Source organism: Zosterops lateralis, assembly GCF_965231275.1.
Source record: "Zosterops lateralis genome assembly, chromosome: 2".
NCBI lineage: Eukaryota > Metazoa > Chordata > Aves > Passeriformes > Zosteropidae > Zosterops > Zosterops lateralis.
In genome coordinates, this window is record NC_139763.1 from 16,951,746 (window position 1) to 17,095,924 (window position 144,179).

The 144,179-nt window shown below is 42.6% G+C and overlaps 2 protein-coding genes across 2 annotated transcripts; both read right to left on the minus strand.

The window, feature by feature from the left end:
- Positions 1-10,932: 10,932 nt before the first annotated feature.
- Positions 10,933-34,304, minus strand: BEND2 (BEN domain containing 2). Its single transcript, XM_083882437.1, has 12 exons — positions 34,209-34,304; positions 27,779-27,925; positions 26,001-26,161; positions 24,267-24,338; positions 23,993-24,067; positions 23,219-23,323; positions 20,721-21,231; positions 19,541-19,744; positions 18,473-18,609; positions 17,647-17,860; positions 16,306-16,509; positions 10,933-14,042 (listed from the first exon to the last, which is right to left on the minus strand). Exons 1-12 carry the CDS (start codon positions 34,219-34,221, stop codon positions 13,810-13,812), a joined length of 2,076 nt encoding a protein of 691 aa, XP_083738563.1. The 5' UTR covers positions 34,222-34,304; the 3' UTR covers positions 10,933-13,809.
- A 16,705-nt stretch (positions 34,305-51,009) lies between these two features.
- NHS (NHS actin remodeling regulator) lies at positions 51,010-81,071 on the minus strand (the record flags this gene model as incomplete). The annotated part of the gene is made up of 9 exons (XM_083854477.1): positions 51,010-55,180; positions 55,896-56,022; positions 56,501-59,458; positions 60,702-60,833; positions 64,019-64,211; positions 66,396-66,458; positions 75,181-75,308; positions 77,439-77,591; positions 81,032-81,071. 9 exons carry the CDS (start codon positions 81,069-81,071, stop codon positions 54,556-54,558), a joined length of 4,419 nt encoding a protein of 1,472 aa, XP_083710603.1. The 3' UTR covers positions 51,010-54,555.
- Between the last annotated feature and the right edge of the window lie 63,108 nt (positions 81,072-144,179).

Here is a 144,179-nt window from a genome sequence, read left to right on the forward strand (position 1 = left end):
GTACCATCAGAGTGCGCTACTCAGACTCCAAAAGCCATCTGGAGGTGCATCTCCATCACCCCCATTTTTTCCATCCACTAAAATCATGAACTGGATTTCATGAAGAACACCAGCCTGATGTGTTTTTTGTGCCTGCCTGTCACCCAGCAGTGCTATTCCAAGGTGGGAGGATGACTGAACTGGAAGTAAGGGAGCAGTCATACAGGTGGTGGGCAAGCCCAGCAGGGATAGCCAGGCAGGCAGAGGCTGCTCCACACTGCTATGCCTCATCCACATTTTGTATGTCTCTCCTTCGAGACTTCCACATTCCAGTCAAGCTGGGTTGCTGTTGGCCCTTACACTTTGCTCTGTTTAATTTTTTTTTCCTCTTGCCAGCACACACAGCTTGGGCAAAACACTTGAACATTTTAAGTATTTACTTCCTCCTAAGCAGCCAGCCTGGCACCTAGTTAGATTCTCAAAATAATAGGATTTAAGTAAACTGCCTTCAGGTATTGCTCAGCTGCTGCATTGTGAAGAAGTCTTGAACTCTACATTGGGCCCTTAAAACCAAGGAGAGACAGTGCAAGACTGACTTTTTTGCCAGCCTCATACTCTGCCCCTGCTCTTGATGTGGGACAGGACTGCCTAATTCTCCTCTTCCAACTGCCTGCTGCTGCTGCCTTTTTTCCACTTGTACTCTGAGATCATCTCTAGCTATACTGTCTCTAAGATATTTTGCCATCTTCCCCCACCGCAGACAATGGAAGAGGAAAATTAAGCAATTCACAGTGATTCCCTCCAGAAGTCACCCCAAGCAAAGGCAAGGGGCACAGCCACAGGGCCCTGCAAGAGAAACCTAGGAAGTCCTGTCCCAATCCAAACCAAGGGGCCTGAAAAAAATGGGGTTTCATTCCCTGAGCAAGGGTCAGACAACCAGCCTTGATGCAGCTGACCATGGACAGTTTGACCCCAGCTCTGTGCTGGCTGTAACACTCTGGGGGTACAGCTGTAATGGTGCTGGGGACTGGCAAAGTCTTTCAGCTACTTGGCCTTTGTCAGGACAGTGTCCTGACACTGGCTTGGGCTCCTGCAGCTCTAGCAGCCAGACCCCTTCTTGGGGTCTGAAGCATTCTTGGGCTCCAGCTCACTTAGCTGAGCCCCATTTCACCAGGACTGGCAGGGCAAATCAAACCCAGGTAAAGGAGGGCTGTAAAATACTGCAAACCTGCATTCAGCTACAGCTGAGCTGTAAATCTGCTCCTGCTGATGCTCATGGTAAGAAGTTCAGTCATGAGAATAGTTCTGAGAGGTCAATCTCCAAAGCCAGTGTTTAAAAAGAACTTTCCTATGTGAAATTTTACACACGCCTGCATGCTAGTGAAATAATTTTAACCAGCTGTGTTTCTACATGCAAATAATGGATATATGTTTACTGTGCCTGTGCATATACACACCTGCAGTCACACACACAAGACTGGGTGAGGGGCATTAGATTAAGCTGCTTGCAATAAATGTAAGAAGCAGATTCAATAATGACCCCAAATATGGATCCAAATGTTCCTTCTTCTGACACTAATTGATCTAAATGGATTTCATATTTGTAACCAGGCAGTGGTTTGTATTGTTTCTTTTTTGTTTGCTACTTTAGAAAAAATAAGAGCTACTAGAACATAACCCACACCATATTTGCAGATGTAATTGCTGTGATATGCCCCTCATCCCCAAAGCAATTGCCAGTAGTGCATTACTAATAGTTTGGAGCAGTTGCACTGTAATTTATGATGGCAAACACTGGGGCAGAAATCCTCAGTCACTCTGCACACAAATGCAATGATATATATGCATATTAATATATTTTAAGAGCAACATATTCTAGATTCTCAGTCAAGTGTACAGTGCTGTCAGAAGGGAACCATAATTTGTTTTATTTAGGTGGGGCAAAACTGAGACAACATATCAGCATCTGAGGTGGGAGTGGATCTGCCATGTCATTGTTGCATGAAGCTTCTGTGGGGTCTGCTCCCTCTTCGGAGGCACATCCTTGCCTTCCTTGGCAGTGCTGCTCTTCATCTCTGCCCATCCACACTCCCTCCCCTGGTGCTTTGCTGTCCCTGATATTCATATTCCTTGTTTTCTTCTCCCCTTGGTCCCACCCCAGTTTCTGTGACTCTGCAACACCTCCCAGTTGAGAAACAAATTTGATTGAATCCCTCTCTTTTTTGAGTTTGCAAGGCACAGCAGGAAATTTAATGACACAGCTGCTTGTGCCACAGTAGCTCTGGCCACTTAAATAAAAAATAAAAAGAGGAAAAGAAAATGAAGAATTGTATGTTCTCAGTTCTCCAACTGGCACCTTTCAGGAGTGTTAAATGGTCTTAATAAGTAAATAAAATGCAGGCTACTTACCAGAGAAATCAGAACGGCACCTCTGCAGCTGTTCCTGTCTCTTGAGAGAAAGGATATAATTAGGAAGGTTTGAGGGGTTTTTCATTAAAAACCCACTTAATTTGGAACCACTCTGGTCTGCTGAGTAAGCGTGTGTCTAGGTGAACTTCAAAATACATTTTCTGTACTGGATAGAAGAAAATTTCAGAAGGAGTCTCCCTGGTTTATTGGATGGGTGTGTATTGGGTCAGGTTTAAAAACATTTTACTGTAGCTGATGCACCATGACCTTTTAGTATCAGTTAAATCCAGGTTTATTTTTTAAGAAGTATGCTATGGAAAGACATTGGCAGCCAAGCTAGAGAAGTCTGCCACAGTATTTTCAAAGGATTATTCCAAGGTATTCTGTTGTTCATGCCAAAAAATAAAACCTTTGGCTTTGTGTGCATTTCTGGACACTGCTGTGCTCTCAGCACAGGCAAATTATCTCCAAAAAGTGCTATTTCACAAAGAACACTATGTTTTAAAAGCTTTTCTGCATTAGGATATTGAAAAAAAAAAAAAAAAAAAAAAAAAGGATGGATTTACATGTGTTGTACATATAAGATGAGAGAACAGGCATGTACTCAAATATTGTTTTAATTATTTTTCACTTGTAGTCCTCCATATGTTTGCACTGCAGTCAGTAAGCAATAGAAGAGCTCTCCTGTGGTTAATTTTACACCTGTAAAGTCCCCTGGATACAAACCAAGATTGCGTGGCCAAATGCATAAAGTATCCTGCTTATCTGGCCAATGAATTCATATGCTCCAGGGGGTTGGAGAAGACGGGGAGAATATGAGGAATTTATTATTTTCAGTCTTTAGCAGGTTTTCATTACTTTTACCCATTCTATCTCCAACACCTGAGGAAATAAATCCCCACAGCTTTGGGTTTTCAATGCAAACATGGGAAGAAATCCCCACAGTGTCTGTGCTCCTTGCAGGCAACAGGGGAGGAATCCAGGGCTCGCTCCATGGGCTCCCTCGTGTCCCACACCCCGTGGGTGTGTGTCAGGGATGCCCCAGCAGAGCCTGCTCCCAGCACAGCCCGGCTGAGGGACCAGGGGACACCTCTGATTTTTGTTCAGACCTGCCCCATCCCTCTCACACTGCACCTAATGATCTGCCAATTATCATCATCACTACAAAAGCCGTGGAGATGCTTGCATTTTTTCCCTACCATCACACTGGCCGGAGACTCCTGGGTTTCCAAGCAGAGCCTTGCAAAAGGCTTCAGGGTAACCTTGTGCGGGGCACAGAACCTCTGCTTTGCTGCCCCTCTGCAGCAAAGACTGGCTCTCACTTGTCACCTGCGAGAACCGGCTGTTCCATGTGGCACTCACCTTCTACCACAGGCTCACACCTCTGCTGCAGTCACCACACGTTACTGAAATCGAAATTAATAGAAATAATTAGTGCTCCACAACCAATTCACAAGTGCAGAATTAATAAGGCTGGGAGTATGACACTAATATATCAATAGCAGAGTTTACATACATCGTTGGTATTCTTTGGGAGCCATGACCTATATTCAGATATAAAGGATCTTCAGTGTTCCTTTGCAAATAAAAGTAAATGTTAATTAAAACACTTTTCTTTGAAAGGCCTATTTTAAAATGACATACAATTCAAATATTTGTTTTATGACACACACACATAGGAGGGCTCACAGTCTCACAGGAAACGTTGAATGTGGGAAGGAAAAAGAAAATAACTGTAAGGAGATTAATTCCCTTCTATGGCACATCAGAATAAAGACTGTGGTCATGGGCTGAAGTGAGAAGGGCACATATTACACATTTGAAATGTTTGTAACTGCAGAAAAGGTTGGGATCAGTTTTTATTTTTAGTGAAGGGGATGACTAGCAAAGAAAAATGAAATGTAGCCTAACATTTGCCTGGAGGTATTTTATTTTCACTTTCATTTTTTTTTTTGTGCCTTAAGAAAGCTCTCTTACATAGTTTATTTGAAGCTGTATCTTTCTACACAGTCCTTTGCAGTATATTTTCAGTTATATTCACAATGCACTTCAGAAGAAGAAATCACATACAAAAAGCAATAAGTTTTGCAGATAAAAAAACCCATTTCTCTTTTTTTTTTTTCCACTGAACAATTCTTTTTTTGTGCATTCTTTCCAGTTAGAAGGCCTACTAAAGCTCAGCTAAAATATGTGGTCTCAGTGTAATATCCCAAGACATTCCAGTCACCAACAAATGTTTTTGCTTTTATTAAAAAAAAAAAAAAAAAAAAAAACCAACAAAACCCAAACACAAAAAAACAAACTCAGAGTCTCCAGGGAGTCAGAGTCTGCTATTGTTCTTCCATTTCTACTGCAAGTCAGAAGATACCAGACAATACAGATTACTGAGTCACCACTTGCTAAGCTGCACTTTCTTAAGCAACAGCTCTCCCAGCTGATCCTTCCAAGTTAGCAGAAAGAATATAAGAACAAAAAAGTGATCGGTGTTCAAAAAACCAAGTGCTTTTATGTATGCCATGGAGTTGGGAAAAAAGGGAATCAGACGGACATTTCAGTGGGGAACTGCCCCAGTTGGGGCTGATTTAGATGGGTTCGTTCTGTGATGAAGGGGGGCAGAAGGGTCGCTCAGGGCTACAGGGTGCAGGCAGAAAAGGGGGAGTCAGAGTGAGGAAGCACTAGATAAAGGAAATATCTGCATTCTAACATATAGGATACTTAATCCTAACATAAGGATAAGCAGGGCTTCAGCAGTTAACAGGCACATTGGGCTGGGAAATTGATTCAGGACAAGGGGTTCAGCAGCAAGTCTGCTTCTTTCAGCATTTTTTCTTTAAATATCCTAGAATTCATCAAACAGAAGATGGATTACACTTTATAATATAAGCCTCCTGAGGGGATGCTGCTAAAAGGCTGTCAGCAGAAAGGAAAAAAAAAAGTGTTTAAAGTGTGCATGTAGGGTTAGGGACTCCACATTTCAACTCATCTGCAGCTGGAGATGAGATGCATTTGCATTTGTTCCCCTGGCTGAAGACATAATATTTGCTACAAAAGCTATTTCAAAATGGTTTTAGCTTAATTTTTTTATTCACACGTAATCCATATAAAATTTAAAATTATATATTAAAAATATATATACATTCAAAAATTCCATCAAGTTACATGTCAAACAATTTTGCCTATGTCCAGTACAATCTGCAGAGAGAATACTTTCAGTTTCAATTGTGTTTGTGTCAGACCTTCAAATAAAGACCAGAATATACTTAATTAACTGTAGTGCTGATGGGTTTTCTGCTCAGAAACCCCTTTACACAAAGCATTGTGCATAGAAACAGAAATAAAATTACCCCTGGCCCAAAAAGCTTACTTGTCATGGTTTCAAGCATCACTCTGTTCTGCAAATCAGTGGCTTTTGTTAATGATCATTGTAATTTTCCTAACATTTAATTGAATAGACTTTCTTTGGAGAAATTAGGACAGACAGTAGAAACCATGTTGTTAAGTCCCTCTGTCTCAGGGATCTAAGAACATAGTCACAATAGCAACCAGTGAATCCCAACTGCTTTGTAAAATGCAGAAATATAATCTTCAGTACTTTGGATTATGGAGATGTTTCTACTGCCTGTCTTGGTGCTTTGGCTCACATTCCCTCAGCAGAGATTTGTGACAGCCTCAGGCATTGTCACTCCTCTTGGTCTTTCTTCCTGCTTCACAAAAGTCAGAAGAAGAGCATTTGTGGAGGCACCTCAGCCACTGCTGTTCAGAGTCCAGGGTCCTTGTGCAAGCTCTCATGCCAAATTACCAACTAGAGTGTGTAACTCAATTGGGATGAAGTCAGCCACCTCAAGGATAAGGGAATATCTAAATTTACCAAGCTATTCTGAGTGCCCACAACACCCATTTCCTACATTCATTCCTTGTGATCATTTGATGAGTTATTATAATTTTTTTAAAAATTATCTGCATGATCTTTCAACTGTGTTTCCATATGTTAATCATTCCTACCTTGAAGAATCATAAATAGGATGGAAGTTACACATCAAGATGCTTGCAGAACTGGGCCATAGATTCAAATGTAATAAACCCAAAGCCAAGAAAAAGTTTGACTAAATCTGCTTTTAGACTAAGCAAGACTAGGTTTTACTCACAGTTTCTGAGAAAAGACTTTCTTAGGACAAGTGCATACTTAAAATTAAATTCAGAAAAAGCCACAAAAATAGAAAAAATTCAATGCTTGGGATGTGGTAGGGTTTTTTTCTCCCTTTCATAAAGAATATGTCAGTCTGCTGTCTTGTCATAGTAAAAGTATCTTTCACTGTTTTTACAGTTGCAAGAGACAAAGAAATTACATTCAAAACCAAGTTCTCCATGGAAAACCACCTCACTGTCTACATGCAGAAAAGTAAAAGATTTTTACAAATACTTTCTTTTGTTTATCTCTGCTATCAATGAATGCTGACAGGGTAGGTCTGTAAAACTACATTCTTAAAAAAACAGGGGGTGGGCAAAATATGCTCAACTAGCACCTCCATGAGACTACACAGCAGAAAAATATTCCTCACTTATAATCCAAATACATTCAAGGATGGAAAAAATGCTGGATGGAAAACTATCTTAATGGAATTTAAGTGTTCTGCAATATGTGGAAAACAAACATATTTTATTAAATTGCTGCTTTCAGTGGCTGAATTTATTACTAAGAAGGTCATAACCATAAGTAGAAAGTAGAAAACTAATTCTTCCTTCAGAGCGGTGGCAAAATGGGAACAGAAAATAGGACACTAAAGTGTTATCTTTGACATCTTGGATGAACTGGCAGAAGGCTGTTGGGGTTTTTTGTTGTTTTGTGGCATCTGTTTTGGTTTGGGTTTTTTTTTAAGGTTTCTTTAAAAAAACCCAAATCTGTATTTTTCTCTCTTTCAGTTTAATGAATTATCTGCAAAAACATTTAAACAAAACCAATCATGTCAACAATGCATTTCTATTAATTTCTTCAGTTTTTCCTTCATTCTTTGACAGCTGGGGAAAAGTAGGTGCTTACCTACTTAATTTTCATGCCCAAGCACCTGACTGCTCTGTTCACTTCTTTCCTGTAGGCATTAAAACAAGCATAGCAGTATGCAAGTCAGGAATGTAGAATATGAATCTATTCTCTGCCTCCACTCTCCTTAGTATCAACTTAAACACCTTTCCCTTTCCTTCTGAAATTTCCTGCCTGGTAAGTGAAAGGAACTATCTTATGGATCAGAAACCTAAGCCAATCCCTTTCAGAACATTTTTTTGCCAAATCTGAGTGAAGATTGATGCTCTGGGCAACAAGAACAAAAGTAGGATGCAACACAAAAAATGCTGTCAAAATCTGTCTTACTTAGACCCATTTCTTGCAGACTTTTAAGTCATTTGCAAATTTCCTTATTTGGGCTGATTTGTTATTCTGCTATAGAACTTTTCCTGTCTCTAATGAGGCACCCAGTGATATTTTTAAAGGTCTACTCTACAATATTGTTATTCCACTTTCTGAAACCTGACAGTACAGAGAGAAAGATGTCTTTCTGGACTACCTGTGATGGCTTCACAGAGTTTGGGAATTTCCCAGGCCTCTGGCTGCTTTCTAATGGCTCTGGAATTCTCTTCCTTGGTGGTATGATGGCTTTGGCTGGGACAGAGTTAATTCACTTCACATTAGATAGTATGGGGCTGTGTTTGGGATTTGTGCTGAAAACAGGGCTGATAATGCATATACATTTTCCCTATTGCCGGGAAGAGTTTGCACAGTCAAGACCTTTTCTGCTCCTCACCCCAACCCAGCAGCAAGAGGGCTGGGGGTGCTCAAGGAGCTGGGAGTGGACACAGCCAGGACAGCTGACTCAACTGACCACAGGAACATCCCACACCACATGGCATCATGTTCAGCCTAGAGAGCTGGGGGAGAATAAGGAGAGGACATTCAGTGTTACAGCATTTGTCTTCCCAAGGCACCCTACATGGAATGGAGCTTTCCTGGAGGTGGCTGAACACCTGCCTGCCCATGGGAAGCAGTGAATGAACTCCTTGTTTTGGTTACCTATTAAACTGTGTTTATCTCAACCCATGAATTTTCTCACTTTTACCCTTCAGACTCCCCTCCCCATCCCACTGGGAGTGGGTGAGTGAACTGCATGGGGCTTAGTTGACAGCTGGGGTAAACCAAGGCAATTGAGGTCTACAAAGCAGATGCCATCTTTGGAAAGTTCACAACACCAGCTTAAAGGCCAAAAAATTTGGTAAGGCTGTGAGAAAAGAGGAAGACGAACCTGGTGTTCCATCACTCCCACATTTTATTACTCATACAAAATTTTGTGTAAAAAGTTGCCACATGTGTTAAAGATTTACAGATGATGTTAAAAGCAACTAAAAAAAAAATAACATCTCGCTGAAAAAACAATCTCAACTCCAATTAGATAATTTTTAAATGGAAGATTTAGCTTAAATGGATAAAGCAGAGGTAGAAGTGAAACTTCAAACTTCCAGTGAGGGCACCAATCAAATTCTAAGAACAGCATCACTGTCAGAATATTTAGTGTTTGTTTTAGTCAGGGACGTTTTCGGTTTCTCAGAAAGATTTTTGGGTCTCGGTAGGTGGTGCTATAGCCCTTCAATCCACCCGAGGGACAGCCCTGCTTCCAGTGCTGAAACGAATTTCATGGACTAGAGTGACACACAATCAGTGTCACTTCACCAGTGGAAAGCTGGGGGAAGAATACAAAAAACCCCTCCAAAAAAGCCAACCAAACAAAACCAAAAAACCAACAAAACCCCCTATGCTGAAATTGCAATTTAAAGACTTACATAAGCCTGTAGTTCAGGTGACATTTAGAGTTCTCATCAGGCAGAGGTATCATCATACCATACACTGAACAAAAGAAAATAGTAATTATGCATCCGACCTACAAAATTATCACATTACCATATCTATACAAAAATACAAATAAAGAACTGCAGAAATAGTTAGCTCGTTCTGCAACCTATTCTAAAACCCTATGACTATCTGAATAAACACTTGAAGAAAATAGCAAGTACTGACACTGTTGTGAGTTCTGGCTATAAAAGCAGAGCACAGCTGTAAGATGGGCATTGTGGTGTGTTTTGTTCTAATGGTTGGTTCTGTTACTCCCCTGAGCTGTTGGTTTGCTCCTAGTTTGTACCCATCTACCCAGCTGTCAGTCTTGAACTGATCCTACCCATTGTTCCCGAATATTCCCTGTCATGCTACTCAGTTGTCAATCCTTCTCTCACCCTGTCCCACCTTCCAGATTGTTCCCCGATCCTCGAGGCCCCATTGAGCCATGTGACCCAATCGCCTCCCTTTGTTTTCTCTAATGGTTTGTCAAATGTAAACACCACCTTTCACTCCTCCTCTACTTTCTTTCCATTGGCTAAAGATTTGTATCCTCCCGTGAAACCTCCTCCGTTTAAAAGAGCTCGCATGCAGCTGGACCCTTGTCTTCAGTCTCTGCACCCTGCACTGGAACAAAACCCTTTGGAACCCATACTGAAGGTGTCCCTCTCATCCTTGCCTCCACCATGCGCCTTACAACACCCTAAGTGCTGTAGAGCATCAGCTCTAAGCCCCACCTTGGGTCACCCTGCTCCCAAGGTGTGTCCCACTCCTGGCGTGGTGCTGTGGAAAGGGCTAGTTGGCTCTGGCACCCTGTCAGATGGGTTGTTTACACCCACACTCTGTAACCATCAAAACTGATCAGAGCCTGCAGGGTGCACCAAGATCCCCCAGGTACCCAGGGCAGCCTGGCCCTGTCCCTCTTGGCCACCCCTGTGCCTGGGCCTCACCCCTGCAGGGCCATGCTGCAGGCTGGCCATGCCAGCTCCATTGCCTGCACCCCCTTACTGGGCAGGCGAAGCAGTGTCCCACTCACAGCCATGCCCCTGCCCTGCTCAGTGTTGGCTGCTGCGTGACACCCACACCCACAGTGCTGCAGACCACACTATGGGCTTGACTCACCCGTGTCCTGTGGCCCACAGCAGAGCACTGTGCTGGAAGGGACATATGCTGCCTGTGCCTGGCCCCAGCCCTGGCTGCTCAAGCTGCTCCCTGACACCAAGTGCAGCAAACAACTGTTCATTCCTTAGGTCACATCCAGGGATCCACAGTGCTGGGCAGTGAATCCTCAGTGCCTCCTGCCAGCCCTGTTTTATGCCTTGAATAAGGACTAACACAGAAACTGATTCTACTGCGTGAAAAAGGCCTCATCTACTAATTCATCAGTTTAAAGAACTTAAAAAATTTTCTCAACTCCTACCCTTTTGTGGAAAGTTGCTTTGGATAACTCGCACACAGCTGTAACTGACAAGTCAAGCTTAGAGGAGTTTGCTTTGGTTTACAGTTAAGGCAGTCTAAATTTCAAAATCATCTCACCTCAGTCATGATCTCTCAAAGCTCTGGTTCTTCAAAGGACATCAGAAGACTCTTTTCCGATGAAATTGTACTTGAACTGTAGATTCATGATGCAAGAAATATTTAACACACACATACATGGTCAAAGACCTATATGCTAGTTTTATTTGTAAAATACTTTATTCCTAACAGCAAAATACTTTAATTGTACTTTATAAAAGTTAGCAAAATTTGATACATTTGAAACAGAAACAAGAAAACTATTTCTACTTCAATTACTCAATTTTCTTTTCAAGATGGAAGCTATAAGTATGCACCACAGATTTAACAGATTTCAGTGCCAGACATGTCATTCAATAAATATATCCTTCTACCATTAAATCTATGAAGGACAGTGAAAAAAATTCGTAAAACTACTGAAAAAATAGAAGTATTTTTTGCTTTTTCTGAGGTTTGGAACTAGTAATATCTATACATAACAAAGTTCTTGGCATTTACAACAAGGACTGTACAGAAAGTAACAGAAGAATTTGTTATTAGTACACCAGAACAACCAAATTTGCAGTACAACATTTCAACCAAGAAAGAAAATCAGAAATTCAGTCTTTTTCTTGAATCCTACACAGGACTTCTGCAAGGAAGTGGCAAGGAGGAATTTAAATTATCAATTGATTTAATATTTAATAAGGCCATTGCATATCCTAAGTTGCAATAAAAAGCTGGTCCTATACTCTGTACAATAAAAACTATCCGTTATGAACAGAAGTACAAGTGAAAATGACTAAATTCACTGTTTTATCCTACTGCTAACAAATAAATTATGAAACCTTTGCCTTGGAGAGGACAGATTTAGTTAAATTTAATGCTGCTATGTACAGGCGTTATTTTGGAAGCCACAATTTCCACGACCACAACTCTCAGAGGTAAAATCCACTCTCTATGCCAGTCTTCCAAGAAGCTTCCTTCTGTGAAGAAATTGGACCTCTGAGACTGCACTCAGACCCAACCCAAGTGGCAAGGCAAGTTCACACAGCAGTCAGCCAGTACAGGCACTGAGTACTGTGTGACTGGTGCTGAAAACATGAACAGAAAGGCTTATACCAACCGTATGGAGTTCAACAAAGGCAAGTGCTGGATTCTGCACCTGGAACAGGGCAACCCTGGCTGCACATATAAACTGGGGAATGAGAAGCTGGAGAGCAGCTGTGGAAAGGGTCCTGGTTGATGGCAAGCTGAGTATCAGTCAGAAGTGCCCTGTCAGCCAGGAGAGTGAGCCATTTTGGGGGGCATCAGCACTGCCAGCTGGGCAAGGGAGGGGATTGTCCTGCTCTGCTCTGCACTAGGGGGGCCTCACCTCAAGTGCTGGGGGCAGTTTTAGGCACCACAATACAAGAAAGACATTCAGTGACTACAGAGTGTCCAGAAGAGGGCCATGAGGATGGCGAAGGGTCTGGAGGGGAAGCTGTATGAGGAGTAGGTCAGGTCACTTGGTTTTTGTCAGCCGGGAGGAGACTGAGGGGGAAACCTCATTCTGGTCTTCAACATCCTCACAAGGGAAGATGTGGGGCAGGTACCAATCTCCTCATTCTTGTGACCAGTGAAAGGGCCCGAGGGAAGGGCCTCAAGTTGTGTCACGGAAGGTTTAGGCTGGATATCAGGAAAAGGTTCTTCACCCAGAAGGTGGCTGGTCACTGGAACAGGTTCCCAGGGAAGTGGTCACATCATCAACCCTGACAGAGCTCAAGAAACTTTTGGACAATGCTCTCAGGCACATGGAGTCATTTTTGGGGATGATCCTATGCACTGTCAGGACTTGGACTTGATAATCCTGATATGTCCCTTAAAGCTCAGCACATTTTATGATTCTATGATTACTTCCTTTTTTGAAAACAAACAAACAAATATCCCAAATAACAAAGAACCTACCCAACAAAACTCCCCATTAACTTCTGTACAGTTATGGTTGTTGAATTCTAACTTATCAATGAAACCGAGCAAGATATGAAATTGAATAGAATGGTAATTAATGAATATTATGGTAATTAATTTTTGTTTTTAGAAGTTCAACATCCAAGTGATTTTGCAAACTAGTTCGTTAAAATTTGGTTGGATTTTTTAAATATGTAACTTAGTGCACTAATAAATCTTAGTCTTGTGTGGACAGAAAGGAAAGGCACGGGCAAGAACATTTATTATTGACAGGTGCTTTTCTGGACTTCATACCACGTGCAACAATGGATTTGCTGAAAATGTAAAGCCTTAGTTGCAGTAACCACGAGATGGTGGAGTTCAGGATCCTGAAGAAGTATTTTCCTCAAATTTCACTAAGAAAAAAAAGAACCAACCATTGGACTGCTTGTTTTGGATGGGTTTTTTGTCATTTTTGTAGAGCTAAATCAGAGCAAAGCAGTATTACCAGCTGTACTTATATTGTTGCTTGCCTCTTATCCTACAAAAAACACTGATACGGGAGGCAAAGATGTGAAAGATTATACGATCATTAAGGCTTGAAAAGACCTCGAAGATCATCAAGTACAGATAACAACAAGTTAACCAAATGCAATTAAAAATATTTTTTCCTTTCTGATATTTTTGCTGAAGATATCCAGTTGTCAAAGCAAATTTCATTCCTCATACATAATGAGATAATTTAGCTGGCTATGATTCATCCTCCAAGGAGGACCACTCTTTCCTCTCCTCTTTTCCATCTGCTTCTGCTGAACTGACGCACAGTGCATCTTTTCTAATCAGATTAATTTTTCAGATTCAATGAATCATGAGAAGAAGATGCTTTTAGGAGAGAGCACATTGCACATCCAACAGGGAACAGTGAAAATAATTTCTGAGGAGCACAAATGGTACTCATGCAAAGAGTTAGGGCTCCGAGCCTTCTGCTAACTTTGGTCTCATGAAATGATGCTATTTAGCGCTGCTGACAACTCAGTTGAATAGGACAGCTCAATATTACAGGCTTCTACATGGAATTAATAAAAACCTACTAAATTAAGATTTGAGACAGATGCTAGAGAGCTTCAATCTGAGAGATGAGAGTGTTGCTTTGCCCTGGCTTTACGGAACTGGGATCCTCTTGGGGACTCTGTACTCGAGGACGGCAGTGCCGAGGCTCTCTGGCGGATTCCAGACGTGGCCTTTTTCAGCTCGTGTCTGAGACTGCGGATTGTGCTGTTTATGGCACCCACGCATGCCTTCCAATCAAATCCACTTTCATTTAGATCAAAGGATGGAAAATTCTCTTTAAGAAATTCTAAAAATAAACAAGTATGTAATAGTGAGTTATCAATTATTTATGCAAGCTATATATTCTTTCTAGATGTAATTAAGCTAAAACAAGTGCATGCTACCAAACCAGGACAGCTAGGCACAGCTTGAAAAGCAAAGCAGGGCAGATACTGCTTTCCCCCTTTTTGTTATATTTTAAATTAATAAAAAAAAGTCTAAGCATAAAAACAGAATATGAAAAGAAAACATGACCATGTGTGTGGTTTTGATCCTTTGAAGTGCTGAGTAACTTCAGCTTCTAATGTGGTCAGCTGGCAAAGAGAAATCTTGGGCTCCATTTCAGAATGACCAGTATTAGGCAGGACCAAGCTCTCCTTTAGAGGGACTCTGACAACTATATTCACTAAAATTAATCACAGCAATTCAGCATAACACACATGTACAGAAGAATGGTGACAGAAGAATAGTGAGAGCTCATTCCTTACCATACTGCAAACAAGATCAGTAAACAAACACTTGAGTTTGGTAACAATGAAATTAAAAGAGTAGGATTATGGTACCTTTCATCCCTTCCATGAGTAAAATGAGTAGTTTAAAACCAAAATTAATATTGTTTTTTAAAGTCAGTGAGGAGTGATTGTCCTTCTGAGCTGAGCTGAATTACACGTTTTCTCTAAGCAACCCAGTAAAAAGATTTAAATAAACACCAGAAAGAAATTCTCATCTGTAATTTCAAATCAAGGCAATATTGCTTCTCCTTCTCTGATTAACATCTAGATTCACTTTCATAGTAGAAAGAAAGGTATAGCTAGTAGATATTGTGTCAGCTTTGTTCTTCCATATACCAGCAAGTAAAAATCTAGTATAGCATCATTGTTTACAGTTAGTATTTTAACTTGTAGTTACAAACCTGGAAACTCATTCTGCCAGAAAACTGTCAGTCTGAAGGAAAAAAGTAACTGAGATAAAAACTTGTGCTCTTACAGTTCACTCTGCTCCAGGAGGAGAGATGAAAGGGACAGTAAGTGTGCCTTAGGATGCTCCTGTCATAAACTATGCTGACAAAACATACACTAGCTGTTGGCTGAAGCAGCAGCCAGGCTTTCTATACTTCCACCTCCAGCAGTAAATTCAAGAATACTTGACCTCAGCTCAACGGCACAAAACTACTAGAATTCCTGCAATCTACAGAGCCTTTGTACATGGTCCACAAAACGGCTTTTAAAGTTATATCTTTTTTTTCACCAAACCTGACCAATTTTGGGGATTACAGTCAGGCTATGCAGGGCCTCTTCCTGCTCTGCAGGGTAACATTCAGGGAGCTCTGTCCCTCAAGCTATGCTCAGACACCACCCCAGAGGGTGTGAGTCACAGCTCCATTTTATTTAGCATGAATGCTGTTCCCTCAGATGCAGTCCTTCTTCCTTGTTTCTCTCCACCATCCCAGTGGGTGGGGTGGGGGAACAGGACAGGGAGGAAGAAGGCGGGCAAGCACCTGTGTGGTGTTCAGCTACCTGAAGGGTTAAAACACAACACTTGCTGAATTCCACTTCATAAACTCCCCTTGTTTCCAGTCTTTAAACATGGCTTTTTTGGTCCAGAGCTCAGTTATGAATTCCTTGCTTAGCCCAACCTGTTGCCCCATAACTCTCTCAGTTCTCCTAAGTGTCAAGATGGAAACTCGAGTGCTTGCAGAAGGCTGTTCTTAAAGATTTCCTGAGCTTCTCTCCTATTGAGAGCTGTCTCTCACAAGCTCCTATCTGTGACGTACTCAAAAATTTTGAAGTGTGCTCTCCCAAGCTACAGAGCCTATACTCCGACCCATCTAACTCTACTCAGGACCTTGGGATCACGATTTCATAATCTCTACAGGCAATGCCACCACCAAATACCACACAACAACCCTTTTTTTGAAGGGAGCCATAACCTGCCATGACATCTCTGCTCTCTGCTTCATTTACACAGCCCCTGTATCAAGAAATTATCTCTGATGTCATCCAGAATCCTCAGGGACTGCTCCCATCTCCCACTGCATTGCCCTTTCAAGCCAATGTCAAGACAATTGAGTTTTCCCATACAAACCAAATTAATGACCTGGAGAATTTCTTGAGCTACTAAAATATAACTTTATCTGCTTCCTCTCAACTTGTTCCACTGCTTGCAGAAATGCCTGTAAGAACAGTTTCACAGACTAATTTCTGAAGCTTTATGCTTTGTTCGTAAGATACAAAGTTAATACTCTTATTAGTTTCCCCACATTATGATCTAACAGAGATTTTCTTACTTACCTCTGAGAGCATTAATTTTATTGGAATCCAGCGGGCTCATGCCACGATCCAGACTACCATACACATTGCTTTTCACCAGCACATCTTCAGGGAACATATGACGAATTAGGTAGCGAGCTGACAATTCTGGCCGTGTCTTCCCCTTAGCGACATAAATGACTGAGAAAGGCAACTGAATGTTGCGCCATGGGCTCCCAAGAGGTTCTAGAGGAGATGTCATGGAGGGAAGAGAGATATTGTACACATCCAACACTGACCATGCTTCAAAGTGGCTGTATTAAATCAAAACTGACAAAAGAAATTCATCTAGAATCTATTCTACTTGCTTGGAAAGACCAGAGCAAAACCGTAACACTACAGCTACTGCTAACATGAAACATATTGCAGACATGTGGCCAAGCAGCCAGAATACCCTGCTTGGTTTACAACCAGAAACAGTACTTCTGGTATGTCTTCAGCAATGCAACCTGCATTATTAATTATTGCTTTCCAAGTTGTTTCATCTCATGTGAAAAGATGCTGCTTTTCCAAGTACTTAAGTAAATAAAATTTCTGCTATTTCAGTGGTGCTTAGATCATGTAAGCAGAAACAGAAAAAGAGTGAATATTTTTTAACTAGTTCTACCTGACTTCACTGCAACATTAATAAGAAAAAATGCAAAATTTTTAGTACATAAAGAGGTATGTGGGATCTGACTAACAAATCTTGGGTGCAGAAACAGATCTGATACAGCCCCAAAGTGATCCTAATGGAATAAATTACTTCCAAGGGCAACTAATCTCCAACCATTTTCCTTGAGGGTCTCTAAGCATCACATGCTGTACATGGATTTTTTTTTCCCCAATGCATTTGTATGTTGAACACTTTGTTAAAAAAAGTGAAAATATAAAGGCTGATTTAAGATTTTTATTGTCCTAAAAGGTCTGTTTTGCATAAAGGTGTGCTTTTTCTTCTTAAATTGCGATACCATTCAACAGATATTCTGCGCTAGTTTACTTTCTTAAGGCAGAATATCTACCAAATAAAAGAAAAAAGCCAGGGAAACTGAACCGAGTAATTGAAGCTGAACTTCCCAATGTCACAGTGGATATGCATTATGGGACACTCACTGGTAGATGCAAACATTTATTTTTGTTAGCCAGATATAATGCTCTTGTTCATTCACAAAAAGACTTACTATGTATACATATATAGATGACTACCTTAAGAGAAAAAGAAGACCCACATAGTTTAGAAAATCCCTTTACTATGCAATTATACCTACAGTACCATCTTTTGCCTCTTGATGACTACTGAAAATGTAACAACCAATTTCAGAAAACAAAAATTTTGTTGTTTACCCATAGGTTCCAAAGACTGTTGTTTCCTGACCAAAGTTGTGTGGAAAGCTTCTGGAATCTTATCCGGTCCTGAATTCTGCAATGTGTCAGTTGTGGAGCTGGTCATTTTCTGAGAGCTTTGAGAATTGTCTTCACTATCTTCATTATAATTTAAATCTACACAATGAGATGTATCAGGAGCAACAGACACTTTTTCTTTCCCCTCAGTTGTCTCCTGAAACATTCAGTGAGGTTAGTACACACACTGAGAGAAGCATACCAGTTTTTTAATTAGTGTTCCAGTTTACTTCACATTTAGTATAAATTAGATTTCAGGTCTTTGCAATACGGTTACTCCTGAATTTCTATCATGAAAATCTCATGTAGAACACTTAATAATTATTCAAAGATGTGCACAGAACATTTAGAAGTAAATGTAGTTGGAGATGTTTTGGGAGTGATGTTTCAGTCAATATAAAACTGAAATACATGCTGAATATATTAAAAAAAAAAAAAAAGCCTGTGAAAACAAGTGCTAAGAGCTACTTGTTTAAGCTCTCAATCAAATTTGACACTACTTCTGGGCAACATTTACTGTGCTTTCCTTTTAGTATTCTATGACTGAACACTTCTTAACTGAACTCTGGACACAGGAGCAGGAAGAAGCAGAGCAGAAAACGGCATATTCCAGTATTCCCCACATAGAACCAGTGCTGCAGTCAGCATGCCTGTCCTGAGCAACACAGAGACAGAACCCAAGGAATTTCTAATACAGCTCTTGTACCATGAGGAGGTCAAATAAATAATGTAAGAAAAAGTTCAAACTTAGTACTTAATAAATCATCACCTTAGGAGAATTTGCTGAGTTTCTTTTGGTTTCAGAGCGTAAACAGCGGATCATAGAATTGACATTTGTGATACAGGTTTTCCAGTCTTTTCCATGCTCGCTCAAATCATAGGTTGGAAAGTTAGTTTCAAGAAACTCTGCATAAAAAATATAGAAAGTGTTTGAAGCTTCATGACAAAGCCCAGTAATTATAAGTATTCTAATTTAGAAAGAGAGAGAAAGCTAACTAATGCTTCATGTTTACTGTTCTCCATTTACAAGCTTCAGGTTTCCATTAATAAATAAAGATAGTAAACTTATGCTTTGAAAATAACCAGGATTATGAATTCAGTATGTTCTGTGATACTTTTTGAGTCATTGTGAATAATACTTTTATTATATTAAACATTTCCTGGTAGAATTAGGAGAAATGTGTGATTTATCATACTAACTTTTAAAAAAACCCTCAAACCAACTCCAACATCATCCCCCCAAAAGAACATAGACAGGGTAATGCTCTTGCTGTAACTACTTCATGTGGCTTATAAAATCTCACACTCAATTTTAACCCTTTAACACATATGTGCCATGGGATCTGTGTAAACTACTTGACATTTATTAAAAAAAATGCCCTCCATCTTCACCACTGCCCACTCAAGAGAACTGAAAATAAGAGTATTTAAAAAATACAGTTAATGTTTCTCCTAAGTATACCATGGCCATAGACCAACCCAAATCAACCAAACAAAAAAACCACTGAAAAAATCAATGGCACACACAAACACAAAATAAACTGCAATTAAAAATTTAGAGACAGCAAGCATGATTGATGAACAAGATATACATATAACTAGAAGAAATTTGAATAGTTTTATTCAAATTGAAGAAAAACTAACATTGAGAATTACAAAGCAGGACTTTCAAAACAAAAAGATACTGTAGAGTGGAGCAAATCCACTATGGCATTTATCTGCTCACTAGTTGCCAGACAGTGATTAGGCAGAAACACACAGAAAAGGACTCCTTTAAAGTTCAAAACTATGTTAAGCATGAAAGAAGTGAATCTGTGCATTTTGGGAGGTAACATACCTCTTATTGCAGCAATTTTGTTTGGATCCAATGTCCTGCGCCCTCGTGCACTCGCTCCCATAACGCTGCACAATAAAGTTTTCTTGGGGAACAGGACACGAACCAAGTGTCGCGCTGCGAACTTGGGTTTGGCCTTTTGCCGAGCCTTCACCAAGTGGTGTCCAAGAACTTTTACATTTCTTGCTGGGTCACCAACAAACTCTTCTGTAAAACACAAACATTCAAAGAAAAAAAATTTTAAATCCCAAGTGAGTTGTTAAAAACAACATTTTTTCAAACTCTTTCTCTTGACTCTCAGAGTATATTTTCTACTACAATTAATTCTATTATGTGTTACTACTTATCTTTGCTCTTACAAAAGCAGGTTTAAATTGGAATGATAACAGAAATATCTTTTTGATTGGCATTAACCACCAGCATAACTAACTGAAATCAAAACACCCAAGGAAATACGTTAGACACCCAGTTGTCCACAATGTTCACACTGGCCTATTTTACATATGTGCAGATATCAGGTATGTTTTCAAGACACTGACTCACAAAGAGTGGCGTATCCATACACAGAACTGCTAAATCATAAACTGTTTACAATTTTTTTATAGATCTCTGAATATTTCACCTACTATTCATGCAACTTTTCAGCTGTATTTTAAGACCAAAAGCAAAGAAGTCACAGTTTGGCCTTGCACATAACTCAGGGCATCATTTACACTTTACAAAGGCATTAGTTTTTAATACATTGTGCTATTTTATATGTGTATCTTTATAATAGTGGAACGATCTAAAAAAATTCTTCTTTTTCTTTGGAATGAAGTATTTTGAAAGAAACAAAACTCTGGAGGATTTGAGTATAGAAAGGATGTTTCATGGATAAAATCCCCCACAAGAAGAAAACAGGTAATTCCTTCACACAGATCAGGTAAGCTGCTTTCTTAAAACACGCATATAGGCATATGCCTCACCCAGCTTTAGTGGCAATCTCTTTTGCTTTCTCCAACACATGGATAGCATACCCATATTACTTGTGAATTATACACACGATAAAAAAGGTTACATTAAGAGTGAAAAAGAGAGGCCAGAGTTAAAAGAACCCAAAGCATCTACTGTAAATCAAAGGCTTGTGGTAGTAGCAGCCATTTTTTAGCCTTTGTTTCAGAGTATTTATCACAAAGGAACTCACCAAAGCTAGGATTGATGAAGACTGAAGAAGATGGTAGCTCTTCACTAATATTCACATCCTCAGATGCATTTCTGTAGTTCAATTCCACAGCATTATTCTCCTGACTGGGCTCAGATGGTGCTGGTATTGACGGTGATGCCACAGGTGAAGATGCAACATTGACAGTACTTTCCACAATACTGGGAGCAAGATTTGATTGTGGTGAAAGGTCAGGCATCCCATTAGTTGCTGTGTATGATGAATGCAATGAATGTGTAGAAACTATAGTGGGGAGTGGTGGGCTCTGCCTTCCAAAAGGCTGCTGAGATTCAAGATGAAAACTCTGTGGGGCATGTTTTACTTTGGAATTGACCTGAACATGGCCATTTTGTAAAGCAACCCTTAAAACTGGGCTATGCCTTCCCTGGCCTGATGAAGGGAGATGAAGACTTAAATCTCTTTCCATGTGTTTTTGTACTCTTTTTCCTGAAGGCAAATGACTGGAACTTCTGTATGTAAATCCAAATGGTTTCTGCAAACATGATTCAGAAAACAATTAAAAGGTTAAATTATATATAGTTGATAATTTTGGGGTGTTTTTTTTAATAAACCAGGAAAATTGGATTTTAGTAATTTTCCTATTGGGAGCAAACTCTTCCTTGAAGTAGTTTCTGTCATTAACTCAGAGCTACCACGTTTTAGCCTTCCCTCTACCATCTTCTATTCTTTTTTTGTATTTGCAGCACTAGAGTTTATCTGGTCAGCTTCAGTATTTCTCAAATTTTTTCCACATAGGATGGAGGCAAAATTACTTTTAGACCTCTATAAAAAGTAAATAGACAAAATAAAATTTTAAATTTTTCAGTCATTGACCCAGCCACTGGCTGATGAATTTTCAAGGAATGTGTCCACTGCTATGCTAGCTCCTTTCAAACAAGAAAATATCCAAACACTTTCTCTTCTTTCTTGTAAGCTGAAGACATTAAACATTCATATCTCATCTATAATGAAGATTCCAAAGAGACTGAGATGGTCAAACTGAGAGATGGCCTATGTTTTCCACCACTTCAAGTACTTTTACTAAAAAAATCACATAGCATGCATTCTAGTTCAAAACACATGTCACTGAGCAGGAGTCACCAAATGCTGATGACATGTGGATTTGTTGTTCTTATTTTGTTTAATTTTGGTGGTTTTATGTGTTTGTTGAGAGAAATCTTGTTATATTTTACCTTTGTAACCTTAAAAAAAATCTATGACCTTAAGGAAGTCTTATAGATCTGAAAACTTGTCAACTTCTCCAGCTTTTGGAGTTCATCTAATAAAAAAAGTACTTTTACCCCAAACCATTGCATTAGCCCTTCACAAGTACAGTAATGGTACAGCTATAAAAAAACGAACAGCATTCCTGACGATTTTAAATGGCAGAACCTAAGAAAATAGCTGGCTGGTTGCATCTTACTTAGGGATTAAACCTTCAGAGAAAAAAAAAAAAAAAAAAAAAAAAAAGGCAGTGCAGATCACTTTTAACCCAAAAATCCAAACTTTAAAGCAGCTGCCATCCCACATATCAGAGAGGAGGGTAAGACCACAGAGGTCTTACAGGGTTCATTTGTAGGTGACAAGATCAGTTTATTCCCTGAAACTCGTGGTTTTGAATGTGTGGACAGCACAAGCTTGGAGGTCACAATAAAAATACATACCAGATAAAACCTAGTATCCTACTGATAGCTGACAGGTGTGAGAAATCCAGCTCCATCCATCCTTAAAACAAATGGCCTTACTGTCTTGGCATCTCCTGACAGCAGAATCATCTCTGCCACATTAAAAGCTTGGTAGTGTTGATGACGAAAAAGTCATTACAAAATTTAGGACCTTTTTCAAAAATCATTTGTTATGCTTTCCTTTTAAAGATCATTGTTAGAAGTACTAAAATTGTGTCTCCTTAATTAACAGTAGAATGACCATTTAGGAACAAAACAAATATTATGTACTTAATATCAAACATTATTAAAAATGTTTAAGAAGGAGTTTCCATTAAAAAAAATAATACATTTTATACTGTAATGGATATGACAACATACTGTTGAGATCTAAAGTTCAGTAAACCAATTGAACCTATCTGACTGATGGTTAAACTCTCTTCTAACTGCAGAAACCAATGAGACAACACATTGCATGTTGCAAAGGTGCAACAGCAATATACTGAAGTTTAAGATGCACCTACACCATTCACTTCTGTTCGTACAAATACAAATACAAATGGAATTTTACAGCATCCGTCACAGTATCCTGAATTTGATGGGGGTCACTGCCAATCTGTGGCCACCAGTCAGTAACACAGGAAACTGAGGCTGGCACATAATCAGAAAGCTCAAATAATTGAATTGAAATACATTCAAAGTCTACTATTTTGCTACTAATTTTAATCTTAGTGAAAGGATAGGGATTTTTTAAAATAATCAGGAAAAATGAGAGAATTAAAGCAAAAATAAATATCTTAGGTATTTAATACTCACAGGTTTGAGCAAGATTGGCTTTATACGAGCATGCTGCATTTCTGAGACCTTACGATGAAGCAGGTCAAATTTTTTATCCAACTTCTGAATGGCATCATACATGGCCTGTCAACAAACATAAGACTGAAAACAGTACTGTTTCACAAGAACCCAACCTAAACCTGAAGAAATCAAGAAAGTTCAATTAAAAGGTGAACTCCCTCCCTAAAACTTCCTTCCATAGCACAGCTAAATGCTCAAGGAGACTTACAGGACATTAACACTTGGCTACAAACCACTCACAAACTGACTTCCATTAAGCGTGGCCTGAATGACTCCAGTCACACAAGTGCTCACCTGAATAAATATGGGATGCTTTTAATTTTTAGTGCAGTTATTTTAAATTTTGCCAGTTACTGCTTCAGAAATCAAAAGGAAAGTACTTACAAAACCAACCCTAGCAGGATTTTTGGCACACCTTTGGCAAGCAACATGTACTTTTCAATAGCTGGGTGTGTATCACTGCCATATCTTTCCCATTACTGTGAAGCTCCTCCCAATAACTAAACTTTACATTTTGTATTAAAGCTTAATATTTGAAAATTATTCCAATGAAAAGTCAGAGAATATGAAGGAGATTGGTTTTACTTTGAAAATATTGTAGCTATGTGGGCAATTAACAAGAAAACAATTGGGAAGGATCACTGGTGGTCAAGTTTATAATACAACTCTTCCTGAAGTTTAAAACTAAAATAGCTTAAACACCATTTCAGATAAAAAGGAAAAAAAAAATACCTGGCAATAACTGAGGACCTCCGTAAGAGGATTCTGCTGATATTCAGTATAAGAAGCTTCAGATAAAATGCTCTCCTTTTTCATTAGAAAAATAATTATATATAAAAAAGAAAAAAAAAGGAAAAAAAAGGAGTGTAAGGTACAAATATATACACAGACTTGGATATTGCATTAAGCGAGTAAATATCAACTTCAGATCTCTCATGCCTACCCCAAAACATGCATCTCCAAAGCAGCTTTTCAAAGTCAGTCAAACAGAAGAAAATTCACTTACACATTCATAGTCTTGTTCATACTCATAAACGACACTGTCACTATCTTCATATTCTTCTTCCCTGGTTCTCATCTGGGAAATAATATAATTAACATTTAGTATTTTGAAAACTTAAAGACTTCTCCTAGGAATCCAAATTGGACTGAAACTTTTGGTTTTAGCTATAATTCCCTCCCTTGGCTATAAGAAGCTGCAAAAAAACAAGACTTACCACAGTCATCTTATTTATGTACTGGTATGTTAAGGAAACTTTCCTGTCTGACCACTCAGGAGACACTCTGGTGGTCACCCAGAGACAGTAACTGCTGGGACTGAAGCCCCTTTGCAGTGGATGGCTCAGGTGTTCTGCCTGACTCCCTGCATACTACTCTACTTTCACAGTCAGATAAGGTTTCCTTACCAGCTTGACCCTGGGTATGCTATAGCAGAGTCTCAGACCTCTAGTTTCAATTAATTTTACCATGGTACAGGAACAGGACATATATATATATATATATATATATATATATATATATATGCATGAATAATAACATGCATTTTTGTTCATTCTAAAGCAGAACTTTCTTATCTAACTATATGTACTATACAGCCAAGCTTACACAATCACAGAATCACTGAATCACTTAGATTGGAAAAAACCTCTGAGTCCAAATTATGAGACTTTAGTGGGTTTAACTGAAAGCAAAAGCTGTAAAGAATTTCTAGAAGGGACAATTTGCTCATGGCTTGCAAAGTGCTTTTAACCAGGAAGAACGGCGCCACCACCTGGACAATCCTGACATTTTCCTTTTACTGGATGCCGATCCCATCCACCACAAACCACAGGTTTAATGTGTCTGCTGGTGGTATTTTCTTCTAATTTTTTTTAACTGATAAGTTTTATTTTACAAAAGCAAGGATGGGGTTGGGGAGTGGGTGATGCTTCTGCTTTGTTTACAACCGTCAGAATTCAGTGACAGGTAAAATTGCAAGTTTATTCTGGGAGTTACCGAAAAACACCTGAAGGACAACCAAGTTGGCCACAGCCAGCACGGCTTCAGAAGGGTAAAGTCCTCCTTGTCAAAGTTAATTTGCTTTTATGACAAGCTGACCCACCTAGCTAGCTGATCAAGGGAAGTCAGTTGATGTAATCTGTTTGGATTTCATAAAGCTTTTGATACTGCGTCTCACAGGATCCTCTGGACAAAATGTCCAGCACACAGCTGGATAAACACATCATGGGATGGGTGAGTAACTGGCCCACAAGCCAGGCACAAAGGGTTCACAAAGTGAATGGGATAGCATCAAATTGGGGACCTGTCGCTAGTGGGGTTCAGCACAGCTCCATCCTGGGCCCTGTGCTTCTCATCATCTTCATAAATAACACAGACAAAGGACTGGAAGGGAGACTAAATCTTCTGATGACACTGAGCTGGGAGAAGCTGTTGACTCCCTTGAAAGTGGAGAGGCCTCGCAGAGAGATCTGAACAAATCAGAGGCTGGGCAACCACCAACTGTATGAAGTTTAACAAGGACAGTGCTGGATTCTGCACCTGGGATGGGGCAACTCTGGATGTACTGACAGACTACAGAGTAGTAGGCTGAAGATTTGCTAGAAGCATCCATGCATAGATATCCCTACCCATCTTCAGTGGAATATCATCAAATCACCACACAACAGTGAAAGAAAAATGATATTCCAAGTAACATTGAATATGGTCTCAAAACAAAGGGCTATTGATTGGTGAAACATACCACATTGTGTTCCACTACAGCAGGAGAAAGTCGTTTTCTTTTGTTATGCAAAACCACAAAATCCATATTTTCAGGGCTGTGACCATTTCCTCTCTGCATCATTCCAGACCGCCTCATTTGTGAGGCTGTTTGATCAGCAAGCACTGGCAAGCCTTCGCTTCCTGGAAAAGTGAAGACAAAGTTTCCTATTGTATTAAACATTTCACTACACTAAAAACAGGCACAGTCACCCTTTTATTTTTTTTAATTTTCAGACTGCTTGATTATTTGAAATTTGTTTACCAGCATATTATCAAACAATTATTTATCCAATTAATTTAGATCAAAAATGATAAATTCAATTTTTTTTTTCAAACATAATAATATAAAAAAGGCATCAGTAAAAGTAATACTTTGTGAGCATAAATGGCTAAGAAAAAGTTAAAATAAAAGTTCTTCTGCAGCATGCAGGGAGAAATAAAGATCTAGAGCTCTATCTGCATGATGTTGAGCTTGCTCTAACAAGGCAAGAAGTTACAAGACAAAACTAGAAGAAACTCTTTTGGACAGACAGAATGAGATCTGAAGAAAAGGCACTGCTCTACAAGATACTGGTCTAAGATAGTGGTTGAATAAAACCTATCAGAGAGAATTTCAGTTCAAAGTTCAATAGTTACGTTTGACATAAACCCATGGTGTTTCACTTGTATATGTCACTATACTTGATTTTAACTAGACAATATTTAATGCTAATATACCCAAAGAAACAAAATTATATTTTACCTTTTAAGAAACAATTGCTCTCATCATGATTTATTTATTAATAATGAAATAATTACTCATGTCCTAAAACCAAGGTCAGCAACTGTCTATGATAGCTTCTTGGGCAGAAGTTTTAATTTTGGTGGGGCTGTTTGTTTATTTTCAATACCAGAGACAAAACCCCAAGTAAACCATCCAAACCATCCTCCACTCCCAAATTTGTTTTTAGATGTAAACATACAGAAAACTACAGAATACTCGACCGTCAATTAGAAGACCAAAAAGACTAAAGGTTCTCAGAAGCACCCAACAACACTAGGAAACAGGTGTAACTTGTGTCTGTGAAGAGAAATACTGATGGGGTTCTGTACAGAGTTAACTGGCTGAATTAAAAAAAATATATCCCCCAAACTAGAAAGTGCCTTTACTTAGTTAAAGTAATTTTTCTCACTGACTTGGTAATACTGCTACAAGACTTAATAAATAGTTATAACAGCTGTAAAGAATTTTGGTCTGGGCCAATGAAACATTGGGTAAGATTTCTTGAGAGATTTCGATCTTGCATGTTAAATACAGTGAATTAGAGACAGTCACAATGCCTACTTACCACTAATGATTTATCATCTTCAACAACCATCTCGCTATCATTACACATCAGCATTTCCAGTACTAAGTTACATTGGATGGATTATCTAAAACCCTAACTTTTTAGGCTAGGTTCTTTCATGCCATTTATTTTCCAAATTGCTTCCTAATTTATTCCCCGGTATGCCTACCCTTACAAGCATGTAAAAAGTTGTCTTTTTAAAATGTAATATTTTAGCAGGCTCACCATTTACAAGGACCTCAAAAGTAGTTACTAAAAGGCACTCCTCTTTAAAGGCACTGAAAAGCCATTTCTATAAAGCAGCTTTCTAATAAAACATGTTTTAAAGATACGGGTAATATAGAAAGGACTGAATCCAAAAGCACAGAATATATGGCATTAAAACTAGCCATTAACTATCAGACTGCAATAAAAATGAAACATTAATTACCATAGGCAAGTTGATTCATTTGGTGAACAGCGCTGCTTGCTTCAGAGTTCTGCTGCACCGGCATGAAGCTTTGAGTGGACAGCCCGTTGTCTCCCTGGTCCATAATCACTGCCTCATCCTCCTCCTCAGTCTTCACACACAAATAATCTATTAGCAGATGCAGAAAGAGAAACAGGTAAGTCTGCAGGCCATTCTGTGTATCAGGCGACAACTGTAGGGCCTGTACCACACCTAGCATTACCTCAATTGTACCACAGGCTATTATACATTTGGTTTCACTTTCGCATCTAAATGCAAAGTCACTTTTAAACACAGATTCTGAGGTTTCAACACACTAAAATGGAATCAGCTTACTATTGTTTGGATGGTGGGATTTCTGAAACTATTCAGCACCCAGTTCTCCCTAAAGTGTGAAGCTTCAAAAGGAACAGTTATAAGCCAGTAACAAGCACTTCTACAAACTCCACTCTTTACATATTCAAGCATATGAAAAAATGTATTAATTTGGTCTAGAAATTTTACTTTTGTAATTAAGACTTGCTTAATACACTTGAAACAAATTAGTCTACAAATCCTAATGGTACACTTGGTATTCAGATCAATCCAAATATTGGCTCCCAATGCAATACTGTGCAGAAACACTGAATGGCAAATCCCCAGTACTAGATTTTTTCCAACTAAACACACCACATCAAGAGAAAAATGATTTCAGAATAACTGCATTATAGTTATTATTGCTAGATCCAGTGTTTTTGACAAGGTTGGGAAGGAAGTGGAATTTATTTTTGATTAAACAAATAATTAGAAGGAACCTTATCAAATTAGGAAATAAAACTTAAATTCAGCCAGCACACATGCATGACACTCTAACTATGCATAACACAGGCTGAATTTTTCACAGGGTCTCTGCCCTGTTCAGTGTGCGGGTTGGATTGAGCTCCAGGAACAAATCAGAACTGTATGGGTGGAACAGCAGCCTGGGTCTCTACTCTCACATAATCAATTCACTCCAAATCCCGGTCTCTTCCAATTTCTAAAAGAGACCAAAAGGAAAGAATGAAATTGAATTCCACAGGTCATTCAGTTTTCCCTCGGCCAATACTCCCATCTAATTCAAATGCCGTAATACAGTAGGCTTTGGATTTGGCTGTCATCAGATTAAGAAACTGATGGTCTGTTCAGAAACACTCATCAACTGCCACACAGTCAAGAGCTTTGTTTTTAGGTGTAAACAAAACCAAAAAGCTACCTGGGACAGATCTGACCTGTACAAAGGAGTTTACTGAGGACACACTCTAGGATACGCTTAGACTGCCAACAAGAGAACAATTCCTGGCCAGTATTCATCAGCTGTATAGAAGTAAACAACAAGCTTACTCATGAACTTAATTTAGGCGCAGCTTTTAGCAAAACACTTCAGTGATATTCACTGACTGAAGTTCATCACAGGCTAACATGAGTTGTTAGCGTGTGCTGAATTATTTAACTGCCTCAGAAGCACAAATTTCTTTGTTGACAATCATTTAGTATTCTACCTACTTTGGGAGAGAATTAATAAAGAGTCAGTAAAAGTGCATCTGCATTAAAGCAGGAGGGATGAGAATCCTCTCTGCCAATTTCCCCAACCAGGACACCAGATTAGTGCATGGTCTGACAAATGCCCTACTTACAGCTGGGTCTCTGCTGTCCTGCAATCCTCTATCTCTAACTAGACAAAGCAAGGCAAATTGTATGTTATTTACGCAACCCTAAAAAGCACAGAATCTACCTGTATATTAATCTCTGCCACAGATCTCATGCCTTACTGAAATAACACAAGCAAAACCCTACCTGTCCAGCAACTACATCACTCAAACCTACAGCAGACAGAGTGATGAGTATGGAAAAGAGAAATTCTGTGCAACCAGCACACAGCAAAGACATGGCAATGTGAAAGCAGCTCCATCTGGACTAGAGGAAAGCCAGTATGATCAGAAGTTAGGAGAGTTTCTACAACTGGTTGATACTGAAAGCAAGGCTCAGTCTATCATATCCTCTACCACCCTCCCTTAAATAAGTTTCAAAATCAGAATTTCAACAGTGCAGTGGCCTCCAAGCATAAAGTGCTTCCAAAGCCTGCAGCTACACCAATTCACAGCTGAAGAACAAACATAAACCAAACAGGAAAATACAGGAAAACCACCTCAATTAAAAAACCCCAAACCAAACCAAACCAACACATTTCTACAATGACATACAAGCAATACAGCAACAACCCGTAATCTCTCATTTTAACCTCTCAGGTGATGGCCAGGATCTTCCTCATCCCCTGGCCTTTTAATTTCCATCACCCATTGCTAAACATGGCTGCTTTCACACATAGAAAGGAAATTATTCTGTCTTCAGAACAGCACTTTTACATGGACAGTTAAGAAACTTGGGAGATTAGAATACACCACCCATTTCCAGGAAGATTCATTAATATGACTGGTCATACTGCAACAATAAGAAAAGCAGCTCCAATATTGTAGATTCACCTGCTTTATACAACCACTGCTTCCTAAATGTTTGTGATACTTCCTTAAAGTGCCAGGAATAGAAAATATTACCATACATAATGTTGTGGTTTGAAAGCAAAATGAATGAGAGGCTCCAAGTCAGAGATATAATTTAATAAGAAGAAAGGTAAAAAGGTAAATGTAAAAAAAAAATAAATACAATAACACAAAGGATTACTGACAGAGTCAGAATACAACCTGAGCAGGATTGTGGAAGCAGTCCAGGTGAGGTGCTCTTCCTGAAGCAGTGATCCTGTAGAAAGGTCTGGTAGCTCTGCTCCTCTGGGAATCCAGTGGATAAGTGCTACTTGCACTGTCCCAAATCCCAGCTTATATCCAGGTGGGAATGCTTGGCTCCTCCCCCTGGGCAGAGCATCTCACAATAGCATGAGAAGTGTGAAATGGGTCCTTGATGACCCATTAACAGAGATGACCCCTGGAGGGAGTTACCTGTGACTCATGGGCCATTAGCAGGAGACACCCCAAAAGTCATTAGCAGAAAACACCCCAAAGGCGTTAATGGGCCATTAGCAGAAGAGGCAGGGGGCTTGGGAAAACACTAGCCCACCTGGTTTCAACAGTTCATGAAGATGGTGATAGAATAAATACTTTGTGTACATCCTACACTGCAACCCAGGACACATAAATAACATCAAACATCTGACCCTCAGGTAGAAACCAAAACATACCAAATTCTATGGATAAATTTGTGCTCCTGAAAAAAAAAATTAAAATTAAGCAATCAAGTGTTTTTTTACTTCTGACCTGAATGAAGATGCAATTGCATTTCTCAGGCCAAGTTAGTTATTTATATACATTAACTCACTCCACTGACAGAAAATTTCATTACATAGACATTTAGATGTTTCCAGTAAGTCTTGAAAGGAAATTATAAATTTAAAAGCTGTGACTAAGGAAATATTTCAGATTTACATATTTCAAACATGGCTTTTACTGTGAAGTGGATTACACATTAGTAAAACTTACTAAATAGGCTGATTTAGACAATCATTGGATCAAGTTGTCAGTTTAGAACTATAAATTTCTGTTTGAAAACTGAAGAAACAGTCATCTAAAATTAGAAAACATAACCAAACTCATTTCCTTTTTAGACTCAATGCATACTCTTAGTTATATGATATAGATTATAACTTGGAATTTTCAGTAGAGCAGCAAGATCTGATAAAAGCTTGAAGCTCATTAAAAAATGTATATCGTACAGAAAAACTTTTATAGACAGAGCAGTCCAGTGAAATGATCACATTAAAAAGCCAAGATTGGAGGGGATCTTTTTAACTTCCAAGATATTTAAGTTCACAATTTAGAATTCTTCAATCAGGAGACTGTCTTCACTTCTGCACAAAGTCATCAGGTTGAAGAACGTTAAATGCACTGACACTTGAATTATTTGCACTCACAACCATCCACCTCTGTGCCTAACCCCGTACTGTATTGAATTACAGCTTTTTATGCAGCACTGTGAAGTCAAGCATCACGATTTATTTCCAGTAACCAAGAGAAAGACATATTTAAAAGTAATTGGGACTTGAAAATGTATTGGTATTAAACATAAAGAAACACTAAACCAACCAAACTCAAACTCTTTCAAAGGCAGAATCGAAAGGAAAAGCATTGAAGCTCAAAAAAACTCTCAAGCAACTATGAATTACATACCGAAACAAATCAAGCAAAGCAACCCCACCCAAACAAATAAAGAACTTAACCTGGGTTGAAACTAAGCCACAAAAGGAGAGACAGCTAGCCTTAACCTGGATCACAATTAGATCCTGCACTATTTATGGCATGACACTTGTGCTAACATACACAAGGAAGTGAACTAACACAGGGGAGAGCCCAAGAACACCAGTGCCCTTCAGGGTTAGGATCGTCCCATCACAACTTTAAGTAATCACTTCCCTATAAACTCATTCTCACTGCAAACATAACTGGGAGTTTTAAGCAGATTTGTGCATACTAGGATAATGAGAGCTACAGGCATAGAAATGCAACCAGATCTGATGCATCAGCTTAAGTCTGAAGACAAGACTATTTTTTTCTTTTCCCAAGTATATTACAAATAAAATACGTCACATAAGGCAGTGGTATAAGGAAGGACTTGTACTGATTCAGAGTTTACCTGATGAATGTTCTCACTTGTTGCAGAAACACAAATATAAATGACCATCAAATACAGAATGGTAAAGGGAGGTTGATGAGAGAGGATGATGGCTTAAAGCACCAATTAGTACTAAATCCTATCTCATCCTCTACTACAGAGTTCCTGAAGGGCTTCTTGCAGAATCAGTAAAAACTCTTCATAGAAACTCTGTGTAAATAAAAACAGATTTTACAAAGATATTTAAATGCTGCACCCAGAAAAAAAATGGCAGCACTCACCTCAAGTCACACCCTTTAATTTATCATACTTCTGGTTATTTTGCCCTTCCTCTAGATATGTTGCCAGGGATCAGAGACACCAGAATACTCTACCAGAGATAAAATACTGAACAACAGCCTCTGAACACTGAAACAGTTAATTTTGAATGCTGTTGTCAGAATTTGCAAGAAACTGAGATAACAGAAAGGAACGTTAAGCTCATACAAACCAGTTACTGTGGAGAGAAGCAAAATAAAAAAAACAGATTTCCTGTACCTTTACATGTCATAGTTAGGTCACTGAGATGATACAACCACTGAAAGTCAAGGTAAAACCACTCCCACACAAAGACCTTTGGTGTTTTTTTAAGATTGGATCTCATACAGCACCTTTTGATTGAACAATGTTATTAATGGCAGATTTCTTCTATTGCCAGCGACTAGTATAAGCTTAGTATTTGCTAGGATTTGCTAGGATTACAGATTTACAGACAAAGCCACTCAGGAAACAGAAGAATTGAGGACAAAGGAGAAGGACCAACAAACACATCACCGTGTACATTTATTTAATAAAGTTTATATAACAATTGCTATGCTCCCACCCTTCTGCATCTCAGCCCTACCCCTTTAATTCATGTTGACACTTGCAGAACTGCACAGTGATGCGGCTATTTCCTAATCAGAGAAGTTCCTTGAACAATGAAATCATACAAGAAAATCTGGCATCTGAGCAAGACACAACCACAACTTCCTTAAAGAGTAGGTCTGGGACTGCAACAACCTAAATGGGCATAAACTAATTTGATTCTGTACAAACATCACTCCTCTGAAGGGCAAGACAAAGCACGTAATTGGAGGAAGTAGATCTGTTTTGATCCAAAATCAAGGTGTCTGAAGTCTAAGACACGTAAGTTGTGCTATGCACTGTGTCATCTGATAGACAACTCATTAGGTCAGGCCTCTCACTTTGGGAGCATCATTGATCATCTCTCCCTCACTCAGGTTTTGTATCCGAGCAGCAGCAGCAGCGCCGGGTGAACCTGTCAAAGCCGAGACGCTGCAACATCTCGGCACTACGCTCAGCTGCCATCTGAGGACTATGGAAACCAAAAGCTTCCCCCACCACCAACACCGGTACTGACGCAACCGATCTGCGGCTGGGCCGCGCTACTCCTGAGCACTAACTTCCCCGAGAGCCCTGCCCCGGGAACGAGGGCCCGTGGGCCGCGCTGGGCGCGCCCGCCATGGGGGGCGAGGAGGGGCAGCCCCCCCCGCCATCAGCGCCGCCGCCGCGTCCCCGCGTCGCCAGACCCCGCCGGCGCTGACGCGACGCCGACGGGCAGGAGCGACAGCCAATGGCAGCGCCGGCCGCGCGGGAACGGGCGAATAGCGACGGGCGCGGTGGGCGTGGCCCGGCCGGCTCGGCAGCGGGCGTTGGGGCTGTTGCGAACGATGAGGGAGGGTTCCCCGCGCCCCGGCGGCGTCGGCGGAGCGAGCCGGCCGGCCGCGAGCCTTACCCTCCTCGGACATGGCTTTCTGGGGCGGCTGAGCGCGGGGTCCTCCTCGGGCGAGTCGGGCGGTGGAGCCAGCCGGGGCTCGGGCACGGGCAGGTGTGGCCGGAATGCGGCGTTGGAAACGGAAGCGGCTTCTCCGACGTGAGCAAGAAACTGTTTTGGAGCAGTGCGGCTGCGCACTGGGCGCGGGGGCGCGCCCGGGAAACGGGAGCGCGGGGGCCGTGCCGCCCGCTCCTTCAGCAGTCGCGGCTTGCGCGCCGCAGTCTGTCCGCTAGCGGGCGAGTCAGCGAGCCAGCCCCACAGCCCGTCCGCTCCCACAGCAGCCATCCAGCCAGTCTGCCAGCCCCACAGCCCGTCCGCTCCCACAGCAGCCATCCAGCCAGTCTGCCAGCCCCACAGCCCGTCCGCTCCCACAGCAGCCAGCCAGCCAGTCTGCCAGCCCGACAGCCCGTCCGCTCCCACAGCAGCCATCCAGCCAGTCTGCCAGCCCCACAGCCCGTCCGCTCCCACAGCAGCCAGCCAGCCAGTCTGCCAGCCCCACAGCCCGTCCGTTCCCACAGCAGTCAGCCAGCCAGCCAGTCTGCCAGCCCCACAGCCCTCCGCTCCCACAGCAGCCAGCCAGCCAGCCGAACAGCCGGTCCGCTCCCGCAGCAGCCATCCAGCTAGCCGACTGGCCAACTAAACAGCCGGTCCACTCCCACAGCAGTCAGTCAGCCACACAGCCGGTCCGCTCCCGCTGCAACCATCCAGCCAGCTGCCCCACCCCTTCAGTGTCCGAACAGGCCGTCCGCTCCCCTCGCAGCCGGCCCGCCTGCCAGCCGGCCCGCTCCCGCAGCAGCCCTGTCGTTCCCGCAGAGGCCCGGCAGCCAGCTGGCCCATTCTGGGAACAGCTAGTCCGTCGGCGGGCCCTTTCCTCCAGCAACCCGCCGGAGGCTGCCGGGCGTGGCTCTGGAGTTGGGGAAAACGCCCGGGCTTTCTCCGCGCCCCTCTCGGCTCCTGGCGCTGCCGTACTCTCTGCTAGCCGGGGCCGTGCTGAGGGCAGCAGTGCAGATGATGCAGATTTTTTGGGCCCCTGGGGAATTCGGGGCTGCCGAGCTGCTCCCAGTGTCCCAAATACAGTGACACAGTGTAAGAACATTGGATGTGGGTGGTTATAGGATCTGATCTGCTCATGACTTGGGGCAGAAAAGTGGCCCATGACGGCCTGCAGGATCAAAGAAAGTACAGCTCAGCAGCACTATACAAGGGAAAAGAAGAGCAATCTCTGCACATTCAACCAAGAGCTTTTAAAGAAAGTGAAGGAGACATATGTAAAGTTCTGTTTAGGAAAGGAATAAAAATCAGGGAAAGGGGTGGATTGATGTGAAATGAGGAGGAACAAGACTGTAGTGATAGTAAACATTTTTCTAGCTTTTTTCTGGGATGATGTGCATACATGTGTGTATGGGGGTCTGAGTGCAGTAATGGCAGTCAGACATGTCAGAGGGTCCATGTACCTCTGGTGCAGTTCTGGAGTAAGTGCAGGTGTGTGAGTAAATGTGAGCGCTAATGAAGGTAAAACTGGATGGTCCAGAAAGTAGGGAGGTGGCTCAAGAATCCAGGGGTGTGTTTAAAGGTGGGACCATGGGGCATTTTGCTACTGAGGACCAGGGCAATCCTGGCCAGGTGCTAGAGAGACCATAGAGCTGAGGGGCTCTCAAGGGGTGAGGGAGGCATGTGTCTAAGGGCCAAATCAAAGGGTTGTGGAGGATCCTGGGTGCACTGGACAACACTGGGTCCAGAAGTCTCCTGAATTGCCTGCAGCTTGTGGTGGTAGTTTTCCAGCAGAACAAGAGCCTGTGAGCACACTGCCTTCTCTAGCTGAAGCAAGAAGGCTTTGTCAGTTGTTCCTCTTCATCAGGCCACCTCTGCAAGACATCAATCACAAGATTCCCTTTCTTGCCTTGGTCTGCAGTTCTTCCCCACAGACTTTCTTATTTCTTTTCTAATGGTGGTGGCACCTATGGTGCAAGTGGACCTTTATTCTCTTCAGCTTTTGGCTGGCTTTTCATGCAGAACCTTTTACGTTTTGTGCAGAGAGACCTGGGGGATGAGGTGGGGGGAAAAGATAGATCAAGCAAAAAAGGGTATCCCAAGCATGGGCTGCCATCCCTTGTTCCTTTCTTCACAACTGCTACCTTGTCCTTGATGAGGAATATATAGATCCCCTTGATCTTGAATTATTTTTGGTGGCTGCTACTGTCTCAGGAGGTCAGACCTTGGTTCTGTCAGTCTATCTCCCTTTCTGACTTTAATACTCCTTAGTATTTTTTTAATAGTAACATTTTTAATCAATAATTGTGGCTGTTTCCCTCGCATAGTGCAAGAGACACTATTTTAAGTGTCTAAATCTTATCAAAGGAGATGTATCTCCAAACTATTTATCACTTTCGTGTAGCACTGTCTTCTGAGGAGTCAACCCATTCCTTAGCCTCTGCAGAAGTGAAATGCAGTTTTGCAATACCAACTGGAAAGAGGGCTTTTATCTTCTGTCACAGTGAGGGTGGCTGTGATAAATCTTTGGGTCCCCTGACTTCAGGGTGAACATGGCGCAAAATAAGAAAAAGGAATGGGAATGATGGAGTGCCTGAAAATTACTTTTAATGAGAAACAAAAATAGGGACGATGCCCAGACACCAAACGCAGTATGGGGACAAGCTCCAAAAGACCAGAAACAAGAGAGAAGTAACAATATATTGTTTTGGGAGTGGAACATTCTAGAAACAATACCATATATGGAACACAGGTAACCAATAAGGGAGTAGAACTTGGACTAATTAACATAAAAACTTCAAAGGCTCTTGAGAGGAGATCTCAGGCTTGCCCTGAGTTAGATGAATGTTTCCCAGGGCTTGAAGCTAAGGCTTGGCTTGTTGGGGGTGAAGTCTGGCTGACCCTGCATCCCAGTCGGACTGATTCCCACAAACTTCATGTTCTACCCAGTGTCCAAAATGCAAAGACATATGGGTATTCTGGTTCTGCAGTAATGTTATAAATGAATAAAGTTTGACTCTTGGTATAAAACTACTAACTGAAATGTTAAGCTGATATATATTATTAAGTGAATTAATGAATTAATACACTTAATTGATTAATGTAACAAGTTATAATTAGTGGGGTAAGGGGTTAGACATATTTTTGTATAGGGGTGGGTGTGAGCTGGTCACTGGGAGGAGGGACGAGGATCCTTTATTGGACTGACAGTGAACTTTCTGGAGAGATTACATCATGAAGCTGGAGCAGAAGTTGAACTAGGATTGGAAAATGGACCACCCAATGAGGGAAAGAATTCTGAAAATGATTGGCCCAGGATGAACCTTGGTGTAGACCAATCAAAGACTGAGAAATTGACCAATCAGCATCCGGGTCCTGAGTGCTCCAATCAAACAAACTGAGAGACTTTAAAATGCCTTGGGTGACCAGAACCGGGGCCTTTTTCTGTGGGACTAGTCTCTCTGTAAGACTCATGTCCTAGGAAATGCCCTGAGCAGCTACAGCTTGCACAGTTATTTTTTCTATGAGTTATTGCAGGGGTCCCAAGATTGTCTTGGGACTCAGATTCCTTGGCTATTCTCCTTTTCAATAAACAGGCTCAATTTTTCTTTTACGTTAATTAGCCTCCTTTCCTTTTTTTTTCTTCACCTTAATTTTTCTTCAATATGAGCCTTGTTTATAACAGTAAGGTGCACCATGCTTCTTTTTTCTCTTTCATGAGAACAATAATAGCTTTTTTACTGTAATTTACACGTGTAGACTTTTCTGCAAATATAGACTGATGCAGCACCATGTCAGGCAAATGAAGTTTGTCTCCCAAACAAGTGTGAAAGTTGGCCTGGCTGGGGTAGACAGTGGGCTGGCCTTGACTGGTCATGCAGAAGGCATCCACTTAAGGCCACTGGAAAGCAGTATGTTGAGAGGGAAAACATCTAGCTAGGTTACGGGGAGAAGAACAGGATTATGGGAGTAGTTATGTTGACTAGGTGATTCCATATTAGGCAATGTTTCTAGTTCTTGTCTATGATTGGTTTGTAACACTTGCTATATAAGGTTATGTTTCAATTTCACATTGATGATTGGTTCCCTGCCCTCAGATGTAACCGTATATATTGCTGAGTTTACCCTATTGCTAGATCTTTGGAGATTGTCCTGTATGCACGGCTTCTGCTCTTTGTTATTTTGCTCATTATTAAAGTTAACTTTTCCAGGCTACTCCATTGTCCTTGCCCCTATTTCATTTTGTCACTCCCAGCTGGTCCAGTTCTGAGGTTGCAACGTTGATGTGACAAACAAGCACATTATGCTGATGCAGGGTGGAGTCTTCTGCTTCCTTAGTTTGAGCTACACCATCTCGTGGATAATTCCCAGAAGTAGTTTCAGAAGGATTAGAGTTTTCAGTAGAATTTTATTGTACTGACATTTTGTGGATTGAATGCATTATCTAGACTAGCTGAATTGTGCTTTATACTTTTGCTTGCTGAGTGCTGCTTGATGCACTAGCACAGGAAGTGATGTGGGACTGCTGATGTTGGAGTTTGATGTAGGAGTTCTGTACTGTAGGCAGTAAAGGCTCCAAGTTCTTTGCATGATTCAATACTTGGATGTGTCTGCACAGTTTCTGAATTCTGTTACATGTCCTGGATTGTCAGTTTCCAGACCTGTAGACAGAATCTCAGGAGGAATATTGTATTCATTGAGCCACATCTTCATACTGGAAAAGCTGGTACCCTAGACCACTGGGTAAATCCAAGCTGTATTTCCCAAGATATGTACTACTTTTGAATGATGTAGTTTATTTTTGTGGTAAATAAAATTACTCATCCTTGGGTTCCATTCTGTTTCATTATCAGTGAGTTTCACTTTATAAACTACAAATTCCTCAGCCCGGGGTGTGGCAGACACTTAAACCTTGCCAGTAGCTGAAGTGACTGATTGCTACTAACAGAGTTAGTAGCAAATTTTAGTAGTTAGTAGCTATTAACTTTTGTTTTGTTTAGTAGATTTGCTTTGCTGTTATCTATATATTTAATTGTGATCCTAAGGATAAAATTTTCTTCCTCATTTGGTGGAATTGCTACCACCTGAACTCTTTGAGAAGGGGTTTTCTCACATAGTCAATAAATTGCCAACTTTTCCACGCTATTGTTTATCTGTTACACAACCAAAGTTTGCTGCATTTACGATGTGGTGAAGCAGTACTGTTGCCTGAATTGAGAAAGAAAAACACTTTCCAGACAATATAGATAATACAAAAAGCAGATCTTTAATGAAAGCTTCCATGTGCCCCATGGCTGTGGGCACAGGTGGAATCAGATTTGTACAATTTTTGTAGTGTCTATTAATTAGTATATCTAACAAATATTGTCAAATTAGAAGAGCATTGGTTAGGTCATTTCCCCCCAGGTTCTGCCCCCTTGGAGTCCTCTCCCAATCTTTTAGCCCTCCATTTTATTACGGCTGCAATGTATGGTGCAAAACAGAGCGTCCTTGCTGGACTAAAAAGCAAGACTAAACAATCCCAAGTATGCAGTAGAAAGGTTAGCTTACTGTTCTAAAAAGTAGAGGAAAAGCAGTAGAGTACTAGAGTACCAGGGGAAAAGTAGGAAGAGTACTAGAAGCTGTAACCACGTATTAATAGTCTACGAAACTATAAGTATATGAGAAACGTACAGAAAGTGAAAATTTTTAGGTATCAGTACTGTCACTTTCTGGTGTTTGTATGCTTTCATCTGTTACATTCTGGGTCATGTTTACTTTTATCTGGAAGTGTGTTAATTAAATAGTTTAGGTTCTTTGACTGTTTGGTGCCTCCCAAGTCTCCTCCTCCCTCCACTTGGTACCCTCCAACTGTAAACCCTGCCCAATCCCCTGCAAATCTTACCTATATCCAAGCTCCTCATTCCAGATCCTTCCCTGAGTTACACCTATGTGGTTGTCAATCCTCCCAGAACCCTTCCCCTCCTTCTAGAAAGCTCTGTTTTACTTTGTAGGCCACTGGCTGTGTGGGTATGTACCCTCCTCCCCTGTACTGTGATTGAGCTGTCTCATAACAGCATGCCCACAGGACACATTCTACCCTGCTCTTTCAATTGGTCCTTCTGGGTAAGTCACCCAGATTTCATTCACTTATTTTTCAATGGGACATTCAATCAAAGGACCCTCCTTATCATCAAGTGGGTCTGTCTCCACCACCAACCCACCAAAATGATAACAACACCACAGGAACTCATGGCTTAGCTCATTATGAGAGCCAGGGCATGCCTCCGCACCCTTGCGGGATATGACTTTACATGCATTCATTTACCTTTAACAATGGGAAATCTGGACCATTTGCTCCAGATGAATGAGCACCTCCAGTTTGCCCTGGATAGCTACCCAGGCCAAATTCCTATCCCCCCACCCAGTCACAAGATGTTTAATTCAGTCTTTCATTTGATTCCAAAATCACTCCAAAGTCGCACACCTCTAAAAGCTCTGACAATTTTTACAAATGGCTTGGGAAGATCCTACAAGTCAATAACGACTTGGAAGGATCCAAAGATGCAAAAGTGAGAGTCTGACGTTGAACCTGTTGAGGGTTCTCCTCAAATTGCTGAATTTGCAGCTGTCGTCAGAGCCTTGGAGAAGTTTGAAGAGCCTATCAGTTTAATCACTGATTTGGCATATGTAGCTGGTGTAGCTATGAAGGCAGAACACTGATTTTGAAAGAGGTTACAAATCCAGATTTATCCAAATAGCTTTCAAAATTGATCTAGCTTGTCTCCCACCGAAAACAACCTTTTTGTATAATGCTTATGAGGTGACACATCAACCTTCCAGGTCCTATAGCAGAGGGAAACCTGAAAGCAGATGCCCTGGCCATGCCTGTGCACCATGTTAACGTGCCAGACTTTTTCTCACAGGTGAAGCTGAGCCATGCCTTTGACCACCAGAATGTTCTAGCTTTGATGAGAATGTTCCATTTACCACGTGAACAAGCACGAGCCATTGTTATTACTTGCCTCAACTGCCAACAATACTAGATTCCATCCTTAGGCTCTGGGGTTAACCCCTGAGGTCTAAAGAGTTGCCAGTTTTGGCAGTCCAATGTCACCCATTTTCCTGAGTTTGGGAGACTGAAATACATCCATGTGTCAATGACACATTTTCAGGAGTGGTATTTGCCTCAGCCCATGAGGGAGAAAGTGCAAAAGAGTCACCAAGCACTTTCTCCTTGCATTTGCCACCTTGGGGGTCTCTGAGCAAATTAAAACAGACAATGGTCTGGCATATGTCTCAAAGAATATTGAAGAATTTCTTAGTCAGTGGGGAGTTAAACATAACACTGGCATACTCCACTCCTCCACTGGACAATCAGTTGTTGATAGAGCGCACCAAACAATCAAAAGACAAACCCTCAGTGATCTTTGTTTTATCTTTGTTTTTCCTGAAGTTATTACCCCCAAACACAGAGATCTTAATTTGTTGCAGTGTGTTTTTATTATGTTTTCAATGGCAGCTCAGTTTCAATGGTCTCTTGTATAACCTGACCCCTCCCCTCCTTCCACATTTTGTATTGTTATATTTTATCCTTAATGAATTGTTCCTTTCCCCCGTATTGTTGCTTCGGCCCTGTTTTCTGTCTTCCCTAGACTTGCCTTTCCCTCCTCCTGCAGAATTGTCCTCTGGTCCCAAACCCTGCCCAGTCCCATGCCAATCTTACACGTATCCAGGCCCCTCATTCCAGATCCTTCCCTGAGTTACACCCACCTGATTGTCAATCCTCCCAGAACCTTTCCCCTTCTTCAAGAATGTTCTGTTGTACTTGGTAGGCCACTGGCTGGTACCCTCCTCCTCTGTGCCCTGTCAGTCCCTGGCTGATGTTTCTCCCTGATTGGTTAATGTCTGGTATCCACCCCCTGCTCATCCCCCAGTTAAAAACCCCATGTTCCCCATTGTTCGAGGTCTCTTGTCCCCACCTCTGTATCTGGGGATAAACCTATTCTTGCGTAAAGCACACAAGGGCCCCTTGGCATGGTTTGTGCAGCAGCCTGGGCTAACAGAAAGGGCTCTCTGACAAGCTGTGGCTGTGTCATTTATTTTCGTTTGTTGCAACCATCCCCCATATTTTCTGGGAGTGGGTATCCCTATTGTCCAAGCCTTATTATTACTGAAAGAACTACCCCAGGACCTGCCACTAGACCCAACTGTCATGTGGATCCAATTGCTTGGAATGAACAAACCCATCATAAAATGTGACTTATTTTCTAACAGGGAGAAGAAAAGGCATGATTGACACAGGAGATAATGTAACTATCATTGCCTGCTCCGAGTGGCTAGAACAGTGGGAACTTGAACCTGTGTCTGGATTGGTATCGGGCATTGGAGGACTAGCAACCTCATGGAGATCTAAAGAAAAACATTGTAATTAGTGGCCCTAAAAGAAAGGTTGCCACAGTGAGGCCTTCAGTGGTTAGGGTACCAATTACACTGTGGGGACGAGATGTCTTGGCACAGTGGGGAGCCTCCCTCCAGACCACTTGCTGGGATTTCTGGTGGGGGCCACTGAAAAGCATACCATCGATACCATCAGACTCAACTAGAAACAAGATCACCCAGTCTGGGTCGACCAGTGGCCCCAACTGAAGAGAAGTTGCGTGCACTAGAAACTCTCATGGCGGAACAGCTAGAGAAAGAATGTACAGTACCATTGAACAGTCCATGGAACACCCCACTCTTTGTAATTAAGAAGCCGGGGAAGGACATATGGAGGCTCTTCCAAGACCTAAGAAAAGTGAATGATGTCATCAAGGAATTTGGGTCTTCACAGCCAGGAATGCCCACACAAACTATGCTCCCCTGACACTGGCCTCTCACAATTATTGATATCAAAGGTTGCTTTTTTATTATTCTGTTGCACCCTCATGATGCCCCCTGCTTTGCTTTTTCTGTGCCGTCACTGAACTGTCAAGCCCTGCTGTGGTGTTATCACTGGCTGATCTTGCCCCAGGGCATGAAGAACAGCCCAGTGGCACGTCGCAGAAATTCTGTCGCCAATCAGACAGCTGTTTCCTGACTGTTTTATACTGCATTACATGGACGACATCCTTGTCTGTGCCAAAGACCACACACACCAGCCTTGACTGAGTGCTAAAAGAGACCATTAGAGCCATTGAGAGTTTCAGATTTGAGATCTGGGAGGACAAAGTTCCACTCTCTAGCCCATGGACCTACCTAGGTTTCCAGCTGAGAGAAGAGACTGTTGTGCATCAGCAGATCTTCATCAAGGATGACCCAAAGATGCTGCATGACCTCCAGCCTCCAGCAGCTGTGTGGCTCCATCAATTGGGTATGTCCTCTGCTGGGAATAATGACAAAGACCTCACCCCACTGTTGAGTCTTCTGCAAGGAAATGAGGACCTGACATCACCACAGACCATCTCACCAGAAGCCTGAAAATCCTTCAACAAGGTCCAAGAAGTGCTATCCTGGCACACTCAATGTTTCGAACCAAGTTTACTCTTCTTTATACCATTCTAAGTTGTACACTCTCCTCTTTCAATGGGACTCTGATTTAAAGGATCCCTTACTGATCCTTGAATGGATTTTCTTACCAAACCAACAGCCAAACCCAATAATAACTCCTCAAGAGTTGATGGCTGTGCTCATCTGCAGAGAGAGGGCTCATCTCCGGTCTCTTGCCGGATGTGATTTTGCATGCATCTGCATGCCATTGGCCACCACCAAAGAGTTGGAGCATTTGTTCCAAAAATGAGAGCCTCCAGTTCTCTCTTGACAGTTTGGTAGTTTTCTGGGAAAATTTTCAATTCATTTACCTGGTCATAAATTGTTCAGATCTACATTCAGTTTGGTCCTGAAATTTATGCTTAGCAAAACGCCTCTCAAGGTTGTGACGGTTTTACTGATGACTCAGGGTCCTCTCACAAGTCAGTAGTGACTTGGAAGGGTCCAAGGATGCAGAAGTGGGAATCTGATGTCCAGGTGGTGGAAGGCTCACTGCAGATTGAGCCATTAGCAGCCATTTGTCAGGGTTTTTGAGAAGTTTCAACAACCTTTCAGTTTGGTCACACATTCAGCCTATGTAGTTGGGAGAGCAGAACACTCAGTTTTAAGGAAGGTCTCTAACTCAAGTTTGTTTTGCTTGCTTTATAAATTAGTTAAACTGATTTCCCACATCAACTGTTTCCTGTATAGCATGTGAGATCACATACGGAACTCCCTGGAGCTATTGCTAAGGGGAACAGGAGAGCAGACACCCTTGCCATGCCCGTGGAAGTTCCACAACTGGCAAATGTTTTTGAGCAAGTCAAACTCTCACATATCTTTTATCATCAGAATGTGCCTGCTCTTGTAAGGATGTTGCATCTCTCGCAAGAGCAGGCAAAGGCTATAGTGGCCTCGTGTGCCAATTGTCAGTCATTCCAGGTTCCCTTCTTCTCAGCAGGCATCAACCCACGTGGGTTGTACACCTGTCAACTTTGGCAAACTGATGTAACACACTTCCCCTCGTTCAGTCAACAAAAATATGTACATGTTTCCATTGACACCTTTTCTGGAGCAGTTTTTGCATCTGCTCATGCAGGGGAGAATGTGCAGTTCACTAAATGCCATTTTCTTCTAGCCTTTTCTGTCCTGGGAGTCCTCCAACAGATCAAGACTGACAATGGGCTCACTTAAAAATCCAAACAACTTGAAGAATTTTTTCAGCAGTGGGGTGTGGAACACTCCACTGGCATATCCCATTCACCCACAGGACAAAATCATCGAAAGAACCCATCTCAGCCTTAAATGAGTCCTTCACCAGCAGTAGGGAGGTACAGAGACACTGCGTCCCATTGAGAGGCTCTGTAAAGCTGCCAGGAGTTTGAAGGCCTCTGTTGTTTCAATTTATCATCCCATGGAAAAAGCATCCATGCTCACATCCAACAGCTGCAGCAAGAAGTCCACCAACTCAGAATCGAAAAAGAACCCAAGAGGTTTGAGAACCTGTTGCAACACTGGGTAATCAAAGGATGGGTTGCTTCAGTTCTAAATGGTTTTGTTTGGGTTCTCATGATCATTTTTATAGTCTTGTTGAGTATGCTCTGTGTATTCTGATGTTTAAAGAAAGCGTTCAGGGAAGTATTCTTTTCAAATAAAAATGGGGGAGTTGTGGTGACCCCTAAGGTCACCACAGAGGAGGCTGCGCTCCTGTGGAGGGTCTGCAGCCTTTGAGACACCTTCAGAGCAGTTGTGTTCACCCCCTGGGAAGTCTCCCTAAGAGACTTCCCTATAGATATGGTGAGCAGAAAACTACACCGTCCCATAAGCCTTTGGTCCTATGGTAATACCTTGTTCCTGATTTGTTGTTACCCCAGTTCCTGTTTTTTACCTTCCCTGATTGGTGTACTTTGGATCTCTTCCCTGATTGGCTGTTTCTTCAATTCCTTCCCTCGTTGGCCCAAGTTGCTAACCCAAACTCCTCAATCCTCTATAAAACCCAGCCACCTTGAGACCTCGGGGTCTTTTGGTTGCCATTTCCTGGGAAAATAAAGAAGCTCCTGAGACCAGAAGATGGGATCCTGTTCCTTTATTCCTGCATCACCTGAGGAAGCCCCACCACTCAGCTTTTTTAGCAGCTGTCACCACTGAGCAAAATCACTGGGGAGTGCCTGTGCTCCTGACACAAAGAGTGTCTTTCTAAGAAAAAGACACTTTCTCTGGGAAGGTTGTGGCACCCTGAAGAGCAGTGGTCTGCAACAGGGCGCACTCAGAGTTAAGGCACATTTCTGTTTAGTCACCTTTTTGGGTGTCTTATTTGGCCATCCCAGCACTAATTTTGTTAGCTTATCTGTGAGGACACCATCCATTAGCCTTTTCAGGATTTCCTTCTGGAAGAGGAAATCTACCCCTGGGACCATAGCACCTGTCTTGTGAAGGGGCAGTCCTGTCCTCCCTGATTTGAAGGGAGGGAATCCTAGGTGACAATCTTGGGCTTATTTGGGTGTGTGTCACCCCATGAGTCTTGGGCTTGCTGGCTAGCAACTTAACTGATCTGTACTTTTCCCCAAAGTTTATAAATTCCTGGTCAACCTCTCCCCAAGTCCTCACTTGGACTTCTTGGGCAGGGGTGTGCCCTGCAATGGAGGTGGGTAGGTCCACTGAAAGCAGCAGTGACTCTCTCCAGGGGAACTAAACCCTGGATTTTTCCCTATAATTGAATGCTAATGGGTTTCAGAGAGTTCGGGTACCCACAAATCAGTGAGGTGTTGTGGTTTGAAAGCAAAACAAATGAGAGGCTCCAAGTCAGAGATATAATTTAATAAGAAGAAAGGTAAAAAGGTAAAAATAAAATAAAATAAATGCAATAACACAAAAGACCACTGACAAAGTCAGAATACAACCTGAGCAGGATGGTGGAGGCAGTCCAGGTGAGGTGGTCTTCCTGAAGCAGTGATCCTGTAGAAAGGTCTGGTGGCTCTGGTCCTCTGGGAATCCAGCGAGTAAGTGCTGCTTGTACTGTTCCAAATCCTAGGTTATATCCAGGTGAGAATGCTTGTCTCCTCCCCCTGGGTGGAGCATCTCACAATGGGATGATGAGTGTGAAGTGGGTCCTTGATGGCCCATTAAACAGAGATAACTCCTGGAGGGAGTTACCTGTGAGTCAGGGCAAAGCGTTAATGGGCCATTAGCAGAAGACAGCCCTACACTAGAGCTCTGCCCCACTTGGTTTCAACAGTTCATGAAGATGGTGATAGAATAAATACTTTGTGTACATCCCATACTACAACCCAGGACATGAGGTCATCCTTTTTCAGGGTCCACCAGCACCATCATGGGGTCTAAAAGGTGCCCTGAAAGGGCCCAATTTGCAGTCATGCCTCATTTGTATGCATGCCTCTTTTGGATGCTTTCTATCACGTGGTCAGTAGTTCCCTCTATAGCAAGTGGGTTGCCACTTTCTAGGGGGTTTAACCCTCTGGCCTAATAAGCCTCCCTCTGGGTTGGTGATCAGAGGGCTTGGGAGTCCCTAGTCTTGAGGAACATACGAGGACCCCAGTATCTGTCAGCTTCCTTCTTGCTTGAAAGGAACTGGTTTCCCCCCCACCCCTCAGAAATACTCACCACACCTACTCTGTCTCAGACTCCCTTGGGCAGTGACCAGAATGTTTTTTTAACTTTGCCAGTTCAGTGGCCATAAATGATACTTCTTTTAAGTAATGTTAGGGACTTGATCCTGGCAACTTTTATACAGTTATTCTGTTTTTAGTAAAGGGTGCACATAGAGCATAGCGTCCACCTGAAGCTGTGCCTCTGCTAGCTCTTTCCATGCATAAATGGGAGCGACTGATGCATCTTTCAAGCACACTTTGGTATCCACTGGTGTGTTGGATCCCCCTCACTAATTCCTCCTGTAAAACTTTGTGTAAATTACTATTTTGTGCCTTTTCTTTCTGTAGCCTCCCTTCCAAGCCCGCAACCTAAATCTCTAGGGATTTCCCAGTGCCTACAGGGACTCGATTACCGTAATCTCTCAGCTGCTGTATGCCACCCATTCTTCCATGACACAGTCAACACAGCCCACAAAACAGCACAGGTGGCTGCTTTGCCCCTTCCTGGTGTAGATTTTGCTTTAAGTTGCAACACAACAATGCACTCCAGCATAGTTTGCCAGTTCTTTTTAGCCCTCCCACTAAGTGGTTCAAAACAGATAAATTTCACCGGAAGATCCCACTTCTGACACCATTAAATATCCACCATGAGGAGTGTGAGGGATTCTTTTAAACCAGTGCTTTGGTGCAGTTCCGCTCACAGCCGGCAGGGGCGCTGGTGGCTCCGGGCTGGGCAGGGCGGGTGTGGTGATTCCCCCGCGGCTGCAGGGGGTGCTGTGGGGCGAGCTCGGTCCCCTCTCTGCATGAGATAATGGCGGGTGCAGCTGGTAGAAAGATGGAAAAGGCACTTCATTACAAACTCCCGGGGTAGCTAGCCCCAGTGCACCTCCAGGTAGTGAAATGAGCTGTAGCAGGAATCTTGGAAGCAGCAAGCTGGAAGGGCAGAGTGAGCAGATCCCGGAGTAGTAAATGAAATGTATCAGAAACTCCACAGCTGTAGCAGGAGCCATAGGGTGTCAGGGCAGGCAGGGGGTGTGGGGTTACAGAGTAGTGAAAAACCCTGAGCAGTGGCAGATAAATGGTGGAGTCAGGCAGCAGCAGCCCAGCTCCTGAACACAGCTGGGAGAGGCTCTCTTGGAAGGGCTCAGGGCTCAGGGTCCTGGGTTTTCCCTTGAGGCACCCAAGTAGATGGCGAGGGTCCTTTCTGGTGAGGTAGAGTGCTAATAAGGCCCCAGTGCAACAGCTGCTCTTCCAGGCAGAACTCCACTCACAGTAGAAGAAAGCAGGGGATGGAACCCCACAGTGGTGGCAAATTCTTCCCACAGCCTGTCTCCTCTGATGTTGAGAGAGAGTGAGCTGGAGGCTGCACCCAGCCTCTTCCCTCTAGCCCAAAGTCTCCTGGTAACTCTGTCCTTCCCAAGAGAAAAACCCTCAGGTAGCAACTAGCTGGACTCCTCCCCTGCCTCTATGGCTACATTCCTGTCTCTCTGAAGTACCAGTCATTATTGTTTCTTAGCAACAAATGGGAGAAAATTCCCTAAGAGAAAGAAAACAAAAGGAAAAAATCCGAGCCCCCCAACAACGTCAAACACCAAATTTACATGTACAGATCAGTTTTTAACCACAGTTCAAGAAATAAAATGAAACAATGTTGAGGTGTTATTATTTCAAAATTAAATTGGTACCTCACAGTGGTGGTGATAACAGCAGGAGAGGAGAAAGAAAAGTGAGAATCTTTTCAAGAGTTAAATGTGGCCACTCATGAGTTAAAAAAAATCTCTTCAGAGAAGCTGGGAGTTGAGGGATGCTGGTGACTTGTGAGCTATGGAGTGCATGCCTTAGTAACCACCACCTACAAGACCGCCTCCCAGTTCATCTGAGAACCAACAAGGCTCTATGAGAGACATGGCATATAGATTATATAAGTCCTTTCAAGAAATCAGAAAGAAAACAAGTGCTGGTCAGGGTGGCCTTGTTGAGGCAGAAGCAGTAGGATGGCCTATTGGAGAAAGCATAGTAGAAGTGCTGAAGCAATGGTTCAGTTCGTTGTCCAAACCCAAGTCTATCCATTATGACAACAGTAATTTTACTGCCAGAGTGGTCTAAGAATGGGGTAATTTATGGGCACAGATTTGTTGTAACCTAATGGAAGATAATAGTCCTTCAAAAGATCAAGGAATCTGTAATCAAGTATATAACCAGTTTCACTTAGGCTGTACTATGATTTGATTGGTGGTACCTGCCATGAGAGAGTAATGAATATTAAGAAAGTAAGAATATTTTGAAACAGACTACAGTGGGATCCACAATGGTGAATTCCTTCTTCCTTTCATCCTCTCCTGAAAAGGTCAATCCACGGGTTGTTCAGAAATACTGTTGCCATGTTTTGCTGTTCAGAAATATTTAAATCATTGCTGCCACAGGCTAACCTATTATAAGATTTAAATAATTGCTGCCATAAATGAAACTTTTTGATTGTTTGGCATTATTTCACCATAATTTAGTTCAAGGGTATCCCAAATGTGCCTCTGAGTAGGCAGTCTGTGACTGCCCTCTAGGATCCAGCATTTTGTGGCTACCCCAGACCAGGTGACCCAGGATTGCCCTTTGGGATCTAACACCTTGCATATATGTAAAAGCATATTTTATGCAGTCTAATGTTTAGTCTTTTCTTCACTGAGCATGAAGAAATACAGATGTACAGTGGGCAGGTGAAAACCAGCTTGCATCAGCCCCTACAGGCTAAGCTTTTTCTACAGATCTTGCTTACATGTGGTTTTGGGATGGGAAAGGCACACAAGACAATAGGAAATTATCTGTGTGACCATTTGGTTAAATGTTATGCCAGCTGAGTCACACTTGGAGACTACTCAAAGGGTACCACATCATCGGCGCAATCCTCATACTGTTACAGACTATCACTGCAGATAGCCCAGCAGCATTCCCCTAAGTTCCTCTTTTTTCACACTCTCTATAACACCAGACCTGCACATTTCGGCCTTTTTTCCATTTGCATTTTTTAAGCACCAAGTACAGTGTTTCAAGGCTGTTTACAAGGTGACAGCTGAAGCCAAAGTTTCACGATGAACATTTTCATCTCCATTTTCAAAGAGACCTTTGCGAGGCTGTTGTTTAAATAAACACTTAGCTTCCATGTCCTGATGTCTCAATCTCCTGATAATTGGACCATTTTAAAATGAACTAGTGTTTGGTCTTCATAGTTTGTGTTCATAATCTGTGGCCTTCCTTTGCCCAAGGCTTGCTTTATATGATAAGATCCAGCCCCTGGATTCTCTGTGTCTTGAATCTGAAGTGTTGCAGTTTGATTCCTTTTCCAGGTGAAGATAAAGTAGTGGTCTCCACCATTTTTCATCACAGCTTTTTTCTCTTAGCTTTTCCTTACCTGTAAAAGCCATGGGGTGAATTCAGCAGTTACTAGATTCTAGTTACCAGTTGTACTGGTGGGCACTTAAAATCAGTGACATTTTGGGTAGACATTTTCCCTTACTCGATTTATGAAAAAGAGTCAGAACAGAAAACAGGATTAAATAGATTTGAAATGTGTAATGTGCTGAGGGTGACCTTGGGAAACAGCATACTTGTAGTCTGTAGATTGGACTTCACATCTCATTACAACAAAGTAAAGAGAACATATTATTTAATTGCAGTCACGTTTATTTGCAGTTTCTATACACACTTTCTAGGTAATCAAACTTTTCCAACACATTTTTGAGAGGGGTTCACAATGAAACTGTCACCGTTTTTACTAAAAATAAATACAAGACTTAAAGTGTTGCACAGCTCTAAAATATACAAAGGCTTGGATTTAATGTAAACTTTGAAAACATTTTACAAAAGAAACCATATTTGCAACAATTTAAAAAGTTCATATTTACAAATATTACAAAAATACAAAATGGATGCAAGTCCATAAACCATTGTCTTTTCTGCCAGCATGAACTGGTGCTAGTACCAAAATAGTTACACTGTAACCTTCTTAATTTTGTTTTTTAATTCTTTAAGTCATAACCTACAGTATTTCTCTATCTGCCACCATTGCAGCAAATGCACTCAATCACTGACCTTTGGCAAAAGCAAACATATGCTTTATTTGCTACAACTATCCCATGCCCTCTATGCTGCCACAACAAAAACTAAAACAGAAAGGGAAAATAAAGAAAAAAAAAAGAAAAGAAAGAAAAGAAAGAAGAAAAGGGGGAAATGTTATTTTTCAGAACACAGCTGTATAACTTAAGAAATAATTTTCATAACATCCGTGCAAGCAACAGAACAGTAGGTTGAAATGACGGTTCAGCAGTTCCCTGATGCATGTACTGCACCCTGTCTCAAGAGGTGAGTGATGCTCCCTTTGCTCTATGGCCTGTCCTCTGGTACCTTAATGGCACACTTGCAATGCTACAGGGCTCCCTGCCATTCAACTTCCTCTGACTCCCACATTTGTTCTGAACTCTTTTCTTCAGAGAGGATTTAGAATCTCTTTCTGTTTGGGTTTCAATCTGCTAAATATAAATTAGAAAATTAAGCAAAAGGAGACTATACTCCAGTGGGTTTGTTCTGTGTTTGTTTTGTATGTGAAGTATTGCCTCATCAATCTGGTAAAAAAAACCTCTAGTGTATATATATTTATTTAGGGTGTCTATGAAATTATTGATTGGTAATAAAAACTGGTATCATCAAAATCAATTCAGCTGTATTCTCTTTATTGTTTTGAATGATTGTTTAACTCAGGACTACTAAACATTTTGTAAAAGTGCTTCTGGTAAAATTTTTGTGGAAAATGACTGAAGATGACAAACTAAGGATTTTCTGCCCATTATCTAAGCTTTTCTTATACTCTCCAGAAGGTGGTTTGTTATATGCTAAACATATAGCTTCATCTTAAAATGTTCTCATTCATTCACTTCACTTGTATTCAGACTTAATTTCCTACTTAAGCTACTAATGTGATTAGCCTTTTGTTTCCAAAGCCTTTCTCCCATTACATTTTTAAAAACTATTTTAGATGATTTTGCAGCCCTTCAACTGATGGACCATCCCTCATCCCAACACACGTATCACATGCACAGTGACTCTACCTCATCAACTGAATGCAACCAGGCTACACAGGACAGTAGGAAACTGAATAATATATGTCTTGTGGTAAGTGCTAGACAAAATCAGATGTGACCCTTCTGGGGAATAACATTTTGGATATGTTAAAGTGTTCTGATTTGCTTTGACTCCTTGAAATTGTAACAGCTTTAGGAAGAACCTTCCTCTTTAAAACATGAACTGCCTTCTTTTAGTAACTCTCAGCTTTATGCATTACATGATTAAAAGAAAAAAACCCCAAAAACCGAATTCGCACATCCCGCCTCCCAGTCCTTTACTTATGCTTAAAGCCAGCTTTTAGCTGATTTCTTTATAGCCAAGAATGCTCTGTTGCCATCCTGCTTGACCTGTCCTACTGCACACCCCATTCCTCCTTCACTATTTTCTCTGCACTAACCTTTCCTCTTTTCCTAACCATATCCTACAGCAACCAACACCAACTGCATCAGTTTTGGATAAAGAGGACCTTGTCCTCTAAGTAGCACATCAGTGTAGATGGGGCTACATCAGTGGAAATTGTGGTGGCCCAAAGCAGAATCAGGCCTGTTGTGTTTTTTCTGTTTGAAAATTAAAAGTATAAAGCAACTCATGGGTTCTTGCAGTTTTAAGATGAGAATATTCAAGTAACTTCAAGTAATTCAGCTTTTATTTCCCTGCCTTCATTTGTATCAAAGCAGCTACTTTGATTTGTCTCCTTTCCCACCCCACCCCAGTCCCTCACCCTGTTTTGTGTTTCTGGGAAACCCAGACATGATCCCTACTGTATGTGGCTGGCACAATGAACTGGAGCTTTCCCCTTCCCAGCTCAGCAATGAATATAAATAATGCATACACGTACCTATTTCCCAGCTACATTTTCACAGTGTCATTTTTGTAAATATTTAGGTAGCATGAATCTCATCAGCACAAAGAGAAAGCTTCACTGAAAACTCATTGCAGATATTTACTGATAAATCGAAAGCGCTTCTTGCATGCTTATAATTTATTTGTTTCCTTTACGAACCAGAAACTAATTGAGTTTAAAGATTATAGTTACCAGGTTATGACTGTGTTATGTATCCCAATAGCCTAATAGGAATATGATAGTTAAGTACTGTTACCTCTCACATCTATCCTTTCTGAAGCAATCCCTGCAAGTATAAAGGCCCAGGGTGGGGGGGCTGTGGGATGGGACCCTTTGGGGCTTTGCATCAGACCCAGCTCTGTTCTGTCAGAAGCACACTCATCTTCCCCACTGATCCTCATGGTAACCCTCCCAGCTATGCTTTCCAGTTAGCTTCTTTGGAGCTGCCTTAGAAAGACAAGTGGTTTCGTTAATCCCCTCACAGTCAGTCTTTCCATTTCCTTAACTAAGGTGGAAAATTCCTGCTTTCCACTGTTCAGTGTCATCCTTCAGGCCTGTCACACTAAAAGTGGTTATTGGTGGCCATGTTTTATGTTTGATATGAAAATGGTATTCACAGAATACAGTTATTACAATTGAATTTGTTTGTCTTCTATAAACAAAGTTGTTATGCAGTAAATCGTTTGCCACGTCCACTTTTTGATAATTCTATTTACAAATTTTTATCAAAAATATGGTATTTACATATGTTTTGTTAATTTCTTCTAAAGTTTGTTTCAGCTCATTTTAGTGTAGAAAAATACCAATTCTCAAGAGCTTTTTTTTCTTTTTTTTTTTTTTTTTTTTCTCCCTAGGGAAGCACTACAGTGAGGGATTTGTTTTGAGATGGGCAGCTTCTGGGAAAAAAACCCACCCAGCGTCACCTTTAACTCTATGGAAAGTGAATGGCCTTGAAATCTACACTGACAATGGACATGAGAGTGGGATAAACCAAACGAAGCCAAAAGAAAACAGAACAGACATAGCATATCTTCATCCTTTTAGAAAATGTAATGTAATAAATAGCTACAGCTGTAGTCCTTTTGTTTCCCCAGCATCTTCCAAATGCAAACACATCTAAGCACTGATATTGTGATATTGCCCTGCGATTGTTCTCTTTTCTTCTTTTTTTTTTTTTTTTTTTGATTGCTACAGCATTGGCCTTTCACGTTGACAATCCTTAAGCGCTCGAGTGGTGTTGGCAGCCCGGCCCTGGCACCCACACAGCCTATGTGGAGCTTTGAGAAGAGCGATCGTCATGGGGGCTGCCATCGGAGTTCTCGGTCTCGCCCTCCGAGATGGCCTGCATGGGCGTGTTGTACAGCCTGCAGCGCACACTGTACCGGCTGCTGCTGGCTGCCGGCGGGGCCCGCGACCGCCCCACCCGCGACGATGCCGACATCGGGAAGTTCTTGGAGGAGAATCCTTCCGTGTTGACCCGGGGGGAGCAGGGGGAGAGCGGTGATAATGCGTCAGGGCTTGTTGTGGGAGGAGACTCTTCTGTGCCTTGAAGGGTGTCCGCTGTCAGCTCTCCAGGAGACTTCGGCAAAATTGGACTTTTCAGAATTTCGGTGGCAGACATCCTGTAGCTGGAATCAGATCGGCTGCCCTTTTTAAGGAGCAGTAGCTTAAACTCCTCATTGGACGTGTTGGACTTTTTGGCATTTCTGTATATAAGCCCGGGAGACCTCTGACTGCTAATGGGCGCGCCCACATTGCTGGCTGGTGGCATGTTGGTGGCGGGCAGTGTGCTGCTGGTGGGAGGCTGGCTGCTGGTCCCAGATGAAGGTCTCAATCTGTTTCTTACAGAAAGGTCTCCAGAATCCTTTCTCCCAAGAACTTTCCTTTTTGATCTGTAAAAACACGAAGGAAAACTCTTTTCATATGTTATTTTTGTAGTATAATGCCTAGTGCTGTTCCGGAGTTTTACAGATGCTTTCACAATTTCCAGAGTTCTCTTAAGCCCTCTGTAAAATACAGGAGTCTATCAGTGACTCATGTCACTGAGCTGCAGCATGACTCTCAACATTACCCAGCTCTTCCAAGACAATGTATGCACAAATGGCTCTTTGTAAAGACAACAATGCATACAGAAATTTTGGTAATAATAATATGCAGCATAATCTATTCAGTATCAGAAAACTTCAATTTCAGTTTTGATCCTAAATTTCAGCTGACTACAAAATACTCTAAAATAGAAGAGATGTCTTGTCATGTCCTTGTCCCTGCAACAACTCATTCACCAGAATAGAGCTGGTGGACTGGTAGGCAGAAGACAGGAACCACTGCAGGTAGTTTTCTTTGAAGATGTGTGTTGGTTAGAAAGAACAGCCTGATGTTTTTATCTGTAAACCATCCCACATGTGCCATTGAAGATACTCAGACTGAACTCCAGGCCATATTAAAGCATGTTTTAAAGCTGCCTTTTAGAAAACTGAACTGAGTTAACTAAAGAACATAGTTTGAGGACAAGACTTAAACACAGAATAACCATCCTGCAGCTATTGTTAGTGGATAACTGTGGAGGAATGCATGTTACCATTTCCCATTGCCACAAGTTTAGGTCACCTGTGAATGACTGCAAACAGATCCTCAGTAGTGCGGGGTTTGTTTGGAGACACAAAGACATCTTCAGTGTCAGCCTGTGACTCCTCGCTCAGTGGAGACATGATGGACTCATCACTTGGAGAAGACTCTTAAAAAGGAGAGAAGCCACGTTATGAGTCAGACTCCACTGCACTTTGCAACAGCACCATCAGTTGGAGGCACCAGCTCCACTCACAACCAAGTGGGCGATACCACCATACAGCCTCTAATCTAAAAGTCATGTCCATGTTCCATATTGGAGCCCATAAAAGGAATACTGAACACAGGATCTCTTATTTACAGCACAGCTGTGATAATCAGACTCTTCTGTATCCAGGGCTAATGCTCCTCCCTTTTATCTCTTCAGATGAGATGCAGCACAAGGGAGAAAATAAATATCAGAAATAGAGTGTGAATACTGTGGAAAAGTGTAAATAGCTTTGGGCTGGCTGGCCAGCTAACAGACATGGGGGTGTCTATGCTTGAACCCACAGAGGGAAGCTGATGTGCCACTCAGCTTTGACTCCACCACCATCCTGTCCAAAGCTTCCAGATTGGGTATGACACAGAAGGAATTCACAACTCACCTTTCAGCGAAGGCTCGTCTGCACTGCCCACTGTCTCATCTGCCCTGCTGTCATCAGAGGCACTTTTGGTTGGGATACCTGATGTGATATCGTTTTCCTGCTTGCAACCCTCTTCGCTGAGTGAATCCACTGCTGCTATCTCTGCTTCATAGCTGATATTCCCAGGCACATGGTGACTTACATCGGGTTGGTGCTTTAACTGATAGGTGACGGCTGGTCCCTCAGCCTGAGCTGGGCTTTCATCCACAGGCCCAGCTTCCACCTTCCCCTCGCTGCCTGTGGAGAGCTCTTGCTGAGCCTGTACTTGGTGAAGATCGTGCACTTTTTCTGCTTCCTGGACAGGTTTCTTTGTTTCATCATCACCTGTGGGGACAGCTGAGCCCTTCTGAAAGCCGTCCATGGGGACGGCATATGTCTGATTCAGAGAACTTTCTGGTAAGTGTTCAGCGGCCAGGTGTGTTTGATCCTTCCCAGGTTTGATTTCAACCAGACCCATGCTTGCTGAAGTTACAGCTTCTCGCTCACAGCTATTCTGCCCACCAAAAGAGGAGCTTTTCTCTAAAGGTGGCTTTCCAGGGCCTGCTTCTGCTGGGGAAGTGTCAATGTACAGCATCATGGCCTCATCTGTAGAGTACTGGCGTGATACTGGTTTCTTAGCTAAGAGTGGCCTCATTTTGCCTGGAGAGACCTCAGTTGTCATCAAGGTGGTCTCCTGTATGCAGAGCAGGTCTGGGGTACTGCCTTTATGTTTCACTCCTTCAGGCTTGTTGACTGCTCGGAGGTGGACAGATTTGAGAACGGAGGGTGTAATGGCAAGGGCAGAGGGAGGGCTGGGCTGCAGGGCTTCCCCGACTGCGCTCTGCTTGCTGTGGCTAAAGGTATGCAGCTGGTGCCTGTGAGCGAAGGGCTTGCTCAAGACATTGTGAAGAGCACTTAGGTCAAGGTGAGTAGGAGGTATAATTGGAAGTTCGAGGTCTTTGCTCACTGAGGCGGTGCCATCTTTTGAGAGTGGCTGCTGCAGCGATGACTTCCTCTCTGGAACTTTCGGCTTCCTCTTGCTCCCCCCTGGAGACAATGGTCCCGAAAAGAAAGCTGTCGGAAAAGAAGAGGTGGGTGTCTCTGACTGGCTGGAGTACCCACTGGAGGGTGAGGCTAACCCTGCCAACTTCTCCGGGGAGGCCAACTTAAACTCGTTATCAACAGAGGGGAGGGATGGGGTTGTAGCTCGTGACCCAGATTGAGATGTCTGGGATTCAGAGCTCTCTGGTGACTTGATGCACTCTATGACTGTAGTACCCGTAGCAGTGCTTGAATTGGACAAGGACCTGTAAGGATCGCTAGATTTCAAGTCATTCAGAAGCCAGAGGTCTGCATAGTGAGGTTGTTCAGCACCTTCATCTTTAAAGGAGGGGATATCAGCAGTGTCAAATGGAGTGTCCTTTAACCCACCATCCCCCTGGTTTGGCCACGGAAGCTCCTGCTTGGCTGGCAGGTTGGGGCCTTCCACTCGGGAAGGTGTGTTTGAAAACTCAAGGGGCAGCTTCATCTCCCTGGCAGTGTGTAAGACATGCTGCCCAGCACTGATCTTTGGTTCTTTCTTGTCAGGAAGGTCGGTGCTGCCCTCTGATTTCCTCAAAGACGAGCTGCGTTTTGGTGGGGCTGGCTTTGCCTTTGGTTTCTTCAGTGAGATGCACTGCCGTGCCTGCCTCCTGTGGCTCACACACTCCTGCCAGGCACAGTCAGCTAGGCTGGAAGTCATGTTCCCAGTCTGGCAACTCTCGGAGCCTGGGGCTGCATAGTTGCAAATATAGCTTTTATTACCCTTCAGACCGCAGTCAAAGTGCATGGAGGTATAGTATCCTTCAGTATCCACAGAAAAGTGTGAGCTAGTGTCTGCCTTGTCAGAGGGGGTCTTTTCAAGGAAGCTGTCATAGGTGGCCATGCTGGTAAAGCTGGGACATCCCAGGCTGTCCGCCTTTGGGCGCTCTGGGCTGAAATCCTGGCGACAGGAGGCATCATGGTGATGGTGCAGGTAGTTCCACTCACTGTCGCTTGTGTTGCTGTTGTTGGGGTCATCCAGTAAATCCGCCACAGTGGATGTGAAGGAGCTCGCTCTGTGGCCCCTGACCTTGTCTGCATGGTCACCAAACTGCTCTGTGATGAAGACATTGGAGTCCTCGTTAGCATTGGGAGCGGTATTGAGTGACAGCTCGGAGTCACAGTGTGAAGAGCCCGTTAGTGGAGGAGAGGCAGCAGGAGGAATGGTTTCAGATGTCTGGGAGGGACATGTGGAGCTGCTCCCGCTCCAGTTGCCACTGGAGGACTGGTGGTCATCTTTCTGGTCCATGTGGCTGCTGAGCAGGACTCCTGCTGTTGAGATGGAATGAATTGGGCTCCCAAAGGTGTCTGAGTTGGATGAAATTTCACAGCTGCCTGAATCAACCATCCTTGACAGCCGCGATCTCCCCCTCTCGTTGATGCTGTGTTCAGGGCTATGCAGGTGCTGAGGACAAGTTAAACCAATGGGCTGGCACTCCTGTGAACCCTGCTTGCTCAAGATTTCATTGCCCTTTTTCGGGATCCTCTCCTGACCGGCTAGGAAGTGCTCTGCTTCATACCCTGCACTCTTGTTGGTGGCATCCTGATGGCCCTCACTGGCCCGGGCGCCCTCGCGAGGAAGGCTGCGCGAGCGGATGCGGTTGCTCACAGCAGCAGCGAAGACTGCATCCCCATTGTCCGCCAGCACCAAGATGTTGCCAGTGGAGTGGGAGAGGGAGGCAACAACGCTCTGCCCCCGCTGGGCACGGATTCGTCGCCGGGAGGGAGCAGCTATCAGGATTTCTTCTGTCTGGCACTCCGAGTCCCGGGTCCCCAACCTCCTGTTGCTGGAGCCAGGGAATTCTGGGTTTGTGTGCACAATCACATTGCGCTCTCTCGCCACTGGCGACTCGTCTGAATCTAGGACACATGGAAAGCTGGGTGAGTGGGAGAGAGCTCCACATTTCCTGGCAAGAGAAAACCCGCGGAGCAACCCAAAAAAGCATTATCTGCTGTATTCTTTAATCTGCTGTAGTTTTTAATCTTTCTGGCATTGGACCAAATTTACGTTTTGTATAAAAAATTTATAAGGCAGACGTCCTGCCTGTGAGGTAGGGAAATTCTCCTAGTCCTGCAGCGACTTCTGCAATACGTTATCATTGTGGAGCTGAGCTTGTTGTGCTAAATATTAAATACTAAGTTTTCAGGTTTTTATGACTCGCTTTCAGCTACTTAAAGTTTTCAGGAGTGGCTGCTGGACAAAACACTCCATAAGCTTCTAAAAATAATTGTTTTGCCTACCTGTCTGTTCAGAATTTCTGTTATCTGCTTCTTTACTCTCAAGAATATTTGCAAGACAAAAAGATCTTTCTTTCATAGGTTCTCTGATTGCTTATTCCCTATGATAAACACATTTCTTCTGCTTCCAATCAAGTTTCATGGCAACCGACTGAAACACCAGAGCCATCTTCAGGTGCAGATGAACATTAGGAAGTAACAATTCTGTTAGTTTCCTTTTGAGTTAATAAGAATTTCACACTGAATTTGCCCCCAACAGAGTTGCTCCTAATTTACCCTGACAAAAAGTGAGGTAATTTGGTAGATTTAAGGCAAATATTCTTGATGATAAAGAATAATGGGAAGGAATTGAGGAGTGTGATAAATAAAAGGAAGGTTTAGCAAAGCTCCCGTAGGGTACCAGCAGCTGTATCTATGGTGAATATTCAACCACTCATCTAAGTTATCCAGCTGTTGTGACAACTCATCATCACTTTGTGGAGTAACATCTGTCAGTTCTTTACCTTAAGCTCCCCTGATGCAAGAAAAAACTTTCACTTAATCTAGTTACTTTTTATGCACATAACTATGGGTTTATAACAGAAATAAAATGAAAAAGAAAAAAGAACTGATTAACATTTACACAATAAGCTGAACACGTATATCTATATTACTCAGTAAAGCCCCCAGTCCTTCAAGGCCATATGGAGTAATATAGCTTTTCTTACTGTTGTAAATCAAAAGAACAAAACATATCATTCCTAGACTCCACAAGCATTTACACTTTCAAGGTTTCATTTCTTTGGAAGGCTAACTACCAGCTCATAGCCCTGCAATTTAAGTTGGTTAGAAAGCTATCTATGGAAGATTTGTATTTATACTACACCTATTTCTTGTTGCACTCTTCTGGGGATGCCAGAGATGGTTTTCCTCCTCCTCAACTTTCGTCTCCGCTGTAGTACAGATTGTGAATGAACAAGAGAGCAGCGTATACTAGCCTCTCTGTCAAAACCAACTCCTGCAACCCATAAATAGGTCTCATTAGCCTTTAGAAATAGTAAACAAATTTTCATGGCTGGAACACAGTGGAGGTATGTGAGCTTGGATTAAGCCTGTGAATAAACATAAGGGAGCCCTTATGTAGCTCTTATGTAAATTATATCACAGTATATCACAGTTTTACATCTAATTCCAGCTCCCCCTCAGCAGCCTGGTCTGCCAAAAATAACAGAAGGCATGAAAAGAAAAGGAACAGAAAAAGGAAAGAAAATGAGGAAGGCAAATAGAGAGCTCTTGGTAGCAGGGCATCTTTCTTACAGCTATTTATCCATCTGTCATAGGGACAATGACAGTAACTTGTCTGCAAAGCATTATCTGTTCAGCTGTAGCCTGACTTATTTTAAGCAACTAAGCGTAAAAAAATGTTTTAAGGTTATTATGCCATATTGCAGTAGTTGGGCGCTTCTTAGGAGACCAATATGCCAAGGGAGCTAACATTTCAAAAAGGAAGGAGACAGCTAAAATGGGGCCAAGTCACCATGCAAGTTTAGAGAGCATTCTCTGTGACAATGACACATGACTAAGAGTGACATTAACAAGGAGCTGCTATTTACTTGCATACATTGAGAAGTGGCCTGATTTTCCAGTGTGCACAGCACACAGTGGGAGTCTGCTCAGGTCATGCAATCAAGACCCTCAGTTTAGATTTAGAAGCACAAGTTCTTGAATATGTTTGCTTATGACCACCTTCATCCAGAATAGGTGAGAATTCATTGTTTTCATTATGTTTCCATGGCACTAGCAAAGGGAAGTGTCTTTCACTTTGATTTTACACTGTGTAGTCAAAAAAGAGTTAAAAGGAGGGCGAGCAGAAGGCCAGTGCCCATCTGCACTGGCTTTTTGCACAACTGTACAGTCACTTATGCTCTATAAAGGTGACATGGGACAGGTTGGAAAAAATGTGCCAGGTCCATAAAAACACTAACATAAGGATTGCTGGTACAGTGGTTTGTAATCTTAAGAAAAACAAACAAACTAAAGCAAACAAAAGGGAAAAAAAAATCCTGATAAGCAGCTCTATTTTAATAGCGTATAATTATAGAAAACATAATTATACACAGACATACACATACATATTACATTACATAACAATGTAAAACATTAAAAAGTAACTTTCTTGTAAAAGTTCTTCTTGAAATATACTACAGTGAAATAGAGGCTTCAGACAGATGTCCTGTAACCACCAATGCCCCTGGAATAAGCAGAGGAAGAACTTTCTTTAATATGGAACAAAAGTGCTGTAAACTCCAACAACAATAATTTTCATAAAAGTGAACATTTCTCAGGGTTGGGAGAAGCTTAAAAAACAAGAACAGAGAACTAAAAGCAAACTCTTTGAAACAAAAAACCATCATTGCTGGTTTTCCAGCAACTGTGAGTTAGCTGAACATGCTCTGTGTGCCAGATGCACGGGGGTCATCTCTGAGAGGAAAGTGGAAAAGGGTATTTCTTCCCCGTGATGCATACAAATTATTCCCATTAGTGCTAATGAGAATGATACACATAAACATCCAGAAGATTACATACCATTCTTGATCTGTAAAACTGATCAGTGGAAATATGGTTCCAATGTATGGCAGGTGGAGTCTAGGCAAAAATGGCTATTACTGGAAAAGTTAACATTGGTCCCAGACCTAACTGTTCTCTGGCTGCTCTAGGTGACAACAGCCCTGTTAGAAAGTCTGCACCGGTTAGGGTCCTATATTGAAACTAGAAGGAACATCATTTTATCACCAGCTTTACCTTGTGGAAATGTGCCACATTATCTATGACTTTCTGTGGGGATTTCCAGGGGCAGTGCCCAATCTATGACCTTGACCAGCTGGCTCCTGACCTGCAGCCCAGCAGGGGTGTATGCAGGCAGTTCTGCCACCCAACCGCCTGTCATCCTGTGGCCAGAACACTGTCCTGGAGAAAGGGACACCCACTCCTGGCTGCCACCACCACAGGGAGGCAGAGCTGGTGGCACTGTGCAGTGTCACCTCCTCTGCCAGGACAGAGGGGAAGTGGGACTATGTTGCTTCACTGGGAGGATTCGTGCAGCTGACAGTGGAGCAGATGGGGACTTGGCACAGTGACACTGTAAGCCTAAAAGCCTTGGTTGTGAGCTGAAGCTGGACTGTGGGCATACAACCCTCTCCAGCACCATGGTCTTGTCTTGCAGGAAGGTTTGTGCACCACTGATAGATACGGGGAAGAACAATGGGAAGTGAGAGGCTGTGACCTTACCCCAACCCCCCAGTTACCGGGAAAATAGAATTAAATACAATAATTTTCTCTGGAGAATGAAGGTTAACTGAAAGCCCTCTGCTTTGTTCCTGATTGTTTACATTGAAGTCTATAACTGTGAAAGCCCACTTTATGCTCTTAAATTAATCAAAACTTGGTATATGAAAATATTATTGAGGAAAACTCAGATCAACTTTATGGTTACCATAGCTCTCTGGAAGGAAAGAAAGAGAAAAAGAGAAAGAGAAAAAACAGCCTGATTTTTGATTCTGGAAATAAGTAATCTGTCACATTTAATAAGTGATATAGCTGCTGCTTCTATAAACAAGTTCTCCTTCAAATAAATCTAGTCAAATATATCCAAATGTTATAGAAACAAAAGAAAATACCATTACTATACCTTCAGCATAGCTGCATGTAAAGAGATCTCAGAGCGATGGTTTGCATGCTACACATTCATGCCTTGCATGTTTAAAGCACTGCAAATAGTAGCCTACATTCTCTAGTTTCTCTTCTCCTGCTACACATGATAATCATATGATTAATTTTGGTGGCTTTCTGCATTATTTCAGTCAGCTACATTCAAAAAGTTATTTGGGATCTTTGTTAATACAGATTGTAGGTTATATATACAACAAAAGTACATTGTTTATACAAGGAACTAGGGTTATGTTACACCGTATAACATGACTGAAAATATGGGCCAAATTAATCCTAGATGCAGCTTCAGCGACTCCAGCAGTCATGCATAAGGGATGAATTTAGCCCACTGTCTTTCAGAAAGTAAATCTTCAAGCTAGGGTCTTTGCCCCCAGACAGCACAATCCCATGACTTTAAATAAATTAAACAAAATAAGTACTTGACCTCCCCTGAACCATGCAATAAATACAAAAAGAAATAGAAGAGATTTGTACCAGTGACATTGATGGGGATAATGCAAGAAGAAATCACTTGGGCATCTTGTTTCATTTTCTCCTCTGGAGTTGGGAGAGGTAGTGCTTTACTCCAATTGGTTTGTTTATCCAGTGTAGAAGGGATATTATGTATTGGATTTTTCGGCCTCTGCCCTAACATGACATCTGTATCTTCGTCCTCTGGTGGATGGGACTGCAAATGAATACATTCAAAATCAGTGTCTCCCATTCAGACACACAAGGCTAATTTTGAAACAAAGCAGACACACAAATCAGAAATCAATTACAGGGATGCAACAAGGAATCATTCTAACTAAGTCACACAGCATCAGCCATTCTCCAATGGAAACTTAACATCCTGCTAATAGGAGAAAAACATCTCAGCATAGTGGAAGTCGGCACATTCACAATGACATTTACAGGCCATCTCCTCTGTTAGAAGGGGCACATCCTGCATTTGTGTGCAGCCATGGCAAGCATGTCTTCAGTTACCACAAGCATGAGACATGTGGGTTCTCATTTGCAACTGCAACTGGCCTCGTATAACCATTCATTCAAGCATCAGAAGGTCCAAAGTTTTAAAGAAGACCCCTCCATACTTCAGAATAACCATTTCCATTTCATTTGTACAAATGCAGACCAAGAGCAGACCATAGTACAGCCATCCAACAGCTGTGTGGTGGGAAGTGGCAGGTGTTGAAGGTGCTGGGACAGGGGGATAACAACCAAAGAAAAGAGTAGTCACCACCAGAAGAAATTCAAAAGATTGTTTAGAAACCATGCATATTTTTAATAGTATACTACAAGAAGTACTAGATGCTGAAGATGAAGAAAGAGAGAAAAGTAAACAACATGAAAGAAACACAGACAGTTTGTTTTCTTTTGGAAGAAACAAGAAGTCCCCCAATACCCTGTCTTGCAAAGAGAAATAAAACAAATGCATTTTCATGTGGTGCTGGCTGCCAGCTTGGGTTTGGGGGGGTCTCTTTGTTTGCAAAAAAAAAAAAAAAAAGTTTCTGTTTTGTTTGGAAGGGACAGAGGGGGAAAACACTTACCTTTACCTTCTTCTGCCTAATTTCCCTCCCTTCTTCCATTAATACATTCTTCTGTAAGCTGTGACAACTGCTTGGCCAGCTCAGGACATCTGTCTGCCTCTCATTTTTTAAAAATGAAGTGAGTCCCTTTCAGACCGGCTTTCTCTTCAGTCTTGAATTCCCAGCTGCTTAACTACCAGCCTTCCCTCCTTCATGCCTGCTGTTTACACTTTATTTGCCAGTTTTAGTTTCGGTAGCAAACAGGGCAAAGATAAAATGTTGCTCTACATTGCCATAGCAGAGCATGGAGCAGGTGGGTGTTGAGCACCACAGGATCATGCCCTGTCTGCCATTATAATTCTGCCATTTCTCCGCCCAGGCTCCTCACAAATCCTGGGGGAATTAACCATCTCAGGCTTGCCAAACAGCATTTACGTCCTGGCCTCAAAAGCATTAAAGATCTTAACTCTGCAGCTACTATTTAAACTGTTGGAGGGCACTTACTTACCTCGTCAGTGTCACCTCCTGCAGCACCCCCAGACCCAAGACAACACACGTTTCCTCTTCTCCCGCCCGCAGAAAACCCTCTTTTCTCACGTAGGATTTCAGTCAAACATTGCAGCCTTCTTTCTGCCTGCAGCTTTTGTGCCGATTCCCGGCAGACGTGAATAGCTCATATAAACTTCAGGCACAAAAGACTTTGTTTCCTAGGTAACTCCCCCCCCACCCCTCGCCCTAAGTTTGATACATGCATGCAAAAAACCCACCCTTGCACACACGCACAGGCACGTGTGGACACACACACATGCACACACACAGGCACACACACACACTGCATTTGTTGTTGAATTCATCCTTCTCTGGATGACAAAGAAGTGCTGGACAAAGCGGGCAAAGTCACCCTGGCTGCCAGAGCTCCTGCTCTCTCCAAACAGTGGCATCACCAAATGGCCAGAGAATAAATACTTGCTGTCAGTGTGGCATTGTCCAAACCATTTCTTACCGTTTAGGAAAAAAAGAAGGGGCAGTTGCAAAACATGGCAAGAGAATTAAATGCAATTGCTGATGCTATTGAGTCTGTCCGAGTTCAGGCCTTTTAAAGGAGGTGATAGGAGAAGGCAGCTTTGTGGCCTTGAGCTCCTGAAACCCATACAAGGTGTGAAGAATGAAAGAAGGGGGAAAAAAGTTAATACTGTGTCTTACTGACATGAGAAAAACAGAAATGGCTTCTTTTAGCACAGTAAAGTTAGCAAGTGAAAAGCAAGCAAGAGGAAGGGTTAGGATCTGGAAGGGAGAAGAGTGAGACAGGGCTGTTAATTGAGGATTGCTTGTTTTTCCAGTACCTTTCTACTCCAGGGGGTCATGTGGCAACACTCAATTGGGGAGGGCGAACGGGTGCTGTTAAACTATAAATGTGAAATGTGGAAAAAAAATTAAAATTAAAAACATACACAAAACAATTCTTGAAAAAGCACATATATTTTGTCTGGATAAATTAGTATCAGAGCCAAAACAACCAGTGATTTTCACCCTGTTTCCTATTGATGGGTTTATTCCCCACAACAGATTGGTTTGGACCCCTGTGAAGTCTGTGCTGGTTTTGCTTACTTGGATTAGACAAAACTGTGGTGAAATTGGTTCAGCCTCCTTGTACAGACATGGTTAAATTGTGCCAAGAATGCCTTGTATCAGTTTGGTAACTCAAACTGTGTTCTGCCTGGAGCTGAAGCAGTGCAAGATACATGTCCAATCACATTATAAATGCAAATTATTTCATAATATAAGGGATTTTTTTCAATTTTTTCTTCAGTTTTAAGCAAATGTATATAAATAATGATGCTGATGGTGATTTATCAAATACATTGATTGCTATGTGTTTCTGATGATATCACTATTTCTCTAAGTTTGCAATCATTGTGGCAGGGTGACAATGACCAATTGGCTTTTTGTCACTTTTTGTAACACTTGAAAGAACAAATAGCAATGGCCACAACATCCTGGATCTTGCTGAATCCCTATGCCTCCAAAATCCTCTCCTGTCAGAAACTCTGGTTTGTTTGTGGCAATGTCCAGTTTTCAAAATCAAAGAGTGAACGGCAACTGACTTCATTTGAAATAGGAAATTTAAAAAAAGAGATAAAGAAAACAGGTCTTTTGACAACTCTGGAAATCTCTAGCACGTGTTTCTTGGTAGGAATTATTATGTCTCCATGCATTAGTTAGCAGACTAATAATGCCAAATAATTCTATGAATGTTTTTCCTCCCAGCCATTATCAATCATTATCAACACTCCCATGACAGATGAACAAACCCCCGTTTGAAAGATTTTGCATTATATGGTCTCCTCTCAAGAAAAAAAGTTGTAGTGGGTCTCAAGAGGCCTAATCCTGCATCCTGTCCTACTCTCTTCTTAGATATACAACATCTGCTTTTCCCTGGTTCCCATGTGCCCATGGGAAGCCTCCCGATGAGCTGTCCATAAGGCTTACAGGAGACCAGAGTGAGGGAAATCAAGAGAGCTGTTCCCAGTGAACATTTCCAGCAGCTTAGTTTATGCCAAGACCAGTGGAATACCAGTTCTCCCAAACTGGGAAAAGTCCTTATCTCAGGAGCAACACCTCTGTTCATGCAATGAAGGCTGTGGAGATACTGAATACATCAGCAATTTCAGTCTACTTATTCCTCAGATACCCAAGGATGATACCATGCTTGGTCCTCTGACCAAGTTTCCAGTCATCTGCTCTAAGAAGACTGACTGCAGGTATCAAGATGCTTGATATTCAACTTCCCCATGGAAGGTGCTAGAGAATCTCTGGGGAGAGTCAGGACACGGGGAGAGTCAGGACACAGGGAGACTAATACTACTGAAGTGACGAGAGTTCAGCATATGAATCTTTGCAATATTCCATGGCCTGTGATTGTCAGTGCATGAAGAGAAGAGGACAGGAAGGACCTCCTGCCCTGAGCTTCAAGCACAGCTGCATGCACAAGCCCCTCAGGGGCAAACCTGTCCAGGAGAGAAACAGCAGGACCTCAACTTTGGTCTCAGAGATAGCTGTGTGGGCTACAGTCAAGACAAGAAAGATATGGTTACCCATCTGTCTGTCCTATCAGTGCAGCACTGCCCTACCTCCCCTGTGTGCCACTCTGCCAGGTGCCTCGGAGAAAACACCTGTCTGGTTCCAAGTAACTACGGCCATCCCTTGATGTGCCAGAGGCTCAGGTCCCTGCTTAAGCGTGGCAGGACAAACTTCCTAGGTAAGTCCCTATCATTAGAGATATGAAGGTGACTAGCAAAATTTCAGTTTCTGCTGTCACAGTTGTGCTCCTGAGAAAGCTGGTGCCACCACTGCCTTGCCAAGGGGTCCTGAGGTCACTTAGTGCCTGTTCCCATGTGGTGCCTGTCGTTGGGGCATGCTGGCACAGAGCAGCAGCCTCAGCATTTCAGCACCTCCATGGGGAGGGAGTGAGCTGCTGCTTTTCAAAAGTTCTCATTCACTTAGAAAACCAGAATATCTCTAAATGTCCAGAGTAAACACGTAATTAAGCAAGAAATTATTATTATAAACCCCAGGCTGTTCTGGTCTGATGGGGAAATCTGAAGTTAGGCAGTTTTAAAAGTGAATTTCTTTTGTGTGGGTGTGCTTGGCAAACAGAAACAGTGATAATCACTCTGTTAAATAAAAAGCCAGAATAGTTTAAGTGTGCATTTTTCGTTAATGGGCTAAGATTGCTTTGAAACTAAACTGGTGCATAATTGCTTGAATAGGGATTTGTCACTGACATACGTGAGCATTTTTATTTCCTGAGCTATCCCATCAACCTCACTTGCAGAGGTGCCATTGTGCTTGTGAAACTGCCTTGCAGTAAATATCTTGTTGCATATGCACGTGACCTGATTTCTCAGTGCTCAGTGTGAAAGTCTTTGGTTTCTGTGCACTACAACAAAATAGTCAGATGTCCAAGGCTGAGTAGTCAGCTTGGACTGACTGTAGAGCTTCCCCTATAGAGAAAGAGATGCTGGCTCTGCTGAGGAGCAACTCAGCTCACCTTCCTTCAGCACTTAACTTGGGCTGAGATGAAGCACCCCTGAACACTCTCACCCTGATTTTACGAAGAGTATTATTAGCATATATGTAAGGACTCATCATTAACCATTTAAATGAATTAAAACTGTAAAATATCATCAGGAACAGTGACAAGCAAATCAGCAGTGAACCAACTTGCCAACCTGGCAAGTTGGTGAGCCTGCCCCATTTATTGTCCCAGAGCTGGGATCTGGAGAAGGAAATGAATGGGTCAATAACAGGACAAAAATGCCACTTCTGCCTCTCTTCCCTTTTCCATCCCCCAAAGCTCAGAGACATGACTGTTGTTCAGCATCTTCAACATTTGGAAAAGACTGGTTCAAGAAGCATAATTTATGTTATATCACATACCCAGCCTGCCTTACCTATAATGATTGCCTTACAGGAGATTCTGGGATTTCAAAGGTAGTGCACAGGGCTTATGGAACACAGTGCAACGGTGATAGGAAAAACATAAACCCAAGAATAAAGGAAGAATTTTTCCTCAGTTAATTAAAGATTGAGAATACAAAAGCCTCATCAGGAGCATTTATCCTCAACATGTTTGTTGAATTTAGACATGGCTGAGTCGATTCCTTCCCCCTCAGCTGTGTTTGATCAGGCAGACAAGGTGTTATCTCACAAGAGACTGAGGTGGCAGAGTCACAGCCCCCAGCAGCACAGGGCTGGCACAGCCTTGATGAGGGCAGGAGGTGGCTGGTGCAGGCTGCTGCACAGTGCAATTCTTCAGAGGATTATTTCTGACTCCTGCTGCAAAAAGCATAAGGGATCACTATTATTTCTGACTTCAGGCTTCTATTGCAGTAGGTGGGGAAATTTCCCTCCCAGGATAACCTTATGAATATAGTGGGTGATATTCACCCAAGCTGAGTATCAGCATGTTGCTTCAGCATCTGCAAGCTTTATATATTCTGTTTACTCCAGCAAAGAGAATATACATACAGTTTGCTTTCACCCTATGGAAGCATAGAAATAAGGTGTACAAGTACATTCTGACACTTCATTTAAGAACAGTAATTCATGCACTGGAAAGGCATCATGTAGAGTAAGTGTGAACTAGTGTTCAATCTCACATTCACATGAGTACAGCACTGACTCCTGGGGCTCTAGTTGAAACCTCTGTGTCTCCCTTTCTTTGCCTGTTAAATGGAGAGCCTGCTGCTTCCTTAACTCACAGCAGTTAAAGAAAATTTATTTACATGGTAGAAAAAAATGAAGGTCTACAGAAGTGAGAAGAAATACTAACAAAAGGCTACCAGCTTTCCAGTATTTTGAGAGCAGAGTTGACTACTTAATTAGAAATTCATAACTATACAGTTATGCTTTCTTACACAATCAAGTGATGCTGAAGAGAAAATAATGGGAGTATTTCTGGCCATGCTATTTTTGCTGCGAATCACAGCCCTACTCACCTGCCTGCTCCCAGTGTTTAAATTTCTGTATGTTTCATTCTCCTCAAGTTTTTATTTTATCTGCTTGTGGGTGTTTTCTCTTCTTTTGAAGCATCACAAATGCGATCAGCTAAAGTACTGACAATCCTTTAACGATTAATGTACAGCTTTGGTGTTTTGACAAGGTAAAGACAAAACTAAGACATGTTTCCAGACAGAAGTCATACCACATGTGGCGTTTCAGCAGACAAAGATACAAAATAAACATCCCACAATACAGGGTTGTAGGTATTAGGCTCATTGCACAAATGGTGCTATACAAGTTCAGTCTGATGAATTAAGTCAGGTAGGTTTTATTTCTAACAGCTCCAGGCAGGATTTGCACACAGATAGAGCAGAGCCCAACTCGTGCCTCTCCCTTAACTTAGTTGTTTCCTACTGAGGCTTCATCTGGCTCCAACACAAAACAGTCTGAAAGTGAGTATATTCAGTTGTACTTCCTTCCCTTTGCTGTACAAAGCATCCTAAAACAGACCATAGGGAATATTTTTGAAATTGCAAGGAGATGGAGATAGAATAAAATTACCCAATGCATTATTTTCCCTTCACATTTGCTCCACCTGAGGCCTCAGGGACAGAAAAACCCTGTCTAGGAAAAAACCTCCTGCTTCTTGCCTGGTAGATTCCTGCTCATATTATAATTATGAATAAACCGACACTGAAATTTGTGCAATTATGAGTGTAAATTTCCAAATACTGAATTCCTTGCTCCATCTCCTTGGTTTTATTATAATAAAAGCTGTGCCACATGAGGATTGAGAAAGTGTGATCCCATAATATTCTGAACTGGAATTCAGAATTCAGAATATTCAGAAATTTCAGAGCCTTGCTGGCTGGACTTGGGGAAACCCAAGAAAGAAAACATGCAGAAAAAAATTAAAGAGAAGTCTGAATTGCAGTGGGAATGACACAGCATCTTCACATTCAGTGACTGGCCTCAGCAGTACTACAGGCAGGGTTGTCATGGGAACCTGTGTAAGAAGTACTTTCCTCATTTTAGCAAGTCCATAACTTTCTCATACTCTCCTCAGATTATTTTCAGTTTGGTTTGGGTTTTTATTCTTCCTTTTCATTGGCAAAAATGCCTGAATGAATGATACTTTTAAATGTGTTTGGTTGAAAATTTCTTTAGTGTAGAGAGAGAGACTAAGTATGCCAATTTTTCAGCTTTAAAAATGAATGACTGGAATGGATAGGAAAGTAAAGTGAAGTCATGTCTGCAAAACCATAAGGAGCATGGAGAAAGGGAATTAGAAAGCATTGCTTACTGTTTCTCATAGCCTGAGAACCAGGAAGGATATGATGAATTTATGAGGTACTGGGTTTGAAACAAAAGCTACATTTTCATACAGATTTTTAAAGTCATTGTCACAGGATGCTGTTGAGGCTAAAGGTGTATATTTGCTAAAAAATTGAATTAAACAAGTCTCACAATCAACACAGAGAGCTGCTTTGGTGGCTATTTTTCTGTGTTTGATCTCTGGCCCAGAAAGTCTGTAACCAGATTCTGTATGAAACTGGAAGGATAAATCATGGGACAATAAACAGCATAGACCATGTCCTGTTCTTATACTCTTTCCTGCAAGATCCCCTTCTAGCCTTTGGGCAAAGTGGACATTTCATCAGCCAAATCAGGGAATTTCCTGTAACAAGAGTAGACATGAAAAAGCATATTCCATTTCTAGTTCTCTACTCTTTCTCCATGACAAAATGATCTTGTGATGGGACAGTCCAAAATGTCTTTCCAGACTCATTTACACTGGCATTACTTGCTTTGAACTTGAATAAATTTGTCCTTTCTTGGAATTTTTGGGACTTTGGCATCTTTCTCCCTGTAAACAGAGTTGTGATTAAAAGTGAATCTTCATCTATTGTGATTTATTTTCTTTAGTTTTACTATACAATATGCAAGACCTTTGGAAGAGCTCATAGCCACCTGATTGGTAGCAGCAGCCAAAATGTACACACATAGGGAACCTTGATTCAGATACAAGTGACTTGTTTTTTCAGTAACTTTCAGTAGTGGTAGTTCCCACAGGTCTCACACCGGTAATTTGAATATTCCTCAAAATCAAGTTTCTTATTTGAGTATCTTAATACATGCATTTAACTTAGATAGTCAGTTTGGAAAAGTGAGATCCTGTAACTTTCAAAAACTTCCCAGCTTCTTGTTGATCCCTTTCCTAATTTAATGGAAGCACAAGAAGGGGCTCTTTTGTTGCACAGTATTGTTCCCTTCAGGGCCTTCCCAATGCATCAGAAGACTGGAATATACAAAATACTACTATGCCATGAAAAAAAATTCTTGTGGATTTAGCGTCTTTACTTCATTGACAATTAGATGATACCATCATCTGGAATCTGATATCAAACATTACTGGCAGTCCCTGAAGCAGATAAAATTTTACAGATGTTGGTCAAAAAAAGCTTATGCTAAAAAGAGCAAGCTAGCCAATAACAGCATTCTCAACTTTCTCTTGTAATGGTATCATTATATCATGAAGGCTGTCACAATATCAATTAGCTATTCACTGCTGCAGCATTTTGTAACAATCTCTGACTAACCTCCACCAGACAGAACATTCATGTGCAGCTTTGTCTTGCCTGATTCTCTTTCAGTTTTTCAGTTGCCCATTAACAAGAGGTTTTCTCAGAAATGGATCAAGGCACTTTGAAATACTCTGAGCATGGTGTATTTGCAATTTCCAAAGCAGAACACTGCCAGATGCCTTGAAATCAATAGAACAACAGCTCTCCAACAGCTCTTGTTCTCCTTAGGGGAACACTGAACCCGGTCAGCTCCAAAAGGAGGTATGATATGGGTGGGCACAAAGCTTAATGTTTTCCTCCTTGAAAAGAAAAGGTGGACTTTCAGATATAGCGAAGACATCTGCATTCAGCATGACTTAATTTTGTCAACTAATACTGGACTCAGAGAGTTGCTCACTATTTGTTATTATTTTGTGTTTCACAGATGGAAGTAATGTATGAAATGCACCTGTTGTTTTCCAAACACAGCAAAGATTCAGGCCTTTAAGCACTGTGTATGCAATTTCAAAAGAGATGCCTGGTTCTCCATCTGATACTAAGCTTTATGTTCAATAGACTGTCCAAACTATTATCTGTAACAAGTTCTGATCCTTAACATGGCATCACCTTCCCTTTACCTTTCAATGACCCTCCTAGCTTTGATGATGACTTATAAAGGAGAAACAGGTAACCCTGTTTCTTCTTTCTCTCTTCAAACTCTTTTCCATGCTGTCCTTTAACATCAGGATATCTCCTTTAAGTTGAATCCTAAGGCCTGCAAATTTAACCTGTTCAAAGCCTGCAGTGATGGTGATGCTGTCCTCAAAATTAACCAGATAAGCAGCCAAAAAGCAAATCTTATTAGATGCAATCTAATGCAAATCCTAATATGTATTTCATGCTTTTAAAATGAGAAACAAAACTTTTCCTATGGACTGATTGGCTGATGTTTTTTGTCCAAGGACAGGTGTGACTCATTTACATTGAGTCTTTTACACTGTGAGTCCTGTAGCATTATAGTATTTAAATATGTTGAATAGAATGGATTAGGATGAATGCAGTTGGATTTTTAAGCTAAGTGATGATTCGGTGTGGTTATTAAATCATCACCGAGCTTACAATGTACTCACAGGTGTAGCATCTCTTGAGATGCCAGTGTCCCTCAACTGGCAGAGGCAGAACAGATCTGTTACCACCCGACTGAGGACTGGCATTAGACAAACACCTCACTTAAAAGCCAAGTCCAGGTCTGACCTACACCTTTTAAATAATGCAATGACTCTTAATACAGGGCAAAATGTAGCTACTATGACACTTCCGTGAGTAAAACACCCAGAGCCACAGAAATACTAAAGTCCAGCTGAAGCCAGTGGGAATTATGAACCTAATCAGAGTTAAATATGTCAATCTAGCATGTTTCCTTTAACAATGATAAATACCATATTATCAATATTAAATTGATTTCAAATCAATGCAGCAGTGGCAAGTCAGCACAGGCATACAGAACCAGATCTTCAGCTGGAGTTCATGCTTGGCTGGTTACAACATGCATGAGACATGAAACATCTAAAAAACTGCATGGAGATGAACACTGTAAGGCAGGACTATGGAAAGTGTAGCTTCTTGTAGCTGGGGTCATGCTCCTAAACACCCTGCACAGACACAAGGCTCAAGCTGGCACTCAAACCCCTTGAGCTCTTGGCTCCTGGCAATGCTAATGCCAGGGCTGAAATTACAGCACTTTCTGAAATTACAAGATGGTTCTCAAAGTGCTGCCTCTACAGCCTGAGTGGTGAATGTGGAGGACTTGTGGAGGAGTGTGTGAATGACAGCATATGTGTGCTGGCCATGGGTGAAAAATAAGAGGTTTCTGATTGAAAACAGCCACCTGGGGCTGTCTGCTGAAAGCTGTGACCTGCATTACACTGCTGATAGTCTTTAAGGTCAGCTCTGTTGTACCTGCACCAGCTTGGTGAGGGGGCACTTGAGAAGCCCTGTCACACTTAGGTCCCACCATGTTAAATGTATTTGTATGTGGTAGCTGTAGTGAAAGACTTACTGGTAGCAAATGCCGGTCCTTTATCGCTTGCCTCTTTTGGCTGCAGATTGCAGGGAAGGGAGGAAAGGGGGGAGCCACCACAGCAATGGGGCCTTTTTGCTCTCTGTTATCACCTCGGCTTCGATGTTCTGTTTTGGATGAGAAAGAAGACACAAGTCTTTCAAAGTGTTAAAAACATACAAATATCTCCATTAACAGCACAACCGAGACAGGTACAGGACAGTGGACTCCAAAGACAAAGGTTCTTTTCTTCCCTAGTGACTGGTACAAATGATGTATGTGTGCCTAGAAGAGCAATGCCCATACAACCTCAGCGTATGTGCTGCAGCTGAATTGTCCCCCATATGAGATTTGTACCATTTATCTCAAGAGACAATGGAGTTACCTTCTAGGCACTTGACACCCAAGTCCTGATTTCCAATAGGAACCTGCAGCTCCTATTGCCTTGAAATACTGAGATGCAATAACTATGCCTGCATTCTACCCATATAAAATATACTGCTCTGAGGGAAAAAAAGAAGCACAGGTGGGATTGTATTCCCTGGCTGCATGGCAGGGCTAGGTCCTGAGCATTGGCCTGACATCATGAAGGTTGTTGCAGTGGTAATTTTCAGGTTCCAGCATGTAGAAGATCATCCTAGGAACATCAAGATCTTTATTCACAGGAGTCTTCCTTCAGCATGGGCTTACAATATTCAGTCCTCTTCCAGCAGCAGTCCCAAGTCTCTGGAACCTTCCAAGTGAATGGGAGAATGCTCATTGGACTTCCCATCTCTAATTTTAGGTGACAGTTAGATAATTGCTGTTTGCATGGAGTGCTGCTGAAAGGAGATAATATATTCACCCATTCCACTAGCTGCAGTCTAGCCAAAAGTGTTTGCTGGTAGCATAGCTGTTTTATGACCTAAAATTTAATTTTAATTGCTTCTGGTTAAACAGATAAAGAGATAATGAAATTCTGATAGAAGAGAGAGTTGAGACACAATAAACATGTTTAGAGTAAACTTCAGACTAAAATTTCATTCCCATATATGCAGTAATTTGGAAAATAAGATAAAGCAGCACATGAAAAGCTGCCTGCTGATCCTGCACAGCTGCCATTAATTGTGGAGGATGGGAATATGCCAAAACTGAGATTTGTAACTTTAAAATGATAAGACATTTTCTGGAGCTGCCTTCCCATGCTGCTGTCAGGATTTCTCCTGCCCACAAGATGGCAGGCAAAGATCAGCCTGGTTCTGAGACACTTGCAAAGCAGAGCTGCTGAGAACAGAAAACAACTTCTGTTCTACTCCAGCACTACTGTGGTTGCAATTTGGCTGTCTCACTCTCTGCCATGCTATGGAGATGTACTGCATCCACAGTGTGTTCCTGACCTAAAACCTGCAGAGACGATCAAATGTGGTAATTAATTGGAACATCGTATCCAGCTAACAGATGCTCTGCAGTTCTAAGCAATCGATTATTATTATAAGCTAATAACAGTAATAAATGAGCAAGGCAATTAGAGCTGTTGGTGCAAAACGCTTCAAGACGGGAGGCTGCTGCTGAACATTTTAAGCGTGACCTGCACGGATTTTCTCCCTCCTTATGGCACAGAAGAAAGACAGGCTCGTTTGCCTGCTTTGTCTTATGTCCTGGTAATAATTCTCTCTTGGTTAGGTACCCAGTGAAAACTGACCTTTCCCCATTTTTTGCCTTCCCCTTAATGTGCTGTTTAGGACCCTCCAGATGTTTGCATCTAGTAAATTCTCTTTATGGCAGGGATCCAGGAGCCTGGTTATGACCCTGTTACTCCTGCTTCCTTTCTGTGTTCCTTTGAGACCACAGGTCTGCAGTTTGTTAGGCAATGCCAGAAAATGTTCCCTAGCCTGGCAAGGGGAGACCTGCCCAACCCTTCCAAGCTGTCCAGGACATCTATCACCTGACTTTCAGCTGCCACTCTTGAAGGACACAGGGATCCTCCACAGTATCATGCTTGGAAACCTTGAGCAGACAGCTCAGTTTTTGTGGAGACTAATCTGCTGGGCTCCAGCCCTTGTGAAGGCAGTTGGGACTAGATAATCTTTAAGGTCCCTTCAAACCCAAACCATTCTGTGATTCTACAGTTCTGTGATTTCTTAGCATGAGCACCTAAGTCTCAGTGCAGATCAGTGCCTACAGTTTTGTGTGCTTGTGCCTGAGCATCCTTCTGCTGCCTGGAGTGGACCCTGGAGAGGTGTTTTGTGTATGGAGCTGGAGCAGGGGGGAGCACCTACCTCTGCGCAAGGCTCGCAGGTGCTGCTTGGCGTGGTGGTGCAGCTCCTCCACGCAGGGCGGTCTGGTGGAGGGGAGGAAGATGTTTCTTTGCTGATGCCAAGGTGCTCGGTAGTAGACACTCAGTTTGCTCTCTGCATCAAGGTTGGAGACAGCTGTAGGACAAAAAATAGAGCGCAACATAAGACTTCTAGTCTCTCTTCCATCAACCTAGCTGAAAAGGAAAGGTTCTTGCTCAGAACAGCATTGTCAAGAACAGGCACTGGTTTGTTACAGCACCTTTACTCCCATCAAATAGCAGCAGACACTATATTCTCTGTGTTTCCACATCATGTTATACCAGTTAGCCTTTAGGCAATGCCCTTTTACCAGGTTGCAAATGGCTCTATGGAGGCAAGCAGGTGAAATGATACTATATCAGTTTTTTATATAAATGGACAAAAGGGATAATAATTTTATAGATAGCAAAACAAAAATGCAAAGAAGCTACACAATCTTTCCACAGTGACATTTTGATCAAAGGCAGTGGAAAGAACAGGTCTTCTTCCATTTACTCATTCTCCTGCCATTGTGTTCTTTCACTATATCATGTTACACACAACTAGTTTCTGACACAGGTTGCTAGTTCGCTGCCTTCCAGGGCATAATCACTGAAATTAACTGCTTGCCCTCTGAGAGGCTTTGACTGTCACCTATCAAAAGAGGTTCCTTTAATAGACAGGGACTTCTGAGGGACAGGAACACTTCAGTTCCTCTAAAGATAAATCCTAGAAGTCTGCCTCTGAAAATTATATGAATCAAGTTCCACTAAAGGTTTGAGAGAATTTTTTGGTTCCACTAAAGGTTTGAGAGGAGTGCTGGGACTCATGGGAGTCCCATGGAATATCCCCAGCCTCAGGGTACACAGTGGATAGCAGGAGTGGATGGCCATGGCAGATGCCAGCACTCTGCCCCAGCCAGCAGCAGAGAGCAGGCTCATCCTCAGCCCACATAATGCAGCAGAGCAGGTGGCACATCCTGAAGTATATCCTGGGCTTGATCCTTCTACGACAGGCACCAATACAGACAGACTCTGGTGTAATGGCCAAGGAGCTGCTGCAGCTGTTCTCCTCACAGGACAGCACAGTGTTACACAGGCAGGCACCCTCATGCCCAGGAGGTACTCCTGGGCTTCCCTTCCCAGTCAGCAGCCATAGAAGCAGTGTGCCTCACACAGGTCCCCCCACTGGCCATGCATTCCTCTCCTTTGCAGATTTCAGGGCTCTCATCTACTTTCCTGCGTTTGCACTATCTTACACTTTTCTGAGGAGTAGGCAGTGCGTCATGGCAGAGAATGGCTCTCTGGTGGAGATGCTTTGGTCTTTCTTGTTTTGTTGCTTTCTTTAATGCAAAACAACATTCACTCAGCCTGAAGGCATACCAGTGCTTTTTATAGAGACAGAATTGGGAAAGTACAGTTGGAGAAGAAGGAGGAAGCAGACAGAAGAAGAGAAACCTAGGAATCACACTGCCATGTGTGGGATGATGAGAGACTATGAGTTTCTTTGATTAGTAAAAAAACTCCAACAGTTCACCAAAATTTGTAGGTGCCATGATGGAAGTGGTGGTATGGATGATCAGACCAGCTGAAGTTCAGGTTCTCAGAGCTTCAGCAAAAATGAAGAGATCTCAAACTCTCTGTCTGCTAGGGAGCCTTGCTTTGCTTCTCAGTGGATTTTTTCAGGTGGGGTTTCAATCATATTTTCAGCACATTTGTAGTGCTGCTCCATGCAACAGGCATGATGTCAGTGCAAGGAATGGCACCAGGGGGAGAAAAAAATTATAGTGGAGGAAGGTAGTAGGATGAATGATGGCAACCTGTCAATGCTTGTTCATCATGAGGATTTACTAATTAAATTTTTGACATTGCAAAAACATCATGTTGCCAAATTGGAGGCAGGGCTTTTGATGGCTTGTCTGTCTATTACCACTGCAGTAGGGAAATACCTCATTTGCACGAGCTGATCTTATAAACCTTTACCCCTTGAAGGCAATGCAGCATTATGTCTGTTTTACATACAAGGTACTGGGGCACAAAGCAACTTGCCCTGATCCTGTTCTGAGCCACACTTCCTCCTTGGGAATCTCAGCTCAGGACAAAAATCTGTACGCGATAGTAATGATACCCCACCCATTCTTTGTATTGCCTACGGCATGTGATATTCATGATCACAAATTGTACCCCGGAGGCTAATGAAACGGCAGGTACAAGCAGTTCCTTCTTACTCTCAGAAAAATATGTCTACACTGAAGTGCTAGTAGTTTGTGATGAATATCAGTAAGTGAATGGAAAGTTTTACCTACTTAGGAAATTTTCATACATTTCATCAGAGTAGAATAGATTTTGCTGCAAAATTTAGCTTTGGCCTTGGCAACAGTGTTTCACAAATAAGATTAGGAGTTAATATACTTTGAGACTTAAAAATGAAACCAAGTTCATGCAAGCTCTGCTACACACCTACTGTTGTAGATACATGTTGCTGTTGACAGATAAAACAGCATGACCTCTTAGCCACCCAAAAAGTCTCCCTTAGCCAGCAGACCTGGCAGAGCTGTGCACAGTGCTGTCCCAGGAGAATAAACACAAATACATTGCTTATCTTCAAATGATAGGGCATTAAGAAGCTTACAGTACCTTGTGCTATGGCCCCAGCCAGCACCCATCCATGTCTTTTCACTTTTCCCTGCAGGGTGTCTGATTCATGGTAACAGGAAACATACCCCTTGACACCAAAAAATCAGAAATACTGCACAGAACTCACTGAACTGACCAATCCTTTAAAATACTCCAAAGCTGGAGTGGATTTTCTAGGTGGTCCAGAATAGAAACTAAAAGTGCTGGCAAAAAAAACCACAAGGGGATGAATGTTCTCAGCCTGCAGTGGAGAAGAAGTTCAGAGGGAGGGAGCAGCACTGGGTAAGGTGGAGGACAATGCTGGCCCAAGGATAAGTAAGCATGAACCCACAATGAATGCAATTAGTCTGCATGTTTGAGGAGCAGCATCCCAACCTCAGATCAGCAAAGCTCTGAAAAGAACGTCCTGGAAAGAGAAAAGAGCGAAAAAGCTAACCAGTGAGTAAAAACCTGAGAAAAGAAGGACCCGTTTCCATTTCATTCCATGCACATTGTCCTTTACATGTCCTTTTCTGTCCTTTGCACATTCCCTGTTCTTCTCCAATGACATTTTGCCCGGCCTCACTGATTGCCCCTGGGAACTGGGCACCGTTGCTGGGAGCTGTAGACAGAGGATGCAACCACAGGAGTGGACTGTGAGCTTTAAGTACCACTGAACATCTAATTTTCTTCACAGGACTGAATCTCTTACTTCAACGAAAAGAAAAAAGCCAACCCTGTGGCAGGGTAATTCAGCAGACAAAGACCACTGGGCTGAGATCTAGAAGAAATGTGCAGTCAAAGCTTCACCATATGCTTCTGCCAGGAGCTGGCGTTAAATATTAAGACTCCCTATATCTCTGTTCTGTGAAATGAGGATAAGGTATCTCTTTCAGCCAGCAGTTCCTTTACTCAGTATTTTACACTGCAGGCAGTTTTTACAATGCTGAGCCTGCGCGTGGCTGTAGCCCCTCTGCATCATCGTAACATGCATAATAAATAAAGCAATACAGAAACTGTAAAGCCACAGTCTTTAAACTATTAACAGCTGAACATCACACTGAATGAGAAAAAAAGCCAATACAGAAATAGGAAATGCTTGCTACATTTCAGGCATCAGATATAGACTGTTAACTTATTTTTAGTGTGCGCTTTGATCAATTTAGACTATACAAGTGAATCGTATAAACTATCATTTAATTTCATTCCTGAGTTAAAGTAATTGGGGGGTTTTTTTGTCTTGTGGAATGACAAATGACAAGAGACCATTTAAATGGATTCTCCATTCCATTCTATGGATCCATTAACATTGGCTGGTTTCTTAACAACCAATGTCAAACAGACATACACTAATGGCTTTTCTCATGAGAAGATTTTTGAAGATTTACAAATAGCTGTTTTATTAAAGTTGGTCATATTTGTCATTTACAGATCCTTCTCATCTTCACATCCCTTCATGCTCTCTCTCTTTTAGCCAAGCAGAAAAAGGATCCTGCCATAGCAGAGCTGGATGTGGATGCTTGAAGGTTGTGCGGCTTTAGTGCACTCAGGCGTGGTTGTTCTAATAATAACACCACAAAGGCCAAGCAAGAAAGATTTCTGCTCTATTTATTTGATAGATCCAGGGGTTTCCCCCCACAACTCCCTCTGCTTCTATAGACACTTGCCTCCCCCCTTCCTAGATCCTTCTGTTTCTCAACTTTCTATTATTTCTATCTGTATTATAGTTGCAATTACCTGTCAGGGGAAGAAAGAAAAAAAGATAATTTCCTATGTTTCCTGGTCCAGAGAGAAAACATGATTTGTTGTAAGGTGTGAAAAAGTATGCAGCCTGGAGGGAATTGGAGCAGTGAGCAAGGAAGTTGCCTAGATGTTTCAGGCCAGCACCTAGAGCTGTCAGCCCTGAATTCTGCACAAGCAAAACTGAAACCAGCAGCTGACGAATCCTTATTAAAGTATCCAGAGTCCAAAAGACAAAACCCAAAATTAAAAAGGATCACACTAGTGAATAAGCCTATTCCAGAGCCCAGTTATGTTTAAGAGAGGGTGTAATGAGCCAAGCCCTTTGCAGGAGGCAGAGGTGCTGGGGGCTGTGCACTTACTGAAACTCCACCTCTTTGCACACCCTGCTTCAGGGGTGCAGGATGCATCCACAGGTTGCTGTGGCCAGCAGGCCCATGCCAGGCTCTGCTTAGGAAAGCCCTTCTTCTGCAGCGTTAAGGTGTTCCACCTGTCATTTTAGCATATGCCATTTTTCTAGCTATTTCATGTAAAAATGGTGACCTTTTCTTGTGTGATTCAATGTCATAAGAAAGCTGGATGTTCATCCAGCTTTGCATAAATAGGCCTATGCCGGCAGCAGCAGAATTAAACATGATCAGCCTCTTCCTCAGCTACTACCCAGGTCAGCAGTGAGTTACTGCCTGCTGTGTTTGTGTGCAAAACATTGCAAGAAAATTAATTCTGAGGAAGACCAGATTATCTCAAAGACTAGGCAGCCTGGCAGCACATCCAACTTCATCATGCAATTTAGTGCATAAATGTTTCATTGAGGCAAGTGCTGAGTCTGATGTGAATTTTATTTATAGCTCTGTATGTCTAGAATGTACACTTCCCCCAATGTACTCATGTAACCACTGGAGCACCCAGGGGGTTTAAGCCTACAACACTGGTAAAAATCTAGAGTCGCTTCTTTGCTGTTCATGTCCCACATCCATCAGCAAGCTCAGTACTTTCAAAGCACCTCCCTCTGCGGCTCTGCTTCCCAGTGATGGCAAAGAGAGTGCTAGGCTTACCCAGCAGGGACACTGCAGTCTGGAGCTCCTTGAAGGTGGGACAATCACTCAGTTTTCAGCAATTGTGTTCCCTCCCAACCATGCATATACCCAGACATTTCCCTATTTGCCAGTGGCAAACTCCACCAACAGGAACTACAAGTAGCTATTTGGATGAGCTACTTTTCTGTCCCATCTTTATTAGCAATTGAAAAATGCCCATGGAAAGGGACTGTGTTGGTGAGGCTGTTGTTTATTGCAAATAAGGCTACTGGCTTGTCAGCTTTTCCAGCACCCAGCTGAACAATGGCAACCTCACTGTAACTCCAGTGACTACACCTACAAGCATGGGTACGTAAACAATTTCCCTCATACCTCTAGAAAAAAGTACCAAGTGACTGCAGCTAGAAACTGGGACGTAACCGAGTGCCCTTGGAAACCCTAGTCACCGTGGCAGGAGCAGGGTGCCATGCTCTTCCCCCTTCAAGTCAGTGCCAGAGCAACACCTGACAGTGATGGGTTTCTCTTCTAAAGCTCTTTTGCTGGGCAGAGACATCAGATGATGGGAATGTGACAGGCACTCTCATTCCTTGGCACTGGAGAGGCTGCCGAGGACCCTGCCTGTGCTTCCCAGTCCTTCTCTTCCCTGCGAAGCTGTCTGTGGTCCACCTTCCCTGGGACAAGTGAGAAATGAGGCAGTCTTCACAGAGCTTTCTAAGCACATCTCTTGTGTAAGGCAAGAGACCACTCAACTCAATGAAAGAGAAAACTGGATGCCAATCCCCCTGTCTCCTCACCAAGTACATTTTTGGGATTTGTTCAGGGTCTGGGTAGGATGCCCTCATCCTTGGCCACATCTTTTGTTCCTGTTTTGCTGGTGCATTCTGCCATTTGTGAGGGTGCTGTTTAGGGCAGACATTTGCCTTTCAGTCTTCACAGTGCTCACTGTCAGAGGGCAGTGGGTGATTGATGACCTACTTTAGGTGGGTTGCTCCTTGGCTACTTCTCTCTGGGAGCCTGTGCTGGAAAACAGGGTTTGTAATGGCCTTTTGCATCATTATTTCTTATTGCTTTTATCAGGGCAGAAATCCAGAGTATTTCTGAAGAGTTTTTATGTTGTGCAACCTGAGTTCAGGAAAGCTCCAGTGACACAGACCCCAAGAGATGGTCTGGGCAATGGGTCTAGACCTGAAGACTGGATCACATCTGCCCTGCCACTGGCACTTGCACATGCAAATCAAAGCCAGTGCAACTGCATCTACGCAGGCTGCAGCTGCCCTCCAGAAAAACAGGAGGGGAGACATGACAAAACAAGTTAAGTCTTTAGCTACATGTGGGCAACAGCATGTGTACAATTATTATTCTGTTCTGCACTCATGGGCAGACAATTTAGCAAATTTTTCAAACTCAAGCAAAAAGGCAGAAAACTCACTGACAGCCGAATCTGTTGACAAAGACCACAATCTTTTATGTTCTTTGTATTGTTTTATTTCCTGCCAATATAATGAAACCTCTCATGTTTCCATCACAATTTCTTAGCACATCCCTGTGGCATTTTCTGCCTTGCATTATACTACACAGGGAAATAACAGCTAGAAGAAAAAAGGGCAAGTGGGAAAAACCCCATCCGTATTTGGCATTCAGGTAGCAGGAGAGATTAAAATTCTGGAAAGCATATGATTTGGATGTCATTTCCATGAGCATATCCCTGAATTTTGCATTTACCTGATGTTTGGTTGACTGGCACAACAGACATAATTCAAGAGGGCTGGGAGGCGTGTGGTTCTTATACACGTAAGAAGATTAGGCTGTTAAGCAATATGCACTTATGTGAAGAGTACCACATGCTAATCCCATTCTTGGCTTTGCTGCTTTCAACCACTGCTGGTGGTATTTGAACATATTTTAAACTGCTTTTCCTAACTCTGTCAAATATGTTACAGTGGCCAGAATGGAACTCCGTATTTCAAAGTATTTCAAAGCTCTCACTGCAGGATAGACAATAACCTCTTAGAAATACAGAGTACTTTATATGTTCAAGCCTCCATTCCTGTGAAGTTTCCCTAGCCAGCAATTTCCTCCTTTCCTTTTATTCCTGTTCTCAGGTCTATTCTTTACACAGACTCCAAGAGTGCCCTGTAGGGTAATGGTAAAAAAACCCAGGCAGACAACATGGCAGTCCTTAAGGCTACTGTTAAGTCAACTATTCTGCAGGAATATTAATTTCATATTCAATTCAGATTGCTGTCACACTCCATGAGAAAACAAAAAGCTAACTAGCCAGTAAAACAGTGAAGGCATAAACAGTCTTAGATAAAAACTCAAACCAGAACTATTATAAGGTTACTGGACCTAATGGTAAGGATGGATTGTTACAGCAGGGATGATATGACATCCCACGTATGCACACACGTGTGTGTCTTTCCAGAGCATGTAACTGGAATCAGTGTCCCAAGAGAGCCCTTTCAGTCCTACATGCTTAATTAGTTGAAAGCACTTCTTTCAATTTGACACACTTTCAACAGAGATTTCTTCCCATGTTGACCCTTCACATTACTCCCGCTCTGGATACGCAGCCAGATAAAGTCTCTTATCTCCAGCAGTGTAGTGTGTGGTCTCAATAACACACTTTGTAAGTATGCTTTTAGACATCCTTTGCAATTCTCTCCCACTGCTCTGCTATTCTTTCTCCTGTACTGACTCAGCCTGAATCACTACTAAGCTGGCCTGAGTTGCTCCAGCAGCTCACCATAATGCTCTCCTTTTTATCACAGAGAAGTGTGCTGTTCACTGTGATGTTGCTCTCAGATCAGTCACCTTGATTTCACATTCCAGCACTCAAGAACAAAGCTCTACAAAATTAACTTACTATTCTACCTACCTTAGTTAATGCTACCTTCAGCATCTTGTGAAGAAAAAAAAAATCCTATAGACAATTTTATGGTAGGTCAAACTGGTTTTTGGTAGCAGTTTTAGGGTATCCTGCCTATTCTTCTACTCAAAACATTCAATTCTCCTGCATATTTCTGTCTGAATATTTGCACCTAAAGTGGTAATTTTCAAGTAATAGCCTTTTGAGTCTATGTTGAGCATCCTCTTTTCAAGAAGAACAGAGATTTGGTTATTGCAGCACCTGTTTCCACATAAGCATCCACAGTATGAACAGCCTCTCTTCATTTGTGAACTTAGAGACCACCAGTAAAACATCATGAACCTTGAAAAAACGCACTGGAAGATGACACTCAACAAAGAATATGCTGTGTTTGCCATATTAGAAGATAAGATTCAGATGACTTATTCCAAGTACAGCAAATGTATTTCTGTTTTCCTTAAAATTTTCAAAAACTACAACCTTCCATCTAAGCTCTAAGACTTAGTCTCCATACCTTCTCTTGACTCTTGGAAGCAGCATTTAGAATCAAAGATGCCACTTTGCACAGAAAATGAATGAGCCAGGCCCTGCTTCCCTTCTGCTGGCACTGTCTGTAGGCTGAGGAATCAAACTCCCAGGAGTCAGGAACAACAAACCATGTGTTAGGAGTAGAGATGGTGGCTCGTATTTCACACTTCTTCCTTCTCATCAGTCTTTTTCAGTGAGCTTGGCTAGATGCCTTGGATGCCACTTAACTGCAAGTTGAGGTAAACAGCAAGTTTCTTCCAATTCTATTTAGTAAATACTATTACAACATGTCCCTTCAAATTACTTACAGCCCTTCAGGGGAAGACAGAAAGTCAAGCATCTCGGTGGGACCAAAAGCAGCTATTTTTTTTTCTTCCTCTGGAGAAATATTCTTGTAACTCCTGCAGCTCTGTAAGTTTGTTCTGCAGAGGGATTGAGAGACCTGTTCTGTCTCTCTATCCTTATCTCTGAATAGCTTCCTCCCCTGAATGGTAAGGCAGTGTGTTTCTTCGGACAGGCAACAAAAATCCCACACACTCCTCCACAAGGTCTCTCTGGAGCCACCCTGATGGTGGCCTAGAGCTGGCTGGCACAGGGGTGCAGTTACAGATACAAGCAGTTCATGGTGTAGCTCCAGTTCTTTCAGTACAACTCTTCCCCAGTCTCAGTAATACCCAAGTCCTCCACTACCAGCCTCCTCAGATGTTTAGTCTGGCTCTGGCCTCCCAAGCCATTACTTGAAGCCCAATTTCAGACAACCATCTGAATCAGTCCACAAATCACAGAACCACAGACTGGACTGGGCTGTAAGTGACCTTGGAGATCACCTAGTTCCAACTCCCTTCTGTGGGCAGGAACACCTTTCATTAGACCAGACTGCTCTGGGCCAAGGGAAGGGTCCTCTTTCCACACTGTCCTTCCCCAATCTCACTTCAGATGGGACACTTCTGTTAAACATTACAACAAACTGGACTGTAAGAGTTCAGAGAAGCACATTGAGAACAAGGGCAGCTGAATTGCAGTTTCATATGTTGAAACAATAGGGAACACAGTCCTTTTGTTTTGTAAGGGAAAGGAGAGCTGCCTCAAAATAAGGATTTATGCCCCTTACACTTCAATACTTTCTCAAGGGAATTGTTTTTAATGAAAAAACCTGATTAGGATTTAGCCAATCTTAGAATTCTTGTGAGTCCTTTCCACCCACCCTGTGATGCCAAGCACATGTTCCAGCACCCCTCACTGCCAGAGCTCCGGCTCTTATGCAGGAATTGCAGCCTCTGCCCTTCAGGCCTTTGGGGTTTGAAATCAGTCTTTAATCCATAAAGCATGGATATGTTACAATATATGGAATGGCCTGTATTACTTACGGTACTTTCTATACACAGACAAAAAGGCTTTCTGTACAAAGACACCAAGATACACTGGATTACTTTTTAGAGAAATCCATCCAGACAACATTTGGAAACTCTGTCAGTGATGTTGTATATCTGGACTGCAGGATGAATAACTTATGTCAAGATAAATTATTTTCCCACTGTTGTCATTATTTGAATAACATGTTCTCAGCTTACTCACCTTAGGCACTAAATTTTTTTCTGCAGACTTGCACTGTTTTTTCTACTGTATTTCAAGCCCTTGCTTATCTCAAATGGTCCACAAGCCTCAATGGCAAATAAATGCCAGCTTGCAAATTTAACCAGGAGATGAGCATTGGTAGCTATATCCCCTTGCAGGTCTCTGCAGAGGTGCAAACCTGTAATCATGCCAGCTCGGGTGCCCCTACAGCTCACACTGTATTCCCACTTCTAAGTAAGACATCACAGCCAATGGCAACTAGTACATAAAATGCAGCATGAAAACATTTAGGCTAAAATAAATTTTAAAGCATTTATTTCTTTTAAAGTGTCATAGGGTGTTAATAAAGATCATAACATAGGCTAAGCTTCATTGTTATGGCTAATATGGCTTTATGAGCCCAAACCATATTCTATTGTTTGTACTCACATTTATACTATTAAGCCACATATTCATGCACAAAACCTAATTGAGTTCTGACAGGGTTTCTGAAAAGCCACATCTGCTGAAGAGCTTCAGGGTTTGTCAGAGGCTGCAGGGGTGTGGACCACTCTCTGGTGAGAGCTGTCATCCAGAACATAGCTGCAAACAGCTAATTCTTGCACATTTGTAACTCCTGTGTCTTTGTGCACGCATCGGACCCAGAACAAGGCAGCTTTCAACACGTCGGCTTTAGCGCAGCAAATACACAGAGCTGTAAACAATTGCTCCTTTAATGTTGGTATAAAATTATTATCTTTTAAGTGTGGGCAGACATTTTATTATGACCGTGTACCAAGCCCCCCACACGAGGAAGAAAAACCAGAAGGAATGGCTGAAATGGCAACGTTTCATTGCATTCAGTCAAAACCAGAGCAGAAATGTCAGGTGTCAACACCTACTGGCAACTATCAAATACCACCATGGAATGACTGCACTGACAACACCACCGTCAGGCAGGAAGTCTTCCAACTCTCAGCTCTAAGCAGTGATGAAAATTAAATAAAACTAATCCACAGGAAATAAGCTTCTTGAAAAAAAATCCACAGGAAAAGAAATTAAATTAGGAAATACTTTCAGGAAAGGAATATGGCAAGGAACAAAGGAGAGCGGGGAGAAGGGCATTGGGAGAAGGGAGAATTGTCATTAAAGTTATCATGCAGAAAGTATAAGTTAAAAGTGGGGCCACTGAGTAGCAAACAGTGTTTGACCTTAATGTATCGTGTATCAAGTGCAATGGTAAATCAGGGCAGAGGGCACTCCAGGGACACTCAGATTTATTCACAATGAGCCAAGCTGACAATATTTCCAAACATAAAGAAGCAGACAACAGAAAGTAATCACAAAAGTAACTTTCCTCAGGGGAGATTTGTCTCCCTGGAGAATTTCTGTAGCTAACAGATAGGCTCCTCACTGATTTTGAGTACAAATGAGCCTCAGAGAGATCTGAAGAGTCCTCTAGCAGCACCTGTCCCCCTCTGTTCACTGTGGAAGGACCCTGAGAGGACTGACTGTGAGGAGCTGACATGTTCTGTTCAGGCACCAAGAGGGGAGACATCACCTTTATGGGGTAACAGAGTGCCTACTTGGAAGCAAATATGAATCTGCAAAGCTATGGATGGCTTCTCACATTTAGATGTTGGATATATTTAATAACAAACTAAAGCATAAAATTGGGTCACAGACAGGCAAGCTACCGAGGCATATGGTAAGTTTTAACTCAAAAGGTAAAGCATTGCCTGAGAAACCGAACAAAATCATTTTTATAAAAGAAGGGATAAACACACTCATAAACGTGACACCATAGGCTGGGCCAGGTGTGCAATTTTCTGTCCTTACTTTGTCCTTCCTGAGTCATGGATCTGCCTGACTCCTCTGAACCCTCCAGTGCTGCCAGGACATCAGGTCTGGCCCTAATTAGCCCCCTCCCACTTCACTGCCTTCTCTTCTCTGCCCCTCTTCTTTCTGTATGGATTTTCCAAGTGGTGTTAAAAAAAGGAAGTGCTGGAAGATGTGCCAGACTGCTCTAGAGGCTGAGATGCTGTACATGCTGAACAGTGAAAGGCAGATGACACCCACGGATACAGCACAGCCCTGATCTGGCAGGATCTGTGGAGGGGGGAGGTGGCAATTGCTCCTCACATCCTTTCCACTCCCGTAGCATCTGCCAGCACAGGCGGAAGGGGAGACACCCCAGCCAACTTTTTTTTTTATAATATGGATCTTGTTCATAAAGTCAGAGACATTTTATATACAAATACAGATCAGTTCCCTGCCATCTGCTTATTTCTATGTAGCATCTAAAGTGTCATAAGTGTGTTACAGAGATTATGAAAACAAGGTCTTACTTCTGCTGCTGAGCAGAAAAAAGAAAGATGAAAAAAGAAAAAAAAGAAGAAAAAAGAAAAAAGGAGGAAATACAGGTGTTGGTATGCAGTGAAAGGCTAAGAACTGAGACAGCATTTCAGTTGTGGTTGCCTGGGCTGCTGTTGTTTGTGGATGGAGTTTGGCTTGATAGGTGGAAATGCTGGCACATCCCTGCTCTGGGCCTGGTGCAAGTTACCTCCTGGCCTTCAACAGCCATCTCTTGTCCTGCCACGGACTTCCTAGCCTTTTCTTGGTCTTCCTACTTTTGTGTCTTAAGAGCAGAATTTACCCTTTTATGCTAAGCATTTGCACATACAGATACAGGCCCTGCATTTCATGTGCTGGTCCAGGAATACCTCACTGGTAGGTCTATTTAGTGTTATACTCCTACAGATAAAAGTAGGGAGTATATTCTACTACTAGGAGTATAGAGTACTCCTAGTAATAGAGTATACTGCCTGCTTTTATTTCCCCTAGTGGGGAATAAAAGTAGGGAGTATACTCTACTACAAGGACATGCTCCAAACCTTTGTGGATGAGCTGTGGTCTGTACTGCCCAGGCTGCAGTTTTGGACCCACGAAACTAGGGGGTCCTACAGCACAATCAACCTTCACCATTTACAAGCAGCTCCAAAGCATTGCATTGGATAAGAAATGAGTGGTTCATTTCTCAGAATTAATCCCCCATAGTCAGTATAGAGAAAAGAGCCAGGTTGCCTGGTCTCACCAGAGCCCAGACCCACACGGCAAGGGAAAACACAAGAATTCACTGATCATCTGCCAGAGTCATTATCACTCAAGGATTTTTAACTACTGCATTTAAATACAGTTAATTCTGATAAATCAAGATTGTTTCTCTCACTTGCCAGTTTGATAATTTCATCTTCATGTTTATTCACATTAGTAAGTATTGCTTTTCTCTGGGATGCAGTACATTTTGTCAGAGTAAGCGAGGGTGAGGTCTGCTTGGCAAGGTTTTTGTTACGAAGTAATTTCTGAAGTTTGGGTATTGTAATACTTAACATACTTTAATTGCATCCAGAAAAAAAAGGGATTCTGTGCAAGAGCACAGAAGAAAAAATATCAAAAAAGTGCAACCACCACTTAGCTAAGACAATGCCATTAGGCAAAGATTAATTTGAATATTTTTCATTTGAGTTATCTTTTATCCCATTTATTAACGCCCTGATTCCTTCTGTCTTTGCAATATTGCACAACAGCAACACTTTACAAATACCATAGTGCTTCTTCACTCTACAAAGGCCAGAGCAACCTCCACACAGCTAGTACGACTCTCCCTATTTTTGGCTAACTGTTACACGTACTTCTGGGATGGGAAAGCTACAACAAAAATTCAGCCCATCAAAAGAATATATCTAAACTTGGAAGATTCTCATTTAGAGTCATACAGCTTCTTTTGCACATACTTCTACAGGACAGTGGAATAATTTTCAAGGCTTAAAGAAAGTTCTATCACTACTGAAGTTACAGCCACATCCATGATAACTTACGACTAAGGGAAATATTTGCTAAAGGGGTGGCTCAAAGACACTAATCTTCCTTCCCCTTTGATGCCCTTCTGTGGACACTCAGTAAATGTAGGATGATGTTGCTCCAGAACTACTGCAGCCAGAAGAAACTAATGATAATCCAAGTACCAGACATGCCTTACAGAAATAAGCCTTGAGAAAGGACTGTGGGCAGAAACACCTTTCTCACCCCATTAATGAACAACTGAGACAGATATGTGCTCAAAGCTGAGCTTATTCATACAATCCCCAGGGCAATTTTTGTATTCAGAAACTCTTTATTTGGAGGGCAAAATGACATTAATTTGTTGCCTACCACAGAAAGCACAGCTTTGCAACAGCAGTGTCACTGCCTGGTTTGTGTTGATTCATTCATCCTAACAGGAATAAAATGTCTCTTCCTCCAGCCAACTCCATACTCACCCCAGAAGCCCTGCCATGAGCTGAAGCCCCATTGAACTACAGCTCTAAATTTTCTAGCCTTTCAGCTGTCATCATGCCCAGCCATGTTGATGGGGGCTCAAATGATCAGGTAATTAATCCTCCTTTAACATGAAACCAGGGAGACTTGGTGCTAGCTGTCCATCAGATACAAATCTCAGTACCTAACATTTCTAGCCAGGTGCCTACATAACACTGGTTTTAAGATTACAGCTGATGATGACCAGAGTTTCATTCTGCATTTTGTACTAGCAATCTTCCATTTGGACTAGATGATCATGGTAGGAGGCTCCTACCACTTGAAAACTATTCTATTCTATTCTATTCTATTCTATTCTATTCTATTCTATTGCTATTCCTATTCCTATTCCTATTCCTTTACCTATTCTGTTCTACCCTACCCTAACTTATTATTTCTACCAACATGAAAAACACTGCTAAACTAAGCTTCAAATTCATAGTATCTCCCAGTGTGACAACTCACTGCATGTAGGACCTCTGTAGCACTGTGTTGGGAGGTCATGAACCAATACAAGGCAGTGTATTGTGCACATGAGGCAATGGCCCTCTGGAAATAATTCAGGGTCTAGCTAACTCCAGCTGTGTTATCTGGGGTCATTTCCCACTCTCAAACTGTGAAAGTTCTTCAGGCTTTAATGCAACAAAATTACTTCTGTCTTTGTACAGTACATTATACTGGCAAAGCAGCTGCAGCCATGCTGACAGAACTGCATTTTAGCAGTCAGTCTACTCTTTGCACCTCCATATTCTTTAAAAAGTACATGATGCTGATAAATGGTAGCAATGGCTTTGGCTGGCACAGTTTTACTGGTCAAAGATCATACTCTTTTCAGAACTTTGTCCCACACCTTTGCACAAGCAGAAATGAATTGTGAAGAAAAACAGCTTCAGTATATTTATTCAGACTTGTTATAAGGAACACAAGCTTTTTGATTCAGACCACGTGAAAGGAATTTTAAAGTGTGGGGCACTACAGTTTATACTCTTCATTGACTGCAATTTCCTCTCCTTAAGCTTCCCCACTTGACCTACTAAGTAAATACCTCTTCCCAGGAAGTACAAATTTCCACCCAGGAAAGCTGAAACCCTTTTCATGGGGTCCCAAGCTCTTCAGGGTTGCTTTGTTTGCCAAATCTTATTCTGATAGCCCACAGACTACAATTCATAATATAAATAAAGTTTATTGCATCTCTTGGAGGTACCACCAGCTGCACAGTGTCTTTGTTCAAACAGCTGCCAAAAGATCAAGGCAGGACTTTGCCTGACTCCAAAAAAAGTTTCCAGTAATCCCATGGAGACTTCACTCTGATGCTGGCACCAGAAACAACCTGGGACTCATAGGCTGCCTAGGTCATGTAATCACCTTCCTCCAGAGAGGATAAGAGACTGCAACAAGGCCATCCCAGGGCAGGACAACTGGTCTGGACAACAAGCAAGGCTTACTGAAAGGATCAGGGCAGAGAAGATGATTCCTGAAAAGTTGCCAGTAAGTGTAGGTGTTGTGAAGAGGCACCACAGAAAATGCAGAGGAAAAGCTGCATGAATTGTAGAAAGTAGAAAGCCAGTGCAAATTCAGAGCATGGGACTAGAGTAAACCACAATGACACATCAGCCAGCCGTGGAGTAGGCTAAACACTTTCTGCTACATTTATGCAGTTGTGTACAACTTACACAACTTACAGGCTTTTTTTTTTTTTTTTTTTTTTTTTTTTTTTTTTTTTTTTTTTTTTTTTTTTAATTTTGCCTCATATGAATTGACACCTGCCAAGGCAGAAAGGGGCAGTCATAAGTTGAGACAGAACAACTCAAGACAAAAGATTTTATCAAATTTGGGAGAACTCCTTTCCTCTCAGGTATTTGCTGGACTTCTGTAACACTGAAAGAGTGAATGAAATGCAGGTTTAGGATGTAAGACAAGGCAGTCCTAAACTGCTCCAAAGAACCAGTATTGAGCCTTCAATACATGCCAGAACTGGAGATCCTGAGGCACATTTCCAGGATGAACACCTTTTCCCCATGGCACTATTACGACCCAGGCTGGTGATACCAATCCAGTGACTGAGCCTCTGCTCTGGCAAGTCTTGATGTTTACAGAAAATCACAATATTTGGATTGGACTATAATGTTGGAGTTTTGGAGTTGTCTAAGATTGTCATCACATGTCCATGTGCATTACAGAAGGAAAAAGAAAGCACGTTACTGTTTGTGCTGGTTGAATTTGAGACTACCATTTAAGCACTGCACACCTTGTGTTTAAAAGGCTATTCAAGGTATTACAGTAATTTTTCTCATATTACAGCTACAGCATCTCCAATGTACTCTGCCTTCCCAAAATGGTAATTAACCCAGGCCTTCTGAATCACATCTGCTTTTCCTGCCATTCAAACTGCCCAAGTGCAAATCAAGTCCCTTTCTTACATATCATGAAAGAACATCTTGAAAATAAAATTTAGTCACCAAAAACCTGGGAAGAACTCATTTCAGCAGGAATTCAGTTCACATCACCAAACCTTGTTTTTTTTACATTGTTATATGACACACTCACTGTTTCACAGTTAATTGAAAATGCTGTAAAGTCACAGAACTGTTCTGATCTCTAGTAAAAATACAACCATGAGCTACAATTAAGTTCCTAAACCACTGATGGACAGGTTGTAATAATTATTGCAGGCTCATCTCAGCATTTGGAGTTAGACATTGAAAGTAAAAGGGCTTTGGTAGGGTGGAGTTGAGTCAGGGTCTGGGACAAACTAAGTGCAAGGGAAAATTGATCCTTCCCTTAGCAGCCTCCCTTACCATGCCTGCATTTGAAGCAGGCAGTCTGGAGCAGGGTTGTAGCAAGATGATAACACAAACCCTGCACTGGACTCGCTGCTGGCCCATTGCACAGCAGAAACCCTGGGATACAGGTGTGGGATATCAGCTGGCTCACACTGCAGGCTGTCAGGAGCACAGCAGGTGAAGCCCTCCAAGGTCTGTGAGTGCTACCATAGCACAGGCAGTGAATAATACCTCATCAGCAGGCCACATTATTGAATAGCAATAACTTTCCATAATAACTAATTAATGTCACATACAGACCAGACACTTGAGAAAGTGCTATAGCTCTTCCTTCATCAAATTGCAGCACTGAGGCTGAGCTTTACTCATCTGCTGGATTGTAGAAGAAGGTACCTGCAAAAGAGCCAGGACCTTCCCTTTGGCAGCTGTGGGCTCAATCAAGCTGTTGGGCACCTGCCCCAGCTTTATGGTGCCATTACTTCTGTGGCATCTTGCCTGGACAGCAAACTCTAGTGTATTTGGATATCCCCCACCTATCCCTGACATGTCCTCCAGCTCTCACCCCCACTGACAACCCAGCTCTGCAAAAGGAGGCTCCCAGCAGCTCCCATTTGGGCAGGGCTCACACCTCCCAGGAAAGCACTGCCTGCACCCACACAGGTTCCCTGGCAATCCTGAGACCCTAGGGAACTTCAAGAAAAGTTTATTTTGGCAGGCTCAGTAGTGTGGGTATGGTCAGCACCCTATCTCCTCACTTATTTTGTGTACCAACAGGTGGACACATCTGTGACACTCCATGTCAAGCATGTTGCCTTTTCATTCATAAAAGGCAGCCTTGTATCTTTAATCACTTTGCCAGATAATAGCAAAGAAACAAGTACTTGATTGTCTGTGTTATCAGACACTATTGGAAAAGTCTAGATAAGGATGCTGAACAACCTTGTCTTATTAGAATTCCACATGCAAACACTTCCCCATAATCCAGAGTCATCTGTATCCCGGCAACCCTTTAAATTTCATTCTCACTGAATTGCCAGATCTTTATCAAAATATAATTACAGTCTTAATTTGGATGATAAATTTTGATTGCTTGTGCTGTGCCAAAAAAACCCAAAAAGCTGTCAGGTACACAAAAAATGCGGTGCAACTGTGAGATGTGAATCTGCATATTCTGACATTGGTGCATCGCCTTTCTTCTTATCAAAAGTTTGGCTCTGATAGCAAGCAGTGAGGTTATGTGGAGGTAAATAGGTAGGGACACGAAAAAACAGTTTTCTCATGCCATCAAATGAAATTCGCACTAAAAACAGGGAAGAATTTGAAATCTGCAGTTGCATATGAAGATTATCCCTATTATGAAGATTATATACTATTATGATTACAAGGTAAATGATGTGCAGCACTGCTGTGCAAAGTGGAAGAAAACACTGGTCCTTCCAGAAACAAGAAGAGATTGTGTGGAATTCACCTTTTCTCCCACTGCCTTACCCCTCTCCTTCGATTATTGACAGAAAACAGCACAGTGCCTTAGAGTTATATCCAGATTATGTGGATAGTTACAAAAATTTTTCCAAAACAAGTAGCCTAAAAAAAGTATCCCAGAGGAATATAACCACTGCCTACTCTACCAAGAGAGCCCAAAGGAGAGGAGATAGCCCTGCTAGCAAGCCATGGAGGTTGCCTAGTTTCTGACTTATCAGAGTACCACAGTCCAAACCCACTTCAGTTTTATCCTGTTTAAATGCCAGGGAAAGATAATTACTCAGATGACAATGGCTAAATGCAATTAGACGTTTGACCTTAGTGTTTCTTGGTCATATGCACAGAGCTGAACTAATTGCTAAATTTGGGGCTGGGAAGTTCTTGTTTTCCCTTCTTTTCCCCAAACACACTCACAAAGAGTTATTTGCACATTTTCTGCATCCCTGAGAAGGGTCCTTTCCTAGGACAGATGTGATTTTCATCCCATCGGTACCCAGCCTTGGTCCTCTTTGTTATCTGCTTCTCTAACTTTGATCACCATTGCATGCACCATAAAATACCTCTCTGACACACCTGTGAGCTTGAGTTCATTCTCATGGAGGGTATGTTGTCCTCCCCTGAGAAGACCATGCAAGATGAGAACAACTGGAACAGTACATAAGCATGCAGAAGGGTTACAGTATAGATTGAAAGTCACGCTGGGTCACAGTTATAGTATGAAAAATGTGCTGCTCCCTTGTGAGCAGTGGTCAGCTACATCACTCAGGTGAGGTCTGTTTCCCTAATGCTCCACAGCCCCAGCACTCTCCAAGAGACCACTCCAAACCAAATGTGATTTTGTCCAGAGCCTGATGTAAGAAAACATAGTTGCCAACTAATGGTAAAATTCAAAGCTCACTGAAGTCCAGAAAGATACTGCAACCTTTGCAGTCACGTCTGCACCCTGGGTCCCATTCCCTAACAATCATGCCCATCACTGACACATCAGTAATGCTTTTGCTGACAGCAGCACTACAAAGCTTTACAGCTGAACGGTCTGAGGCATTGAACCATTCTCATCCCTTTGGTGGCAGGAGCTCAGTGGGGCTAAGACTGCAGTAGAAATGGAGAGCAGGAAGGAACCATGTAAGAATTGTCTGGTCTATGACTTTTCCAACTCTGAAACACAGCTAAAATTAACAGCAAATGAAGTACCCATCTCCTGACACAGAAAATGTTTCCTTATAGTGAATTTTGACTGACATGTGACCAAACCTGTCCTAAAAATGCCAAAATGCAAAGCCAAGTGTAATTCCACTACTATAAAGTGGACTAAGTATTTTTAGTTCACCCCAATTTTATTATTCTTAAAAAGCCTAAAAGAAGGGCATCCTATAAACTCCATAGGCGCTTGTCCCAGTGCTTTTTTCCTCTTTGTGCTTGGAAAGGTCTTGCTAACCTTCCCTGCTGCAAAGTCAGCTGGCTCCTAAGGGGGAAGGCTGCAGAAGCGGGCATGCCGGCTGCAGTCACATGCAGCTCCCCTCTTCTTTGGATATCAGACTGCATCTCTAGTGCCATAAATTTGCAACTTTTCATCTCATATAAACTGAGCTGAGACAAAAATGACAGAACTAGTGACCTGGCCCAAAAATCCAGAACTAGTTTTCATACCAGCAGTGGGGAAAGTGGGAATGTCTAAGCCTCCAAAGGAGGATGATGAATTGCTGCTTATTCCAGATACACAGTTCTTTGCTCTCCTTTAAAAAAATGTATTTATTTCCTTCTGGTGAAGGGAGCCATGCTAAAATCACAGGAAAACAAAGTTGCCTATCCACAGCAGCAGATTCAGCCTGGCATTAAGGAGATGGAAAGCTTCCATATGCCATGGTGACTAGTTCAGTACAGCCTGTTAACCATTCCCTCCACCTGCCAGGCACACTGCCCCCCACTTAAGCACTGTTAGTGAAGGCAAGCATACATCTGGATGAAAACCACGCTGAGAGGAACATGCCATTTTTAAAGCCTGGCTTTTGTGTCTGAGTTACATGTTCCAACACTAAGGCTAATGTTGAGAGGACTGGGAGAAGAAGTTACCAGATTCACTCTTCCTCTGCACCATGGCATGTTGCAGGGGGAGGAGTCCAAAATGGCCCCTGTGATGGCTGCCGGCATCTTCACAATAGCTGCTAAAAGAGAGGCTTATTCCTCTCAGCTACTCTTCAGTGAGACCTTTCTCTAGGGCAGCAATGGATTCCTCAAGCCTTCAGCCACAGTAGGAACTTCCTGAAGGAACATTTCATATTCAGAAGGAATCACTATGTTCCTGTTTATTTTCTGCCTCTTTCATTCTTTCATTCTTGAGCCCAGATCTCCCATCTTTGAGCTCACAGTTGTCATGACAAACTACAGCAGGAGGTCTCTGGCTATCACATGAACATCCTAAGTTCCTAGTAAGCAAAACTGCAGTCTGGCTTCCTCAGCTGTCTTGAGTGTCCTCCTGGGTGAAAAGACAAGCAAGTCTCACCACTGGGAAATGGTATCCCAGAGAGGAATGTGACAAGCCTTCCACAGACAAATGGACTTTTGGCATTACACCCTCTGCCTTTGGACCAGCATCATCACAACAACCACAAACCCAAACTGTACCAGTGATACCAGTAACTGAATACTTGGAAATATAAACTGGGTATGCTTTTCACTGCCCGCCATTTGGGCTAAGACACTTTACCCTTGATGGACCTGTCTTGACAAACTTATTTATCTAAAAATGATTTGACTGCTTCTGCTGATTCCAGGAACCAGGGGCAAAATAACCCTCTGTCCACAGCACAGCCTGGCATCCCACTGATTTCTACAGAAGACAGCAACAGGGCAAATGCAGTGGAGGGAGCAGCACACAAGTAGTTAATGCATGCCAAGAAGAACTATATATACATATACTGTCTCACATAGCCAAAATCTCTCATGTTGACATTTTCCATTCAGTGCCACAAGAATTAAAATGCTCATAATAAAAACCTGCCAATCAAAAGCATAAAAATTATCACCCAAGCAAAATTCATTTCTATCTATATAGTTGACCAGAAGTCTTTCTGCCTCCTACAAGCAACATTAATGCCATCCATTACAACAGCAAATGCCAGTCAAGTCCCTTTCTTTCCACCTGTGATTTTAAAAGTACATTTCCTGTGCAGAATGCTGTGTGCTTGGCAACCTCTGCATCTCCCCTCCTGATGAGTAGCAGAAACGCTGCATGCTAAACTCTCCTGTAATGACATGAATTCCCACATCAGAGAAAAATTCTCAAACTACCCAGGAAAACTTCAAATAACCTGCAAGGTATTTAACAAACCAGAGGCAACAGCAAAGTAAAACCCTCAAAACACACACACACACACAGAAGAGAGAGAAAGAGAGAGAGTGAGAGAGAAAGAGAGAAAATAAATGCCCTCTGCTTGACCCAAAATAACAGAACAGTTCTGCATAGGAAAGAAAATTAATTACCATTGTGGGGACCCTCAGTCATTTAGAGTCTCCAGTCAAGGCTGAGAGCCATTCTGAGACTGCAGGTTTTTCCTTTAACTTCACTCCCCAGCTCTGTGAGGAACCAGTTAAAAATGACATCACTGCTCATACTACCCTTCTCCCCTCCCCATTCACTTGCTAAAAAAGCTGAGGCTGCTCCTCTCCCCCTGCATTGGCTCCAGATTTGGTCCTCACTCCTCTTCGGCAAGTTCTTGGTCTGCAGTTGACTGTGTGCAGTGTGGGACGGAGGATGCGTCTGTGCTTTTCCAGCATCCCTGCTGGCACCCACTTGAGAAATAAAATAGCCTTTCCATTAAGAAATCAGAAGAGGTCTAACCTTGTGATGTATAATGCATTACACAACCAGCTCCGTTTACAGAAGGCAGACAGTCTTACTCTCCGAAGTGGAAGGGAGAGAGAGACCCTCCAAGGGGCTCTGCCTTTCACCTCATCTTCCTTAGAGGAGAGGACTCTCTCTGTGGTTTGCTGCATCCTCCTTGCATTAGGACTGCAATCTTTTTTTTTTTTTTTTTATTTTTTTTTATTTTCCTCCTCCTGAGTGTGACATCATCAGACACCAACTCTACTTCTGTAATAAAAAAGGATCCCAAGCAGAGATACCTGGGACGAGGTCATCTGGAGGACCCAGGCGATTCTGGCTCCTGCACAACTGTCGGTTCTTACAAAAATACTTTGCTCTTACACAGTGTCATCGAGGTTTAATAACCCTGCGCCTGCTGCAGACCAGGAAACCCAGCTGCAGGGCTGAGATCAGTCTCGTTTCTATCCCTGCAAGCTCCACTGGCATCCCAGCGAGCAGGTACCTCGGGAGCGCTCCCCTGGTACACATCATTCACCTCTCAGCTCCTTTGCTCCCCCCTGACTAGCGGGAAGGATGCTGCAGCAAAATCCCTCGGCCAGCACTCCCGGCTGCTACAAAGCACCCAGCGCACACGCTCCCAGCACTCCTCCGCTCTCCTCAGCCTTTTAAGCATCACTGAGGGGGCCTTTGCAAAACACGGTCAGCGCTGGCTGGCGGCTGCAGGAGCCCGCAGCTCCCGGCCCGCCGCAGCGCGGGGCCTGCTGCCTGCCACGGGCCGTCCCCCCTTACCTGCATTTCCCCTGGCGGAAGAGCGCAGGGGGCTGTGCCGAGCCTGCCCACCCCCGGGGCAGCCAGAGGGTACCAGGGTGGCGGGGATGAGCCCCAGCAGCGGCGCTGGGGCGCGGAAGGGATGGCGGCTCCCGGGCTCGGCAGCCTTCCCCGCACGCTCCCATGCTCGCAGCGGCACTGCCAGGAGAGAGCAGCCTGTGTGCACATGCATATGTATAACATACGCCTCCGTGTACCTGTTATATAGACACAGAGCTACATGCAGATATAAACACAGACTTCCATTCTGAATCTCTCCCCGCTTCCAGAAAGGCTGCAGACATATCAAATACTGCACAAGTAAAAGGGCCGATGGGATAAGTAATTTAAAAGAAGTGCAGACGTGGCACTTAGGGACATGGTTTAGTGGTGCACCTGGCAGTTTGAGGTTAATGGCTGTACCCCATGATTGTAGACGTCTTTTCCAACAGAAATGATTCTGTGATCTTGTGATATGACTGCATTAGCAAATGTGCTGTGACTGGTTTTTGTGCTACCTGCCGACACAGCCTGCACACTGTGAGTGTAACCCTCGCCGCAGTGCTGATTGCAGGTGAGTGCCTGACACAGGGCTGGCTGTACAAGCAACACAAAACTTATGCAGCCTCCTCTAAAGGAGGGAGTGCTATGTCACACCCTCATGCAATGGCACTGCTTTGTAAGCTAGACATGTCTCACATGGAAGGGGACTGGAAAGGTCTTTCAACAGTGAAACCCCCATCAGCCCTCTGGATTAGGAACATGCTGGTGCATCAGGTCTCTAGCACATAAAATCTGTGCTAGAGACAAGAAGTCAGTGGGAGGTTGAAGGAAGTCGGTAAAACCCTGCCTTCAGAGTTTATTCATAACTCCCTCCCCCTTCTTTTTCAGACCTGTGCTTTGCACGTGGGCTGGTAACACATTCTTATCAAACAGCAGAGCCTTTCTGAATGAGCTAGAATCAAAACCCTGACATCTCTTGTCAGCTGGGACAGAACAACATTACACACTCATGAAAGGCAGGATTTCCACTACAGTCTCTCACTCTATCTTCTAGTAAATATCTCTGCAGGTCCTCTTCTCCACATCACAGCCCTGCCAGACTGCACTCATCCTCTCCAGGCATGGAGCAGGAAGAGGTCTCTGGCACAGGCAGTGTGAGCCCAAGACTGAGGAGCAGTGACTGTGGTGGATAGGGATGTGGGACCATCTCAGAAGCTCTGCCAGTGTGGACATCCACATAAATACAAAAGACCGTGTCCTCTGCCATCACTCATCACTCAGTTTTCTGTGTGCTCTGGTAGGGATATCACAGTCATTAGCAAAGGGGGATCCTACATACACGTAGCAGCATCAATAACATCGCTGGAGAAACATTGATTATACATCATATACTAGATCAAAAGACAAAAAAGAAGAAAGTGTGCTAATTCACCACATTCATATTTCATTTCTAAATGAAGTGTTTAAGCCAGCTTGTTAAGGAAAAAAAAGGGACCCTGCTGTTGCCTGTCCCCTGCATCCAATCCCCATAATTTTTGAGTTCCCTCCCCAAATTTGCCAGAATAATTTGATTATGTTCTATATAATAATATACCTACAAATTTAAGATGAACAAAGTAATTTAAAAATCAATCAGTGCCACTCCCATTTAGGACAGAGAGGTAAAATTTTCACTGGGAATCTACTGGCTGACTGGCACTGTGTCAGTGGTGGTCCCCTTGCCATGGGAAGGGGACCACCTTGTCCTTTGGATTTTCTGAAAAGGCAAAAAACATTTCAGAGAGTAAAGGACAAGTCTATAAATCCACATGAAGCTCTTACTTTTTAGTTTTCTTTGGTTAATATGACAATTTATTTTGTGTTTTGTTTTCACTTCCTAAATCTGCTTCTCATGGGTCAGCACTTTGGAGCTCAAATGTCTATGGATTTTATTTCCCGATGAAACCTTTGAACACAGCTTTCTCATTTTACTTTGGTTCTTCTAAGCAATAGTATTGTTTTAATCTACAGATGGGAATGCTGGCAGACTGCTGCCTGTTTATAACAGCTCCCAGATCTGACAAGTTCCATGCTCATTCCTGGTTGTGAGGTGTTTTTGCAGGAAAGCAAACAAACTCATTCCTGTAAGAAAGAACAGGCAAACAATGTGTGAGATTGGGTGGTGGAAAGATCCCAACAGAAATAAATTAGGGCTGGAACTTTACTCAGAGTTCTCAGAACTCTCAAAGAGGCAGAAATCCTTTTGGTCAGAAGAAAAGGAAGGTTTCCCGCCTCTCCCATCATTTCCCTTCCCTATATAATATTATACTGATATTAACTAACTGTTTTACTTGGTGAATGCAGATTGTTTCAAGTTTTTGGGTGACTGAATTGAAGATCAGTTCTCAAATAAGTAGCATCATCAAGTAGCGCTATTTGATGATCATAAAATCATCAAGTAGCACTACTGCCCTAATATATGTATTTCAGCGTACCTTGGGGTACCTCCAAAGCAAATGGGGCAGAATATGTTCCATATTATATGAATTCTCCACTTGCCTTAGCAAGTGCACCTTGTTCAGGAAATCCACTATCTTCTTTCCTCTAGTACTATGCCTCCCACAAGCACAGTTTAACGGATGTATTTTATCATATAAATGGGTGTTTCCCATTTTGAGAATCCTTCAGAGGTAAGCTGAGAGTCCTGGACTACTTTCCTGCTCTGACCAGTCTTTAAATGCAATCAAGTCTAGTAACAGACGTGAAGGAGTCAGCAGATGAATGTCACACATCTATTTCTTCTGCTATTTTTAACAGCACAGAGCATACTGAAAGGAAGAACGGAAAGTCCTCCTCTTTAATGATGTCCCTGAAATTTTCGAAAAAATCTAAATTTCAATACTCTTCCATTTCAACCCAAACTGTTACAAAGTAAATCAAGGTCACGGCTGTCTGTCACTTACCCAAATTACTCTTGAGTAAAGACAGCCCCCAGCCAAATAATATCAGTCTAAATAGGAACTCAGCCTCTTCTGTTTCATTATCCCAGAGAGGTTTCAATTTCAAAGCTGACTTGGACCACATAAAAGTTAGCTTTTAAGCAGGAGCAGTATGAATATTTCTGCCTCCCCTCTATTTTACCTTCTCAAGTAAAGAAAGAAGAAAATAAGACCCAGTACCAGTTCTGGTGACCTGACACAAGAGAAGGAAGCAGAACACAGTGATATTCCTTTGATAGGAAATCTCAGGGCCATTATTTCATCATCTATTTTCCTTCCTGCTCCACTTGACTGTATGTACCCTAAAAATAGGCTGTTCCAGCCTGCCACTCTCATTTCAGAGGAGCTGGCCATCGTTGGCAGGGGCATTGCCAAGCACCCCACCATTTGGCAACAATAGGCGACAACTCGGTCAACCCTGTAGGCCCTTACTGGTGTTACCCTTTTTTTCCCTAAGGTGTAGCTGGAGCAGGTCCATGGAAAGGCCATGAGGATGATCAGAGGGCTGAAGCACCTCTCATATGAGGACAGGATGAGAGATTTGGGGTTGTTCAGCCTGGAGGAGAAAGAGAAGGCTCCAGGAAGATCTTCTAGCTGCCTTTCAGTGCCTACAAGAAAGTTGGAGAGAGACTTTTTCCAAAGGCACGTAGTGACAGGACAAGGAATGGCTTTAGGCTGAAAGAGGGTGGGTCCAGGCTAGAATACTGTGAGGGTGGTGAGCCACTGGAACAGGTTGCCCAGAGAAGCTGGGTGGTGGTTGCCCCATACTTTGAAGTGTTCAAGGCCAGGTTGAATGGGTCTTTGAGCAACCTGGTCGAGAGGAAGATGTCCCTGCCCATGGCAGGGGAGCTGGAACGAGACGATCTTTAGGGTCCATTCCAACCCAGGCCATTCTTTTATTCTGTGATGATTCTATGGAATGTGAGAAATGGAAACAAAAAGGAAGAAGGTAAGAGAAATGTAATGCCTCAACTGCCATGGTATTTGTGTGCCGGCTGCAAAACAAGAATTGCAGAACAGGATCCTCTCATTGACCCTTCTTTTGCCCAACAGTGCATCACTCACTTAATTTGTCTGAAGCCTTTGCTTAGCCCCAGGTGACAGTGCTGGGGCTCTTAGAAGAACTGAGGCCTGAGTTATACAAGCTTTATATCGTAACTATATTATGTTTATTGTTTTTCACTAGTGTTTCCAGCCTTCCTGATCCTTTTACACAAGATTTTATTCTTGTTTATTTCAGAAGAACTACTGACTGTGTCATAAATATTGATGTTTTATTTAAAGATTTTGCTTTTAGCCTGGCAATTCTATATTTCTGCTTACCAGGGCTCTGCATTTCAAAAAGCTAAAGACACAGTTGTTATAATACAGACTAATAACTGCTTGAAAAGACTGCAAGGTTTTTTAACGCAAATAGAAAGACAAGTCACATTCAAGTAACCCACTGCCTAAAATAGTAACCATGTCATTGTCCTAGCACAACTGGTATCTGAAAAGCCTGCAAACCATCAGCAAGAACTGCCCTATTCTGACCTGTTAAAGCAGGGCAGAACTGCAATAATCCCATAGTATTTAATGTGCATTTTACAGCAAGCTCTACCCACAAGCCCAAATAACAACCTAGGGAACTGTCACTCTGTACTGACTGCATTGGCACAAATCATTATTACTTATCTAATAATTACTATCACTTCATGGAAAATAGTTGAGGAGTGTAATTTTCACTGCTTTACTTGCAATGCTGCCTTCTCGCTTTGATATTGAGTTAAACCCTGAAGATATATCTGCTGAATTTTACTGACAAATTACATTCATCATCTATGTGCCTGTCTTGTCAAGCGTCTGAGAAGTAATACATATTAAAATACTACACATGAATTTCCTGTTAGAACACTTAGCACATACTGTGCTTGATTTCCAAAACCCAAACCAACACATTTAGTGACCCCCCCAGGGAGTAGCCAAGCTTCAGGATTATTGACCTCTATAAGCAGTGGCCACAAATACAAGAATCCAATAGGTATTATTCCCAAGTGACTCTGCCATCTGCTGCCCCAGGAGAACCACCCCAATTCCTTTCAACATACACAGAGTTTAAGACAATTGTGAAAATTCAGTGTTTGTTCTTCCATGTCCGTGTGCTTCATCCATCAGCTATGAAGGAATAGATTATCATTTGCCCTGTGAGTGCAGTGCTGTATTTGTGCTCCAACCCGAATAACACCAGCACATGGTGGCAGGGCTGAGCCACCCATCTGGAGCTTCTGGCTCTGCCAGAGAGGGTGGCCAAGGAGGTGGCAGCTGGAGCAAGGATGGACATGGTTGTGGCAAAGGCAGGGAGAAATTAACCTAGAAAGGATATGTGTGACCGTATATTTCTATGTCTTACTGCACTTGTTTGTGTGTCTCTGGAAGTTGTGTCTGCTACTGAAATTTTCCTTCAAAACTGAAAATGGGATGAAGAAAGCACCTGAACATGCACCTTTAATTGAAAGACATGGCATCTCTTCTTAAAAGCTTTGACCATCTTCTGCTTTTAGCTAAAAAATAGCTTATAAACTCAGTTTCTGTTCTTGACTTCGTGACAGTGTAATGGGAGAACAGTGTTATTTTATCCCTGTCCTCATTGCTGCTGTGGGAAAATGAAGAGAGGGATGTGCATAATCAAATGGAAGAGAGAGATGTACTGATCCCACGCACTGTCTATCAAAACTGCTCAGAGATGGAAGGAAAAGCAAAAAACCTTGAGCCTTCATGCCCTGGAAATAAACAACCATTTATTTTAGAGATGAACAGCCTTCAAAGGAAAGGGAGTCTGCAGTGGTCACTTCCAGCTGGAAGGTGGTGAAATCCTGTCCCAGATGGAGCCCAAGATGCCCACTTGCATCCCAGCAAGGCCAAGGCTGTGAAAACCCCAAATGCCTTCTCTATGTCAAACATTTAAATGGATGCTAAAAATGCTTAGTCTGAAAAACAGAAGCCTATTTGGGCAGGCTGGTGACTGAGGTAGAGGTGTGCAACAGCAGTGATAGGGCTGCAGTGAGCAGTGATAGTAATCCTCTTTGTGGATCAATCTTCAAAAAGCCAAAAAAAAAAAAAAAAAAAAAAAAAAAAAAAAAAAAAAAAAAAAAAGTGCAAAGAGCTATGTGACACCGTGACAACATGCAAGAGAATGTCATTGTACAACTACTACAACTACTTTCCCTGAGTTTCATTAGACAGCCCCGAATTTTGTGAAAATATTGACAGGCTGAGGGAAAATCCCAAGTGCCATTTAATTTTGACAGATGGAAAAAATAATGCCATGTACAAAGCATGGTAGCTTGATGGTCTGCTTTGTCCCTTTTTATCAAGGACCAGCTCCCAGAGGCAGAAGCCTGGATAAAGCACATGTCAAATACAAGGAACAAGAATAGCAGAGAGATTTTATGATTAAATATGTACAAGGAAGAGTGGAAGTGGGGGGAGGGAAGGATGTACATACAGTATATGAAGTAAATGGTGCAGAAGAGACAGACACGGCAATACAGAACTGCCTGATGTGAAACTGAAACCCAGGCTGTCAGGGAGGCATGACCTACCTCATTTACTCACCACAGTCTACAATTGGAAGTCATCCCAACAATTTATCTCAATTCCTTACTCAACCACTTTGTTATTTGATAGGAAAGTAGTTTTTTTTCTGCTAGCATGTATGAAACCTGGCTAAACTCCTATTCATAGTAAATCTGGGACTAATTTTAATAAAACCCTTTCTTGGTTGTTGCACTCTTTTTGTTGCGAAACAGCTACACAGATAGTATTATCTCACAGAGACCTAGTGCTGTTTCATTTGGTACTGACAGCAGTGGCTGAAGTTGGTTAGATAAATGTGGCTGGGCATTGCTGTTGGTAAATGAGGAGTGCTGCAGTCTGCCTACTGGCTCTTCTGTTTCAACACTTCCTCCATTGCAAACACCCCTGTGTGCAGCCCTGAGGCTGATTTAACATGGGCCAATTTGTGTCTTGGGATGGCGCCCTACAGAGCCAAAGCCATCCTTGGCACACTGCTCCACCTACTGTGCAAGGTTATTGCACAGTGCCCATGAGGCAGGAACACAAGGTATCATGGATGGGAATTAGAAAAGGTAAAATAATTTCTCTTTGACAGCATTTAAAATCTGCTTCCCCAGCCCTTTGAAATATGCTTCTCACCAAAGCTCCCTGTTCAAACAGAACTAGTGCACTGTACAGTGGATTGGTCACAGGCGTCTTTGTTCTGCACCCACACAAAATTGGAAGTGACACTTTACTTCCATTGCAGACCAGACATCAAGCAGAGTTGTGTCCTCACTTACAGTTTACTTAAAGCCATAGATGGCTTTTTAGGGATCAAAGAGAAAGGGGTATAGGAGGGGGATGCTGCTCAGGGGAAGACTGGGAACAAACCAGTACAGTTCCTTTGACTGCTCCATGTTTGCTTTTTAAATTGCTGAAATGTAATGTGGCAATGAAGTTAACTAAAGCATGAGACACTGAGTAGTGGGCTATGAAGCTTTTTCAATTTTTTAGTACTTACAGCTCTCTGCAGTACCTGTCACAAAGGTAAGGGATTAGACTGGTGTAAATCAGTGCTATTCCATGAAGAGCAGCCACAGTGGGAAGCCAGGCTAAAGGCTCAGAGAGTTTCACAAGCTGAGAGTACAAAGCACCATTAGGATACAAAGCACACTGTCAGTGTCTGAGCTCTGGGACAGGATGTTTGGAAAGGGCACATAGATTTTTTTTTATCATGACTTGGACTCTATTTCAAAGGAATCCCATTTAAACCAGAAACAGGGCTCTGTGCACAGTCAGGCTCTCCAGAGCCAGCAGCTCACCTCTTCCCAGATCAGTACATCTGTGTTACAAGCAGCTGGATGCCCCAGCCCTCTCTGTGCTCTCTGTAACTGGGTTTCAAGTTTACAAGTATCACAAATGAGTTCATTTCCCCTCATTAACTCTCACAAGTAGTTGCTGCTCCTCTGAACTCTGTATTTCTCTGCCCCCAAATCCCTCGGGAGTCTCTGGGGCTGAAAAGGCCCTTCTCGATAGGAGAGGTTTCGGACGGCTGCCCAAACAAGAGAAACTGAGGGGGCCTCATTAGACTGGACACAGCACTCACAGAATGGATGGGAAGCAGGTTTAAATCAGAGGAGAAACTTATAAAGCAGAAATCTGAGCAGCTTCATTTTTTTTTTCAGATAATTGTTTTCAGCAGGTTTTTTACCCAATAAAAGTCTCACCCAATGTGGTATGACAAACTATTGAGCTCATGTTCCCAATTCAGTTTATTCCCTCTCTCCATTCCAGGCCTCTCATTTTCTTACTTTTCTCAGCAACCCACTAATTTCTCAAAGTGACAGCTGAGATCCCAGGCTGTTCTGACTGTCAGCTATTGCTCCATATATGCAATGCTATATGCAGCATGGAAATGTTTTAGACCCCAGAAAGCCCCACACTAAACAGCCAGTTTGAAAACCTTACTGCACCCACTGCATGCCAGAGGAATTTCTGGACTTATTGTCTGAACTTTCTGTCTTATTGACACTTCCATCAAGTCTTCTGCCACACATGAGGATGCTTTCCTAAACTACATCTTCCCATGGGGCTTTATTTCCATCTGGGGTTTCTCTCCCTCTTGTTCTGTCCCATATGATTTTCATGCTGAAGGCTTTCATGGACATTTTCTCAAAAAGCAGAATGAACAACCCAAAGCAGCCACACAGTTAGGGTAAGACTCAGCACAGAGATATTAAAACAGCATGTGCATTTCCCTCCAGCACTGAAGACATAATGACAATGAAAGCTGAAACAAAATAAAGAAAGCCTAATAAAGGTAGGTGAAAAGACTTTGATTCTTTCCTTGTCTATGAGATACACTGTGGAGAAATGTTTGTTACCCACTGCAAAACTTCCTTTAATGACCCTTGGCTAGTCAAATTATTCAAAAATAAGGAACGAAGAAAATAAATCCAACTAAACCCACCATGTGGATGAAGTCATTATTGAGACAGGGCAAATTCCAATCATCAAAATGCCAGATAGCCTGTGAAGAGGTCTGGACTTGGGCCCTGTTATCACAGAGGCTTTATATACGATCTTGAGCAAACCACTTAGGGTGGGATTCAGTTGCTTAAGCAAAGGTGTCCAGTACCATTTGAGATGCCCTAGGGTACACAACACATCTGTACAGGGCTGGCTGGTTGACACAAAATAGAACCCTGGTATAGCAGCTGGAGGCCAGGAAGGATTTAGACACTTGTAATGCATCCTGTACTGCTTTTTGTGTGTCTGTTATAGATACCTTATGCAGATTTCCAAGCCTAATAGCTTCTAAGCTGAAGCACCCATTACCCAGCTCTCCTGAATGCTCCAGCCAGGCTCTGCACTCCCTGCCCCAAGGAACTTCCCCCATCAGGCGGCGCTGTCACTGGAGAGAAGCTGGCACAGCTGGGAACATCCCACATGCTGCAGCCCAAACCCAGGGACTGTCAGCAGCAGGACTCTGTCCCCAAGGGCAGTGCTGCCCACAGGGTTTGCCCAGGGATCACACTAGCACTGGAGTCACTGTACTGGCAGATGTGCACTGGTCTCTCAGTCCATCCTGTACACTACCCCTGGAAAGCTCCATGAGCCAGAGTATCTCACCCAGTGCGTTAATCCCTCATGACAGAGAGAGTCTCCAGACTGCCCAACACGCTCAGCAAAGCTTGTGTGTCTGTTCCTGGATGTATTTATGGAGTTGAGAATAACTCCTCCCAAAATAACTCATTCCTTTAGCAGTTTCCCAAACCCAGCAAGGCACATGTGTATGTGTGCCACCAGCCAACTAGCCACTGCATGTTGGGCATCAGTGCCTTTTCTTCTCTACAAGGTCAGGACCTGCTTTCATCTCCTCCAGCCTTGGACTGGCTCTTTGACTGTGTATGCTCCAAGCCAGCTTTACAGGACAATCACATTTCAGAATTCATCACCCAAGCCCAAACTGCCAGTGAGTCTGTCAGAGACAGAAAACCTTAGCAGTTGGTGTTGTTGGTGGCCAGAGGCCATTCCCAGTGAGTATAAAACAGACAGGGCATGGGCTCTCACAGTGATTTACTGTGCAGTCAAGACATAAATCACAGTTTCTTCCTGACTACTTGTGGAAGTAATTATGTAAGAAGGGAAATAAAGCATTTCCACAGCATTTCCTTTCTCCCAGTTTGCAAAAAAAATTTATTTCCTCCATCTTATCTATGTCTGACATTTGCACTTGTGCTACTGAGAAATTGCAGCTGGGTTCTGGAGTCCATCCCAAAGCCAGGGTAACTTCTGAACAGCCCTCCACTTTTGTGCTTCTGACTTACTATGAGATGCACATGGACACTGTGTTCTTTTTGGAAAGCTTTGCAAGGGTAAAGAACAAGCATTCAGGGCATCCATAGCTACCTCCTTCCAGGTCTGATGCCAGTACTGCCCATGCTTCAGCCTCAGGTTTGTGCCATCCTGTGCATCCCCACTTTAAGTGAGTGGAAGCTCTCCCAAAGTAGGGGCTGTAAGAGGCACCCAAAGACCAGACATGAGTTTTTTTTCACAGGGAAGAAGATGACTGTCCCTCATTTACTGCTCATTTATGAAAGTGAGCACAGATCTACCAGGGGAAACACTGACAGCATTTCTAGCACTCACTGGCTGAGATGCCCCGAGCCACCATCTCCAGAACAGGCACCTGTATTTCTGTTCTGCACCTAGCATTAAAAACCTCCAGAGGACATTGCGTAGGGGATGAGGAAAGTGTCTCAAAGCCCTAAGAAATAAGAGGACTGCACAAGGAGGGCTGTGAACTGGAGATCTTCCTGCATGCTGCCCTTTTTCTTGGACACCAGCAGAGCAAGGCGGTGTCCCATCATCCTGCCCATGCCCTGTCAAGAGCTGCACAGGCAGCACAACTGCTGCCCTGCTACCCTGATTGCATTAATACAAAACCCATCGTTACACCAGCTGCTACTACCTCTCTGCTATCCAACAACAACCAGGATAATTGGCAACAGCAGAGTAGAGTATCAAATCGACTGTGTTTTTGAGGGATTTAATAGGAGGCCAACAAAAGCAAGGACGTTCAAAGCTCTCAGCTAAGCATAGCAAGAGGTCTCAGTGGAGCGTCAGATGACGAGAAACAGATTTGCTGCATTACACAGTCATGTCAAAGGGCTGTGCCAGAGCTTTAGCTGACAGCAGGCCTGAATTGCTTTGCACTCGCTGGCTTGAGCCAGACAGAGCCTGCAGACTTGTGTTTCATATTGTGCCTATCTTCTTTCTGAATTTTACTGATCAAAGTCTGGTAGCTCCCTCACGTATTTTATCCTACTCCACAAGGACCCCACCACTTTTGCCATGGGGATGACTTTAGCACAGCTACTGGAGGAATAAGGCATCTCAGGATTAAGGGGTGGTCCACAGATCAAATTGCACCAATTAACATAAAGATGCATTATTAAATGGTAGGTAGTCATGGTACAAACCCTTCATGTTGAATGGGATGCAGTTCTTCCTTGGTTTGGAGCAAACTGATTTCAAAGGCCTTTTTTAATAATGGGGCATTTGACAAGCACATGGTATTTCTTTCTGACCATTTTGTGTAGATTCTCTATTCCATGGGAAAAGTAGATGTATCGAAGAACCACTGTGTTACTAATTTCTAAAATCCCTACTTGTTCTGGAAGACAGTTCTCAACGGCAGGTACTCTGGAGGAGCTATTGTCAGAGAGTGCCTGTGTTTGCTATGTATCAGTTCCATATACTCAGGAGGACTGAACCTATCCTGTTCATGCTGAACACAAAATGAGCTGCTAAAGAAAAAGAGCCTGGTCTGTCTCTTCCAGGGTCTGCATCCCTTTAATTTAATAGTTTTATAATTACACATTTATTTAGCTGAGAATATATTTTTGACATACATATAGACTTAGAATTGAGCTCAGTTGAACCAAAAAATGTCCCTAATATACAAAACAAAACCAGCTTCACAGACTGTTTCTAGTTAAGGGCACATCCACAATGGCTTGTAATAACTTGGCAAGTAGTATCTGCAGAGATGCTTCAGTGTGTAAACTACCAAACAAATACCCATATGGTAAGCAGTGACACCTATAACTCAAGTAATTAATGCACAGTGAATTTTACCTGCATTGCAGGAAGAACTTCACTGTGTGAGTGACCATGCACTGAAACAGATTGCCCAGAGAGGGTGTGGAGTTTCCCTCACTGGAGATATTAAAAAAACTGCTTGGACACAACCCTGTGCCATGTGCTCTGGGATGACTCTGCTTGAGAAGGGAGGTTGGACTAGATGATCTTCTGTGGTCCCTTTCAGCCTAACCCCGCTGTGATTCTGTGACAGACAGTAAGAGAGGGAAGTTTTAAGCTGAAGTAAGTAGAGACCACTAAACACAGAGATAGGGGGAGGTAACCTTGCTGTGAGGGGGAACTTAGTAATTTACCATAAGTAGATGGTCTCTCAGTCTGCCAAAATCCCATTTTTCCCTGGTCTAAAAGAGTGAGAACGTATTTAAGCTGTATATACCAGGTCTATGGAGCCCCTGGATATTGCTAGCAGGTGTTGCACAACATTACACAACAGAGCAGGGATATTGCCCTCACAACACAAACCCAGTAACAACAGCAGGAACAGGACATTGCTTTCTTCAGTCACAGGATGTCATTGTGTCTGCAGAAGTTGTACCATAATGCCAATTTTTAAAAGACATAACTAGGAAGTACTTATTTGCTTTTAATTCTTATTAAATAGGGGACCCAAATATTTGGGAGAGGGAGGAATGGGATGGTTCCTATGAAGAAGACACAAAAGACAAAGCTTGGTGAATTTTGTAAGGTGTTATTTGCACAAACACAGTGCTTGGTTTCATGAATCTATCAAGAAGCAGTTCTGTGAGGACTTCAGTGAAGTGTTGCAGAGTGCCACTGGGAGGTGTCACTATAATACAACAGCGTGAGGCTAAAGAAAAGAGCTGTGCTGAATACAGCAGCAGGCACATACATTATTTTCAGGAAGACTATAAAAAGGGGTGTGTGTGTGTGCTGGGATTAAATCTGGATGCCTGACATTTTTGTCAGTGGGTTCCATCCATCCACAGACAGTGTTTTAAGGTGACCAGCGCTGGCCAGAGGGTTAAGTGATATCTGTTACTGACCTCCCCTTTAATCTGTCAGCATTTGGTGTAACATAGCCGCATGTGTATGCACATACACCAGCCCCCAAAGGCTTCCACATTAGTGTCATCTTTACCAGGCATCAACAGATTTGACACTATCAAGGTTTAATAAAACCAAACCTTACTCTACCAACCCTTCAAGTCATGGAGAAAAGTGCTGAAAGAGCTAACTGCAAAGCTAAACACATCAAGCCTCACCCTGATACTTCCACTCTAACCCTCTCTTCTACTATCTCCCTGCCTCTGAGCATTTAGTTGGATGTCCCTTATTAAACTGATCATGCATCTGATGCAAAAAAAGTTTGATTGAATCTGCATTTTGCCCGGGGTCTTACTCCTTTATTTATTTAATTTGGTGTTTCATCTGGGGAAAAAAAAATCCTGCCAAGTCCGCATTTTTTTTTCTGCAAGGAGCAGACAAATAGAGCTATTTCTCCCTAGTAGCAAAACCAAACAAATCAGAAAGGGCTTACAGCATATTTTAACACCAAACCAATTATGCAGTATCTGTACTGTCAGTAAAAAAATAAATAAATCATGGAGACCCCTGGCAAAAATAACCGGCAGTGCTATCAGCTGCCTGGGAAGGCTGGCTAAATTTAAGATGTTATTACATGAAGCCCATGAAGTCTCATGTCTCTCCACCAGCCCATGAAGCTCCCTTTGGTGGCTGAGTGGTGTTTGTGGAGGGCTCACACCCACTGCTGAGCAGCGGCTCTGGGGAGGGCTCAGGGCCAGCACCGAGCCCGGAGCTGCCCAAGCTCCCCGCCCCTGCCCGCTGGGTGCTTCGGGTGCTTCATGGACTCTCCGCTCAAAAAACTCTCAAAACAAAATGTTCCGACAAAAAAAAAAAAAAAAAAAAAAAAAAAAAAAAAAAAAAAAAAAAAAAAAAAAAAAAAAACCACCAGAAATTAAATGCTCAAGACAAATAGTCAGGCCTTGAGCTGACAGGTTTGCCAGCTCGCAGAAGACAAACGCCGAGAAGCCCGAGCACTCTGTAAGTCAGGTTTGATAAGAAATACATGTTAGGGGAAGTTTTACGGCGAAAGTGGGAAAAAAGGAAAGGGAGGAGGCATCTTTAAAACGAGGTGCGACTCTGAGCAGGACGGCGAGCTCTGCAGAGCTCCCACAGGGTTTGGTTTGGGGACAGCATCCTTCCCCCGTCCGCAGAGCTCCCACAGGGATGGGGACAGCATCCTTCCCCCGCCCGCCGCGCCCCGAGGAGACCCGGCAGGGAAGGGCGGCTGCGCCTCTCCAGGTGTCCCCGTGCCCAGGAGGCTCGGGGGTCCCCGGGAGGCTCCGGTGTCCCCGCAGCACCGCCGAGCGCGGCCCCTCCGGCACCGAGCTGCCCCTTGGGGGAGAAGATGCAGCCGCACGCAGATGGCCCGGCCCGGGGCTCCGGCCGCATAATCCCCACTCGAGCCCGTCCCCGCCGGAGAGGGGAGCAGTAATCCCCCTCCCGCCCTCTGTGCGCGGTTAACGCTTTCCTGCCCTGGGGCAGCTCCGCTTTCTCACTCGGCTGCTGCTCGGACGGCGAAGACGCGGGGAAACATTCCCGCCGTGGCTGGGAGGGGAGAGCGGGGAGGACAAAACGGAGAAACACCACGGCTGGTAAAATTTGCCAGCAAGGAAGAGGGGAGAAATGTGAGTAAACTCAGCCATTTCCAGGCCGCAGGACCCCAGCATCCCCAGCCCTGGGACCGTGACTCTCGGGCCGCACTGGGCAGATCCCAGGGACAAACAGGGACCAGCCACTCTCCTGGTACAAGGCCAGGACAAGGCCGGCAGAACCTGATCACACCTTGAACCGCTCACAAGCCTTGGTGTTGCCATGCTAGAAAGACAAACTGCAGCAGAGACACACCTAGCCAGTGCCCTCTGCAATACTTCCTTAGGCTTCCTGAGCATTGGCAGCTGTGTACTTCCAGCCTCTCCGATTCTGAGTCCCACATCTGGATGTGATGCTGTGCTGAACTACAAGGAGGACAAAGTCATTTTCAGCTAAAGGAGTAGTACCCACCCCAAACCCACTGGCTGTTCAATAGGCTGCTCCATCATGTAATAGCACCTCCAATGTTGTTATCCTTGTGCAGCAGAGAGATGTTCTCCAGCAGCATTCCTGTTTTCATTTTCTGTGGGTCTCCACTTCTCCTCTTAAAATATTTCTCTTTAATTAAGAAAAAAAATCTTAACTTCCTCTTTTGATGCTCTGCATATGATCATTGATAATGGTAACTGGGTTATGAAACACTGAAACCAAAAAAACAGAAAAGGTGGGAAAACAGATTTAGGGAGAGATTTCAAAGTATTAAAAATAACAACAGTGACAGTAAAATGAGAAATTTTCTTCTCTGCCTGGGGAATCAGAAAGACTGTGATTAATGCTCGAGCTCCCTGGTCAGGTTACCCACCTCAGCGATTACATGAAGAGCTGAGCGATGCAGCTTGAGTTCAGAAGGTGAGCTGAAGCATAGCAGAGGCTCTTTGATGCATTAAGACAGCCCAAGTCAACAGCAGGTCTGGCTGTAAGGGAGGCAGCAGTCTTGGAGAACGTGACCTACATAGAGGCTTCAGCCTCCCAAGCAGCAGTGAGGGAAATCAGCAGCTTATACAGCCACGGACATTTCCTGAAAGACTTATAATTATGATACTTGCTGGCTGCTCTGTCCCCTCCCTTTGTGTGTAAGTCCTGGCACCAAGAGGGAGCAGACAGAAAAACAGATCAAGAATTTCTACAGGGTTTTATTGAGGTATGAATGAGCATTTTCATTAATAAAAAAAAAAGGACTAAAGGTGAATTAATCCATACATTTATTCAAATCCTGTGCTCTGACCTCAAGTCAGTCACAAAGCAGTTACCTTCCCAAAGCCAGTAACTTTTCCACAAAAATAACCTCACAAATGGAAGGAAGAGGTGCTTTAAATTTTATTTTCTCTAGGAAGTAATAATAATTTTTAAAGGGGTGATATACCTCCAGCCCTGTTTTTCCCTTAAAATGACCCCAAGCTGCACAGGAAAAATATTTGCTCTCAGTGCTTGAACAAACCTCAGTGAATTAAGTTTTTGTTGTTAATGGCAAGGCTGCTGTTTATCTGCAGAGAATCAAACCAGATGTGGAAAATAACTGAGGGTTTAGTGGCTCAGCAGCTTGCCCTTCAACCTCAAGGAGGAAGCCCAGCGCCCAAACCTGGTCAAGACTGTAAACAGCCCTAAAGCCTTGGAGATGTCCGTGTTTGCCTGCCACAGCCATCAGCGCACAGCTGGTTCCCAGTGGGGATCAGGAGGTGAGAAGTGGGAGCCTGGATTGGCTCCAGAGGCAAAGCTGGGTGCTTTGGCACCTCTGTGACCTCTGCACGGAAACTTTCGCATGGTGCAGGCAGCTTTGAGCTTGTGACATTGAGAGCTACTTAAAATTTTTAAAGTCTGTCCTTTCTTTGCCACCCCAGACAAAACTGTGTTCAACACAATGAAATCAATTGTGAAATCTTTTCTGCCACTGTAAAATTCCCCCAGACTGGGAAGATTCAGTGCTTAGATAGCACTATCATGGAAACATGGTGTGGGATGGCTCACAGCTGACATCAGGGTGTCCCCTACCCCTTTCCACCTCCTTCTCCTGGGGTTGATCCCTTGGCCAGGGTCCTGTGGGGAATGGGGCTCTCACTAACCAATGGGGGAAGCACCAGTACCCTTAGTAAGATGCACAGAAATACAGTTCCCAGCTGGCCCCACTGTGGCACATCCAAATTTTAGCTGGAGATGTGTGTCAGAAAAATGTTTGCTTTGTGGCTTTTACATTTGTGTTAAAAGTTCTATCTCCTGCTGTGTCTTTTTGTGGATTTTTGCCCATTAACATGTAATACAGCTCTTCATTTTCTTCATGGGACAGCCCACAGGTACTGATGGTTTAATTTCACTGTTCCTTTATCCTTAAATAACCAGTCTTGTACTAAAAATATATCATTTATTGAAAGAAATTGTATGTTTTGAACAAACATCCAACATGCAGAAAATGGAGGGTGGTACTTCCATGCAGTATCTCTGTGGCTGCTAAGCAGTTTTCACTGAAGTCAGCTTTGCTAGGTTTCACATGGCTGAGACAAGGAGGTGTACACATTCCAATCAGGGACAAATCCTGTCCAAGGAGGCAAAGGCAGCAAAGGCACATTATGCCCCATCTGATATGGGCTGTACTGATGGTCTTGCAAAATGGAACAAACACCTTGTTGATCTAGTCTTACTCATCAGAATATACAAGTTGGCATTAAGAAAAAGCAGGTGGGTTAAATGTTGCTGCAACACTGCAAGAAAAGTGTGTGCAGCTGGTATGCAGATTTGCACAGGGCTGTCTCTGTGCATGTGGAAGAACTGCTGACTTATAAAATCAGGTTGCCTTTGCAATGCTTCACACAGACCTCCTTCTCTCCCCTCCCTGGAGAAATCAGGATGTGAAGAAGCAAAGCTTTCTTCCTTCTTGATGTTTCCTAACTAGGCCAGATCACTTTGGAAGATGGCCAAAAGGTAATTTAATATTCACCGCTGACCTGTTTTATTCCTCTGAGGTTTCAATAAAAAGTTGGGTGAAAGCCTTTTCCTCTGTTTATCTGTTAGTGCGCCACCGTTGATGCCAATCCCTGAAACAGTCTGCAGTGCACACATAAATGATTTATTCAGAGCTGCTGCTACTTACTTGCTCCATCAACACACTCCTGCAGAAACTTGCTAGCTGCTGCTCAGGTAATATTCACTGGCAATCTCAGCAGCATCAGGAGAAAAAAAGATTAAAAAAATAAACTGCTTCCTTTTTATTTTAACGCCTTTCTTCACATCTCTTCAGAGTCATGAAAGAGATTTGGAAAACAGGTAAGAAATACCGAACTCCCAGCTCTCCTCGAGCTGACTGCGTATCACTGTGCTTCTTAGAGGGGAGATTATGCAGCTGTGTAATCTGCAATGCAAAGCTGAATCCCTCCTGCTAACCATCAGTACCTGTCTGCAGTACAAAGGTGCTGTTCTGGCTACTGGAAATAAGAGAGGATAAGGTGAGGAAACTGCAGAGGCAAAGAGACTTTTTTTCCCCTATAATAGCACATGAAAATCCAAGGCAAAGTACAGTAACGAGTACAAATAAATTTGAAGTGACTGAAAATGGTGGGGTTTTTTTATTTGCAGTTGGAAGGTACTGTGATTCAGTGTTGCCAGTCATACTGATCACAGCCACTCCTACAGAAGTAATTATTAAACTGAATTAGAAATTTACAAATACTATACTCACTTGTACACATGTTCACATGCAGGATCACTGATTACCTATGCAGCAGATTCTGCTGGACAGACAGACATAAGCTGATGGCTCTAAGTCCACAGAAACCCACTAACTTTGGAAATTGCCCTAAATATCAAGCATATGTTATGTGTCACTAATCCTCTTGGTGTCCATTTTCTACAATAGGAGTTGTGAGTGTTCAGCTCTTTCTCACACTTGGCTGTGGAGGAGAATATATTTCTGTGCTTGCTGCTACGTGCTCAGATACCTAATTTAAGTTACTGGTTGTGACAGGGACATTGAATTTAAACTAATGATTGTGGATTCAGTCTTTCTTCAATGAAGGGATGAACTGCTGAAATCCCAACCATAAATAAATGCTGATGTCCCAGCCAACACTGGTCATTAAGGATCTTGATGATAGGTCTCACTAAATGACTACTGACATTTTTCTTCAAATCAAGCTGCCTTGGAACAGCATACCCTTTTCATTTTAATTAGAAAAGTGAACTGCTATAATTCCTAAACTAAAACATTGTGCTTCCAATGAGCTCTGATACCTGTGCTATACACCTTCACTGCTAGTCCTGCCTTGATGGCTTTTCAGACACGGCAGATTTAGGCAGTGGATCATGCTAGATAAAAGCTGCTGCAGAAGGTGACGTGACATACATAATTTGATGCTTGCAGAACTGTATCAGAGGCAGATTTTCAAGTGGCTTGGAGGTGCATGCTGAAGGGTCCTGATGGATGCTTTACAGGATACAAATATGTATATGGGATATTCCTCTTGAAGGACAGATATTCAGCTACCCACAATTTCAGGGATCCTTAGGTGAAACATTACAGCACCTCTGGAAAACAACTAAGGAGTGTTTAGTCCCTTACCTCCACGGGACTAAACCCTGTTGAAAACCTTCTGATGGGGTGCAATTCAGTTAATCTTGACACAAGTTGTCTAAAAGTGAAGTGCCTACTCTAATCCAGTTGTCCAGACTCCTCTGAGTCAAAAGAGAGAGACAGGCACCTGTGGAGGGCAACTCCCATGGTTCACCTTGGACACTTCCACCACAGTGGAGTGAAATACCCACCTGGATGCATCCATAGCTCTGCCCTGACTCTGGACCAAGTCTGGAAAACCCTAGACCAGATAACTCACTTTCAGGGACCTTCTATTAGACGAGATGAATACCAGCCTTGGCAATTAGGTGGAGTCCTTTCCTCATTCTCCCTGTTTCTGGCAAATAACCCCATTGAGCAGGCTCTTAAATCCCCAAGTCCTCAGTTTAAATCCAGGTAGGAAAGTTTAAATCCCAACACCATCAGCACTGTTCCTCCCCCTCCTTACAAGTCCATTTTGCTTTTCAAAAGATGAATTCAAACAGAAACATTTAATACTCAGAAGATGTAGCCAGGCAGCACCTTTCTGTATATACAGAACTGTTTAACTTTTGTGGGGGTCTTTTCTCACAATAAATAAATAAATAAACAAACATGCAAGGCAACTTCTACAGAATAATTGAACTGAAAACTGATGATTTGTCCAGGTGTTTTCCCTCTTATGATAAGACTATCCTTGACTCTGGATGCCAAACAACACTTCCCAAACAGCTCCCCTGACACCTGGATGAGCTCTGGTGCTTGTGCAAGGGCTCCCAGCGAACACAGCCTCAGCAGATAACACAGAGCTCAGCTCTCCTTTGATTTACAACCTCCTTATGCTGCTGTGATGCAAACATCCTGCAGCCCAGAGTTATTGAGTAACTCATACAATCTGTCTCCTGTGATTTCCATCAAAAACTCTTGGCCTAAAATATTTTCATAGATCATAAATCCATGGTTTTATCAGGAGTTCTCAAGTGATGGTGAGCAAGATGTTTGCACCTATGGGAGTCTGTTGAAAACTTCTGTCAGCAAAAGATGGCTTTTGAAAGGAATAAAGATTTTATTGTGATTTCAAAATCAATATCATCGCTTCAGGAGCATACTAAAGGGAAGGTGTTTTGCTTCCCCAGAAAAAAAAAATCTTACTGGTGAAGACATTTTTCTTTTTTATAAATCTTCCATAGATGAGAAACAAATTAAAAATTTCTTATGTCATCATTACCTAATTTTTAATTAAGCAAACAATCCTGTTTTTCCGGAAAGGCAGAAATCTATGTATCTCGGACAAAAAAAATGCAGACATTACAACAGTTATGAAGCAAAGTAAGAAACAGCAAACACACAATAGCAGCTAGTGTTTTTTTTTCCTGTCTGTGGTGGAAACATTTCCTTTCAAATATCAAACACTGAGTTCACTTCTTAAGGTGAATAGTTCAAGTGGTAAAGGCACATCAGATAAAAAAACAGGACAGAGAATCATGCATGCACACAACTGCAAATCATCTTATGTAGTGTGACTTATTTATACTGTACATCAATAAAATAACAACTTTCAACCCACTTAGTGACTTTTTGTGTAGGGAGAGAAAATGAGCACACCTAAGTAGGCAAGGAATATTCAGGTTAAATGTACAAATTATTTATACCTTGTAGTTATTTTGGAGGAAAAAGGATTGGGGGAGGAAAGGGGAAAAAGCAAAATGTACTTCAGATAGCATTATTTACCATTTCCTGACTAAATATAGCATGCGTCTCAGGAAAAGATTGATTTGGGCTTCCCAGTCAGTAGCGAAGGGAATTAACCTATGCTGGGTTTGGCATAAACTGCGAAATCCTTCAAATATGATCCACACCTTAAATTCAAGTCCAAGATGAGCTGCTGGAACTGGATGAAAGGAGAAATGTTCCCCTTCCAATGACAGTTTGCCTTGAAAAATATATGGTTTTCCCTTAAAACTTTCTAACCTCTGAATGTGGCAGGATTTCTGTGGGATGGGGAAACAATCCATCCACTCTTCAGTCATCAGCCAGCTGCAAGCAGGAAACCCACATCTCCATGTGCCAAGGAAACTAGCCCTGGATGATCACTCAGTTGGTAAATCCAAACAAAAGTGAGCTTCCAAGTTCCAAGAGACCCAGACATGGAGCAGTATGAGGTCTTTAGCAAAGAAACCAACAATTTCTGAAGCTGTGAAGCCCTGCATTTGTGTAAATCCCGGATTTCCCCATTTTTTGGTGGTGTCTGACCTTTGCCTTGCCTGCCTCCACAGTCTGAGTGAACAAATTTGGCAGCACAGTTCATGGGAAGGATTAAGCAGGAGCACTATTTCAGTATTATGTTCCAGCACTTACCTCAAAAGCCGTGCAAATGTGCAAAATAATACGTTCCGTTAAGTGATGAAAATTCACATGGAAATTGAAATAATGACCTCTTTGGAAAAACAACAAATTTTTCACCAGGCAAAAGCGCACTTGCCTTTGCACTTCCAGCACCAGAGTTATTTTACAGCCCTCAGAATTGACTCAGTCATTTATTTTTTATCAGCTATAGCACACTAGGGTACTATAAACATAAACTATAATCCAAAAGAAGCTGCTAGCTCAGCTTCTAGAAAGCAAAAAATCCTGCAAAACCCCCACCAAACCAAAGCCCTGTTCCAAGGGGAGACACACAGCAATCACTGGGTCTCTTCCTAATATCAGGAGGAGCGAGTTCCTCCCTGGTGCTGGAGACAGCATCCCTTTCCCTGGAAAAGGAATCCATCCCTGCAGGGATTTAGGGGTGGGTTGCTGGAAAGGTCACAGAATGGGATTGATGTCTCTGTGTTGAAAAGAGAGACAGGCAGACTTCTCAACTGCCTCAACCAAGGACACTTATCTCCCTTTAATCCCAAATTTATTCCTGGTCCCAGAAATCACTGCTGTTTTCCCACATATGTTATTATATACATCAAGCATGCTGAAATGAAAGCCTACAGCTCCAGACTATGTTCTTGCCAGTACAGAAGCTGCTCCCATGTGATCTGAAATAATTTGTACACTTGGTTTTCTTTCTTCTTCCCATTACCTCTTTGCCCATCAGCACTGTCCATGTTTGCCTTGTCGTAACTTGACAGATGCACAGACAAGTAGCAAAAAAGGTCCTGAGTATTTATTTAGAATCTCCCTGTTGTTATGGTGTTACATTATCTGGTTGGTCTGCCTGCCTGTCTGTAGTAAAAGGAGGGAAGGAAGGCTGAATGCTTTGGCTAATCCTAAAGTGCTATCAAGCTTTTCCCTCTAAATCACCAGTTCAAATGCAAACTCAGCAGTGACCAACCATCCTTATGACTTGCTCCAGCTGCCTTCCAGAACTCCTGAAATGCCGTTTACTCTCCCAAAACATATCTACCTCAGCAGAAACCCTGTTGCAGTGTGACTAGCAGCCACGGCCCAGAGGCTGGGCACTGAACTAGCATTTGCCTCTGCCTTTTTTCTAGATAAGGCAATGGCTGTCACCTGCATAACGCATGTGGGACTGAGAGAACTTCCTCTTGGACTCTGTGTTAGCAAGTGGTGCAAGGCAATGGGAGCTGGTCTGCAGAGCTGAATGTCACTGAGGACCTCATGTCCACAGGACTTGCCGTTTGGTGCCAAAACTCGAAAGAGACGATGGGGAACACACTACTGGACCAATCTCTGGCATCTGGGACATGGTCAGGGAGGACCATGGCCTCTTGTCCTGCTGTGCAGTCTGCCCCAGCAGCTCCTCCCATGGCAGGTCATGCAGTCTCACTGCAGCCAAAGGCACACCAAGCACGGGCACACACATGGCAGCCAAGGGCAGGCAGGTCTGGCCACCGCCACCACAACCGTGGCCCTGCTTGTCGTCAGGAGCCCGGGCAGCCAGCTCCTACCCATCACCCAAATTTCACATGGAAACACAGTCACGTACACATGGATGCCACTGCTCTTCAATCTGCCATAAACAGCCATAAACAGCATGCAGCCTATGGCAGGTGTGGCAGGCTCTTTTGCCATAAATAGCAGAGAAAATGGGTCAAGCTGTGACTCACGCAGGGTTTTGTCCATTGAGCCTGGAGCTGCTCTGGTATTTTCAGTAGAGTAAACCAGATATGGTGTGGGCCTAAGAGGCTTTACTCACTGATTGCTGTCGTTTGATGTGAACTGCTCCAACAGCCCTATCTTCAGTATTGCTTTTGGAAATTATTGCACAGTACAGGAAAAATTGGGATACTTTTCCCTTTGAAGAGTTGCTGGTGACTTTTGTGAGTAATCTTCTCCTGCCTTGATATTTACATGTTGTACAGGCACAGACTGTTCTGTCTCCTCCTCTGCTGTGGCACTGCCAAGTAAGCCTGGTTTAATTCTTGCAAAGCACAACTAGCAGCCTAGCACCCTTCCGGCTCCATTTTTGTTGTCCTTACTGAACTCTAACCAAATTACCTCTGTTTTTCTGGCAAGCAACAGATCAGAACTAACCCCAAACTTCCAGTTACAAATCAAGTCTCATGAAGACAGGAATTACTTCTTTCTGTGGGTCCTGAAGTCTGTCCATAATGCTTTATGTTTTAAATCTTCTTTGAAGCCAGTCAGTGAAGTGCTGCCCACCTTCCCACATGCTCCTTTAGCGCAACCGTGTTCCACACTTCAAAACATCAAAACCATGTTTCATGTTTTTCCCTAGAGCTTAAACTTCTACTTTAACAAGTCAAATCTCACTTTACTTCTGTGCATTGTTTCAACCTGGTAAGGCCTGCCTGTCTCCCCGTTCAGTACTGCTCATTGCTTTTTCCAATTCTTTCCAAGACATCCCCTCCAAATTCCTTGACTGGTGTTTGAGAAAGAAGACTTTCTAATAATAAAGAAGAAAAGGAGAAGAGAAGAGAAGAGAAGAGAAGAGAAGAGAAGAGAAGAGAAGAGAAGAGAAGAGATCAGTAAGCCAGCATAGCAAGTCGCAGAGTCTGTCCAAAGTGGCAAACTTTGCTGTCTTCATGAGCACCAACCAGACAGAGAATAATGTCAACATAAAAAAATTATTTTTTGCCTAGAGAAAGAAATTACTTAAAGATCTCAAAACAGTGGTAATGTATCTGCTCTTTCTGATAGCAGGCATTATTCATGGATCTTTCAGGGAAACTAAGGCACAGAGATTTAAAGATATTTGCCCAGTCAGCATGAGAAAAAACAAAATCATGGAGTGATGTCCTGATTTTTCTTCTGTAAAAGCAATCCCACATTTAATATCTAGATGCATATAGCTTAATTCTAGACTCTGGTATCAGTGTTCTCAAGAGCATACTGCAGTTTGATGAATTTCAGCTAAATGTTCAGGAAAAATGAGCATCTCTACAACATCAGCAATAGGGAACCAACAATAAAAATTCAAATTGGTTTTAGAGACAAGATTTCACTTGCAGTGTCTCATCTTATTTCAAGTTATTTCATTTCTCTTTATAATTGCTCTCTAGTTACACAATCCCCCTCATGGCATTGAGTTCTTAGCAAGTGCTTAATTAACAAAAACAAAAATTATGGTTTTTCTTCCTTCTCAGATTGTTAGTGAAATCACTTCATTGGCATATTTTCTAAAAATTATCTATTTCTGCTTGGCTGTGTTTGTGAGTAATGAAATGAGTGACTGCAAAGGACTTAAAGCAATCCTAAAGAAAAGGAATGAGTTTTATATTTAATTAAAAAAAAAAACAACAAACCACCAAACACTCGAAACAAACAAAAAATAAACCCTGACATTTCTTTTCACATATGGAACTAAGAGCAAATCATTTAATTCTGGTTACTGAGGTCTGATTTAAGCTTAATCTATCAAAATGACTACAGTGTATTTCAAAATAATGTAGCCAGTTTAAAAGAACAAAAATTAAGCAACTACAGAGAAAGGTGGACTTTATTCTCTCTGGACAAAATAATCAAGAAGAATGACAGCAAGAGATGATTAATATTCCAGATGGTAGCACGGTCTGTAATTAAAATATGATATGCCAAAAGATTACAGCCAAACAAGAAGCCTGCCCTCATCTGCTTCTTAGTATTACTAATTGTACTGTTATTAGGCCAAACAGTGGCTTTTTCTCATTACATTAATTCCTTTATTTGCTGTGGAGCTCCTGTCTTAAAGCCGCAGACACCAGAAAAAACACTTTATGACACAAGTCAGCAGAGACAGAGAGAGGCCCTGGTGAGTGGTGGGGACAGAGATGCATGGATGGAGGAAGAGTGTGGTGTCACAAGCCCCTCATCCCTCTTCTGTTCAAATCTCATTCTTACAGCCACCAAGCTGTAAGAAAGATGCACACTTGGTTTCCAACAGGCATGAGATGAAGGACTTGGGGCAGTTTGTCCTCTTGGATAACATGTGTAGTATTTGAATGCACAATAAAAACATTTCCCAGTGGAACTTAACATTTCTCAACTTCAAGCACATGCTGTAGTTTATCAAAACAGAGCTAAAAGAGAATGTGAAGAATTGGATGTCTTTCAAAGGCTCAACACCCTGACTTTTCAAATCACACACCACCCTTCATCTGATTACCTGTGGGCCTAATAAAGTAATTGCAGAGTGGTGGCCTGACTTCCCTGAATCAAATGTCTACACTCACAAACCTCCAGGAGCAGAGGGAGCCTGCTAACACAGTGACCTTGCTGTACGGGGCCCTGTACATATTTTTCATATTAGGAAGCAGATGGAAACTGTAATTCCCTCTAGAGTGGAGGGATGCCTTTCAGCAAACAGTAGCAGATGACATGTTCACTTCTGGAAATGATTTCCATGTCTATCCAATAGATCAATGGGTTGTGGTGGAAAAGGAGCTGAAACGAGCAGAAATGGCCAGAATAAATGTTGCAGAGGGGATGAGGAAATACCTCTCATAACCTGTGAGTTCCTGTGTATCTGGTGCTCAGCATGGGGACTCAGCATTCTGTGATGCCAAGATATCCAGTTATGGCACCCAGGCAAAGAGCTCTGCAAAGCTGCTTGGCTTTCAGAAACAGAAACTGCATTAGCACTGACAGCATCATGCTATTTCTTACAAAATTCACCCATTTTCACTAGGTGGGCTTTACAGGTGATCCAACCTTTCTGTACAGAAGACAGTGCAGCCATTGTGGTCTCTTCATATTTGTTTTTTGCATTTAGAAGGTCCAGAATGCTTTTTCTTGAAGTCACAGGTTTGGCCATCCTGCCTGCAGTAGAGTCAAAAAGCCTATCAACTGTCTGACTAAGGGAGATAAGCTGCAAAATGCAAACCCTGGTTACTTCTTTAAAATGAAAATATCCAGGCTTGCTGTCTTTCAGCCCTCTTTCAGGCATGCATGTCTGTTCTGCCAGTAAGGGAGCCACTTGGGAAGGCAAGGAGCACAGGGGACTTGGAGAATCCTCTGAGCTTGACAAGGAGACTCTCTCACAAAAAAAAAAAAAAAAAAAAAAAAAAAAAAAAAAAAAAAAAAAAAAAAATGCTCAGGACTTTTTTAATTCAGCCTTTGCAATGCATTGCCTGCCAAGGGTATTTCCCTACCCCTCTTTTCCTTACTCCTAGCAAGGAGAGACCAAAGCCTGCCCTCAGGAAAATACATGGCTAAAATTAAAAAGAATATGAACTAGCAAAGGGAGGATAAGTGAAAGACTAAGAAAATACAGAATAATGTGGCTTACAGTGGGATCTACACCACTGTATGTTTAAAAAGATGTACAGGTTTCTTTATCATGATGTTGATTATAATATATGCTCCCAAACTCCACGATGCTGTTTAAAATCCCATCTACTGCATAACTTGGATATTTCCACACTCCGAGTTTTCTGGAGTATTAATTTCTGTGCTTGTGCAAACCGACTTAGCCCATTCCTGAGCTATACAAGATCCCTCTGGCAAGCTCTATCACTGCCTCAGCTCTGACCTACATCTTCTCAGTTGCCCAATTCAAAGCTTCTCCTGCCTGAAGATCGGCCATGTCATGCAGCTCCCTGTGACAGATCCAGCTCCCATCAGTGAAAGGCCACCAGCTGTGAGAACTCTCTTTCCTTCCTCTCTCCTGACTGACAACCCTCAGCAACAGCCCTCTAATTCATGCTACACCACAGGAACTAAATAAACAACTGCATTAGGCAATTATGGCAATAAATGCTTTCTTTATTCCCTCCTTTCTACTACCAATTTGTTGTTGGAGGGCTGGAGTGGCTTAATTTTTTTTAATTGCAAAATAACCACCTCACTGACAGGTGGGTTATGGTACATGTTTAAAAATCCATTGAAATGAAGATAAAGTCAGATGGGCTGTAATGTAATGCAAATTTAGAAGTCTTTGCTCTTAATTCTGCTGAGCTTTTGCCAAGCTCAGGCATCCTCTACAGCAAGCAAAAGATCCTCTTCTATGACACCAAAATGTGGGGTTTTCTAATCCCACTTTTATCCTCTTTTTATCCTCAAACGTTTCAAATTTGAAATTCATCTTGCCCAGTGTATTTAAGTGCCCAGGAATTTGCTCCTGAAGTCAGTCCAGCCTGCCCAGTTCTGAATGCAGGGAAGGGAACCTGTGATGGCAGATGTGCTATTCAACTATGGCCAGCTATATGCTGTCCATGTAGATGGAGATTTGCTGCTATGCATAGCTAAATCTTTTCCACAAATGACATTATCTGATAATAAGGCCCAGACCTGACTTGCTTAAAGGAATTTCACTTGAAACTGGAAAATTAAATTCTCCTGGCAATCAAAGGCAAAATAACTCAGTAAGCTGACAACACATTTAAAATTAACTCTGATTTTTAGAAGAGATATCTTTTGGCAAGGTTGATTTTCCAATGACTTTGACTTTTTTTTAAAAAACATGCAACTCACTATTTATGGAGCAATAATAATTTCAAGGGTTTGAAAACCTATTGAATGCTCCTGAAACAATTGAAACATTCAGACAAGTAAGGAAAGTTTGGTACTGATTTATTTAGCATGAAAAGATTTGTATCAAAATAGATGTCCACAGCTGAAATGCAAAAACATCTGCATCTTTACACTACACTCATTTCTCTTCAGTCACCTTTGTGTGCATTATAGGCACACTTAAAAATGGACTTGTGCTTGCATTTTACTTTTATTTAACACAGGTATAACTTCTCATTGAAGAAGTTTGTTTAGCTGTTTTCTTGTATGTGTTGAGATACATGTGCCACCAAGGGTTGACAACCCTCTGTTTCACAACCCAGTCCTTTCCACACCTGCAGCCCTGAGCTGCAGAGCATCAGCATCATCTCTCTGCTTGGCATGGTGAGGGCAGGGCAGCTCCAAAGTGTGGTGCCCGAGGTGTGCAGTGCAGCAGGGCCCGAGTGGCACAGCCCAGTGTGGTGCCATGGGCAGCCTCAACACCTCCTGCTCCTGTCATGGATGGCTGCTACATCAGCAAGGACAGTCAGCAAGAACAAAGACATTTAACAACTCATGTCATATGGCCACAGATGTGTAGGATTGTCAGCCACATCTGCAGAGTCTGCGTGGCCCCTCTCCAACTCACTGCCCTCAGCAAGTGTCTGGGTGAAGATGCAAGGCTTGTCTTTACCTCCTCCTGTTGCAATTTTCTCTTAGTGTTTTCTGCTGAGCTTGGAATATAAGAGGTGCACATGTGGGAACACAGGCAAGTCATTCAGTGGAAAAAGCAACCCCTGGAGCAGACAGAGGTTTAAAAGTCTCTGGTTTTGAAAAGCACCGCAGCAAGAGCAGGTGCTTCCAGTCACACAGACAGGAGCTAATTGTAGGATCAGGCTCTGGCCTACAGGCTCTCTTTTTTATGGTTATGTCCACAAAGTCTTTGACTGTTCTCTGTAGTTAGTGACCGCACACACAAAGAGGTCTTTCATTAGCAGTGCTCTATAGGAAGCCAGGGCACAGAGTAAATGACACCTTAATGTTCTCTTTCAAAGCTAGAGTGGTTTGACAATGATGCTTGTTAGTGAACTGCTGCATGTTCCTCCTGCCTGCCTTCCTCCAGCTTGCAATTAAGTTTACAGACGTCTAATATTTAGCTTGCCTCCAAAACTTTGGCAGGGATTGCTTATAAATTACTCTGGGAAGATGCAAGGGAAGATCTTTGTTTCAAGAGCATGGCTCCAACTCCATGTTACAGCAAGTGCTGATTAAAACACTGCCCCAGGAGAGATGCCTGCACCCCATGCCTTTAGGGACCAAGTCCTGCAGCTGAGCCAGGAAAACCCTGCAAGAATTCAGGGGGCCTGTTCATTTTTAGGGCAAAGAATTACCTTTGTTGTTTCTTGAAAGTCCATTGGGATTTTTAATGTCCAGCCTTACGCGTGATGCTGGTTTAAACCTGAAGCACAAGTTAGCTCTGGCTAGAGATCTCTGTTCTACCTGCAATATCAACATCTGTGACTTAGTGGCCCTGTGGAGGTGGTGTTATCCTCTCCTGCTTAATTGGCTACTGCAGCTTGCTACTTCTGTTTCAGAAGTTTCTGTGTCTTGCTCATTAAATGCAAAGCAAAGAGAAACACAAACAGCAGCTGTCACAAAATCCTGGTTTTTTCATTAACTGTGTGCTCTAGACTGAACTATCTTAGTGACAGTTCATGGTGGAGAAGTTATAGGCATTACAGCTGAAAGTATCCGGAGCTTTGCCCAGTTTTGAAAACAGGGGTGGTCCTTCCCTTTGTGAGCTGCTTCCCTCTAGAAAGGAATCTGTTTACCCACATCAGTTACAACAGAGTTGTGTTTCAGTAAGTCAGTTGTATTTTTATAAGAAAGTCCTGTTTTTATAAGGCACTGTACTTTTCAGAGACTTCATATCAAAATCCATCTTCCTGGGAGAGTAGAAGCAATGGTCTGCATGAAAAACAGAAGGCAAGAATAACAAAAACTACACTTGCTGAGTCATATGCAAGGCATGTTTACAACAGCAGACCAAATATATCTCAATATTTTCATCATTATTCAGTTTGAGGCTCTACTGATAATTTATAAAATGCTCTTAGTTTTGACAACTTAGATTATTAAGGGGGATTTTATGTACCCAGCCTAGTTTGAATGATGTGACTAAAAATGCTTGAAAAGAAAATGCACACACACAAACGCACATGCACACAGTCTTACAAAAAGGGGAAAAGCTCACAAGTTTACAAGTGAATATTACATAAACATATTTAAGTGAATACTAATTAAACATTTTTAGAACTATGGAAAAAGAAGGTAATTCTTCACCATTTCTTCCATGGAGTTTAAGTTGCATTCTGTATAACTGAAATACAGGCTGATGGAAATGTGATAGAAATATTTTTATTTTAATTTTGGGGAAAACTGATAGGGGTTTTCTGACACGGTTTTTTTGCATTTTTGGTTGGGGTTTTTTTATGAATTTGCAAAATTAGCATTCACAAATCCAGACAGCCAGGTGTTTTGTCTGTAAGAGATAAGTATCTCATATCTCTCTCAGCTTTGTTTGACAGATGAGCTCTATCCCAGCACTTTCAAGGCATATCAGCCAAATTGAAACCTTCCAGCTGCATCCTTTGGAGCAGATCAGTAAAATTATGCGTGGGAAGTATGTGTTAGTAAAGTAGTTGAAGCATTGTTAGAGATACTTGTATTTGGAAAAAGCTAGCTACAAATACATGATACAGATCATCCTAAATAAGAGCTGAACTGTAGTTACATGGCCTATTTTCTGCACCAGCAAAGTCAGCTTAGGAAACTCTTGCTTTCCTTTTGTCTTCCTCCATGTTCTCAGCAAGATACATTAGGATTTTTGACACCTTTGAAAGGCAATAGTGACCCAGATGACTAAATTGCACCACGAGTCAAAGTGCCCGAGAGTTAAGGCAATTTTTATAGATAAACCCATGGAGGAGGGAGCAAGTGCTGAGGCTGTGGTTTTTTTGGCCATGCTTCTGGTGGGTCCTTCCAGCTAGGCCAGTGTTGGGTCTGTCAGGTATTTAGTCTTTCACCTGAGCTTTAGCACTTTTAGCAGAAGCCATTTACCACCACTCCTGACTTCCTTGCAAAAGCTTTAGTATGTGCAGAGTAGGTGGGAAATCTGGGAAACGATTAAGTTTCAATAGACAGCAAACAGGAATGCTTCCAAAGTATTTGTGCTCCAAGATCCATCTACAAACCACAGGGGACAGTACTATCAAAGTCCAGGTGACAGAATGATGAGTGATGTAAGTCCATGAGAGATGTGCTTTTGATTTCACTAGGACCAAGTTTAAATGGGCTTCTGTAATGACATAACTGTACCAAATTATATTCCTTAAAATGATCCAACATTTCTCCTGCTGAAGATACCTGGCACCTCAGCCAGAAGAGGGCATTACACTTTGGTTCTGTTTTTATTTGCACAGTTTCAGTACTGCTCCCTAGGATGTCCCTTTCCTCTGTCTCACCCTTCATCACTATCAGGATGTTCCTCAGACCCCTTTTTTCATTTTATCATTGCCCCACAAGCCTTGCCTGAAATCCTTATCTTAACACCTCCCGACACATCTGAACCACCATATTACTGTCAGACGTTTTGGTCATTCAGAACCCATCAACTTGTGCTACATTCCCGTGAAGTGACACATCTTTCATGTTTTGCTTTGACAACTCAGCACTGGGCAAATAAAGTCTATTTTTAAAAGCACTAAAAATAATTGGTCTTTTTGTGAAAATCAGGATTAAGCTGCACTTCTAAGCTAGGAATGTGTACGGCTTCCTGGAGGGAGCTGAAGATTTGCTCCTGCACTGCTATTTTTAGAACATCTGAGACAAGTTTCATAAACATGTACTAAACAGGACTTTTTGCAAGTGGAAAGCAGTGCTTTTTAGCACATTTGATTGCTCTTTTTTCTGGGTTAGCGCTCCTTCGCACTTGAAGCTTTCTCCACAAAAAATGAAGAGCTGGTTGGTGGCAACAAGTTCTCCATTGCCTCTCTGAATTTTTCCCTCTGCCTTTGATGGTAAATACACTCCTCTTGCATTTTCCAAAGATATTCCAGGTCTGGGTATTATGAACTCAGGGCTACTTTCTCTTGGAGTATTTATGTCCACCAGGCTGTTCCCCTCCAGGAACATAGGGCAAAAGACAGATGCAGAGAGGCTGCAGCAGAAGTGACCACACTGCTCTACTAAATAACCTGGCAAGCAAGGTGAGCTGTGAAGCACACACATCTGTGGGCAGAGGCATTTGACAGGATAGCAGGACTTTTCAAGTTCTTAGTGGCTGTGAGAGGAATCCTCTCTCCTCCTCCTCCTTCCCCACATCAGACTTGTACTAAATAAATGTCCTAGGAAAGAGCTGGAGCAGGCCACAAACATCAGGGACCAGATGCTCCAAAACTCACTTTTTAGCACGGTTGAATACAGAGCTTTACTATTTGCTCTTTATTGAGCAAGAAATTATTTTTAAATTATTTTAAAGTATTTTAAATTATTCCCCAGGCAGTAGCAAAAGCAGTAGCAGGTTATGCTAGCTTCCAGCTGGATGATTCTTGTAAAACAGCCAAGAGGCTTGTCTACAAAATATTTTGGAACTAGTAGCACCCAGCAGTATGTGCAGCTTAGAAGAGGACTGTTTCCTAACAAGCTTTTCCACTGTGGTGATGTGAGCACTCAGTGCCTTTGTATGCCCGTGGATCTCCCTCAACAACTTTAGCTCCCTCAGACTGCCATTCCCCTCCTGATGCTACAGCCTCCAACAGGTCATCCTTGAATACCTCAGAAGTAGATGATACACAGGATAAAACACCTTCATGCTATTCACCTGGCTAACTGGGTGTTTTTCCCTCCAACACCTCCGGTGCAAATTCTGCCGCTGGTTGCAGGGCAATGAATCACACATTTCTTAAGGGTGATTTCTGCTTTTGCAATTGGTCCAGACTCTTAGGAAGGATGATGATTACATCTGCAAAGACAAGCCATGTGGTGTGGAAACTCCCCTCCCAAAAACCCTGAACATTTCCCTCCTAAACTGACCTGCTAACATTAGGAGTGAAAGGTGAACTTCTGCTCCTAAGCAGAGACCTCATGGGTGTGTCTGTGAAGAAGTGGTTTTGAAAGTTGGTCATCTTCATATCTACAGTTCCAGGTTAAACAGGTGATGACTGAAGCAGTGGAAGAGAGTGGTCAATAAATATAAAGAGAAGTAGAGACAGCAGGATATAAAGGAGGAACAGAGCTTAGAAATGTTTATTGAAAATTTAGTGGCACTAGGAATTGGCAAAACGTGTAGGAATCAGCAAGTCAGAGGTGGTGGAATAATTTGTTATGGGCATTTTGACTTTCTTTACTAACTTTAATATGAATACAGCATCATGAGGAAATTCTACCCTGTTTTCACATCTCCATGGTGCCAGGGGGAAGACCAGAGCTTTGATTGTGCGCCCAGCATTTCTGGAAGGCTCCTGCTCAAGATCTGACACAAATCAGAAAGCTTTTCATATACCTGCAAGGTATATGTCAGAGTCTAGGGACATCAGAGTGTGGGTTACTCTGCCTGGGCAGAAAAAGCAAGTTGTGCAGTTCACGCAACAAGCACTGAACTCTTAGTCTCCTCCTGTTTATTGATAAGGAGCACCAAGCTGTACAGCACTACTTTTGTGCTTATCAATAAAACGATAAGCAGGACAGCTGTTCTTAATATCTCCATTGTTTGCTCTTGCAATTTTTTTGCCCACTAGTTACACATCTGATTCACAAATAATGCAAGGCTTCGGTTGGGTTTTGGCTTTTGTGGGTTGGGGTTTTTTTTTTCCATACACACCTTCCTTTATTTTCTTTTTACCCATCCAGCTTTCTAAGCTTTTTCTTTTAACACTTTTGCCTCAACTCTTGGCAACACCTGGATCACATACTTAACTTGCTTTTTATCTCAACAGCTTGTAAGCTTTAAACAACTGACACACTCCATCAAAGGAAGAGAAAAACCAAAACAAGAACCCTATTAACCTCTGTTACCCATATAAACTAATTAACTCTAACCCCTCCCCAATTATCCCTGGAGAGGGGAACTGCTTTTATAAGCTTCCTGCTTTTTTTCACCCCTCCTCTCTGTGGCTGCTTGCCTTGCTCCTGAGGAGTGAGGCACTGACGTGCCCCCATGTGTGGCTGCCTTTGCAGCCCCGAGGGCTCTACAATCGCTGGGCTGCTGTGAGATGCTGAGCCCCAAATCCCTGCTTGGCCATGGTGCCCTTCAGCTGCCTGGGGGAAGGGGAGAGGCTGCCTTTCACTACAACTCTCAGTCACACCTGGTTGTTCAGTCCACGGTCAAGGGTGGTGACCCTTAGTTTCTGACCTTGGATTATATTTCAGGTTTTAAACGGGCTTCCCGTCTGCTGATTAAAGCTTGTTTGTTCAAAGCAAAAGGATTAAAAAGAGTAATTATAATCCTGCTAATTTATGTGATTCTTCATGCTAAACCATGCCTGTGTGCATAGACATCTGTGAGCACACGTGCCTGGGATGGTTTTTGTGTGCATTTGTTTTAAACCTGTGCCAGCAGTGAGAGAGACAAAGATTATTAACTGGCTGCTGTTAGTCCTCTCTGTGCCATATATATGTCAACACACACCATCGTTCTTCCTTTTTCATTAAGAACTAGCTAAAAGCAGTGAGTTATTTCAGGATGCCAAGCTCTTGCTTCTGAATTGTTATTCAACAAGTAACCTAATGTGAAAGGTAAGGGCAACTCTGGCTATCCTATCCAGCTCCACCCGACTATTTTGTCATCTCTCTTACCAAGCAGAGTCACAGTTACACATTTCCAATGCACTGCATACTGAATACAGATAATTTGCATGTGGAAGTGATAACATGGACTGATTATATGCAGGTGAAGGGGGAAGTCTCAGCAAGAGTCCAATAAAGCAGACGGCAGCAAGTGAGAGGAAAAACCCTGTTTCATGCTTGCAGAAGAGATATTAATAGCAGATTATTAATAGCAGGTCTGGAGTTGTAACCATCCTTATCAACATCACTCAAAACAAGTGGATCATTTCAGAGCTCAGAGCAAGAGGGAGGTACAGAACTCTCTCAGGTCTCTTGGTCACTCTGTCTCAGTTATTTTGTGCCAAGAAAAGTGTCAGACTAGTACTGGGAATTAAGCTTCTCTGTGCAGATGGATGGGGCAGGCAGCCTGATGCAGGCCAAACGAAAACTCAAGGTATGATTCATAGTTATGCAGAGGGGCTTTGGACTCAGTCCTAACTTGATCTGAAAGTTGCTTGAGAGACTTCTCAATACACTTTGTAACTTGGGCCAGGAGAGGTGTTTTGGATTAGGATTTAGCAAAACTCCAGGTGGGCAAGGAACTGGATCAGGGGGTCTGTGGTCCCTCTCCAGGTGAATGCTTATGGAGCTCCCAGTGCTGCAGGACACGAGTAGGGAGGGCCCAAATGGTCATGGCCAAAGAACCAGATCCAGTCAATCTCATCCTTACAAAATTAATAATTAAAATACCAAATTTTCTAAAATATCCAGCTAGCACACTTTGAGGGGCAAACAAGTATCCGACTGTTTTTTTACTCCTGACAAATACTACGGACTGGAACAGACTTCTGAGCTGGCTCTATGGAGCTCTACAGATTCCACAAAGCTTTACTTTTGACACTGTTGCCGAGTTCTCATTATCAGCTGAGCAGCAGTGCTGCAGAAAACTGCCTTACCTTCCTCTCCTTAGGGATGAGTATTTTATCCCAGGGTGCATAACACTTGAGTATTGCCACTTAAGTAACTAAAAAAGTAAGAAGAGAGTCTAAATGCAGGCACTATAGAAGTGGCCTGCATTACAGGGAATCTGCCTTTGATGTGCCATCATGGCTACAGCAAGTCTCTCCCCACTCCATCTGTGTTGGTGAATTTGAGTGCTTTGCTTCTGAGGATGAAGAATTAAACCAAACCCAGGTGGATCCACCCAGCCCACATGAGAGCATTCCTTCAAAAGATAGCTTCCAGCCTATCCTCCCCCCACTTTTTTTTTTTTTTTCATTCTTTCCTGTTGGTGTTTCCCCTCTGCTGCCCCTGGGCCAACCCTGTGGTGCTCAGCCAACTGCTGGCTGAGTGTGCTGAGGGAGGGAGCAGAGTGGCCCTGGGGTGGTATTACCACAACTGGTGCCTGCCTGCACAGGGCTCAGCACTGGGGGTGCTGGGTCAGGCCAAAGAAGCTCCCTTCCCTCCCCACAGTGGTCTCTCTTGCAGAGCATTTCTAGCTGTACCCCCTAAAACAGCATCCCCATCTTCTGCTCCTTTCTCTGACTCCATGTGAGAGTGCAGCAGCAGCAAAATTAAGGCAGCAGATTAGAAATTCTAAAAATTTTCAGCACTGCTTCCCCATCCTCCTCTTTAGGAAGCTGCTTTCAATCACTTTATGTACTGAAAACAAACATGAAAGGAAAAACTCTCCTCTGCCTTCAGTTGTCAGAGCAAAAACCAGAATTCCCTGAGCTCTTTTCAGAAGTGCTAATATTCTCCCCTAGGCCTTCATTATATCGCACACAGATCTGCAGTCCTCTGCACACAGGCAGGGAGGGAACAGCCTTAAAAAGTTGGGCTGCAATATTTATTTATTTAGTAGAAATAAAAACAAAAATTTGCCAGCATCAGTGAACAAGCAGATCACAGTGGAATAAAAAGGAAGTTTATGGTTCCTAAACACTAATCAAACAGGTAATGTTGGGTCAGTGTGATGGGGGACTCCCCTGACCTGGCTCAGAGTGAATAATGCCAAAGTGTGGCTGGGTCCTCTTCTTCCAGCCTGGCACCTGTGTGTCTCAAAGCAATTAAGTTATTTTTCTGTAGGTATCCAGTTCTCCTTCTCTTGTTTCCAGCACAAATATCAAGCCTTTTCTGCCTCCCGCAACTGAGAGAAATGGTGTGCTGCATGTTCCTGGTCCAAGGTGCTCAATGCAAAAATTTCCTTGCTGTTCTCCCTGCAAATCATTTTGATTTTGTCAATGGCACTAATGCTTCCAGCCTCAGGAATACTCTTTGTTTGAAATTTAAAACTGGAATTTGTTCAAAAGGAACAAAAAGTCTTAAAAATTTCAATTGGGAGCCATTTGTGATTGAGGAAACCCTCCTTTGGTAGTTAGATACCCAAAACACAGGGTGATTCAGCCCAAACACCAACTGAGGACCAGGCAATGGGATGTGCAGCCAGTGGGTGAAATTTCTCACTGTTCCTCCTCCGCTATCACCCACTTTTGAACACCTGTATTTTGCTTTAGCATATTACAACCATGAGTATTGACTAACAGTGGGCCTGCACTACTGGCATAATGCCAGCCCAGAAATGACATTTGTAACACTCTGCCAGCAGCCATCGACATCAGCCCCCTCAATTTCTACATCACAGTTTACAGTTTACAGCATACAAGGATGTTTTTGTCTCTCACTTTATTCACACTGTATAAAGAAAAGAAAGACAAAGCGGGGGGGGGGGGGGGGGGGGAGTCCAAAATGTTACTGTATTCAGCCCTTTAAAAAAGCCCCACCATGGAGCACCATTCTAGTTGGGTTTTTCAAGCCCTCTGGGAAGACATTAACCCTATCATACCATTGCAGGCATACAATCTGTTTGGAAATAAAGATTCATTTGGATTTCACTTGGTAGCCCAGAGAATCTTTTGGCTTTCTGCAAAGTTATGTGTCTTAGATGAGTCTAAAATGTCAGTGTCAACACTTCAGCACTGGGAACAGAGTATGTGAATTGTTGGCCTGATTTGAGCCAACAAACAAGAGTTCAAAAACAGGACACACCATAAGACATATGCCTACACTCATAGCAAGGCACCTACATCAGGGCAACAGTAGATTTTTCTAAGCACAGAATGTCTTTCACCTGCCTCTTAGAGCCCTGTGGCAAAAAATTATATCCACTGTCTTAATGTGGTATGTAAATGCCAGGATATCAAACTATAAGCCTATGTTTAGGAGGAACCTTCCACTTCTAAAAGTTGAAAGCATTTTTTGTGTTATGAGTCTTGAATCTGTTGGTTCTACCAGTGCTGGAAAACACGGGTTAATTCTATCTCTGGCCAAAGGTCTGAGCTGTTTGTCCCCTGTCTGGGGCCCAGAATTTGGTTTAGCATGTACTGGCATTGGTTCTTTTAGAACTCCTCACATATTAGAAAGGATAGGATAAACTGTTTTGAAAACTGCTATTTTGGGTACAGCTTGCTGCTGAGCATCCAGTATGAAAGCCAAGTTCATTCACTTGCCTCACTGGAGTAATCCTGAAAAAATCAGTAACATAGTTGAGATACAGCCATGCCATTCATATGGAAGCTGTAGTTCAGCTAGAAGTATAACACTGCATCCCTCAGGCTGTTTTCCAAGGCCAAAGAATTTCTAACCATCATTACAGCTCTGAATGCATGCCATGCAACACATGTAATACTCCCCCGCACCTCCCTCCCTTTTCTTTTCGTTAGAGACAAAAATCTCACTGAAGCTGAACAAATAACAAATAATATTGTTTTCTGATCTGTATTATTCCCAGAATATTAATCCTCCATTCTCAGAATATGTTCAAAAGATGGGGCATCAATAAAAGAACTTGTGTTTTAAAAAGACTACACTTTGGCATGATCACCTACCTAGAGAATTTGCCTCAATAGATCATAAAGTAGTGATTATTATTTTCTTGCTCTTCTGTTAGATCAATTCTGGCTGACAACTGCTCTCAGATAGTCTCTTCAGAGTTGATTAAGTTGCTCTTGCAGCGGAGATAGAACAGAGTTAAGACTCCCAAGCAGAAGTAATTTCTTTTTGTATATGAAGGCTGACTGTGGACTGAGGCAAAGTCTGAGGATGGTCTCTGAGGGCAGCACACCACACTCCTTGCAGAAGTGAAATGGCCCTGGTCCTTCTACTGACCATATAGAGCCCTGGCCAGGCATGGTGGCTGCCACTTCACAAAACAATGGGCAAACAGGGAAGGTATTTCCAAAGAAAGGAGTGAGAAGCATCTTCCCCCAATGGAGCTGCTGCTTTCAGCCGTCCAGGCTCCACAGGGGTAGCAGATCTGCAGATCTCCCCATCTCAACTCTTCACCGAGCTTTGGCCCCATTTTTGCCAGAAGTCTTTACTTTTGAAGCACCAAAAATAATTTTTGCTTGTGCTGCTGAGCAGCTTGAAACAGCAATGTTAATTAGTCCCACAGACCAAATTTAGCAAAAATGGACAAGCATTCAGGCACTCAAGTGCTTCATATTTGATTATGCTATTTTCTGCAAGTAGAACACAGCCAAATAACAGAATGCCCTTAAAAATGGGCAATAAATCCAATTAACTGACAGGATCTTAAAGGATAGAATGAGTAAGGGGAGATAAGGTAAAGTAATGAACTGTAAAACTGGGAAAAAAAATAGCCCTGCATAAAATGAGATAGATTTTGGGAGGTTCTCAGTGTGAAAGGAGTAAGGCAGACAACAAGGATGGTTTCTCTATGTGTTATGGCCTGCTCAGTAAAAAATTCCTACATGGTATCTGTTTAACAGGTACCAGTGGCAAAGTATGTCTGTCCAGTGGGTTCCTCACTTGTCAGTACTCAAAATTAGAGAGGATGACTTCATCAGGGGTGGAAGAAGCTGAAGCCTGATCTCAGAGTCAGTTTAGTGTCAAAGCTCATGCCAACCACCTGGTGTGCCACCACATCCCTGCTGTGAGATGTGGGCAGCACTGCTGAGGACCCACCCAAGGAAAGTTCTATAAACAATCCTTCAAATGCTGTTTTTGCAAGGCCAGCAGCACTGGGCAGTTTAGGGTGCACCATGCACAGATACCCTTGCTGGAATGAAAAAACTCACATTTTTACTGCACATAGTACACAGCTTGCTACCCAATGAAAAGGCCAAAAGTCAAGATACGATAGATACTCTGCAAGGACACCACAAAGGAAAAGAGGTCCTTCTCTTAATCACAGTACCACAGGCCCAGCAAGAGGGCTTTATTTTCTTGAAGCTGAGGGTAAGATTAACTGTGATGTATCCAGCTGGCAAGGCTGTCAGAGAATTTCCCCAAGGCAGAGTCTGAGCCTACAGACTCCACTGGGCAAGATAAACAGATGTACCAAGTACATATCGAGATCTCCATGAGTATACTAATCATGCTTTACACCATGTCTAGGAAGAATCCCACTAAGGTTTTTGCATGGATGCAATGACCTAGATACTTGCCAGCAATGCAGTAGAAGGCAAGGAATTATTCTGTTAAAGTTACCAGCAGGATGCCATAGCCCTATGAAATCACCAGATGCCAGGTATGATAAATGAGCACAGCTCTTTACCTTTAGGTATAACCTTAGTAGGGCAAGAGAAGAGGTCCAGTGAGAGGGGACATACTTAGGAGAAATAGTAAAGAAATAATCTCAGCCTATCTTCATGTTCTCCTTATGTCAAAATTTCCTTCACTGTTCAGTGTCCTCCTTTTCTTCCCCACTGTTAGCCACGAGAAAAGTTGAAATCATCAGGTTTATCGGATGAATACTATTGGCAAGAATATATATTTGCAAGTGTACCTTTTCAGCAATGCTAGTTGACTGTTTATAGGATTGAGTGCTTTTTAAAATGAAGATGCAAATCTGACACTAAAACTGAAATGCAAATAAGTCACCTTTTATTGTCTCTTAGCATGACAGAAGATAGGAAAACAACAGGGTCATGAACTGTCTTTATGTGGAAAAAATTTTTTTTTCTGACCTATCCTTTGCTTTTTACCTTTCATGTACCTGATAGCTCTGCTCAGGGTCTGATGAAGACAGCAGATTATTCATCTGAAAGTTGAATCCCTTCATTAATGCTAATAGACACCCAAATGGATCTCATCATAATTAGTGTGGTGCTGTTAAAGTACTGGACAAAACAGACTGCCCTACATGTAGGCTGCAGTACCAACAGATTGACAAGGGAACTGCAAAACTACTTGAAAGCAGCATAGGGCTGAATCCTGCTCCATTTCTATTTATGTCACTCCAGTGATGCTACAATGAGACACAGTGGTGTAAACCCCATTATTAAGTCATAAGACTGTTTTGGTTAAGATGCTGATTTCGTTAGATATGCTCATATTCTGCAGGGGATTCAGAACACCAGGAAAAAGGCCATCCAGCATCCCAAGAGGGCCAGCATTTTCAGAATTCAGAAAGATTAAACACAGCAGTGATAGACAGCTCCAATTAGTATTTTTAAATGGCAGCTTGCCACACAAATGGTGAAGTGTGGATTTTATTAACTAACTTTTAGTTAATTTACTGTCCAGTGGGATTCAACTATCAAGATACTGCTCTTTTCCTATGAGTTAAAATACTGCAGTGGCAAGGCCTAGCTAAGCATATTCCTGTGTCTTTTAACAGTGCAAAAACGTTTGAGGGAAAAAAAAAAAAAAAAAAGAAAAACCAAAATAAAGGAGACTCTTGAAGTTGTGTGTCAACCTTTGATGTTGTTCCTGAATCCTCCTTAAATACTGTGGCTGAAATCCTCACTCGTGTGGCAGTGAGGAAGGGTCTTCATGGGCTCATAGAATCAAGGAATGGCCTGGGTTGGAAGAAACCTTAAAGATCATCTTGTTCCAGCCTCCTGCAAGGGACAGTGACATCTTCCAATAGACCAGGTTGCTCAGATCTCCATCCAGCCTGGCCTTAAACATTTCCAGGGATGGGGCATCCAGAGTTCTGTGGGAAATTTTTCCAGTGCCTCATCACCCTCAGTAATAGAAGTTTTTCCTCATATCTAATCTAAACCTGCTTTCTTTCAGTTTCTAGCCTCAGTTCTTTACTAACCTTATGGCAAGCCACAAGGTGCAACTGAAGACTCTTACTTGACTACAGATTATATAACAGAACACAGAGAAGGACCTAATCTAGAAAGAGTGAAAATTTCAAAGTGCTTTGTCAAACACAGACATCAAAGAGAAGCTGAGGCAGTTTGACTTCTATTTACGACTTTAAAGTGAGTCCATCTTTTCTGTAGTAGTTATCTACCTATCTATCTATGTTATAGAAAAGATATAGATACATAAATATATATACATAAATATATATATCTATGAGAAAGTGTTAACATGTTCTTAAAAAATTAAGAGTCAGCAACCCTACAATAATAAGCAGATCTAAACCTCAGACTTCTAAGTTTTTATTACCAAGAGTGAGAAATATTTTTTTTTTTAAAAATGAAAGTCACAAAGGGTGTGCCTGTCTCATTTTTCTTCCGCTCCAGTTCTTTACAATGCACAGCATGTGGCAGTTATCTGACAGTGAGATTCTTCAAGTTCTATACACCACAGTGGTGAGCTTGAAGGATGCAAACAGCATGGCCTCAATTCATACTTGTTTTACTAATGCCTTGTGTCTATTTTTACAGCCTATTTAAGAATTCCTTGCTTCACAATGGTGACATAGTTTTAATTTACAGCAACCAGATTCCTAGGAACATTGCTCCCAAGCAACCAGCATTTTGACCTCTGCACTTTCAGACACTCACAACCTCCTAAAAAAACCAAAGAAACAAACCAATAAAAATCCCAAAAGAATTATCATCCACAGAAAGGAAAACTTCAGCAATGTCTGTGTCTGCTCTTGTCTCCTAACACATCTAAAAGAGATGCTGTCCTCTCTTGGGTGCATCTACATTATTGTTTTGGCTTAAATTAAGGCTATGGTTTGGAAGCAAATCTACCTGTCATTTTCACTTGCCAGATTTTGACTCACATCAGAGAATGGGAGATTTTGAACTGGATACTTTCTACCTTGACATTA

What these genes read in the sequence shown, in the direction of transcription:
- BEND2 (XM_083882437.1), bottom strand. An exon ending in ATGAACAAGACTATGAATGT is followed by an intron (nt 24,068 to 24,266) that starts GTAAGTGAATTT and finishes CTAATGAAAAAG; the next exon opens with GAGAGCATTTTATCTGAAGC. An exon ending in AGCCAATCTTGCTCAAACCT is followed by an intron (nt 21,232 to 23,218) that starts GTGAGTATTAAA and finishes TCATGTTTGCAG; the next exon opens with AAACCATTTGGATTTACATA.